Below are 120,593 nucleotides of genomic sequence, written 5' to 3'. Positions count from 1 at the left end.
CGTGCCAGGGGAAGTTCAGATTTGACATTAGGAAAAAATTCTCCATCAAAAGAATTATCAGGCCCTGGCAGAGGCGGCCCAGGAAGATGATTGAGTCACAGTCCCTAGGGGGATTTCAAAGCTGGGTAGATGAGGTGCTCAGGGACACGGTTTAGTAGTGGACAGCTTTGGTTGGGCTTGGTGATCTCAAAGGTCTTTTCCCACTTAGTGATTCTACGATTCTAAGCCTGTGGATGTTACCTCAGTCACATGCATCAACAGCACGAGGGAAATGGCAGCAGTCCGTTCAGGTCACAAACTTCCCCGTGTGCCCCTTCAGATCCTCAATATTCAGGGAGTTCCCATCACAAGATGGGAAGCGCACACGGTTCCTCTGGGCAGCTCATTGCTCTCCTTGAGCTTTCCCTGCTTTGCTCCCATTTGGTTTTATATCACCGGACAGAAGGGTTTAAGTTTTGGTTCACTTCATCTAGTCATGACTGCTGACCCTTTTGTTCAGGTAGGACTTTAGAATCATAGCAGGGTTTGGGTTGGAAGGGACCTCAAATAGCATCTAGTTGCAACCCCCCTGCCCTGGACAGGGACATCTCACTAGGTCAGGCTGCCCAAGGCTCCATCCAACCTGGCCTCGAACACCTCCAGGGATGGGGCAGCCACAGCTTCCCTGGGCAACCTGTGCCAGGGCCTCACCGGGAAGAAATTCCTCCTTCTGTCTAGTCTCAATCTGCCCCTCTCCAGTTTATACCCGTCGAACAGCCTTGGGAACAGCCCCTCCCCAGCTTTCTTCCAGCCCCTTCAGGTACTGGAACTTCAGAGGACTTTAGAGGAGCCTAGAACTGGACTTGAGACGGGTCTTCTGGAGCAGACGGGAGCAGAAGCCGTAACCGAGCGAGCACCGGGGCATTCGTGGGGTTGCTGCTCTCGCCGGAGCCTCGGGAGCCGCGGTCCCTCCCCGCGGGCGGCGCTGGAAGCGGCTCCGCCCGCGCTGCCGCTCCCCGCCAGGGAGGCTGAGGCGGCGGCGGCCTCGCCGCGCGGGGCGCCGGGCGGGGGGGCAGCGAGGCGCCGGGGCGATGCGAGCGGGCGCCGCGGGCGGCGAGGGGAGCGCCCGGGCGGCGCTGGGAGGCGCGGGCTCGCCCGCCGCCCCCGGAGGAGCGCGGGTCCGGCGCGGCCGCAAGATGGCGGCGCGGCCGTGAGCGCGGGCGGGCGGGAGGCGGCGCCGCCGCAGGTAGGGGCTCCGCGGCCCCGGCGAGGGACCCGCTGCCTGCGGCCCGGCTGTCAAACGCCGCGGAGCAGCTCGTGGCGCCGCGTTTCCCTCCTCTGCTTCCCTGTCGCCCCCCCCCCGCTTCCCTCCTTTTCTCCGTGCTCCCCTGCTGTGCTTCCCTCCTGTGCTTCCTTCTTGTCCCCGTGTTTCCTTCCTCTTCCCAGTGCTACTCTGCTGTCCCCCCGCTTCCCTCCTCTTCCCAGCGTCTTTCCTCCTTTTCCTCTGCTTCCTAGCTGTCCCCCTGCTTTCTTCCTCTTCCGACTGCTTCCCTCCTGTTTCCCCGCTTTCCCTGCTTTTCCCCCGCTTCCCTTCTCTTTCGCCACACCTTCCCTTCTCTTTCCCCGCTTCCCTGCTTTTCCCCGTGCCTTCCCTCCTCTTCCCCAGCCCGAGCGTTCTGGGGCTTCGCTCGCTGCAGGGAGGAATTTTGGTGCGGGTCGCCTGTAGAGGGGCAGGCAGAAGGCGAGCAGTTAGTTCCATCCCGGAGGAGCTGGCGAGTTGCCTCCCTGCCGCTGTCCCTGGGCCGGACACAAGGGCGGACAGACGGACCGACAGCGGCCCCCGAGCCATGGAGCTGCGGCTCGGGAGTCGCCGCGGGGCCGCCGAGCGGGGTGTGTGCGGGCAGGGCTGGGGAAGACCCCTGGTCGCTCCCTCTGGGGGTGTCGGGGGCTCGGGGCGAGCTCTGACGCTCGGCTCTCCCCTAGATCGCGATGCACAGCGCTGGAGAGCGACACCGGCTGCGATAAACCATGTGATGGGGGCAGTTCTGGACCTCTGGAAGGGCTCGAGCGTCGGCAGCGGTGAGCGCTGTCTGGTAGGCGCTTGTGCTTTATGTCTCTGCTGCTCGGGCTCTGCTGGGTCACACAGTTAACGGGAGGATGGAGAGGCGCGCTTAGCACAAAGCGTCATGGAAAACGCTGCGGGCTAAGATGTCTCTTGTTCTACAACGTCTAATAGGTGCCGCTTATTTTTAAAATGGAGATGGACGGGGAGCGCGTTGGTCCAAGTGCATATAAATACAAGGAAAAGGTTGATTTTGTTATGAAACTTGTTACGTGTAAAGAACGTATTCCTATAGTTAACGGAATGCGGGAGGAATTTTAAAAGCTGTGCTGTTGGTTTTGACCAGCAGTCTGTTTTTTGGTTGCTTTTGCATAGAAGGATTTCATGTGGAAAAAAAAGAAAGCTTGTGAGCACTTCCAGAAACAACCTGCATGATGCAAACTGTCCTGAATTACCACCTCTTTGAGCAAGCAGCATCATTTAGAAAAGACTTGTGTTACTGTCTGTAAACGTTGCCAGCAAGGCAGCCTGTTTCGCTTGTGCTGTTAAATGAATTCCCCTGAATTGTGCTGTTAAATGAAGCGGTTCAAATAGATGCTATTTTTCATAACTAGAATGATTTGCTTTTAACTTCAGGCTAGTGGTTCTTGTGCCTTTGCTGGAGCGAAAAGCCCTCTGCTTGTGTGTATACAATTGTTGTCCCCAAAGTTGTCTTTGTAAAACACAGCAGGTTGAGCTGGAGCTTTTCTTTGTGAGGCAGACTTTTCTACTCTCTTAATATTTGTTATGACCCTCTTTGGATTATTTCCTCTCTTGCTACACCCTTGATGCCCTGTGCCTGCTTTAGCTGGATACAGTGGCCTGGTGCCCAGCTTTAATGGCTGTCATTTGTCACTATTGGTTAATACTGGAATAGACAATAGTTATCACTGTGTACCTGTAGATCATTGGAGACTGTTAGAGCTGCATATTGAAGTTCTGCCTTTTGTAGATTTCTCAGTAATGAAGAATTTCTAACACATAATGGGTTTTGTACTATTTTGGGATTCCTTTTGTTCCTAATGTACCAAAAGGACTGTTTCTTGTGTTTTTTGCTTCACCGAGCAGTCTGTAGCATTTCACTTAAGCTCATTGCTATCCTTGAGCATTCATCCTACTTTTCCCTTTGTTTTTGAATGTAGTCTGACAGAAAGGATTAAATTTTGGTTCATATTTTCATTTAGTTATGATCAGTCACTCTTTGTTTGGATATGACTTTAGAAGAATATTACTTAAAGAAGTCATTTATCTTTGAAGTCAGATTCTTTTCTCTGGCCCAAGTTCTGGATTTTTTGTCCAGCTTTATGAAAGTGGAACTTCTGAAGTGGCAATTGCTTATAAACTGAATTTTATTCTGTCTGTACGTAATAAATATAACCAAGGCACAATAACTGGTAGCTAATCTATGGCTAATCTTTATTTTGGTCATCAGTTTCTCTTGACCTTCAAGCTGAGGTCTAGTTAAGAATTCCACCATGTTAAATTTGGTATTTTTATTTTTTCTAATTTTTTTCTAATTTTTGCACGTTGCAAAACTCACAGAATGCTTTCTTTAGTGTCTGTTAATTAAAAGTCCTGTGTGGTAGCACTTTTGGGGTCATGGGGGAAGGTTCTGAACATTTTTAGCTGAGTGCATGGACATGCTGTTTTTTTCTGTGTATTAATGGTCAATATTCCCTCTCCTTGTGCTTTAGATGCAGGGTCATTGATCTGTAAGTGTCCACAATGGTTTGCTTCTGAGCTGTCAGTTACTTGTTTACAAGTGATGCAGTTTTCAATATACTGCCATTTCCATTTCTCTTTTGTTTACTTGCTCTTTCCTAAATAGGCAGCAATCCTGTGTCTCCACCCTAAGTGTGAGTAGCATCACCTTTGAACATATACCTATAAGAATATGATTTTCTGTTACTGGTATTAAGTTCCTGATATTGTCAAATTAAGCATTAAAGCAGCTTCTTTCTTCAGGCTGTCAAAGTGATATGAACACTTATGTTTTCAGCTTTATTAGTATTATTATTAATTCCAATTTATTGTCCTTATTCCAATTCATTGTCTCTCATTTTTTTCTCTTTTTTTCAATTTCTTTTGGCTAGTTCAGGACCTTCCCAAGTAGTCTAATCACATTTACGTATCCTGTACCAACCAGATAGCATTTTGTAGTTCTGTAGCCTCACATCACTTTAACTGATGGTTCATTTCCAGTTCTGTTACCTTTCTGTAAAGGGACTGGAAGGAACATCAGAAGGTCCACTGAAGATTTTTTCTTATCCTTCAGAGTTCGGTGAACTGCACCATATTTCATAGAACAGTGTCTCTACAACCAATGGATCCTTTTAACCAGCTTCAGAAATCACCCCAAATTGAGGAAAAGGCAGCTGTTGCTTGTGGGAAGATGTGTACCGCTTTTTTATTGTTAAGACCTCTGGGATCATAGTAAATGTTAAAGGTTCAATAGAATTTAGTGAAAAAGAGTATGATCTGAAAAGGCAAGAACTGGAATGCAGAGTAAATTTATTATAGCATTGAAATGATAAAAAGAGCGGTGTCATGCCAAAGCACAGAAGCTAGGAAAATTGCTGATGACTAACAGAGGGACAGATGTTTTGATCCGAGAACCTTTAGGAAAAACGGTGAAGAGCTTTCAATATGCTACTTTTTGCATTCCTTAATTGATATAAAAAATAGCAAAGACCTGAATGTTGCAAACCTTCTTTATCAGCATGACCTTTGCTTGTCCCTAACAGGTCTAAAGGAGTTCAGTAGACTAAATTTCCAAACAACTGGCTTCAAATTGTGTTTGGAGCCATTTAAGAAAGTGAGTTTGGTATTTGAGGTTCACTCTGTGCACCTTGGCCTTCCCCAGTGGCATTTTGCCATGTGTTGCTCACCTTCCTTACCTATAGGTCTTACTAGGAGCTGAAGGAATTTAACACGCTGCCAGAGGGCCCACAACTTGAAGTCATTTCTCAGGCACGCTTTGAGGCTGGCAGTTTTGCTTAAACAGTGGGCAGACAGAACTGTGTAATGAGGCATGGATAACGCCAGCCCTTGCTTGCTGGCAAAGCCAGTATCGTTCTGTGAATGTTGTGAGTGGCAAAGTCACAGAATCAGACAGACAGAAATGAGGTCCTGAACTTTCTAATGGTTATGGTAAAGTTCCACATGCTCAGCACTATGAATCTTCAAAGCATCTTATGAACCACATCTGTTGGATGGGGAATAACTGTTAGCTTACGATGGATGCTGTGAATCGGGCAGTAATTTCATGCAGGTTTTAACGGCTGAATCCCTGTTCATGGGTTATGAGTGTTGATTATTTTAACATTGTCTTACCTTACAAAGGTGCTGACAACTTCATGGAAGTGCATGTTTGTGTAGTCTGAAGCAGTCTTGGTAGAGGTCTGTTAAGCTTGACTTCACCAAAAGTTGACGTGTATTAGCCTAAAGAAAACATTATACTAATGTGATTGCCTTCCTCCCTGTGTTGCAATGGAAAGATATGCTCTGTATGTCAAAGTACTGTTGATTTTAAAACTCTCCTCCTGGCTCTGTGCATGGGTGTAAGGCTCTCTTCTGGAAATTAGGTCAAAATGAGATCTAGGAATGTTTTATGTCCTAAAATGAGTAAAGGGGACACTGTGGGGAAGGAGTCAGGAAAGAATGATTATTACTTCCTGGGCTGTAGAAATCTGTGAGTTAAACCTTAGTTACATCTGTGTGCGTCTTCAAAAAGTCCACGTTCCTCGTTAATCTTTAGAATATGTCCAATGCAGAAAAATGTTGTCTCTTTATACACAGCTCATCTGCCTTCAGCAGCAGCAGCAATTGGAGCTGAGGGCACTCTGCAAATTGGAGCTGTATGAGGAGCAGTTAGGCACTTGACAGCAGTTGCCAAGTGAGCTGTATGGAGCAAGCGTGAAAACTCAGGGGTTTTTGTTCCTCAGTAGGGTTCTCGGAAAGATCTGAAACACATCTGTAGTTTGGGTGGAATTTTTTGAGCATTCAGCATTGCACAAGGTCCAGCCTTGTTTGAAGTGTCGAGTACTTACAACACACTGTCCTCTAAATTACTCAGTGGGGATCTGGACTGGCAAAAGTTTCACCATACCTGGAGTATCACATGAGTTCAAGTTTTTGTGCATCGATCAATTTGAGGGATTGGTGGCCATACAGGATCCCTGCTGCCATCATAGGTATCTGTTTCAATATGGTACAAATCCACACAATTTTACTCCCTGTATCTTATGAGTGTTTAAAACTTGACTTCTTCACATGTTTCACTTAAATTTGTTGGAGGAGTTTGTAGGTGAGCCAAGACCTGATTTTTTTATTTCATTTTTAAGAATGAAAGAGACTAATTTTTTTTTGTGAGATGATTACAGCTTTAGGTGTTCGATCTTACAGTCCATAAACATTAATTTTAAATCTGATTCTTGACAAGTAGTGCTTGGTCTGGGGGGGCTTTTTTCTTTTGGTTTGTTTTCTTTAATTCTATAGCTCTTTTGTTCCTCCAGGGGAAAAATAAGGCCTTGCTAATATCCAGTGTTTGGTTTGTTTGTGGAAAGGAGGGAAGAGGTGAGAAAAAAGGAGTAATACTTGAAGTAAACTAAGTTTACTGTTTGCACATATAGTAAATAGCCACACACACGCATCCTTAGAAAAATATATAATAATCGTTGTTTATACTGTTTAGAAAGGGGGAAGCTTCACATTACCATATACACTGAAATTTTACTTCAGAATCCTTTGCTTTGAAAGCTTCCCAGTGTGTCAGTATTTGTGTGGATGCTGTACAGTGCGGACACCATACCTTGTGGTCACATACGCCTCTACTGACAAAGAGCGCGCAGTTCTTGGATTGCACTTAAGCCTGAATGCAAATGGACACCAGCTAATTCCAAGGGCAGAATTTGCGGATATATGCTCCTTTATTTGAGTAAATATTCTGTTTCTGAGTGTAATTCTCATGAAGTTAGTATCTGTAAATTACTGGACAGGAGCCCTCTTCCTTGCCAGGCAACGTTTTAGGTCCAGATGCTGCAGAGAGCTGACTGGAGAGAGGGTCAGGCTGAGAGTGAGAGCTTGTTGGAGGGTTGGGACTTCAGGTTGCTTTGCAATGGAGCAGTTTCTCTGCACTACTCTGTGTAGAAAGACTCAGGCATATCCACCCAAAGCAATGAATGGCTCAGTCAGCCATTTCGTCTTCAGATACCCTACCCTCCAAAACAAATACTAAAAAAGATGATGTAGGTTTTGGCCCATGCATATCCCAGTGATTCCCACTGATTAAGTTGATGCTTATAACTGGAATCTAGACAGCCTGTGTTTTGTGAAATATAAGTATCCCTTTTCGTTTTGGTGGAGGAAGTTACAAGATTTATATAGTCCCTTTGATATTTTATTTAACCCAATAACTGCTTGGGAAGGAAAGAGTCTGTTCAGTTACCTTTGTCCTAGATTCAGATTTAATATCTAATGTTCAGATGAAGGGGGGTTGATCTTTATTCTTAATGATTCATGCTGCCTCAAAGCACAGTGGTTTCTAGTTGTGTGCTGCCTTTCCCACTGGGGGATGCAAACAAAAGAACAATAATTTCAGACTCCTCCTTCAGTTTCCAAGAGAACCTTAGCTGCTCAGGGATAGCTTTGAATTTTAAAGGCATTTTTTCTTCTAAATTATCTATTGATTGCACACAAAATAGCAGTGCTGTAATATGCAATTTAGAACAAATGCATGACGGTGCTCATTTGCTTTTAATGCTGCTTTTTCCAGCAGAAAAACAAAAAGTGGATTCTGTTCCCATAAACCAGTCTTGCAAAATCTGTACAAACATTTAGTAGTCTAGACAAAATATTCTCACCCGGCCTTAGCTTGATGATGGCAAAAAAAAAAAAAAACAACCAAAAAAACCTCGCAATCAAGCTAATAATTGTATTTGGCTGTCAGAAAAGAGAAAGAAAAGGCGGTGAGGGGGGAGGAAAAGCAGCTTGCCCCAGGCTAGTGAACCAGTAACATTTTGCTGGAGCTGCCTACAACAGATGTAACTTATTCGCATGGGGTTTCCAGGGCTGCCTGTTCTCTTATACTAAACTTGGATGGTCTCATAAACATTTTCTTTGAGCACCACACCCGAGTCGGATCCTCGGCTCTTGTAATTTGGTTGATAGTAATAATGACAGTAGCCATGGCTTGGCTTGCCTTGCCTCTCCTTACCAATTTTTGTATTCCCCTCTTTCTTCCCAGATATCATTTAACTAGTGCTTTAATTCAAAAGCAGTCCTGATATATGGGAACTGGCATAAGTGATTGGAGGCAAAATGGTTTAAAGTAGGTGATTTAATCATAGTTTAAATCTGTATGTAGGGAACCTGGGTTTAAATAATTTCTTCTAATCTTTGTGCTTTTGATAGATTTCATAAATGGCAAATTATTCTCATTGTTAGATATCGTGGTAGGTCACAGAGTTTTGTTTTGAAAAGAGATAAATCATATTTGTGAGTGTTTATTTTATCAGTCCATTATCTCAACATACACTCACTCAGAGTATTAATTTTTACTTTTTGTCATTTTCTTAGAAAATAGTGAATTATGCATGTCTTGTTTTTCAGATAACGATTAGTTCCTGTTACTCCAATTCTATGTCAAGCTGCATTTGTTTGGAAATCAATATTAAATTAAAAATTCCCCTAAACAGCATAACACGTTTCTATTATTCATTAGACTACTGTATACATTTAGAATATCTAAGAATACATTTATTCAAGCATTACTGTTTTTTTAAAACCTACAGATTAATGAGGCAAAATATGATACTTTTTTATACTTACTACACTAAATATGTTGTTTCTGTGATGATATCTCCATGTTTGTTAAGATTTTAGCGCTGGCAGAGCTCATGCTTAGTCCTGAATTTGAGATCTTACAAACAAGACACTTCTGTCATTCGGGAAATAATTTGTATCTTCTTTAAGTGCAGATTCTGCAAAGCAAGTGTCTGCCTATAGGGTTAGTCACTGACTGCTGCTAATTCAATGTATGCAATGAGAATTTCCAGCTTGGTTAATTGAGACAACTTGCTTCTCAAAAATAATAGTTATATGAACTAAACCTGTCCATTTTAATACTGAGGTTTTTTGCTCAGTGCTTTTATTCCATTAATAAAATCTTCTGTATTTACAGTTAGAACAGTACTTTAGGCAGTCATCGGTGCTGTTAATGAGGATGACTGGTTAATGTTAATAAGTTAGATAGGCGTTACTCATAGGAGGGAAATGTGTTCAGTGTTTTCTTGAATCATTAATGTAGATTAACAAAGTGTTTCTAACTAAAACTGATTTTCATTTTCTTACTCTAAATAACAGGAAGATATAATACTCACTCTTCCTTCTCCCCAATCAACTCTGATGCTGTCCTGTTTTGTGCTGTATCTTTTTTTAGGCTTTTCTGTTGCTTCTTCAATGTGTTTTATCAATACATACAGTATTTTTAAATAAAATTTTTCTGCCCATTCTTGTTTCAGTCAGTGAGAGTATGATTTTGACCCTAGGATATTTATGCAGCTTTAAACTACCTATTTATTTTAAAACAGAACTGTTCTGATTTTTTTATGGTATTTAAATCCAGCGCAAAAAAGGGAAGTAACCTCACAGCTATTCATTTTAAGCACAGTCTTTTGCTTATCTACATACTGTCCACTTAAATCCTCTTGTGCTAATCTTCCACCATTATGCTTATTCATGAGAGAGTGAAGCTGGGGAGTCAGTTTTCAGTACTCCGCACGTGAGAGTTTTGTCTGTCTTCTGCAAGGGTTGTTCCTGTGACAGGCAGCTCCAGCAGAGCAAGGCAAAAGGTGCAGCTTCCAGCTTGCCTCAACCAGTGGCTCCTAAAGTGAGGGGTTTCCTCTCAAGCAGGGCTCTGAGCAGTTAGGAGAGGGGTCACATCTTGTGGAAAGTCAGTCATGAGATGAGGTTCACAGCCAGAGTTTGGGGCATGAGCCTGGATAATGGTGGAGCAGGGGACCAGTTGGGTGAAAGACCTGATGGCTCTTCCTGGTTTATTTTACTGCTGCTTTGAAGGTCTGTCTTTAGGTGAGTTGGGAGCGGTGTGGGACTGCATTGTTGGGTTCCTAGTCCAGCAGCGCTTGTGAAGTAGAATGTGTTCAACACGGTAACTGCAAACCCCCAGCTCCCTGTACTGTGGGCTGGGAGACTTGTTCTGGTCTGCCAACTCGTTAAGACCCTTCATTATTCCACGGTAACTTGAGTACACAGTCATCTCTCTGACTCCTGCAGGTGACCATAGGAGATTCAGCTTTTTATTCTGCATGTTATACTTGGAAAGCTCTGTAGTCCCCTATCTGTTACCTTTTTTTGTCACTGGTCTGATTGGCAGTGAACAATGTTTATCCACTCTGAATGCATGATGGAGGGGGGAGAGTGGGGGGATCAGTCTTTGTCACACACAGAATACAACATTATCTCCCACAGAAATCAGCAGGAACATCTCAGTAGTACAGTACGGGGCTCAGCAGGGAGATGGAATCAGGTCACTGTTGCAAATAAAAACGTTTTGCTTTTCACAAAGGTTAACTTGGTACACAGTAGTATCTTACTAGAGAGTTGAGACCAGCAGAGAGTGTTTATGCAGGCAGCTTGGGCTGTCTCCTTCTTTTTAGTTATAAGTTGAAACATCCCAGAATCCAGAGGAGAAGGGCTAGAGTAGAAGGGACTTGGTGGAGATCATCTAGTCCAGCCTCCTGCTCAAAGCAAAATTAACTGTGAAGGTAGACAGGGTTGTTTGGAGTCTTAACAAGTTTTGAAAACTTACAGGGATGGAAAGTCCTGAAAGTTCCCAGCAGGTCTCCAGACAACTGGTTGAGGTACATAACCAGTATTGAGATGCTGTTACTATACATAACTGTGCCCCAAGGTGATGTTCATCTGTAGCAAACCAAGAGTGTGTTGGTGTTGTAGTGAGAGGCAGGTAAACCTAGGCTAGCTTGACAGCCTTATCCTGGTCCTGGCAGTGATTTTGTGCTGCATTGGCAATACCTGCACTTAACGGTAGTGATCAAGTACCCTGAATATGTAGAGGGGAATTTGAGTGTTGTATTTGTGTTTTGAAAGTTGGTTGGATCAGGTCAGAGGATAATACCCTGAATAACTTCTGTGAGATCAGCTGTGCTTGCAAGCATGAACACAAAATTTTTCAGCATCTCTCCAGTATGGAGAATTCTGTCAGTCGGGACTTGGTGAATTCTTGGTTGTGTATGTCCTTAATTTATGTGATTCAGCTTACAATAGTAAAGCTGTTACGTGACACTGGTAGCGTTCTGGAGGCACATTAAAAAGCTTTCTTAAAATATTGTCTCTGAAGTCACTTCTTTTACTTCCTAAGTGGAGAAACAAGTCACATGGCAAAGAGGATAAAGGACTTCTAGTGCACTCTGTGGTCCTTGACCTTTTCACGAAGTGGTATCAGTGTTAAGAGGCTGGAGGAGGCTTTAAGGAAGTCGTGAGGTGAGAAGTGAGTGGATCAAGGGCATGCAGAAGAGGCTCTGAGGAAACACATGGTGGCCCAAGTGGTAGAGCAGGCTCTGGAGAGTAGTTGCAGTCTTGATAACATGACTTGAAGTCTTCACCTTGACATGTGCTGACCTAGGTCCATGCAATAGAACTGTAATATTTTTTTTTTACTTTTCAAGTGACACTCCAAGTCCTTGTTTTTCCCAATTCATAAAACATTGGTTCATACAAACACTGTGTTTATATATTAATTTGAGCATTTTGGGATCCTTTCAAAGTTACTGAAATTATGGGTCTGTACCCTGGTGTATGCAGGTCTACATGTAGGTGTGGAGCATGTAACAGTGTTCCTTAGTGTCACCTGGTGAGTCCTTGTTTTCAGTTTCTTACGGTGATTGAAAGGAGAAATTCCCACACATTGTTTCTGTTTGGAGGCTGCTGTTGTTTACTGTTCCTTGACTTTTGGGGGAACATTCAGTAGTTTCTAAAGCAAAATTAAAAGTGAGGAGGGAAGCAAGGAGAAGAAGAGAGGCAGTCTCAATGTAAAAGCTGTATATTGTCTTCCTTTTTATGAGCAACTCTGTGCCAAGGGGAACTTTAAATTTGGCAGGAATCAAGCCCTGAGGTCTGAGAAATGCGTTCTGCTGGTTAAAAAAAAAAAAAAATTGGCAGAATTATGAGTCATAATGTATCGCCACCTTTTTGTATCTGGGGTAGTACTTGCAGTTTTGTTACCTGCCCTTGATCATGCTTTTATGCCTGTCATGCACACTTGCAGGCCACTTTAAACCACCTGTATTAAATGGATTCTCCTCTTCCAACTGTCTAGGTTCTTGTATGGGCATGCATCAGTGTAGTCCTTAAGCTGCCTTGCTCCTGCAAATGCCACTGGCCTAGCAGGAGGTATAAAAGCACTGGGAGCTGGTATGACCTGAGACCTAGTCCTGCTTGTTTAATGGTAGAGTTCTCCCAATACTGTTAATTGCTCTTGAGAAGAGATCATTTTGCTACAGTGACAGGCAAATATTAATGAAAGCAGATAGCAGCTGATTTGAAGTCTGGTTTCCCATGTGACGAGGGCGCTTACGGTTAGATGCAATCCATGGAGAAAGAGGAGAGGAGAGGGAGGCAATCTGTGCTGGGCTGTGTCACCTTTTAAAAGCGCCAGGGTTCCTGTGTAGCGTGAAGGATGATTAGAGAGTGAGTCGGGCTATCTGGCAAAACAGACCATCTGTAGGACTGCTGCTTTGGCCTTTGAAGAAGCTGAAAGGTGTCTGGGGACTCAGGCTTCAGGAAGTGAAAGGCAGGTCTTGTACTTCCAGCACTAGCCCAGGGCCTGGGAAAACCAAGGTCTCTAGAAATTTTTTGTCTAGGAAAAAGAAAGTCAGATTAAAGTGGAAAGGAACATTTTGTGAAATCATGGCTGTACCAGATTGTTTCATTTTACAGAAGGAAATCCTGAGTGAATAAAACCTTTTTGTTTTGACATTTTAAGAAGAAACTTTTTGATAAACAGTTTTTAAAATTAAATAATTTTTTACTGTTCTGGTTTTTTAAAAAGCCAATATGAAACATTTTGTGGCTTGAATTGAGTGTTTTTTCAACCCTGAACACGTTTAAATATCTTTTCAGGTCAATAATTCTTCCTCCTTTCCTTTTCCTGTTTAACAGCACAGCAAGCAAAACAAAACAGAGCTGTAACTATGCAAAAAAAGTATCCCTAGCTCTGCTGCCATTTTATTTGGTATGATAAGCTTTTACACGAGTCTGGTACTCAATTTCAGGAATAATCATGCAAAGGTGCCTGATGTTAAAAGTACTGAGTGCTCACAATTTTAATTTAACACTTTAGAGGTCAAAAAGAAAAAAAAAAGACCTGCCTATGTGAGGTTTGACTGCCAAGGTGACCAGATCACATAGCAAATAGATGCTTGTGTGACTGAGGAGCAGAGACACACTATATATGTTAAAGGTACTTCTTCATCAGTGCACCCATGATTAAGTGCTTGTCATTTCTATGTAGCTTTTGTGTTATTAATGGTTATGGCTTCATGTATCAAAAGCAATGGCATAAGTTGCCGTGCTAACTGTAGTGGCACCTGGATGATTTTCTGTAATGGAGAAAGAGAATCTGGGTCATTTAGTGGTCAGTTCTGGCTTGAAATTCTGAAGTTGACTGTGTTGGAATCTGCTCATAACCCTTCAAAACCACTGGGGCTAAAAGGTAACTGGGTAGGTCTAGTTGCATGTCCTGTGGCTCCTTTCAGCCTCTGCTGGTCTTCACGTTGGCTTCCCAGTGCTCAGGTGCCTTAGAGCTGTATGTGGGCAACTGTGCAACAGCTTCTGGTACACACCTACCTTAGTGCAAAGTGTAAGGCAGCAAGGGCCCTGAGTATGCCCCTGTTTTGTAGTACACACAAAATCACAAAATCCTGCTAAAATGAGTTTGGCAAGTTTTGCTCCTGTGTTGAATTTGAACCAGAATCAGGTGTAACTATTGCAGGATTTATGTAGAGATTTGGCTTTATTTTGGAGCTGTAAGCAGTAATGCCCTGTGAACTTCGCACATAATGAACAACTGAAGATAAAGGCACTATAAAACAAAGTTCTTCACCCTTCTCGCTGAGAGGCAGCACAGATCAAAGCAGATTAGCCTTGACTGAGATCTGTGCAGAATGGTTTTTGACATGGATGCGTCTGCTCTAACTGGTAGTAGTTAGAAAGGCTTCTGTCTGCATTTAGAAAATATTTATATAAATCTTTATCCAAATCTGCTATAGGGGCAACTTCAAATGTTGAATTCCACTCTGGATAATAAAACTGTCTTTATAATTATTAATGAATTGGGATTATTTATGGAGAGCAATGTCCTGAGCAAGTGTCTGCTCAAACAAGAAAATATAAGACCCTGGACCTTCAAAAAAGTTGCCTGCCCTTTCTTTTTTATGTTCTTGGGAAAATGTCTTGTTTCATGGGCTGGTTTTGCTAGGAATGTCAATTGTATGAGAATCTGAGGTAAAATTACAGAAGGGGATTGCAGAGAGAGTCTTGAGAGATCAAGAGTGCAATTAATTGTAAGTTTTTCTCTGGATTCTTTCATAAAGCAAACAACTGGGATATTCACTGCAAATCACATTGCACAATATAATTTCAGTATTAATAGTGAAGGATAAAATACAATCCAGATAAAAAAAGAACATCTTAAACATTGTTAAGTCATGTATTTGACTGTGAAGTATGTAGGGGACAAGCCAGAGCAATCTCACAACCGTTAGTGATCATCTCCAGGGTTTCATGGAGGCCTTGCAGGACTTTAGACAGGCAAACATAGTACCCACTTTCAAATGAGGGGCTGAGCAGAGGAGAACATGTAGGGAATTGCAGGTGGGTCAATGGATCTTCATTCCCAGGATGATACAGGAAGAATTTACTAAAAAATCTGTCTGTAAGAACCTAGAATTGTAACGAGGTTCTTAAAAAGGTGGATTTGTCAAAACCAGACCAAGTTAAACCAGTTTGATTGTGTGTTTTGCTGGGGTAATTGGCCTGCTGGAATGGGGTGTTGCAAACCTTACTGAAGTCAGGATACACGATGAGTTCCCACATGGCATTCCTGCAAGCAGCACAGGAGAAGTGTTATAGAAGAACTGTAGTACAAAGGTGATGCATAATTGGTTTGATAAATCTACTTGAGTGTGAGTTTTCATAATCCCCTGGTAAACTGAGAGAGCACGTCAAGCAGGGTGCCACAGATGGAGCAATCCCATTAGTGCCAAGGAGGAGTGAGCAGAAGTTTCTGTAAAGTCTGTAGAGAAGGGAGACTGGGAAATGTTGCAAGCATCTGGCTTTGAGATTTTAGTGAATGCTGCCGTAGCTCTTCACAGCCCTGAATTAAACAGGATTTTTGAAATCACAACATCCTTTTAAAAAAAAAAAATCTTACATAGTATAGTCAGAAGGGCGTAAGTGCAGCTTTTTTTGTCTGAGGCCTGCTCACATCAAAGAAACGTGTTGCTAGGTTGGTAAACAGTGGAGGGATTGTGTAATCTGCCTGTGCACTGTGAGCAGAACTGAACCATAGCAGACAGAGATGCGATACAGAGATTTGAGCCAAATGTGAAGTGTGCAGGTGATGCAATTGCACATGGTCCTGTGGGCTTACAGGCACTGTGAATACTGTTGGGTGGATGAGAGGATAGGAGAAAAACACATTGATTTGTTGGAGAGGTTTCCCACTTTATTTATTATCTCTACCCTTATCTCAAATATGCTTGAACACTGTATGTCAGGCCAAATGTTGCTTTCAGTTGTGCTCTTTGCCATCCCAGAATGGGACCTTCAGCAAGCCCTTACTCTGGCTTGGGCTGCCTTCTGTCTAGATCCTCTGTGCTGCGGATGAGGCACTGCAGAGTACCACAGATGCTTCTCAAACTTCAGCTTCAGTCAGCAGAACTAGCAGTTAAGTAGCTTTTGAAAATGGACATTACTGGCATTTCTGAAATTTTACTCAAGATTGCAGAAAGATTAGGTAATACCACCCAGCTCTTCCCCCAAGAGCGTTGCTCAAGATTTGAGTCTTGGCGGTTGTCTTTCTTTTGTGAAGAGCCTGCTAGCCCCACAGAACAGCAGTACGGATAAGAATGTTCTACCTCTTGTCTTTCAGGGCTCTGAGGCACATGGATCCATTTAGCTTTGCTTCATGGTTCTCTCATGGCTAAGATAAGTGAGATGGCCTGCCATACATAGCTTGTATATACATAAATAAACACATTTTAGACTTCTGTGCAGTTGTACAGACTCCTAGCATTAATGTTTAAAAGAAGGATGTCTTTCAACTCCAGGACTATTCAATATTTGTCATCCTGTAATGATGATTAACCAGGATTTATTGAGCATTGTCAGTGTCCTTAATGCCGTGTAACCATATCCTTGGCATAAAAAGCCTATCATGTCAGGCTGTGCACTTTGGATATAAGCATGGAAGTGGTGCAGAGGGTGACTCTTATAAACATTTAGGGAGGATTTTTATGATAAAGTGAGGCAAGGCACACACTTTCAGAAACAGCTTATGGAGCAGCACTGGCTGGTGGCTGTGGATGAACACTTTTGTCTTTTGCCTGAGGAAAAAATGGGAAGCTAAGAATTATTTATCTTCCTCCATATCCACAGCCTCTGCCCTCCCATAATAAAAAAAAAAAGAATCATCTTATTGTACGGTGAAAGAGAATATTTCTTTCCCCCTTCCCATTTCTTCCTTTTACACGGTCCTTTTTCCTTTAAGACTTTGTCATGAACAAAGCTAGCCTTCTGGTTTTTAACATGTTGCATGCTGTTCCCTGTCTAAACCTTCTGAAACGGCTACTCAGTATTCCCTTTGAACTTGTGCTTGTCCTCGCTTTGGGAAGTAAATGATGTTCCACTGTCTAAAAATTCATGTACCTGTGGGATTTTGATATAAGAAAACGGTGCTTGATTTTATTTCAGGAAGAAAACTATTGCAGAGTTTATAACCTTCTGCAGAAGTTTGTGCATAATTTCCAACAGACTAATGGTCTCTGTGGGGTAAAATTCACTCCATTCTATGCTATTTAACATTATATTTATTCTCCGAATTTCTGTAGGCCTCAACTTTATTTGGTGGTGCTTCAGTTTTTCTTAGAAATGGACAAGGAATTCTAAACAGAGAACACAGTTTTGTTTGGCTTCTGATTGCTGTATCAATCTTTAATGCTTTTTCTTTCTGGTACAGTTCATGCAATCAATTATGTCCCTGTTAATGCATAGAGGCATGAAAACAGATTTTAGTTAATTGCCATGTGGTAGCAATCAACTTTTATTGGTTTGGGATTGGTCTTCAATTAGAGAATGACATTTGGGGAGCTAGGAAGAAAGGATAATCATCTTTTGTCTGCCAGAGTGCCTTAAAAAGGAATTGTTCTGCCTGTTTCCAGACTTGGGAGAAAGTTTCTGTACATGGTCGTGCTTGTATAGGTAATACAATAAAAAAACACTCTAAACCTGCCTCTTCTTGGACCCTTCACATCCTCTGACATTAAAGATGTGACTGGGTCAGTAGTGGAGGTGTCGTACTGGAGTCGAGTTTGTGGTAGGAAGGGCTTGAGCTCACGGAGCAGTTGGGAGAAGTTGTCATAGTATAAGGCAAAGCAGTCCGAAGACAAGACTGCAAAAATTATGTAGGACAACTGACCTCAGGATTGTACTAAGCAAAAGCCTTCTGGAGAAAGGGAAACAGTCAGCAAGTTACCTGTTTTTTACACCATTCTGTGTTTTATGTCTTTCACTGCTTTGACAAAAACCTGTAGTAAGAGGATTTCAGCCTGTAGTAAGTGGATTGGATTTTGCCTTTCTAGCTTCAAGTATCCCTTCTTGGAATGGATCTGCTGGTTTCAGGGGATGAACGGTGGCATACTGAACCCCAAAGGGCTGAAATACCTTAAGCCATAATATATAGCAGAACAGAATTTACTCTTTAAATTGCACTAATTCCACTGTCTTTTTTACTACAGGTGGTGGATGTGGACTTTAAAACACCGTGTCTCAACATCTCGTCCTCAACTATCTATATTTAATCTGATTGCACTACAAAAGAAAAGCTGCTAATAGGATAAATGTTGAGACTTTACAAGAACTGACTTGAAGTACTGAAAGCCATTATTATTAATCAAGAAGAGCTTGAAGCAAAGTCTGTATCTGACCAGTCAGTATCATTTCCACAAACAGGCATGGCAAGTAAACGAAAATCAACAACACCGTGCATGGTATTAGCCAACGAGCAGGATCCGGATCTAGAAACGGTATCAGACTTGGAGGAAGTACCTGCACTCGCACCAACAGATAACCCTACAGCAGAGAGCGTAACAAGTGATGAGGATGTTCATGAGGGTGGGGATTCAGACAATCAGAAAAATACAAATAAGGTAGAAGGTGGTTACGAGTGTAAATACTGTACTTTTCAGACTCCAGATCTCAATATGTTTACTTTCCATGTGGATTCAGAACATCCAAACGTAGTACTAAATTCATCCTATGTTTGTGTAGAATGCAATTTCCTTACCAAAAGATACGATGCACTCTCAGAACATAATTTGAAGTACCACCCTGGAGAGGAGAATTTTAAATTGACCATGGTGAAACGTAATAATCAGACAATCTTTGAACAAACAGTAAATGATCTCACTTTTGATGGGAGTTTTGTTAGAGAAGAAAATGCTGAACAGGCTGACTCTTCTGAGGCCCCCTCTTCAGGGATCTCAATTAGCAAAACTCCTATTATGAAAATGATGAAAAATAAACCCGAGACTAAACGGATTGCTGTTTTCCACAATGTAGTTGAAGACATTCCCGGTGAAGAAAAGGGAGCTGAAAATGAGCCAAACTCTGAAGAAGTAGTAGAAAACCCACTGCCAGCAGTCTCTGAGTCAAAAGCAAGCCATTCGGTTGTTTGCAGTGCAGCAGATGTGGCAGGTGCGGTAGTGGCTCCAGCACCAGTGCTGCAGCCCGGGGTGGCACAGGTTATAACAGCTGTTACAGCTCCACAGAACTCAAATGTGATTCCAAAAGTCCTGATACCTGTTAATAGCATTCCAGCTTATAATACTGCTTTGGATAACAATCCTCTTTTGCTTAACACCTACAACAAATTTCCATATCCAACCATGTCGGAAATCACTGTTCTTTCCACTCAAGCTAAGTACACTGAGGAACAGATTAAAATATGGTTTTCTGCCCAGCGTCTTAAACACGGTGTGAGCTGGACGCCAGAGGAAGTGGAGGAAGCAAGGAGGAAACAATTTAATGGCACAGTGCATACTGTGCCACAGACAATTACTGTTATTCCTGCGCACATTTCTGCCGCTAGCAATGGTTTGCCTTCTATTTTACAGACATGCCAAATAGTTGGTCAGCCAGGACTTGTTCTCACTCAAGTTGCAGGTGCAAATACGCTACCAGTAACAGCCCCAATAGCTTTGACTGTAGCGGGAGTCCCAAACCAAACACAGCTACAGAAGAATCAGATTCACACTGCTCAGCCTGTTGCAGAAACCAAGCAAGTAGCAGCTGTTCCAACCCCTCAGCCTATCAAAAATGAGTCCACGCTAATGAACCCTGACTCCTTCGGCATCCGAGCAAAAAAAACAAAGGAACAACTGGCAGAATTGAAAGTCAGCTACCTTAAAAATCAGTTTCCTCAGGATTCAGAAATTGTTAGACTTATGAAAATAACAGGCCTGACTAAAGGAGAGATCAAAAAGTGGTTCAGTGATACACGCTACAATCAAAGAAACTCAAAGAATAATCATGGGATTCATCTCAACAGTGATTCATGTGCCACCATTGTTATTGATTCGAGTGATGAAATGAATGAGTCCCCAACGGGAGTCACTTCACAGAGCAAGTCATCATGGAGCGCTTTTCCTGATTTCACCCCACAGAAATTTAAAGAGAAGACTGCTGAACAGCTGCAAGTCCTCCAAGCGAGTTTTCTGAATAACCCTGTCCTTACTGATGAAGAGATGAATAGATTAAGAGCCCAAACCAAACTGACCAGGAGAGAGATTGATGCCTGGTTTACGGAAAGAAGGAAATCAAATGTCTTGAAGGAAGAGGGAGCAGACTTGAATGAGAGCAATGCTGGCAGCTCAAAAGAAGAGGCTGGAGAAACATCTGTGGGAGATGGAACAGCAGGAGCAAAATCAGGGAGTTCCACTTCAAGCAAAATAGGCAAAAAATCACCAGAGCAGTTGCACATGCTTAAAAGTTCCTTTGTCCGTACTCAGTGGCCATCTCCACAAGAATACAACAAGCTGGCAGAAGAAACTGGGCTCCCAAGATCAGAAATTGTGAGCTGGTTTGGAGATACTCGCTATGCCTGGAAAAATGGCGGATTGAAATGGTATTATTATTACCAGAGTGCCAATCCGAACAGTCTGAATGGCCAGGGCTTTTCAAGAAAGAGAGGGAGAGGAAGACCAAAAGGGAGGGGGAGAGGGAGGCCTCGGGGGAGGCCTCGGGGAAGCAAGAGGTTAAATTGCTGGGACAGAGGGGTGTCTGTCATAAAATTCAAAACTGGAACAGCAATCCTAAAGGATTACTATATGAAGCACAAATTTCTTAATGAGCAAGACCTTGATGAACTGGTAGCCAAATCTCACATGGGATATGAGCAGGTCAGAGAGTGGTTTGCAGAAAGGCAAAGAAGATTAGAACTTGGAATAGAGCTGTTTGATGAGAATGAGGAGGAAGATGAAATGCTGGAAGATCAGGAAGATGAGGAAGAAACAGATGATAGTGATACTTGGGAACCTCCCAGACATGTTAAGCGTAAACTTTCAAAATCAGATTGATGTGCAATATTGGGGCCAAAAGCCTGTGAATTTGGTTTGATGTTACGGTGAAGAGCCAGTTGAATTTTCCTGGCCTTCAGTTTAACAAGCACCTGCTTTGCATCTTCCTTGCACCTAAAAGAACGTGGGCAAGATGCTACCTGTGCAGGCAACAACTGTTCACTTCCTAGCTACAAGAGATGGACATCCTCAGGCCTAGCCTAGGACATGGGGTTATAAATCGGATCCAGTTCGGCTCCTCCTCTTCCACGTTACTGATGGGAAGGTTCATGTTCATCCTTCGTGTGACTGCTTCTCAATATTTAATTGCCTTATGTTAATTCCAAAAAAACACAGACACATTTTTTTCATTGATGTAGGAGAACGTTGCCTGCTCGTGAAGGAGGAAAATACAAAAACCTAAGATGTCTTTTTGTGAGCATCGCTTCACCTGTGAGGTTTCAAGGCCTGGGTTTATTTCTGAAGGAAAGAGTTCAAAACAAAAGAGAAGGGGAAAATTGTAACAAAGGAATCTGTGAAGCTAGGGGTGAGGATTGCTTGGTATAAGAAAAAGAGGTGATATTGGCACCTTTTGCGTATCTTCAGAGTGTTTTGCGTTTACAGAACTTGTGCTGAAATATTTCTTGTTGATAACTATGAGCTAATGAGTCTAATGTTAGAAGATGCTTTTTGTTACATTATTCAGTATATCCTACATCAATTTAATTTAAATGCCTGGCAGACTTGATGCAGTTGATAGTAACATTCATTTTTTAGCTTGTGCTTTCTTTCCTCTGTTGGAAATGCTAAGAAAAGCGTATATTTCTACCTTAAAAGAATAATTTCATGAAATCTTACACTGAATTTTAAGGTAAACGTGAAGTGGAAACTTCTAGAAGTCATTCAGAGTTGCTTTGGAGTTTGTAAGAATGCACAGATACAGGGAAGAAAAGCGTCTTTGAGTGGCAGTAAGAAGGGTTTTCAAGTAAATTGTGGCAGTGTTTATTTCTCAAACATGGCTTTTAGATGCTTAGGACTGATAAACATACTAGTGTTTAATTGTTCTTCAGCGACAGCTCAGTTGAATGATTTGTGTGCAGGTTTAGCTTAAATTCATCTTAACAGATTGAGCTCACCACTACGCTGATTGTTTTTAGGGCTGCTGGGTGAACACATTTCTTGTAGAGGTGGTTTGATCTGCCTGAACTGAACTCCAGAAATAGTTTAATCTGATAGAAAACATCTACATCTTGAGTGTTTTTAAAACAGAAAAAAAAGCAGCCATTTAAGACATTGAAATCATAGTAGAGTTTGAATTACCAACTTAAAACCAGTGGACCAAATTCATGGAAGTAAGTTTAGGCAGATGTCTGGCATCCTAGAGAACTGCTACTCCAAGGAAGAGTAGTTTTGTGTTCCTGCTACTGTTGGTCTGCCTTTTTTAGGGCTAAGTTACTTTATATTTAGGTGTCAAAAGATGGTGAATTGGTGCTGCTGTTGCGAGCATTGTGGCAAGGATACTAGCAGTCTCCTTTTGTAGATCTGCAGTATATTCTCTGAAGGCTTCTGTGCCTGGTGACCAATGCGAGAGAGATCAGTGCAGAGAAAATGTGTCTTAAGGTTTCCACTTCTCTAAGAACCTAATCTGGAATTACTTTTTCTTCCTCACTGTGATAGCTGTCAAAAGACCAAGAAAGTACTTTTAGTTATGATTTTTGGAAGCAGAGCAGTCCCGTGTTAGATCTGTTTTTCATACCTCATAGTAGGTGAACCCCAGGGAATGACATCTGAGAAAAAAAAAATACTGATAACTGGCATTCCTCTCTGGACACTTGTAGCTGTCCTTCTGCTCCCAGTTTGAACGAGCTGCCTGAGTTGCAGAAGGATGTTCTGTGTGGAAGTCATTTACCAGAGCTTGTCTGAGTATTTGAGTTTGCTGGAAACTAAAAGGTAATGGCTTTTGGTATGTGACATGGATTTGATGATTAAATGATTTCCTGGCTTCTTAGACTCAAATCTTTGAGGCACAAAGTAGCCAGCAGTGCTCGAAAGGACTAGCCAAGAATCCCTCTGGTTAACTTGGAGATGGGGAAGAAGCAAAACCATACTGTCAGCATATTTGACTGGAGTGCTTCTAACTGGAAGGGAGGTGGTGTATCTGTCCTTTTCAGCATTGACTGCTGCATGTAGGTGGGAGTTATTCTTGTTTGGCTGGGAGTGGTATGGAGAGGCTGTTGTAGATGTCAGCAGATACAAGAAATACGTTAGCGTCAAGCTCTGCTGGGAACACAGGGTCAAAAATCAGTTCTTGTCGAGTGGGAAAGGACAAAGCTAGCAGAGAAAGAGATGCTATTTTTAAGTTTAAAAAAATATTAAGGAAAATCCTTAAAATCCTTGGGAATATGCCTCTAGCAACCAAAATCTGGAATTACCTTAGTCCTTAAGGTTGACCCAGAATTAATTTTCTTAAAAACCCCTGAAAAACGCAAACAAACTAGCAACCCGTGCAAATAAACATCTGCATTTTTTGTTAACAGAGACTGCATTTATGCTAGCATTAAATGTGACCTTCTTTAAAAGATGAGAAAAAATGAAGACCAGAATTGTTGATATGATGTTGATATGGGAAAATTTTTCCATTTTGGCAGTGTTCTGTTTCATAACACTCAGCTTCATTGGTAGATCTTAGCACATCTGGCCTGAAAAACACAGGAAGAGGAAATACATTGTTTATCAGACTAAATATAGTTGGATTGGATGCCTTTCAATAAAATGGTCAGAGATGGCGGCTCATGTATACTGGGCCACATTTTCAGTTGCTGGAAATATTAGTTCCCTATATTCCAGTGTTTCTAATAGTATTTAAAGCCCATTGAGGAACGCAGTCTCTTTGCAGAATATACAGTTTAAATTAAACCACGTGCTCTGGGTTGGTTAATTAAGGATGCAGAGTACACTTGTTTCCTTTGGGCTGCATGAACGTTGTAAGCCTTTCAGTTGTGCCAAGGATCAGAAAAATCTGGGTGGGTTCAGCCTAAAGAGAGCAGTTGTATGCATTCATTATTGCTCGTAATCTGTCTGTTATTTCTTTTTGAACAAACTGAGTCTGTTAACAGTTTATTTCACGTTTACAGCATGAGTATATTTGCACTGTGTAAAGAGAGAGAGGGATACTCTTTCCAGAGGCCTCCCACATCAAAACTAACAGGAGCAGCATTGGAAAGAGCTGTTAGCATGCTAGTCTGTTTTATCTGTGAATTGTGGTTGTGGCTGGTGGGGACTCAAAGCTGCTGGTGACAGTGGTTTAGCCCAGATTCATCTCAGCCAACCTTAGGCTGCTGTGCTGCTTACCTCGGTGCCCAAGGCATATTCTGTATTCACCTGAGGGAAACAGAAATCGCACAGTGGTTGGAGAGGTTATGTACGACACCTTCTCATTCTACCAGTTACATAGAGGAAACTTCCTGAACTTCAACATATCAAGGAGTGTCTTAATTTAAGGTGAATCTGAGCATTACTGTGCTCACCAGCAGTGTGTCCCAGTAGCCTGGCTCCCTCTTGTAGCAGGGTGTTTTGGAAGCCACTTGGTCTGAGCTATGTTGACAGCGGGGAAGGAAGGGGCAGGAAAATACCTCTACCCTGGGGTGAGTGTCCATGTGGGAGTTTGATGATTTCCCTGCTCAGTGAAGAGCTGTGCGTAGGTGAGCCTGTGGTATGTTTTCTGTATTTCTGTCAAGCTTCACCTCTTAGGTTTGAGGTAGTCATGAGGCCTCTGTGATTGCCGTTGACAGTGAGATGAAGAAACTCTTCGATCTTGCTCAGGTCTTACCTCTAGGTAGCTGGTTTGTTCTCAGTCTTTGTTGGGAGCAGTTTCAGAACTCAGCTGTAAGCACCAGTTCCTTTAGAGCTAAGGCAGAGCTTTCTTCTTCATCTGATGTTTCTGCCAGGAGCACATGATCTGCTGTATCTGGAATTCAGCTAAGGAATAAAGATAATCCTCTGCCAGAAGGGAGAGGGAGAAGGGCTAAAAGAAAGCAAACACTGTCACAACCAGGTGAAGCATGTGGTATCGCTCTATTGCACTGCTTCATGGCATGTTTCGCTCTTGCTTCTGAGTTCACTGAAGGAGCATGGTTCCATCTTAAATAGTGCTGTCTTCCCAGTATCAGCCTTTCACTTACCCCAAGGTTAGTGTTTGTTGTAAAAAGAAAGTCAAACCTGTTCCTCCCTGGAGGGTTGAATGAACTAAGAGAGTGCTGGCTTGTAAAAAGTAGAAAGAAGGGAAAACGCAGAAGTTTAAAGGCTCTTGACTTTTGCTTGCCCTTCAGAATTCACTTACCTGCAAGTTAATAAGCAAAACAAGTTTTACTCTTGCTCTTCTGACAGAACAAGTAAAGTATTGCAATCTCTCACTTTTAGCACATGGAAATCACTGCTTTGTTTTGAAAGCAAAGGAGAGGAAAGATATCCTGTACCTCATTATTAGAATTTAGTGGATGATCTCTAATGCACGCTATAGTAAATGAGGCCGTTCCCTTTTTAGCCCTGTCTGATTCCATTGAAAAACTACTTTTCCATGACATTGTATGCAGTATTGTGATTGGAAGGAAGCTCTTGCAAAGCCCTCACATGACATGAAATGATTTTTCTTATGCATGATTTGCTGACTTTGGGCAAAAGCTTATTTTCTTGCTTGCCAAGGAACCTTGAGGCAGACAAATGCACTCCCTTCTCTGCAGAACAGAGAAAATATTAGATTCTAGAGCCCATGCAAAGTGATTCATGACCTTATGCAGTTCCTGTAGGCCAGAAGGCCCAAAGGTGCAGACTGTCTTTTCCATTCTCCTCTGACATGAGAGTACAACAGTAACTGACAACTAAGCTGAGTTTAAGGTGGGGAGCATTTTCTTTTGCACTTAATGGAGTACTGTGTATTCAAGCTGGATGTCAGTATTTGCTTCTGTAAATAGGGCAGTATCCATTTGCGTCCTCCACCTGAGTTTCCTATCTGTCTATATTCATATCTCCCAAGGAGAGAAGATAATCTTTGAGTTCCTGTAATATTAAATACCCCATCCCTAACCTGAATACACACAAATAGAGTGCAATGAAATATAGCTACTTTGTTTGATTTAATTTATTTTTTTCTTGGAAAATTACTTTGCCTACATTCAGTAGTAATGAAAAGATAGTATTGACCATCAGAGAGCAGTAAAGCTGCTGAGAGTGTTTCATAATACCTGGGATTATCATGTAAATTAGCGGTGAGAAGGGCTGGCAGAGGGCTCTGTTTCCCAGCACTAAATAGTTACACCTGTATTCTCCATCAAGCTTGTTATATCCTAGGATAAGTAGATTTACCAAGTAGTCTGACACAAACTTAACTGGGTGAAGTTACTTGAGGTTTAGTGATGTATTGAAATTCTGTAGGAAGAGATTTTAAAATGAAAGTTGTAACAAAGTGAAAAATCCCCTTAATAGCTACCTATACACACCCAATAGCTCAAATTTCTGTCATTTTCAGACCTTTAAAAAGGGGGATTTTGAAGTACAGGTGGGTTACAGCCAATATTCTCAAGTTTAATGGTCCGAGCTTTGGGGAGGGTTTTGTCTTTCTGTGGTGAAGAGCATCTGCACTTTTTCAGTGGATAGTCATTGCAAAACAGACTGACACAACGTTGTAAAATGTGGAGTGGTAACTGAGGATCCCATCACACTTTTTATAGGTTAAGCTGGGATTCATCTGATTGCGTGTTGATGTCCGCATTTGAGTGGCACACTGAAGCTAGTCGGTAAACCTAATGAATGCAAGCCAGCTCACCCCAAATGCCTGGAGCTGGTCAGAGGAACTGGACCCTAAACTCTGTTACACGTGGCTTGCAGGCAGGTGCTGACACTACAGACATCTGAAATTGGGCGAGATGGATCTATGCCGGAGAGTGTGCTGGCTGGATTGCAGCATGGATCTTTGTGTTGTGGTTAGCAGTGGTACTTAACTCTGCTTCCAGAGTTGGGAAGTGTGAGGCCCCTTTATTTTCACGTTTGTTTCTTTTAGCTTTTTGCTTTTATTTCTTTTATTCTAGAGCAGGTTGCACTACAGCAGTGTATAAAGTAACTGATCCTTGGTTATAATACTGTGGCATAAAAGTGATTTGGGGTTTCTCAAGTATTTTAAGATATAAGATTGCTATATAAACGTTAGACTGTGTATAACTTAGAATGTGCTAAAACACATATTATTTGTGTCCCAGTTGATGAAAATATTTCCTAATGTTTATTCAATACTTGATACCTGTCATTAAACTTTCCCTAAAGAATCTGCTATACTGACAGAAGATTCAAGTCTTCATCTGTGATACGAAATGATCAACCACAAGAGCTCTGTTATGATTTCAAAATATTCCCCCTGCCTCCAGTTCCAGCTTACAAAAGTGTTTCCAGTTTTGCATAGTTGGCTATCTGCATGTTTGCTTACAGACTGTACAGAAATGCACTAAAACAAGTTGCCCAACCTGAGAAGGCTTTATATTGTATGGAAAATGTGGCACTAGGTACTTGCTCTTCATGTGCATGGGAGAGTTAGCAGGTGTCAATCTCGTTTACAGAAATGATGGCGCTTTGCAATTTTCCATAATATATTGCAATATATTTAAATGTCCTGTTTGACATGTGAAACTAAATTAAGTTAACACATTGTTATGTATTTGAAGTATGAGGAAGACGATTCACTAACGACCAGCAAGGTTTTTGGAAGGTGTCCAGTACATAGCCGTCTGTGTGATCCGTCTGGTATATGTGATGTTAAAGGAAGGAAGCAAGAATACTGTCTCTGTCTAGAATGAAGAGTTTCTTTTGAATGATGCAATAGCTTACAGTGTCTTTCCTTTGTAGCTGCCCAACGTGGTGAAGGGGAAGCAATTCTTGAAAAAGTTCAAGATAACTGGTTAACTGTGAATGGGCCTAATCTTTCGTGAAACCAAGAAAATTTTTGGACACACACAGGACTTGAATACTCAAAAGGATTGGAACTTAGTGTTGTGCCAAAGTTAAACTACTGCAGTTGGCAGAAGTTCTGCACTGTAAATAGAAGACTGATTAAAAGACAGCTCGTAAAAGAAGAAAAAAAAAAGTCCAGTTTTAATACAGTACATTTTTATTACATGATGGAAACATTCTGTTTTAGACCTTTTTTGAAGAGGCTTCAGTGACCACTAGATTTTGTCCTCTTATATTTTGTTTGGCCTAATTCTATATGTTCTAGTAAGATGGGCTTTATTGCCTGTGTTCTTTGATATGTGATTAAGCTTATAGCTTTGAGTGACCAAACATTTTACAGAGTAAAAGTTCTTAGAAACAGTATAACGTAACTGATATTTCTGTGTCTTATTTATCAGGCTCTGCACAAACTTGGAAAGTTGTGCTGGACTTGTACAACTCATTTATGGGAACGCAGCATACTTCTGGATATTACAAACCTAAGCCTTTGTGGCAGTACGGATCTTGTCTTTGGATTTATTTTTGTTATTTTTTTGAGGCAAAGAGACAAATGGATGCTGCTGTAAAATATTTGTAATATTGCCATTAATGCTTTCTGTAGCAATTACTGCTTTTGCTTCAACAGATAAAGAAAATAAATCAGAGATAGAAAAGTCCTAAAAGATGCTGGTAGAAGAAAGGATCAGTTGGGAACTTCTGGAAATAAACTTTGTACCAAAAATTTGAAAACAGAAATAATGGAATAAATGTCTCCTTACTGACTGTGTGTGGTTTTAAGGGGTGTTGTAGAAACCAGGAACTGTGTCTGCATAAAAGTGCACAAACCACATCATCTCAAATATATATGTTTTTTCTGTTAACACAAAACTGAATTTCTTCAATTCCTCAGCTGCATTGGATTTGGAGAACTGGCTTGTCAGGACAGCCAGCGTGAGGTCAGCTTCATGTGTGAGTCGGTACAGCTGAACTGTTCTGCTGTGTCAGCAGGCCAGGGACTTCCACGTGATTCTTCTCATTAAGGCAGATGCTCTTTATTATCACATTTAAAATATTTGGGAGGAGCAGAGGAGAGTAGGAACCACCTCCCTGCTGAAGCTTCTGTCATTTGGATGTCACGCTACATGGCTGCTTTTACCATGTGCCTTTTCCTCAAAGAAGGCTGTGAGGTGAGTGTTTTCTGTTGAGCCTTGACTTGCTGTCACTCAGAAGCTCTGGGCTGGAGGCAGTGTTATCTTCTTGCATCGGAGTGGTTCATCACACCTGTCTACTTCCAGCTGTTGCACTGCAAGTGGAGGGGCTCAACACCCAGTCTTCCCTGCAGGACATGGCATCGTGCCTACAGACCTGTCCCTGCCTAAGAAAAAGATAATTAAGGCGATAGAATCATTCCTGTGCTGTACCTTGTGTTAGTCATGAAAAATTACATCCCCGACTGAAGCAGTGACCTGTGCACAGGCCTGGAGATGAGCGTTAGTAGCTGGTACAGCTTGGTGTCTGGCCAAATATTTTTAGTTGGTTTGAGAGGGGGAAAAAAGGAAAGAATGCTTATTCAGGCATCTGCCAGCTAATGAGGGAGTTATGAAAAGCCCTGGATTATGCACGAATTCACCTTTTTTTTTAACAGTTACCTTTTTTGTTTACAGCATTATCAGCGATTCCAAAATGCTGCAATTCAAGTCGATATTTTCACAAGAGATCAGCTGGGCCTTGTGGGTTTTTTCCCCCTCTCTCCAGCCCCTTCTATCTTCCATTTGTTTTCATAACAATGCTGTCAACTACAATTTTTAATAATTTTAAATACCAAGCAGCTATGTTGCACTGCCTTATTTTTCTTTTTTTATGCCATAAAGTCCCCTGAAGAATGATGCTAAATTGCTCCCTGCAGGCTTGGCATTGCTCTGAAAGTGCTCATGCTGATCTTGGTCTATCCAGTCTGTCGGATTGTGGTTTCTAACTTTTTTTGGTTGTTAAATGACTTGTCACACTTCAGATACTGTAAAATGAAACCTTTTAATATCTTTCCATGTTTCTACTGCAATACTGTTAACAATTTGCATTGTGACTAATTACTCTCCCATGTGTGTTTCTTTACAGGCTCAGTGCTGAGCTGATGTCCCTTACCTTAAAATATTTGTTTGGTAGAAGAAAGAAAAGACAGAAAAAGGGAATGAAATTGTGTGTCGCACCTAGTTGATTTGTGTCTTTGGGTGAAAATAAAGGTCAGTGTTGGCAGTAATTCTCCTCTTAGTGATTTTCAGTTTTCCTAAATGAAAGCCAAATAGGAAAAAACATAATTGCAGTGAAGCCTGTCTTAAAGAACTAAGATATCCTCTAATAATGGCGTGTTCTGACCCAAAGGAGATGGTACAAACAGTATTGCAGTTGTAACTGCTCTCAGTCTTGCAGTTTTATTCCAGCAGCTTGCCAGAGCCTCCAGGTGAAGTCAGCTGTGAGGATTTCTGTGCAAGAGCATTACACCCAGAACCAACAAAGCACAGAAATGGGCCCACAGAAGCCCTGTGATAGAAGTGGGTCATTGTTTTTCTTAGTCACACCACAGGGTTAAAAACTGCATTGCTGATGTATGTTTTTTTGGTGTTCTTTGCTCCAAAATCATTTCACTTGCTGTGATTTGAGGAAGAGAGCAGTTGTGGGCAAAGTCCATTCTTGATTTGTGCATTTTGATCACGGAACAGTGCTTTCCTTCTGCTTTGCCAAACACTTTCTGCTGGTGTTGATACTTGCACAAGGCAAATACGAAGCCATAGAAGCTAAATATAGTAGCATTTTCCACTGGTCCTTTCCAGCAGTGCAAAAGCTGCATGGGAAACGAGGCACTGGAGAATCAACAAACAGTTTGGTTGTTTCCCTTGTGGAGGCAGCCTACCCTGCCAGCCTCTGAGTGGAAAATAAGAGCAGGACTGGAAAAGTCCACAAGTTGTGAGGGTCACTCAAGGGCAATCCTGAATCCCTGGATTCATTCCTTCAATGTAACGTATTTTTTTCTAATTCTTTAGATTTGTTTCTCTTTGTTCCTGCGAGACAGCAATGTTGGAGAAAGTGAGATCGATTTAATGGATGCCATTACAGTAGTGGTCTGCAGCAGCCAAGGCTGCTTAAATGGTGTTCTGGAGGAGCTGTCAGCAGTGTTACTTAGTCCTGCCCAGTCGTAAAAACCACAGTAGTAATGTTTTAACCTAGAGAGGTAAGAAATCCACTGTGGTCTCCACAGCCTGGTTTCATCACAAATAGCAATTAAGCAACAAGTGTAACTATGGCCAGGGAAAGTTAATGAGTTTTCAGACAAACTGATAAAACTGAAAGAAAGGACATAGAAAGAGGCATGCAAACTGTACTGTGCTGGACAACGAGTCTTTTGTTTTTTTCCAATCAGAGCAGTAGATCTGAGATGCTGCTCTTCACCGTGATTTCTCTGTCAAGCTTGGACCCACAGACCAGTGAGCTACAGCCTTCCTTGGTTCTTGCTCTACGCAGCTGAGTGAAGCAGTTCAGACACATGATTCTCATCAGTACTGGAAATGCACAGGCCTGCACAGGAAGATCGCTGCTTTAAGATTCTCCCCAACACCTCACCACCTTCTTTGCTGAATGCTTTTTCCCCTCTTATCTTTTCAACAGCGTTCTGGTCAAACCCAAGGGCATGCTCATTCTGTTCATCATTTATCTTGCTAGACAGAAAATAGTTGCAAAACCCATTAATAGCTGAACACATCTGTGCGTAGTGCACCTTTTTGGCAATAACAACTTTATTGTTGTGGAGCCTAAGGGGGGAAGGATTATGACCTAGTTAATATGGCTTGCCAGGGGTTTGAAAGGTTGTGTTGTCTTAAGGTAGAGCAGGCAAGTGAGCTGTATTTTGGGGGATGTGTTCTGTCTGTCCTAAGGACCTCTAAAAAGCTTTTGGCTTCTGTTAACAACAAGCAGTTCTGATTCTTTGATTTCCATGATGCACGACCCCTCACCTCTCCACTTATTTTTGTTGTATATTACTAGAACTGTTGAGTGTATTGATAATTTACAAAGAAAACCGATTCCGGGGTTTAAATTTTCTAGAGAGATGAAAAAGCAAAAGGAGATTCCCTGTCCAGAGGACACGGTGTCTGGTTGGAGCAGTGTTGCTGCTCTGACCATCTCCACCTCCCTAGTCACTTCTTCCTGCCTGGTTTCTTGGCTGATGCCATTCTGCTCAGCTGTTGGCCTCTGCGCTTTCACATTAATACTGTTCCTGCTTTCAATTTACTCTCCTCCTTCAACAGGGCATGATGATGCTGGATCACTCATTCTTCAGGAGTAAGGAGCCATTTTAGTTCCTGTGTTTGCCTTTGCTCAGTCCTCATTTTACCTGCCTCAAGGACAGAGCTGGATTTAACCAATGCAACTTCCTCTTGATTGTGTTTGGCTGAACTGGTTTCTCAGCTAGCTTAAGATGGATGGAGGTTCATCCCGATTGTACCAGCACTTCTTTAAAGAAGTCCTGAGTTGGAAACAAGTGTTCTTTTTCTGAAATTTGTGTCAGTAGCTTCTGGGAGCTTTGGCTCAGAGAGGGGTCAGTCTTTTGCTGCCCTCAGTGTGATCACTTACAATCCTTCAGGGAGGATTGCTCCGGAGCTCTGCAATTGCATTTCAAACCATCATAGTAAGATTTGCTAGGGCTCATCTGAGCTCATCAAGAGCTTTAACTGCAGTTTTGTTTGTGGGTTTTAGTAGTGATAATCTCTGTATGCCTGTGAAAATATTGTTATTTGTACTACACTGGCATGTTAATCATGGACAATATCCCCTTATGTGTGACACCATGCAAAGAGGATGAAAGATGGTCTCTGCTGTTAGAGAACTTACAATCTAAATAAAAGGCAAGAATCAAGGACACAGAGACAAATAAAGAGCTGCTCCTTTTCTTTTTTCATGAACCTGTTTAGGGAAGTGCCTATGTTATGACTATCATAAAAGAAAACTAATCTTCCCTCAAGGTATGACTATTTCACAGTGTCTGGAAGAATCCACTTAGTGATTCAGGAGCCACCCATCCTCTGAGGAATGTTGCCTGTGGGCCTTGCTGCCCTCTTCACTGCAGGCAGCAGCTCTTTTGCTTTGGGTAGGGAACTAGTCTCTCTTTTGCTTTCCTCCAAGGGCAACTCCTTTTCAGCACACTTTGGTAAAGCTATAAACCCTGTGAGAGGAGACACATTATTCCTTAGCTGATGGGTGCAGACAGTGCCTACCAAGATAGGGCCCTACTTGTCTATCGAGGTTTCTTGTTTCTATTGTGTGTGCTCGATAGTCTTGGAAACCTTTGTGGTGTGTGTTCTCTTGGCACAAGAGTGGCCGGGCAAGGACCCATGGAAGCTATCACAATACAAATAAAAACTTCAGTAATTAAAGAAACACTGAGGGATAATACTTTTGAATTAATTTTGCTTTGGAGTAGACTGGGAAGCAGGGAGAGGAAGGGCTGTCGGGATCTAAACAAGCCCCGTCTGCCACATTGTATTTTCTTTTCCTTGCCAAAAGGCTCAGGAAATAGGGCAGCGTGACAAATTCCTGCCTGTCACTTGAGTTGTCTTCACCGTCCAGGCTCTCTCTGAACTCACCCTGACTGCAAGATGAAGCATGTTCGCCTGCCCCCCTCACTGAGGTTGAAGCTGGGTCACAGCACCTCACCGCCAGCGTAACGAGGTGTGCTCGTGTGAACAACTACAATAGCTTTGCTGATGCGCAGGAACTTGCTCAGCGACTGTAACTTACTGGAGCCTATTTGTTTTATTGGCTTGATGCTCATGTGCCAAGCCAATGGTTTAGGCTGGCTGTAGAGGAAGACTTCAGCTGCCATTAGGAAGAGATTAATCTACGGCTTCTTTTTATCCCCGAAGCTGCCTACACAGAGCAGCTTCAGAAGCGCAGGTTATTGTAAGGCTTGTGTATCTCTCAGCCCTCTCAAAGCTGCCTCTTCTGGAGAAGATGTTTTCTCCTGCGTGAAGCCAAGCAAATCATGCCATGCAAACTCAGGCAAACAGCTTTGCTTAAGTACAGTGGGAATTTGTATTCTGGCAGCTACACTGATGACTCGGGTTGTAGGGGAGGAATTGAGCAAATCTCCGGTGCTGACAAGGCACGGGAATTTCCTAAAGTTGCATTTTTTTAATTTCTGCAACTAATATGTAAGGAGCTTTTTAAATGTCAGAGGGGAGGCGGAGCAATTGTGTTAGGCCCCTGACTTAGGACTGAAACCACGCAGTCAGCTGCTAGGCCCCCCATGTGGTGCTCAGGAATTGCTGCTCTCCTATCACTGGTTTACCAGACAAAAGCATTTTCTGCATTGCAACACAGCCTTTGCAGACTATGTCAGTATCCTTAGAGGCAACAATGGCTGACACCCCCAGCTCTGGAAGACTCTGCAATCCAAGCTGCCAGCCAACTGGCTGCTATGGGATTTGCCCCTGGGAGTGTCTTGCTCTTTGTGTGTTTTACTTTGAGCTGGGGCTGCATTTCACTTTGATTACTCATGTTGCTTTTTTGGTTTTTCTTCATTTTGATTTTTCTTCATTTTGATTTGCTCTTAATTGTCTTGCTGGATTTTTGTGCTTTGCTTGTTAGACTGGTGTGTTGCAGTGTGACCAGCAGTTCTGGAGGAGGGAAAGAAGTGCATGTCTGGTGTATATGAAGAGAAGTACAGACCCTGTTAACTGTTTAGACACTTGTGCAAATGTCAGCCGGCTGACTCCTGTGTGCTCTGCCTCTGTCCTGCAGGAGATCATCACATGGGTCTGTGTGCAGGAAGAAACCAGATGGTTTTGGTGTGCACATACAAGAAGATCTGACTGTGCTTGCCTACTGTGATGCTTGTAACAAGAAGACTGAAGCATGTCAAGTAAACTCCTGATACTCTCCAGACTTAACTGCTAAGCAGTTTCTTACATTCAAGAGGTGTTGCTTGCCAAACAGCAAGTTTAGAACCAAAAGAAACCTCAATCCCCTTTCATTTTTTCTGATCAAATCTACCTGCCAAAGTTGAGTTTCTGCACAGAAATTAATGCTATCTGATGCTGAATGTAATCATAGCTATGCTGGTAGGATATTTTGAACGTGTATCCACTTAGAATAAATAAAAAAACCAAACCCAGAACCCATATTTTAAAGTCTACTAGAAGGAAGCCTTTAAAATTATCCATATGATCAGTGCTTTGACCTCAAAAGCTGTTCTGGTATGGACAGGCTCATTAGTTCATTTTGCAGATTAAGGAAAACCAAAGATGACTTTTCAGCTCACCTTGTCCAAACCTGCATGGTGATTAGATGGGGCAAAATGGACCTTTCTGGATGGATGGACTGGCAAAGCAGGGAGAGAAAACAGAATTACAGAATACTTGAAGCACAGCGCTCTGTGCATGGCAGCATCGTGAGGCAGGGCAGGTGACTGGAGCAGCCACAACTTCACTGAGGTGCTGTTAATGAGCAATGGTGCCTGAGAATCTTTACATCTATAAGAAGCTCTAGGGTCAGCCTTCACTTTGTCCTATCCCCTTTTTCCCCATAGCACAGTGGACTTTGGGAAAGCCTGAGATTTCACAAGTTTCCCCTTCTGCTTTGGGGCAGAACTGAAATCAAATGGAAAAGTTAGCAAAACACATTCCCTCCCACCACCCCCACGTAGGCAGTTTGCCAAGATGCTAACAGAGCAACTCTACAATCATGCAATGAATTTATCAAAGCACGGGACACTCTGGTTCAACTATTTTTATCCAGCTTTTTTATCCTTTATCTAGTACTTACAGGGGGCCACAGGAAGGCTGGGGAGGGGCTCTTTATTAGGGAGTGCCGAGATAGAATCGTAGAATAGTTTGGGTTGGAGGGGAACTTAAAGATCATCTAATTCCAACCCCCCTGCCACGGGCAGGGACATCCCAGTAAATCAGGCTGCCCAAGGCCCCTTACAACCTGGCCTTGAAGACCTCCAGGGATGAGGCAGCCACAGCTTCCCTGGGCAACCCGTGCTAGTGTGTCACCACTCTCATGGTGGTGAAATTCTTCCTAATGTCTAGCCTGAATCTGCCCCTCTCCAGTTTAATTCCATTGCCCCTAGTCCTATCACTACAAGCCCTGTGAACAGGAAGGGGTGGTGGTTGGTTTTAAGCTTAAAGAGGGGAAATTTACGTGAGATATTAGAATTTTTTTACCGTGAGGGCGGTGAGGCACAGGCAGAGGGTGCCCAGAGAAGCCATGACTGCCCTATCCCTGGAGGCGTCCAAGGCTCGGTTGGATGGTTCTCTGAGCACCCCGATGCAGCGGGATGTGTCCCATGGCAGGGGGTTCGGGACTGGGTGGGCTTTAAGGTCCCTTCCAACCTAAGCCATTCTGTGATTCTATTCTGCGATTCCATTTGTTACAGGACCTTAAAACGCTCACACCCCAGCGACTGGGCACCACACCAGGCGCCCCCAACGCTCCCCGCCAAATCCCGCGGGCGGGACTACAGCTCCCAGGGGTCGGGACTACAACCCCCGGCAGGCACCGCGGTCCCAAGATGGCGGCTCCCGCGGCGGCCGCTCTGGCCCGCGCCGCCTCCGTCTCGGTGCCCCGGGCGGAGCGATGGAGCCGCTGCTGGGCTGGCAGTTCGAGGAGTCCCTCTTCGCCCCGAGCCGGGAGCGGGGCGGGGGCGGCGGGGCCGGGGCGGCCTGCGGCGCGAGGCACTGCGAGCCCCGCGTGAGGAGGCGGCGGGCGGGGCGCGGCCTGGGGCGGGCTCGGCCGGGGCCTGGGCTGGGCCTGGGGCTGGACTCGGCCGGGGCTCGGGCTCGGCCGGGGCTTGGTCTGGGCCTGGGGCTGGGGCTCGGCCTGGGGCTGGGGCTCGGCCTGAGCCTGGGCCTGGCCTGGGGCTTCGGCTCGGCCTGGATTCACCCTAGGCTCGGACTGGGCTTGGGCTCAGCCTCGATTCACCTTGGGCTCGGCCTGGGTTCAGGCACAGCCTGGGCTTGGCCACCTGCCTGGGTTTGGCCTGGGCTTAGGCTCAGCCTCGACCCAGGTTCAGCCTGGGTTCAATTCTGGGCTTGGCCCAGGTTCAATCTGGGCTCAGCCTGGGTTCAGGCATGGCCTGGGCTCAGCCTGGGTTCAGGCTGGGCTTGGGCATTGTCTGAACTCGGCCACCTGGGCACGGTGTCCTGGGCAGGCCGCAGCCCCTCTGACGGGTCTGTGCTGTGCCCACAGTGGTTCAGCGAGGCAGATGGCGGGGATGATGCCAGAGGGCTGACGGCCAGCAAATTCCGGGCAGACTGGGCATACCGGCAGCGGGAGTTCAAGGTAATTCGTAGAATCTTATGATGCATATAAAAGCATGTGCATCTATAAGATGTAGAGACATAAAACACACCACGCACACATAGAATCACAGAATAGTTTGGGTCAGAAGGGACCTTAAAGATCACCCAGTTCCATCCTCCTGCCATGGGCAGGGCACCTCCCACTGGATCAGGTTATTCAAAGCCTCATCCAACCTGATCTTGAACACCTCCAGGGATGGGGCATCCATGAGTTCTTTGGGCAACCTGTGCCAGTGCCTCACCACATTCCAGGGGTGTGGCACAGGCTGGGGCTGGGGCCTAGTAGGTGGGCATTTCAGGGATATCAGCTGATGTGATTCTGTAGCCCCTGGTGTGCTGAGAAGAAATGACCTCAAGTTGTGCTAGGGGAGGCTTAGACAAGATATTAGGAAATATGGCTTCACTGAAAGGGTTGTCAAGCATTGAAATAGGCTGCCCAGGGAAGTGCTGGAGTCACAGAGTTTAGCAGGTATGTGTGGTGCTTAGGGATACGGTTTAGTGGTAGGGTTGGCAGTGTTAGGTTTACAGTTCACAGAATCAGTGTCTTGCATTGGAAGGGACCCACAAGGATCATCGAGTCCAACTCCTGTCCCTGCACAGGACAACCCTGATATTCACACCATGTGTCTGAGTGCATTGTCCAAATGCTTCTTGAATTTTATTAGGCTTGGGGCTGTGACTACTTGGCTGTCAGGCTGCTCAGTGCTCCACCACCCTTTGGGTGAAAAACTTTTCCTAAAATCCAACCTAAACCTTCCCTGGCACATCTTCCTGCCATGTCTTATCATTGGTTGCCAGAGAGAAGAAATCAACGCCTTCTCCTCCTTTCCTTGTGAAGAAGCAGTAAACTGTGATGAGGTCTCTCCTCAGTATCTTTTTCTCTAGGCTGAACAGACCAAGTGACTTCAGCCGCTCCTCATATGTCTTCCCCTCTAGATCCTTCACCAACTTTATGGCCCTCATCTGGACACTCTCCAGTAGCTTTATATCCATCCTTTACAACCTAAACAATTCCATGATTCTGTGATTTATATAAAGGCTTCCTGGCTGAGCCACAGCCTGGGAGTGCAAGAGTCTGGTACGGTTATGTCCAGTTGGGTGGCTCCTTGTTTGTGCTGGAAACATGAGAGCTCCGTGGGCAGTTGTGGTGTTCTGGTGGAGAGCTGTCCTGCTGGCCGAGCCGCTGTCAGCCGTGGTGGGTAACTGGCAGCATGTTTCCAGAAGTCGGTGTGAAGCCAGTGTAAACTGGCCAGAAATGCTGCTCTGCCCCTGGAGCTGGTCCAGATGAGACTGGCTTGGCCAAGCAGTTCAGGAGTGAGCGGAGCTGGTTTTTGTGGCCATGGAAGTCATGCTGAGCCAGAGTTAAATGTGTATTTCACTGCTCCTGGGAGCAGCCTTGTTTCACAAAGACTGTCAGTTGGCTGGCAGCCACTTGGCTTCTGCTCACCTTTCTCAGAGCTCCCCCCACTGTCAGGTGAAAGCTGACTGTAGTTTTCTGGCTCCTGACAGCTGGCTTACAAGCCTCGTCCTTAATTGTCCCACCTCTCTGTAGCCTCCCCTCCCTCTGGATGGATGGCTGTGCCTTTGAGGTGTATTTATGTTCCCCATTTGTGTTCCTGCCTGCAGCAGACCTAGACATTGTCCTCACTGCCTGCATCGTGAGCCGCATTCCCAGTCATTGATGCTCTCTTGCCTCTGTAGTCCTAGTTCCAGGATCTGGTCTATTGTTGCCTTGTTTCCTGCTTGAAATTAGCCACTTAAGCCCTTGCTTCAGATCTGATATCTTCTTGTTCTGTGGTTTGTGCTATAGGCTCCGTGATTTCAAAGCCCTCGGGCCAACTTCTGACTCCACTCCTATCACCTTGCCCATTGGATTTGGGAATCTTTTTGTACCTCAGTTGGCAGTGACTTCTGCTTTTAATGTTATGCTAGCACTACAGTTGCCTTGTCTATACCCAACAGATGCTTTCCAGTCTCTACTGAGATGCCCTGAAGGAATTCATAACAGTGTGTTGAGAAGAGAGGTGCCTCAGGCTGCAGTCAGACGCGGCTGCTGACCCACAGGAAGAGCAGATTGTGCTTTGCTGTGTGCTGTGGTGCCCTCTCCAGAGAGGATGACGCCTCCTCGCATCTGATAGTGGAGCAGATCTTTGCCTCCTAACCCCTGCTGTCACAGTGATGCATGTTAAAAATGTCGGGTCTTTAGTCTTCTTGTTAACTTGGATCACTGTGGCAGAATCAGAACCAGCACTAGACTGCACATAAAATTGCAGATTTGAGAGCACCGACCTTAGAAAGGAGGCTGGAAATGGGTATATGCGGGTAGTCATCTCTTCACTCATTGCAAATACTTTTCTACATCAGCCTAGGCCGCTTGATAGGAGATGCCAAGGCCAGCAGTCATCTAAGCTGTTCCCATTTTTAGGATATAGATGCCTGCAGAATCTCCCTGAGAGTTGTAATGACTGTTCCTTGCTGGGTTATACCCCTTTGTCACATAACAAGGCGAATAAGCTTGTCCTACAGCCCTGCTCTGATCCATTTTCACCACTGGCTGCTGCACTCACTGGGCAGAGGGGAGCTCGCTGTTTTGTTTGAGAAGGAATGCGAGCTTAGCAGCAAGGAAGAAAAATATTTCAGCCGTTTTGCTAGGGTGTGTCACTTGGAAGCTCTTTCTGTTAAAACCATTCAAGTTTGCAAGGAATAATTAAATATTCATTTTGTGAGGTGGGAGAATAAGCACTACTCTTCAGTCTTCTGATCCGAGCACTTGTATGGAGGGGGAGGAGCAAAAATTCCAGTCTAGCTTCACTGAATACTTAATTTAATGTATTTAAATGTTAATTGGAGTCCTGGTGAGTGCTCTGAGCATTAAGCTACAGAAATACTGCTCATCCTTTTCTTCTTCCTTAGCCCGATTAATACTTAATTATTTAATGAAAATTGGAACCACCCTGCAGGACTGATGGAGATTGACCTGCCTTGTGGTATTCTCCAGCTTGGTGGTTACTCATTTGAGGCGAGGTACTTGCGGGTTCAAACCTTCCCCGGGAGAATGTAATGGATTTGAAACAAGATCCCCCAAATTTAGGATGAGTGCTCTGCTCATTGAGTGGATACCTGGGAGAAAGATGCCATATATGTCACAGTTGCCCAGGTTGGTAGGTGATCCCTTCCAGATCAAGCCTGGTGGGGGAGAGGTACACGGATGTGTTGTGAATTCTGTCAGGGCTTAAACATGAGTTAGTATTGAGGTTGCTCATCACCATCTAGGCTTCTCTGTGTAGTACTGGGGCACTCCTGTGTTGCTGGTGTAGGCGGTAACTGAGTCTGGAGAAATGAAAATACGGACTTCAGCTCCTGAATTCCCTTTGTGACTGTAGTCATAAATAGAACATGCTGTCAGGTTTACCTTTAAATGAAAATCTCTCACTGTTGTATTTGGCTTCTCTTTTTGTCCACACTACTAGAAAGCTCTGTGTGAATACTCAGAGTGCTTACTACTCTTACCTCCCAGTAACGTTGCAATGAGACGAGATGTCCAAGAGGGCCAGGCTCGATGTTTGTCTCGCCTAGGAAGGCACAAGGAGGCTTTGGATATTGCAGAAAAAATGGTAAATAACACAGTCTTTCTTTCAGGCTTTGAATATGAAAATATTGCTGCTAGTTCTTTTGTATGGACCATTTTCTGGAAAAATAATCTTCATGTGTATAATCCTTCAGGATGTTCAGTGCTTAGAGTATTTGGTAAACAGAGGGTAACTGTCACTGCAGATATAATCACTCTTTAGAAATCAGAACACCATGTACCACAATGAGCTCCCTGTGCAGGGAAGCTGGTAGTCCTGGAAGGGACTAAATATCATGCTCTGCCAGGCAGAATTAATGTAATGTAATAGGAATTATAAGAAAGGGGATAAATGAGTGCTTAAATCTTTCCCCTATAAAGGTGACAGTTCAAAACTCTCTTTTATTTCCATATATGCACTGTCAAACTGCCGACAAGAAGAGTATCAAACCACAAATTGTGTTTTTCCTATAAAAGAATAAATCCAGAGGCTCTGAAGTCCACTAGAATTTTACTGCTGCTGTTTATTTCATATAAAAGATGTTTAGATTACAAAGAAGGGCAGCTGCATAAAACTCTGAAGGCAAATAAACAAATGACAGCATTTGAAGCCTCCTTTCAGAGCGGGACAAGACAGCTGGAGGGAATGCTGTCAGCTTGATTGTGCGTGATATGTGTCACGTTGTATCATTTAAAATTAAGAGCACAGTTTTGTACAATTTAAGAATTACCTTTAGTGGTATTTGCATGTCATTATTCAGGGAGGCATTTTCTTAGGCTCTGAAGGATGACTCTGTTCTACTCTTGTTTTTAATCTATTATCCTTTGTTTCTAGAGCAACGGTGCTACTAACACAGATCACTTAACGACGGTTCTCAACCTGCAGTTTGCCATTTACCAGGGTCTGGAAAATGTAGAAAAAAAGATAACGTGTCTGCAGCAACTCATCTGCTTACATCCTTTCCACCCTTGGTACTGGAAGTCACTTGCTGAAGCTTATATGAGCCTTTTACGGAGTCTGCCTCCATTAGTCATCCCAGAAGCAAATCTAAATCAATCTGAAGAGGTTAGTGTGGGTGATAGTGGTTTCAAAACATCAGCTGGAAGAGACATTAATTTGCAGCCTTGCAGAACAGTCGGCCAGAAAGAAGGCTTTTGGTCCAGCCTTGCTACAGAAACAGTGAGGCAGAATGCAGTGACTTGCAGCAGCAGCCAGGTTGTAAAAGAATTACTCCTCACTTCAGAAGAACCAGAAAGGACAAACAAAGGGAAATGCACAATCTCTGAGTCCTGGGAGCAGAACATGTGGAAGAAAGTTAGGATAAGGGCATGTGCCTCGTTTATCAGAGCAAGGTAACTGAACAGATGTTAATTTCTCCCAGTTGAGAAGTATTTAAAGTATATTTTTGCAGCCGTAATATTTTCAGTTTACTTTTTTGTTTAAATGTTTGTTTCAGTGTTGGCAGTGCTAATTTAGAAGCACCAGCTTCCTATCTAAAAAAGGAAAATCCGCTAGCATGGTTGATGTGAACAACCCAAATCTGAGTGGAAAGAGTAAACCAGTGTCGTGCACTGTTGAGAATTAAAGCAGTTTTTAATGACTTTATTATATGAATCTTTTCAAGTGATTATATACAAAAGGGCTCGTTCTTCAACAAATGCTTCTGTTAGTGCATGGCGCTTTCCTGGTTTGGTATTAAAGATACAGCAGCAGAAGTGCCCCAAAGGGAAGACCAGCCAGTCTTCCTTCTGTGAGTGCCACCTGCTTTATTTACTTGAAGCCTCAAGCTTGAGCAAAAACGTATTTTATAATAATACCCCAATGTGTATAATGGATGAGGTTGAAAAATTAACTCTCTAAGAGCTGTCAGGGCTGAGTTAAAATGTTCTTTCTTTTTCTCCTCTCTCTTCGTAAAACTCTTGCACAAAACAAAAGTCCCCAAAACATAATCTTTTGAAGAGATAATTGAAACTGGTTTTGTTCAAATACTCTTGGATTCTTTTTTCCTCCTCTTCCCTCTCAGTACTGTATGAGTCATCGAAAGTATTTAAAGACGTTTTATGAACTTCCTCAAGTGTTTACAGAGAACACTTCATAACTGCCCTGTTAGGGCAAGATTTAAGAAATGTAAAAAAAAGGTACAGTAGCTTTTAACTGTTCTCAGACTGAGAGACGGTGACGGTAACTGCTAGTTGGAAGACGTTAATAGATTTAGCCCAGATATTAAATATTAAAGCTACTGTCATATTAAAATAATTTGTGTTGCATGTTTCTGTGTGTATGGTTCAACATTGAGACAATTACAAATTGTGGGCTTTACTTGTTTGGCTGCACAGTTTCACGAAGTATTATTGTGGTTTGTGTTTGCAGATGCATTTGTCCGGTGTAAGCTTTTCGCCTGCCCAGGGCTTATGCATTAAATAGGTTGTCTGATATTTTCAGGTCTGTTGCATTTTAAGCGGAGTGTGGATGTTGCATGAACATACGCGCACAGTAAATTGCACCTGCAAAAGGGTTGTTAGCATTGCCCTTAGAAATAAGGCTTAGTGTTAAAGCATCATGAATAATTGACCCTTCTGGTTTTGTCAACAAGAAAAAAATGGAGAAATGGTTTTATTTAATCTTCATTCTTAAGTTATGTTGATGCAAATTTTGAAATTAAAACGCTTTACAACGTAAAAGCGTAAAAAAGTATTAAAAATACTTTTCCAGTTTTACTTTGAATTTCTCAGTCAAAGCTTTACTGACTTTACAAATGGCTCGTTCGTCCTGACTTGTAAATTTTAATGTTTATGATGCTCAAATGAAAACTTTGAACTAAGATCTAAAGACTTTCTGTTCACAAAAACGTACAACTTTGTTTTAGGATGTGCTTCATTTAACTTTGGTAAATGTGAAAAAAAAATTGTTGTTCTTTATGCATAAAGCTTGACTTAAAGATAGTTTCAGTAACAATACTAAATCCCAGTGGTTCCTTGGTTGCATATGCTTAGATATTCCCTCTGCTGACATGTTTTACAATCTTTGTACAGAGAGGACTATGGAAACTGCCCCTGCTCTCTGGCTGAGCAGCTGGTGGTGTGTTCCCTTGTGACATGAAGCCACCTTATGGGCACAACATCTGACCTTCACTGAGTCATGGTGGTACCTTGTGGGACACTGCCTTAAATATAACATTGTTGTGAAAGATTTTGGAAAATATTCCAGGGTTTGCCTTTGTTAGAAGGATGTTTTAATATTTGTTTAAACCTCCAAATTTCTAGGTTTTCAGGTTACAGAGATAATCGCTGCCATAGGCAGCAATGCAGTTTGTGCAGAGCAACCAGAGATACTTGCATATTGTTTTTCAAATTACTTCTCAGTACTTCTGTCACCCCACGGCTATATGATACCCCTAGGAGATTGATACAGATGTATTTTTTTTTCAGTTTTTGCAGTCAGAACAAGTCAGGAAGAAGAGCTTTTAAAGTATTGTATTTGGTTGGTTTCAGGTTAGCTACCATACTCTTTTGCCATTTGTGCCTTTTATTATCTGCCTTTTTCATTTCAGGCTTTTACTTCAGCTTACCCAGTTGCAACAGTCGTCCTTTGCACTAGAGAATAACATAGAAGGTCAAAAAGACATTGATGACAAAGTGGCACGGCTTGGTTTCAATGAAAACTCTTTGCTGTTGATGACCAAGGTAAGGGGATATTTTGTTGTGTGGAAGTTTTCAGCTCTATGTAGGCTGGTTGAGGTACCCAAGCCAGTTCAGGCACAAAGTCCTCTCAGCGTGACGCTCCCCTGAGCTCATTAACTGTTCCAGGAAGCAAGGAAAATTACCTGGAGCAGATTGCCCTGGTAGTGTGTTATCTGGAATGGGCAGTGACACTTCTATAATGCTGGCTTGTGTCATGCAGGTGTTATCTCTGTTATGCTGAGATTCTCCTTTTGGGAATGTGCAGGGTTGTTAAGTTTCTCATTGGACTTGTATTGGCAGATGCATCATCACTGTGCATTTCCTGGGACGCAGATTTTGTCTCAGGAATTTTAGATAAAACAAAGTGAATCACAAGTATGAAGTGTAAGTAGAGAGTACTCTGATGGCCACAGTAGTATTAAACAATTTCAGAAAAAGCCAGAGACATCATTTTATGTGATTTCTTTTTTCTGTTTGATGGACTGGGCTCTAGTTTTAAAGAAATACATAGGAGGGGAATAACAATGCATTGCTTTATTCATAGATATTTTACATTTTTAGTGCTATTTATAGAGTTTCTGACTTCTATCTTAAGGAACAGAAGAAAGCCAGCAAAATCCTAACTTTGCTGTCAGTATTACAGCTTTAGGTTGGTGGAAGCCAAGCCATGGCCTTGGCTAGCAGTCTTGTGGGATTTAATCCATAGGAGGGCAGTAGCATGCAGGTTTTGGAAAGGCTGGGGAAAGAAACTGCTCTCCTTGCTTGCTTTGGTCCAGCATCCCCCAGGAGGAGATCAGAGTGGTGGTGCTGTTGCAAGGTGAGCACTGAATGCAGAGTTGCTACATTAGGTTGCTACTCGGAGAGCAAAAATCCCCCCATACAAGCCTAACCAGAAGCTGGGTGGGGTTGTGCAGCTGTGGAGCTTGGGCTCTCGGTTCTCGGTATTTATTGCGGAATGCAACTGGCACACAACTTGGTCGTGACTTGGAAACTTCTGGATGGGTGTGGTTGATGTGTCAGGGGCTTTTCTTGTGAAGATTTGTTATTAATGTCATCTTTGCTGGTTTTTCTGCTTTTCTCTTTTCTTTCTTTTCTTATTTTCTTGTTTCCCGTCTTCCCTCTTACTCTGTTTGCAGGTTATGGGGCAGGACCTTATACCAGAAAAACTAAAAGAGGAATTTCAAGGCGAGGTAAAATGCATAGGCCCTGCAGCACTGTCAGCATTGGTAACTGCATCAGCCACAGAATTTGAAATTAAATGGTTTGGTAATCTCCACGATGATTTATATGACTTTGACAGACAATTCTCTTCAGATATATATCTCCCACCTTCAGCAACTTAAAGGTTTTGTTCTACTTATTCTCATATCTCCAAAAAATTGTGGAATGATACTTGCAGTAAAGTTCATATTACATTTTGTAAGAATTCTTATTGTATATCTTTTAAGAATATATATAAATCTCTGTATTTAAACTCTTAACGTCTCATCATTTTCTTTGTTCAGTGATTTGTTTGTATTTGAAATAGTAAGGAATCAAATATAAAGCTGAGCTTTCATTTCAGTTTTCAGGGGTACCTCTCCATCATAAACCTCACCATGTTGTGCCTGAAGCACCTGTGGTTTTCTGGGACCTGCGATGCTGGTGGGGCCAAAGGCTTCCTTTGTGAGGTCCAGTTTGAAAATTTCTTGGTATCGAATTTTTGTATATAAAGCTTTGTAATTAGCCTGCAATTAGCCATTTTCTTACTTCAGTTTTTGAATATTTATTGATTAATTGACATTATAGTAATTTCCTGTTAAGAGCTGGATAGCAAGAGATCTTAAATACATTCATGCTGAGAAACTAGCAATAAGAATAGTTCTATATGTTCTAGGAAAACAAATTGAAGTAGTAAATGTTTAACTTAGAACTGGAAGGAGATTTTCTTTCTCCAAAGCTAAGTGGTTTTGCAGGCGTAGAACAAGCTACAGTCTTGTCTTCAGTGTGCGTAAATGAGGAAGGAGAAAAACTGTCGGGGTTCTTTATATGTACTGAAGAGTGTTTAGTCAGATCATATCTGATGTAAAACCCTGCAAGGAAGAAAGCCTTTGCTGTGAAAACTGCAGGGTTGATGCAGACATCGTACAACTCTTTATGTTACACTTTTAGTTGAAAATGACAACGGTTTGTTTTACTGTCTGAAGCATCTGTGCTGCATGCTTTGGGCTTCTGCAGAAAAAGGCAGAGATTATCCTGTGGTTTCTTTTGCTTGAAATAATTTACATTTGAGGCAAACAAGATGTGCTCTTCCCCCATCTTCTCTTAAACTGTGAGACTTAAATTTTTTTGTATCTTTTTGTAAAAAAAAAAAAGTGTTCTTCAATGGATGTAGTTTAAAACCAGGAATCTCTTTGCTGTGACTTTTCTTCATGTTTTCCTGTGTTTTCTTTCTGAAGTGCTACAGAACACTGAATATCTAAATAACTCCCAGCTGAGTGATAATTCACCGTATGTGAAAGCACTTTGTATCTGCTACTTTTAGGTGAATTTTAAAGCTTTAAGATGCTGGTGGGGGAACCTGTTTCTAACCCTTGGTGTGGTATAGCCCTCTGCTAAGTTGACTGTGAAACCTCTCCGGAAAAATGGAAAATTGCCTCTGGCCATGTCAAATTGTCTTTGGTAGTTTGGTGACTTAATGCAATTAAATCACATCCTGGTCAGCTTGTTACGAAAGATGATGACTTGGCAAGTATGCTTGGGTAAGCATTAATGCACTCATAATGTGTTACAGAATATTTGGTTTAGTCATGCATGTGCTTTGCTAGGTGGAAATTTTTGTGTGCGTGTGTAGAGCGCTGTATTCGAATGGCAGTGAAGCTCGCCTGAAGGGGCAGGGATGCTTTTAAGCCTAACTGGTGTCATAAATTTTCAAAAGAGACTGTCCAGAATGTGCCTTAAATGGATTACAATGTTGATATCAACAGAGGGTGTCTGACTGCAAAGACATAGCAAAAATGGAGAGCTTAATGCCACATATGTCAGCAAAAAGCTGGAACAGGGACTTGTCCTTGTTTCTTCTTAAACTTAAGGTCATGAGTAGCCGCGTTAAGAAAGCTATAATTTGTTTTGCCACAGCTCTTGAGTTGGTTTGGTAGTTAGGATGCTGGAACACAGCTTTTGTGGAACCAGATCTGTGTAGATACTTGGTGGGAACTCTGCGGAATGATTTGGCCTCACAGTTTAGGAAGTGGAAATAGGTTTGTAGCTGTTCTAGCAACAAATTGTTGCCAAATGTTGTCATTTTGTGACTGAGATGTTCAAGATACAAAGCTACCAAAGGTGATTTGGAAACTTTTCAGTGTGAGTGCGGCCTGTTTGACTTGAGATTGTCTATGAGACTGACAACACAACAGTTAACTCCCCACTGGCTCAGGGACTGGAAGGCAAGTGGCAGCTCTTAAAAACAGGAAGCATTTTCTCAAACATAATGATAAAGCAAAAATCTTGGGTTTAGCTACTGCAAAGAAAGCAGCATGAGTGTTGTTCTGAGTATGTTGCATAGTTACTGTTCCAAATAACCAGTGTTTGTTGCACTGGGGCTATGAAATACTCCTTTGTCCGACTTGTGCCTGGCTATCTCTCATCTTGGCTACTTTGATTCCTCCTCTCTTACTCCTCACTTTTTTGGCATGCCACTTCTAATTCTAGTTTTCTGTTTCTGATCGTGTCTCATGAGGGGTTTTGTATTTCTGTCTTGCATTTAGATCCCTCACCATTGCTTCTACGTTCTCCATAATTCTGCATCAGCCTGTAATACATTTCTTTGCATTTCACCTCTTATGGTATTAGTTTTGTGATTAGCACACACACCAGTACTTCTCACTGAGTTAACTAGCAAATTTTAGCATTGCAAACTGCAAGTGAGAATCCATGAATAGTTACTAAGGTTTGGCTTTGTTATTTTAACACTTGCTCACGTCACAGGCACTTTGGGAAAGGTCCTGGGACCTGGGTTCTGAAACAATTGCTGTGTACGAACACAATCTAATTGTGTGTCTTGCTACTGAGTACTTGATTACACTGGCTTTGAGCTGTGGGAACATGTTAAGGCTCTAATTAGTGACATTAACAGAGTTTTCTCCATCACAGAATCATAGAATGGTTTGAGCTGGAAGGGACCTTTAAGGTCATCCAGTTCCAACCCTCCTGCGATGGGCAGGGGCATCTTCCACTAGATTGGGTTGTTTAAAGCCCCATCCAGCCTGACTGTGAACATTGCCAATGATGGGGCATCCACAGCTGCTCTGGGCAACCTGTTCCAGTGTCTCACCACTCTCATTGTTAGAGTTCCCTTCCTTATATCCAGTCTTAATCTTCCTCTTTCAGTTTAAAACCGTTGCCACTTGTTCTGTCACTGTGTGTTGGGTTCACCTCGGCTGGCTGCCAGGTACCCACCCAGCCGCTCTGTCACTCACTGTCACATTCCCTGGGAAGGTACCAAAACTGGGGGCAGCTTCAGTCAGGGAGGGGTTCAATAGGTAAGGTAGAACAAGGTTTGCCACTGGTGGAAATCTGGGAAACCAGAAGAAAATTGGCAGTACTTCAGGACTTAGTAAAGCTTGAGTTGTAAAGCATCTCTGTTGGATGAGTGCCTAGATGGAGCTCGGGAGGGGATACCGTGTGAGCACTGGCCTCTGGGGGGCTCATTTGATATGAGTAAGCTGACCTTCATGTCTGTGGCTGAGTCTGCTCACATCATATGAGCCCTTGTCTGCAGCTGCTTGGGCCTGGAGCTCCTCAGCCACCTTCCGCAAGACTTCTTTCTGCTGGTCCTATGCCAGCAAAGCCCAGTGTGCTCTCTCCTTTCCCAAGCCCTCTGCTGAAGAAATGCTGTCATGTATGATTCCTCAGCAGAGCTTTTGGTGGTTCGTGGCACTGGCATATTCTTCAGGTTCAAAATGCTGTCCTGCAGGTGCCTGCATCTTTCTTCAGCAGCTTGGTGTGGGCAGCCTGGCTGAGCATTTATTGCTGGAGCCTATCTGCCTTCTTGCACACTTCTGGAGAGCTGCTCTTTCTCAGGAGGTGGTTCTTCACCTCAAGGGCATCGCGTTGCCTCTCCAGGTCTTGCAGGGGTGCAGGTGGGTGTTCTGCTTCAGCAGCTGGCTGCAAGCACTGCCTGGAAACACCACATCTTCCCTTCTATGATTCTTGCAGGCTCTGGTACCTGGAGCATCTACTACAGCCAGGAATTTTGTCTGCTGCCTAGTGCTGTGTCTTTAGGGAGCGTCAACTGGAAAGACCCAGTCTAGGTCTGGTGCCTGACCAGCTCCTGTTGGCACTACACGTTCTGCTGAGAGCGTCCAGGGTCCTGTGCCGGGCTCTGGCTGGAAGAGGGACATCACAGACCCCCAGCTTGCACCATCCTGCCTCAGAGCCAAAGGCTCATGGAAGGGGACCTTGGCCACCAAGTGCTGCTGCCTGCAGCCACCACTGGTTCTGTGGGTCTGCGAGGAGTGGCAACCCCCTGACCCTGTGTCAACCACTGCCTCCCTTCACTGCGCAGAAGAGAGAGCGTCTGCCCTGGCCCAGGGTTGGGTGGGTGTGTTCCTGCGGGATGTTCTGCCTCCTGCTCACACCCAGAGAGCTGCAGCAGCACGGCCTCCTATAGGATGTCCAGGCCCCCGGCACAACGCAGAGGGTGGGCACCGGGCAGCCAGCTAAGGTGAAGCCACCACAAATACCATACACATTTTATTGCATTTTGCAGCTTTCAGAGTGGTTTTTTTGTGGTTTCTTCAAGCAGCAAACTCATTTCTACAGGTGAGGTCACTGTCAGGCAAGTCCTGTTGCACATGTCTTGGAAGACATCTTCATGTGTCAGCTTTTTCTTTCTTAGCATGTTGGACCTTCCCTTGTTGAGCAGGGGGGGCCGGCACAGACCGTGTATGGGATCTGCCTAAGATGGACTTAACCACATAGCGCCGAGGAGTGCCTTGCCCACCACACTGAAAACCAGTAGCTCCCAGCACCGTCCTGGGGCTTCACCTGTGGCTTCAGAGGTGCAGTTCCATCTGGTCGGAGGACTGTGGTGAATGCAGGGACCCAAACCATCTCTGAGAATGACTTGACTGAGACTGGGATGCAAACTGCACCTGAGGACAGGACAGAGGAGGCAGGAACCCAGACTGCACCTCAGGACACAGTGGTTGAAAGGGGTAACAAAAGCTACAGCAATTGCCGCAGGAGAAAAAAGAAGAAGTTGACAAGGACGTCAAGGGGTCTGTATCATCAATGACCAAGGGAGGAGGAGGAAGAATAGGAAGGATTTGATCAGGAAGTCGATCATTCAGCAAAGAAATGGGAGGGAGGAGTGAGAGAAATCGTCAGGAAGAGGAAACTACCTGGTGCCTGACCCTGTCACACAACCAGTGCTGCATGGAGTAAGGGGGTAGATCATGCAGTGAACTCAGCTGGGGGAAGCCGAGTCCTGAGGAATCCTGGAAGAGACCATGGACTGTACAGAAGGCAGAGATTTTGGAGCGTTGCCTGTGGAGGTGGCTCGTGCCCAAGAGGCACCACCATGTAATGAGTGAAAGAGAAGGTGAAAGGCATTGTCCTCTGTTTACCAATGGAATCTGTTGTGTTGTAGGAAACCATCAGAAGTGGAATGGTGCCGTGTGGAGTCCCGCACGACAAGTCCTGGAAGCCACCAAGAGAGAAGGTGAGTCAAGTCTGCTTGCAGAAGCAGAAGCCTCCAACTGGCCCTGGAGACTGATGAATGAGAAAAGTGACCAGCACTCGATCTCTGTACTGACTCCTGGATGGTGACTAATGCCCCACAGCAGTGGAAGAAGAACAATTGGCAGCACAGGGGTGAATCCATCTAGGCTCCTGCATTGTGGCTAGACACCGCTGCCTGGGTAGAAAACACCACACTAAAGGTACCTCATCTAGATGCTCACATGCCCAAAAGCCACATCACAGAAGAACATCAGAACAATGAACAAAATTGAAGGAGCTTGGGTGGGCCTGGAGTGGGAATTTGTACTTTAAAGTGATTTTTTTCAGACTTCTAGATTTTTTTTAGAATGAGGTTCCCAGCGAAGGCTGGATGAGCTCCCAGGGTGATGTGGAGGGAAATTAGGGCCCTGCATGGTCCCCTGCAGAGCCCAGCTATGGTCCTGGGGCACTCCAGAGGGTAACTAGGGGCCTTTTCATGCTGTGGCGTCAGAGCTGGATGCGGTACTCCAGGTGGGGTCTTGTAAGAGCAGAGTAGACGGGCAGACTTGCCTTCTTTGACCTGTCATGCTTCTTTTGCTACAGCCTGGACTCTGACTGTATGGAAGTCATTTAGGTCTTGGAAGAGAAGGGAGTAAGGAGCACAAGTCAAGAGAATATGAAGAAACAAAATGATTCTCAAAGGGATTTTAAGGAAAGTCATCTTTTATTTGTTTGGTTTCCATTTTTAGATAATTCAGTAGAATTGTCATAGGAATGAAAATAAACTTTCCCTTCTTCCCAAGGAATCTGAAACATGTTGCTATGTACAGAATTTACAATTATGTGCAGTAGTTTATTGTTATTCTAGACTCCAAAATTTGCTATCATGGTTAAAAATGTCCACACTGAAATCAGAGCAGGATATGCCCATCCTGTTCCTTTCATAATGTTCAGTAAACTTTACCAGTATACTCTCAAGAAACATTCCTCACCTGAGATCTCAGTGCTGCACACAATTTGCATCATCCACAGCCTAAATAATTAAATTGTATTCCTTTCTGAGCAAGTCAGAAGTCAGGCAAAATGGGCCGGATGTGTTTAGGTTTCTGTTTTCTGTTGGAGTCAGATGAAAGATGATCTCAAGTAGGTGTAAAAAAATAATCTACTGAGAAACCAATAGATGTTAGGCATCTAGTAACTTTGGGACTTGGATGGAAGTCCTTTGTTTCATTAATTTTCTTACCCTTTTTTGCCTGTCACTACAGAAGCTTCCATCATTTTCATGGATTATTTGGCAGAAAGTTTTTCTCCTTTTAGTTCAAGCTGCTGCACCTCCTTAACTCCCTCTGTACTCAGTGGATGCGACAGACACACAGTTTCTCTTTAAAAGTTAGAAACCTTGAAGAACTCTGAAATAAAGCATCATTATCTCTAATATAATGTTCAATCAAGTGACCACTGAGAAGATATCTGAGATCCACATGCTATTAAATGAACTGGAACTCAGTCCTGGTGTATTCCTAGTGGGACTTTGCTGCTTTACTCAGCTTAATTTCCCAGTCTGAATCTGCACAGCTGCTCTGCAATGAGGAAAATTGCTCTGAGCCGGTGGGAGTGGAAGTGCTGGAATTCACCCATATTGCTAATAATTGGAAGTGAGCATATGGTGGCTGCAAGATATCCCCCATTACCTGAATCATCAGTCTTAGGTCATGTTGTGGTTAGTGGGCACCTTCCTAGAAACCCGGTGAACAGATGTCCTTGCCGTGAGCTCCGAGACAGCGCAACGGTGGAGACTGTGCTTCCCTGTCAGCCCTAAAGGAGTCCTCCTAAATCAAGATTAAGATGCAATGACAGCATAATATATAGCAGCTTTTAGTCTCCTCCTGCAAGCTCATAAAATGCGTGGTAATAGACTTGACTTACTCACTTTCGGGTGTCTGGCTGTATGAAAAACAGTTAACCACCTAAATCCACTGCCACACAAACGTGCTTCCAAGGATTGGCAGCACCAATGCTGCACTATGAGCAGCACTATTTAGACATGTTCTTCCTGGGATCATGATGCAACCAAGGTTTACATCTTAGCAGGCTTGGCTTTTTAATTAGGGAAACGAAGCATCCGTAAGCAGCAAAACAAAACAAGAGGCTTGAAATCATCCTCATTTTGTATTATACAGGATTTCTATATTCATCAGCACACCAGCCATTGCTAAACAGGTCCTCACTACATTTGCTTGCAATTCAAAACAAGGTGGTTATTATGCAAACAGGTTAGCTTTGTGGAGGCATCTCCAGGGTGAGCTTAACCCCGTCCTGTTTGGTTCCTCTTGTCTAAGTCTTACAGGTCTGTAAATGTTCATGTTGTTATACAGAGCTGCGGAGTTATCAGCCACGTAATGCGGTGGGAAGTAGTTAGGCTGGATGGCCTTCTGTGGCGGTGGGGGTGTGAATGAGAGAAAGCCGTGGAAGGAATTAACTCTATGGAGAGGTGATGGGGGGGTGAAGTTACTGCTGAACATGTGAGTTCTTGGAGGTTGCTTGGTCTGACGGGGGCTGCCAGCAGAGAGGCTGCTGAAGGGATCAGAAAGAGTGTTGGCGCTTTCCTCGTTGCTGTCGGGGAGGCTACGCTGGGGGGCCCAGCTCTTGCTGAACAGGAAGGGCATGGTGCGTGGTGGAGACTTCGGTCCCCTCACTGGCTTGGACAGCGCGTAAAGGTGTCGGAACTCCTCATCAAACAGCTCCACAACTTGACCTGTGAACTTGGAGAGAAGGTTGCGGTGAACCTGTCCACATAACCACGTGAAGCTGGAAGGATAGACAAGGTAAGGGTTAGTGTTAACATCAGCAATTAGGAACTAGATAACCCTACAGGGGTGGTGTGAAAGGCAAATGTGTTTTATTGCTGAAGCTCCTTGTTTAAACATAGGATGAAGATGGTGTCACAGTTGAATTTCAGGTCAGTTCACATCAGTGCTCTTTGACTTGGATCAAGCTTTGTTATTGCAGCTGCCTCTAAAACCTTCAAGACACCTTGTAAAGTTATACAACCTGCTAAAGTGAGTAGTGATCCAGGTCATTCGTCAGACTAAATGTCAGATATGATGCCCAAGGGCTGAGGGTCTGTTCCATGGAAGGGATGTATCCTTCTTTTGGGTACATCTTGTCTGTGCAAAATGCTAAAGGTAAGGTCTTACCATGTCTTGTCTGCACACACGTAGATTGTACCATCCCTGAAGAATGTTGTGCCAGGTGTTAACTCTCACCCACTTAAAAGTGACATTAGAAAGACTAGTGAAAAATAACCATCCTTTGTTTTCATTTTGCTATACTTTTTCTGCATTGGTCAAGAGAAACATGTAAAACCCCAGCCTCCCTGTCACATCCTCCTCTCACAGAACAAACTGGCACACCTGACAAATGCTTATTTTCTTCCCTACAGAGAAAATGAAATTATAAATATTTCCTACAGCCTTTCCAAAACCAAAAACACTACTTTGCTATAAAGTAAGGGAGAAATGCCACACTACTTTTCCTTCTGGTAGGCTGGAGCCACACCTTGAGATACTCCATAGCTTTTAAATGATTTTTCTTTAATGTGCTTCCCTAAGCCACTTGGCAAACATAAATTTGTGCTCTTTTAGAAAACCACAAGCCAGCTTGATTGTTTTGTGCAGGCTGCCTGGTCTGAGCAGCAGTGGCATAATAAAATGAGCATAGTTGAGAGCATGAAATGTAATTACTTCCTGAGCTGACCGGGGCTCGAGCTGTGCAACTAAGGATTTGGAGCCGTGTTGGATTTGAACCTGAGGTTATTTTGTATTGGCAAAATTCTGCACTGGTTATTCCTGTGTGACTTTATTAGCTACGCTGGATTTACACAAGGACTGCTAAGGGCTGGATTTGGCTGTAGGTGTGTGCACTTTAAATCTTGTTCTTGTCATGTTTTGACAAAACCCGTGTGAAACTCAGTGGGTCTGACAGCCTGAGCTGAAGGTAAGTGAATAAAGGCAGATGATTTGCATCTGCCCGTTCAGGACATTCTTAAAGAGGGCTGGGTTTGAGGCTTACTTTGGTTTTATACTGTTGCTTCAGGAGCAAGGGGAGGAGTGAAGGAATAACTGATTTGATGCCACTGGACAACCCTGCAATGTATACTCTACATTTTGTGTTTGGACATGAAAATATACGGTAAGTTACTAGAATACAGATACTTCTCATCCAATTTGTTTATATCATTCTAAGCACTGACAAAACCTTGCGAGCTGAGGTAAACAGCATAGCAGCCTCCCTGCCATGTGGGTAACAGCTCCTGTGCTAGCTCAACATTGCCTTTATTCACAGAGAAGCATTCTCTAAAAGCCTTTGCACATCCTTCATCTAGCTGTTAAGGAGATAACGAGCCAGGAAGAAATATGAAAACACATGCGATTATTGTGGGATATCTACTCTGATGGTTACAAACTCATGAGAGGGCTGAGGCGTGGAGTGGCAGTCTCTTTCTGTGCTAGAGACAGAACTAGTTTATAAAAGAAAACTCAGGGAGAAATAAATTACACTTATAAATGGCTTTCTAAACCCTCCAAAATCAAAGGAAAAAACTTTTGGGCCCGATTTGGATTATTTACTCCCATATGTAACTTCTCAGAGTGCCTGATGGACAGATACACATTTGTGACGTATTAATCAATACTATCTGAAACCTTGGTAAGCAAGGAAAATTGTATCCAACTAATGGCTCAAAGATACTCCGTAGATTGATGGAAAATGGGTCAGCTGTACAGTAGCAAAGTGAGAGCTGCGTGATTTTACACCAATGTTTGTGCACTTCATGTAGTGAGTTACGGCAATTTACATTCTGTACACCTCACTGAGAAACAAAGCAGAACTTGACATAAAGACTTAACAGGTTTTCATTAGCCTCATTCTAAAAGGAAGTTAATTGTTTGGGGTTTAGGCCCTATTTTGCTCCACAGTTTACAATTCTAAGTACTCTTTTGTGAAAGGTTCAGAGAAGTCTGTTAGCCTGACTGTTTTCCCAGAAGGATCATTTTTCTACCAAGCCTCCTTGAGTTAAGCATATCAGAAAGACGAGAAAGCACAAAGAAGTACTGCTAGGCAGCTTAGGGGCAAAGCTATGTCACCAGCTCAGTCATTAATAGATACTTTTCAGCTATCCTTCCAGGTCTTTTTCCTAAAGTCTATGTCCTGTCCCGGGTCCTTTCATTTATGATTGTCTGAATTAAACTCCACCTCTACTGTCCAAACTTCATTTGCGCTGGACTTGTTTTTTTCCGTGTGTACCCTCTGCACTCTTGCAGCTGCCGTTCATCAGGGATGCTGTCATCCCTTGTGTTATAACACTACAGTAACATGCAGCATTACACACGTTTAATATAAAACAGAAGGACTGGGTTTTTCAGATGAGCCCAGGTTTGAATTAAGCTGTGAGTGAGCATTGCCTGCCAGTGGAATAACCTCTGTATGAGAAACCTGCCCCAACTGAACCAATGCTCTTCATGTTAGATGTTAGATTCTGGCTCTGAAGGGGCCAGTGGCTCTCAGAGTGGCAGCCAGGAAGGGACTCAGCTGCCCCTGAGGATCAAGGTCTGTGCTTTCTGCTGTTTTCATTTTGCCTTATTTAGGAGCACTGAGTTCATGCACTATCTATCTAACTTCAAATGAATCCTAAAATAAAAAGGAATAACATAGTTATTACAGGATGGAGTAGAGTAACAGGGAAACAGCACAACTAAATACTGCATCCGAGCCTCACACCACAGACGCTGGCAACAAAAATTGAGAGAAAAGCTGTACTAAAACCACTCATGCCTGCACTTGTGCAGACACATGGCTGGGACAGACTTCAGAAGCTTCTCAGCTCTAGCCTGCTCTGTGTAGGAGGACCACGCTTATCCACACTGACCTACGCAAGGGCTTTTTAATGTGGTTTTAAAAATCACTTCAGAGCAGGAGATGCCACAGATTCAGTGGTGCTTCCTTTGCCTCTAACTACTTGCCAGCTTCAGTTCTCTTCATTGTCTATTAGGCAAAACGTTTTGTCCCCAAATGCATTGGCTAAAAGCAGTGAGCCAGTGTCCATTCTAGAGTAGAATGTCCTGAGGTGCTGTTTTATTTCCTCAGCCTGTTCCCCCACTGCTATTACAAAGTCACGCAGAGCATAGCACGTAGGTGTAATTTGCTGTTGTATTAATTTTAAGATGTTTTATACTAGTTTTAAGATCTATTCCAATCTGATTTCCAACAAATGTGTTGGAGAAGAGTTTGGGTCTGTTTTACTCGATATCATTCCTGTTTATACCTGCAGAAGCTGATGGATAAGTTTTAGAGATAATAGGGGTCTTGCAGATTAATAAAGTGAAAGCTAGCAAGCCTACAGAAATACCAGGTACTCAGAGCCAGCTATAACCCATGTGAATTCACAGACTGGTGCCGTGATCACTGATGTTAAATCGTGTAGAGGTTTGTTCCTCCCCAACCTCTCTGCTTGCTTGCTTGATAGGGTTTTACGTAGTTTGCCAGGGCCCTCAAGGTCAGAAGATATTGCAACAGCAGTAGAGTGACAGAAGTGACTCTGTATAGGACATTGAGAGTATTCCTTTTCTTTAGGTTTGAAAAGAGAAGACAAAAGGAAGCTTCTTGGCTAAAGAGAATAGATCTTGTTCTGTTCCCCATCTCCCACGTTTCCTTCACTTCTACTGTCTGTATAAACATGCTGTTGCATTTCAAACATCTTTGGTGAGGGATTAAAAAACCTGAAAGAACAAGAAAACCACAGAGTGGCCAATAAAAAAAAAACACTCTGAGAGTTCATTCTTTTTTGTCTGATGATTCATTTGGAAACTGAATGAAAACTGGATGCCTGCCTCTGTGGACAGCTGAGCTCCTGCAGCCTACACCAACCCCACGCGCTCAGCTTTACCTTCGTTCTTATAGTTATGTAATCTTCCTGGTGGCACAGCTTTATCAGACTAGAGGCATTTAATCTTCTAAATCATAAACTGGGATTAAGGAAAACAATCTCATCTTTTTAATTAAATAATCACCTCTTCTCTTTTTATATTTGGATTTCTTGGATACACTCGGCAATTTGTGAAGCTTATCTAGGTAGCCATGAGGCTTAGGATCTTTATTTATTTGATGCAAGCTCAGAGTCTCCTGATATTCCCTGACTGGAGCACCTTGGATCTTAATTAAACACCCAGTTGTTGAGATGCTACATCCTCTATCTGCAATAATTACAGCAGCACAGAGGTAGAGAGATACATACTTAGATCACAAATAAAAAGGAGTACAAAAGGGATGGTACAACAGTTGTGTGGACACATACTGCCTGCCTGTTAATGAAACACAGGGAAAAACAGTAAGTCTCTGAGGTGTTTCTGTTTTCCTTTTACTCACAAACTTGTCACATGGAGAACAAATCCTCATATAGGCTGAGTGACATACGCTACATTAAGTGATCCCAAGGGAGAAGGAAATGTATCATGTCTCATGATCTGAGCATTTGAGGACTCAAAAAAATGAGGAAAGCTCAACACTAAGTTATGCATGTTTCTAGTTCTTCAGGGCTGCACAGGCAAAGTTGTTTATGTTACTTTCTGAACATTTAAACTAAATATCACACTCCACAAAGAACTAACATCAGCTTTAAAGCACGTTCAATGGATTATTGAAAAATGTCACATATTTGAAAAGATGAGGTTTTTTTTAACAAAAAATTTTCTCACCCATGTGAAAAATCCCATGGCATTTTTTGTGAAGTAGTATGAAGAGCACCTTGATATGAGCAGCAATGGCTTATCTCACCTGTAGGATCCAGAGAGCACGTATCTCCAGTCAGAGATAAGAAATTTTTCTTGTATTTGTCCTGAAAATTTCCTGCCTGATTTGGCACAGTAAACCTCTCCCGTAACACTGCGGACTGAAATATTCTGTAAAGGAAAAAAAATGAACATAGTGAATTAAATTTCTTTTAGATAAAAAATCAGAAGGAAAGGGGCCTTTTCCTGCATGTCTTTAGCTCTTCACTTCCCCCATGTCTGTTAGGATTTCTTTGTGGACTCTCCAATGTTATATTTGAAGGCCTGGGGCTAGAGGAAACCTGGCCAAGCTCTCCCACCAGCCATAGGGTCACTTGTTTCAATGGGGATACAATCCTGCAAGGGAATTCGTGCAGATGGAACTGTGCTGTGTAACAATAACTGATGCTACCCCTACTGAATGGGTCTCAGATGTATTTACAGCTGAGAGCAGTCTGCTACCTCCACAGTGACAATTTGGTATAGCTATAAGCTATAAGCTCCCATTGGCTATGGCACAAAACAGCTGGGGACATCCTCTGCTCTCCCAGTCCATCTGGGTCTGCAAAGACATATGCTCTGCTGTTCTGGTGCAGCCTAGGTCAATGCCATCCTGCAGGGTCAGCTGCAAGTACACATGTGAGTGGAGAAGGAGGCCAGTTTGGTCCATGTGATGTCCTTGTGCCTGGACAAGCACATTTAAGGCAGGCCAGGCACCCAGACCTGACTCTGCTGTCTGTATATACACTTTACAGAATCAAGACCTTAGTAAATGAGTTGCACCAAGGCTCACGTTGTCGAAGCCTGTAGCAGCATACTTACAATATGCAGCACAGGATGGTTCTTCCTAAAGAGGCTGGATTTACAGATATGCAACCACTGTTACGAGTATGTTTTATTAATTTCAGTTTCTTTATACTTTCGGGATTAGATTTAGCTGTTGAAACACAGGTGTCTGGTGCACATAAGATGCCCTCAGGTCTCCTGTCTGCCCTCCAGCTGCCATTGCAGAAGGCTGTTGCCTCTGTGGTATCAGCTGTCTCCACAACGATGCCACAGGTGCCCTACAGCATCTCAAACAACAACTGAAAAGGTCCCTAGGAGGTCATTTTTAAGGTCAGTTCCCTCTGGCAGAGATGAAGGCAGACTAAGCTAACAGCCAGCTAAATTTGAGGCATTATCTTTAAAACAGAGCTTTGACAACAAGTTTTATCAGAAACCACCTACTGCAGCCAATGTATTGCCGTGCAAAAGAGTTTTGAGCTCCCACTACTCCTGGCTGCCAGACCGCAGCTGCTGTGGTGTTTTCAAGCAGAAGCAGTGGCTTAAGCTCTGTTTTAAGACTTCTGGGCCCAGATTAAGGTCATCTAAGGACCTAATTGAAATGCCTAACTTACTATAACATGTATGGAAAAAAGTTGGCATCTTCAGAGGGGAATTACATGTGCCAACACTACCCCTGGAAAACTCTGGCTCTCTTTTAATTAGAAGGTAGACTGACTGTAGCGTAACCATGCTTCTAGCTCAGAGTGCCTAAATTTAGGCAGACAGATCTGAGCCTAAGAGCTTCAGAATACCACAGTACCTTGAAGAGCTCCTCTGCAACTTGCAACTTGTCACACATCTCTGAGAAGAGATTTATGTTCCCATGATCGAGCAACAGGTAGACAAACACCATGCGCTTGTTAGCTGCCTCCAGGATGTCACAAAGAATCTCAGTGTCTGTGAATACATCCATCACGATAGCTAGCACCTAGGGGAAAAAAGTAAAGGCATTAGCAGAGTCAATTTACATACCTTAAGGTTGTCAGTGAGGCCACTAAATGTGTTTTATTTGCTTTAAAAGTATTCCAACACAATTCTCCAGAAATACATGTGGATATTTCTTCTGGTTTTCTCCCTAGGTGCCTGAATCAGTAAATTGATGAGACACATTGCCTCATTGTTTTATTGCTCATATAAATCAAATACAACATGCAACAAATGCACTTCAGTTAAGCTCTTTCAATTATAAAACACAAGATGACCCGCAAATTTGTATGTGAGATTTCAGCACTAGGAAATATATTGAAGTGCCAAGCAGAGAATAATAAGGATGTAGCTAAAATAAGAGATTGTATCCCTTGCCAGATGGTTGACTGGCTTTTGTAAGGCACATGTGTTTAGCAAGAATCACTGGATGATGTTTTCTCTGTTATGACTTATACCTGCAACAGTCCTGGCTTTAAATCCATATTCTGTTGATGGTGGCTGGAAGGGACAGACAGGAACAGCTCCATTTTCTTTTTTTTCAATAATGATTCATAAATTATCCATTTCAATTAATCCATGCATCCATGCTTCCCAAATCAGAACTGGCAGGACAGTGTGTAAATATCTCAAGACTGGGCATAAAAGCCCTGGCAGCTGCTTAAATGCACAGCCTCCAGCCCGTGAGGGAACTGTAAATGTGATATAAACCCAATTCCATGCTCTAGCACCTTTGCTCTGTGTTGGGTGTGGCCTCATTTACGTCTGCTATTGTCCATAGGAAGGGTCACCTCCCCAGGGCAATTCTGTCCAGCTAATACCTGACTTATCTTCAGAAGGTGCCTATTTCTCCATTGACTAGGAAGGGAACCCTTGATAATTGCACTCACAGGTTATAATTTTCAATCAAAACAAACTTTACAGCACCTCTGCAGATCTGTCGTACTAATTGCTTGCAACTTGCACCAAATCTTACTCCAAAGCCTATGTCCACACCTGTCAGCAGGATTATTCCCTTCACCCGCCCTAGGAGATCCTTCAAGACCAAGCACATCCTGCCTGGCTGGCATCCTGTTCAGGCAAGCCAAATTATTTGCGGAGCAGTGAGGATCCCACACCTTCCTTTCTGCTGCTTAAAGCAGAGTGCTTCAGGAAGGGCCTTGCCAGTGCTAGGTAAGTGGCATAATTATGTCCAATATCCCACGTCTACACTTACTGTTAACTCATCTTGTCTTTTTAAAGGGCACTTTACCACATCCAGCCTCACCGTAGCCCCAGATCACTCTCTGGAGTGCTGCTTTTTCACCAGCTGTTCCCAATTTGTATTTCTGCACCTGACTCTCCTCTCCTACTTGCAGCACTTCTCACTCCTGTTGCTTGAATTTCATTTAATTATTCACATCTACTCCACAAATGTGTTAAGATTATAGCACTGCTCGCCAGTGCTTTGCAGTATGATGTAACCCACAAACACAGTCTTTATTCTGTTGCTTGAGTCATTAATGGATATATCAAACAATAGGCTATCCAGGATAGACTCTTATTAGACACTAATTAATTGAAACATTGTACTCAAAAAGCAGTTGCCAAATTTATACTGTGAGTAGGTGCTGGTCCAGCACCTCTTGTAATGCAAAACAGATGGTTAAGAAGGTCACCTGAACCATGGTTTTACATTACATTTCCTACTTTTCTCCCTACAAGTTTTCTCCTCTTGGGACAGAAGATTGGTCTTAGTTCATACTTTACCTGATGATTATTTTATTATTCCAGAGACATTTCTTCTGTTTCTATACCTTCCTGATGCCATCATCTTAAAATGACTGATCTGTAATTCCACTGATGTGCTGGGCGCTTGTAGCCTTTGACAGGGCAGTTGTCAGCAGGGATTTTTCTCTCCTGCCACTACACTCAGTTTTATCAGACCCAGCACCTGCCCTTGCAGGAGAGTAATAAAGTGAGTCTGTAGCTCCAGCAGGCTCTACAGCCAGTGCCAGACAGCAGGTATTACAGCCGGGTTTTTGTTCCTAACCATTCCCCTGTGAAACTGCTAGTGGCATCTCAAGTTTATACAAGGGGAAAACTACTAGATGATGGTAAACATAGCCCTGAAGTGTCAATTTTTTTCCCCAGGAAAAGGGGAGATCTGCCAGAACACACATGATGGAGGTTTTTATCTCCCTCCAGCTGCTCAGCTGCTAGTTTCCCAGTGTGTGAGCAGCCTGGCTTGCACTAGCACCTCTCTGCGACTCCCCCATCACTTCTCTGTTGTCACAGGCATCATCCGCATCTTTCCCACCTGCCAAGGCACTGCAGTGTCTCCATAGGGAGCCCATGGGGCATTTTTAATGACACCAACAATGTATTAGGGATGAAAGGTCATTTTTCTGAATAACTAACTTCCTCTGGGGCAGTTGCTGGCACACCAGACATACATGCACATCTCCTGGCTCTTCTTCACCCACATCTCGCATAAACCCCCTAAAACAATTGCTAATGGCTCAGAGCTCACTTTAACTTAATTCTCATTACCACTGTAATGGCCTGAATGGAGCAAACCATCCTGCTGGTGATGTGCAAGAAGGGACAAAGCCCAGCTGCCCTTTCTACAGCACATTTGCTCTGCTGGGATAATATGAGTTTAAAAGAAGAAGGAATTTTTTTTTTTTTTAAGTCACCATTGGTGTGAGTGCAAGAAAAAAAACAAATAAATAAACACTGCCTGTGTTCAGCAACTGGCTTTTTACAGCCACTTTCTAAAGCAAAGCTGCTCTGTGGTGTACAAGGCTGGCTCAGATCCAACACCACATTTACTTGATCTTTTTAAGAGTGGGAAGACAACCGAGTGCAGAGGGAACAGAAATTCTCTCCCCGTACCTGAGTGGTCTTGTTGATGTACCGGCGTATGATGTCTCTGATGTTGTTGTTCTTCTCTGTTTGGAAATACACAGTGGCAGTGGATTTTTCCTTTAAATAAGGTTTCTCCGCTGTAATCCATGTGTGCAGCAGAGCTGGTTCGCTGCTGTCAGAAATGGTGGGGAAGTAGGTCCCTGAAGGGAGTGACCCAGCATCGTTCTGCTTGGGTGCAGCTGCCCCGTCGGTGGCCAGGGACTCCTGCGCATAATAGGACTCCCTGGCATTATCCTTGATGTACTGAGCTTCCACAGAGGAGAGGAAATCCACCTCACCCTCTTTGCTCAAAGTTTCAAGGTAAGATTCTGTCCCACCGTCCAGGAATGCATCAGTGGCCAACCTTATGCTTTCGTTGTGGCTGAAATCTGCTTTTGTCAACTTCAGGGACTGGTTCTTGATCTCCTCCAGCCTTTTCCTTATCTTGCCGGTGTGTCTGGGGTGGCTCATGGTTCTTTGTCGCAGCAGTCGATCTGCCGAGCCGGCACCATGCATATGGACGGCACAGGCAGCGCAATCGCCCTTCTTGTTCAGAGACTGCATTCTGGCATGAAATCGCCTCGGCTGAATGAATTAACTATGAATAAAAATGAAGAGATATTATTACCTCAGGCAAGTTAACACTCCTTGATTCTGTCGGTACAATTACCTTAAAAAAAACCCCGAAGCTTGCTTCTCGGGTGGTTGTGAGCTTTGGCAACAATCGGATTCCAGATGGGACACAAGTGCAAAGTTGATTAGATTGCTTATCTGAGGAGAACCCACCTCACCCCCAGGGCATACGAAGGGTTCAAGTCCAATCACCAGGGCCGTCGGACTCGGTTGTATTTCCCTTCCTGTCGCATTCTGTGAAATGTGAGTGAGGAAAGCACTCAAGCAAAAGCAGGTAGGCTCCCAAGCATCGTTGCACAATCTTCAAAACAGCTCGAGGCTTCTCTGTCTTTCCATAGCACTTGTAAGGGAGCGAAACCAACTCTTTTGTTGAACTGGGATAGAGACATCAGCCATGTCCATAGCTTCAGAACAGCAGAAAGGGTTACAGACTCTTGTCTGCACCTACATGCTGTCACGCAGGCTTAAAAATAGACTTGAACTTCGTCACTGTGCCCCGTTCACAGTATGTTGCTATTATCATAGACGATTCACTCATTTATTTCCTTAAAGCTTTGTGACTACGCCATCCTATTAAAAGAAAAATACCCCTTCCCAAACATCCTGAGTATTATGTGGAGGGAGGGTTGTGAGCTGGCCTAAAAGCATCACAAATACAAACACTCATCACTTGATTGTGCACATTTAGGGCTGCTTGGTTAGTTTTTTTTTTGTTTTTTTTTTTCCAGGTGCAGCTTTTGGAGTCACGTTGTCCCCGTGGCAGCTCGACTGCTGTGTCATTAGCAGGATGGAGGCGCAGGTTCCCAGTGGGGTGAGAGGCAGGGCGCCTGCGGGGATCCGGGCTGACTGGAATGACTGCGCGGGGGCGAGGAGAGGCAGGGTGGGAAGACAACCCGCCCCAGGTACACCATAAATACCTCTGTGCGTGCCTGTGTGCCGAGGCACGTGTGACACAGTTTTCTCACACAGGTTGGGCTTGTCCTCGCCCTCTGTCGCTCTGTGTCCGTCCAACAGCATTTCCATGGCTCTGGAAGGGAGCGCAGGACCCAGGGCATGCGTCGAACTGGGGTTACAGGCTGCTGAGGGCACTCTGAGTGGGCAAAGGGTCCTGCTGCTCTGACCATCGCGCTCAGGAGCACAGATATTTTCAGAGCCGCTCAGAGTGACACAAGCCCAGTTTTTCCAGGGTAGCTTCACAGATTGTGGGTCTGTGTCTATGTCAGATGCCTGATGGGGGGGAAAAACGAGTAATTACGTGCGAGGATGACACTAACATATGTATAAAAAGAGAAAAGGGTATGAAATGGTTTGGATTTTAATCTTGGAGCCATGGAGGACAGGTAGCACCCAGCTGGAGGTGAGGAGAGGTGGTGGTGGGGATGTTCCCATGCTCCTGGTGTGATTGCAAAAATGATCCTATCCCTCTCCCCACCCCCAACACCACCCGCGGCTCTCAGACGCTGCCAGAAGTCATTAATTATCTACTGACCTGTGCTGCACAATTACACCAAAAATGATGCCGCCTCATTAACCTGATGTGCCAGATCGCACCCTGTCAGCGCCAATTGTGGCCTCCCTGTGCCCAGCAGGGCTGTCACCCCCTTCCCAGCCAGCGCTGCCACCTCTGGTCCCACATGGCCTCTCAGTGTCCCACATGGTGACCCCAGTGTCCCACACTGTCACCTTGGTCCTCTCGTGGTCACCCAATGTCCTGCACGGTAGCCCCAATGTCCCACAGAGTCCCCTGGTCCCCACCGAGGCTGCTCAAGTTTGTCATCATGAGGTTTTGCACTGTCACCCCAGGGAACACTTATGATCACCTTGGGGTCCCACACGATCACTCCCATGGTCACCTTGGTCCACACATGACCACCCAATGTCCTGCGTGGTCACCCCAGTGTCCCAGACGGTCCCCAGTCAGGCCACCCAAGGTTGTCACCATGAGGTCTTGCACTGTCACCCCAGAGAACCCTGTGCTTGCCCTGGGGTCCCACACGGTTCCTTGCGTGTCCCCCCCAGCCGCAGTCTCACACCGTCGCCTCAGGCTGGGGCGGGCAGTAGCGTCGACAGGCCTGGCGGCGCCACTGTCATCAGCCGCCTCGTTAGCGCAGTAGGTAGCGCGTCAGTCTCATAATCTGAAGGTCGTGAGTTCGATCCTCACACGGGGCAAAGGCGGGTGACTGTTTTCCTTCCTCCACCGGCCGCGTCCCCGGGCTTTTATCTGAGACGGAACCGTACGGCAGTGGTATCCAGCCCCTCGGCTCTGTCGTTTGTTTTGGTTTATGAAGTGTAAGGGCAAGTGCTTCTGTTTTTTTATGAGCTCACGGAAACAACTTCAACATGAATTGCTCAAAAATGCACTTTGGCACAAGGTTTTTCTGCCTACAAGCCTGGTTCTGCCTACAGGGGGTCCCGCGGGATCCAGGACCTGCTGCAGGAGCACAATGAGCACCAGCTCCTGCCTGCTCGAAACACTCTGGCTTACGGACATCTACACCTGTAACGTTTCCACAACCTATCAGCACACACACCTACAGCCCAAGGTGTGAGACAGAAACTTCATGAGTTTAATTTTCCCCTTAAATACAGAAATAATCACATGTAAGCTGCAAGACAGTAATCAGTAAAAGGCCATTTCCTTATCTTCCAGAGATGATCTTAGCCTGTTGGGGTTTTCTCCCTTTGAACAGGAACAGTGCCTCTTCCTCGCATTCAGCTGAGGTCTGATGAGTTTTCTGTGGGTCCTGGTCCCTAGAATGTGACCTCTGTGTTTCTGGTTCCAGATGCAGACGATGCTAATGTGAGGATAACCACTTTCAGGGCTTCATGTAAAGAGAAGCAGAGAGGCTGCTCCCAGCCCAGGGTAACAAAGAAGTGCTGCTCAGGAGCATCATCCATGGCTGTGCGGTGCTTTGTCATCCACGGGGCACCATGAGCAGTCCTGCTCTGATACTGCTACCCCAAAGAGCGTCAGCAAAGCCCCATGGGATGCAGAACAAATTCAGTTCCAGCTCCTCATATTTTTACATAGCCAGGTCTGCTCCTATACTAGCACTGTGTGCCCCAATTATGAATGATTCACTTTATTTTACTCCGCCTTGTTCTTTCTTACTATAAAACTCTATCAGGGTCTACTCCTGGGCCAAAAACATTGGGCAGCAAAAACTGGGCTAGCAGCATGAAAACCAGTGTATTTATTTAGAACCTCACTCCCCTTCTTTTTCATGAAATGAACCCGCTACTGTGCTGTAACAACTCTATGGACCTCCAGCAACAGAGGCTCCGCAGCCTCTCTGGGCCTTGTCTGCAGGGTTTGGCTCTCAGTGGAAGGGATTTTTTCTCTCTAACGCAAATATCCCTGCTGAAGCTTGTAGCCTCCACTTTTACATCACTGACATACTCAACATTTTAACAGTGGTTTGTTTCTTCAACCCACAGCATCCACCAGAATAAACAAAGTACAAAAATACTGCAAGTGTAATAACTTAATGGCATAAAGTGAGTTTATTTCAGAAGTAAAAATAGCATTAGTTACTAAGAAAATAATAAGGTTACAAACAACACACATTTTTCTAGCTAGCATTTTATTTTTACATAAAAATATCTCTAGAGGCCTTTACAATAAACAATCTATGATCAGTCCTTAATCCCACAATACATGTTTAATGCCTCATTGATTAATAATTTGAAAGTACAGTTGAGGTCCACAGCAAACCACCTCAAGATGTCCACTCTGTAGTTGGAAAACGAGTTGGAGGATGTCTAATTCGAGCCTGTGAGATGAGCTTTTGTCTGAGTTGTCGAACTTCTGCCATCAGTTCCCGCTCTTCACATGCCAGTTCTTCTCGTCTTCGGCCTAAAGACACTTCAGTACAAGAAACTTGGACTTAAAATTGCAACTACTGGTTTTCCAGAAATACTATGAGTGCTTACTGGAAAACAGACACCTCTGGCACAGAAATGCTGTTTTATTGGTCCTGCTGTATGTGAGACAGCTCTAAGTCCTGTAAAAGCAAGTTGCTTGCAAGTGGTGCCAATGTTTTGTTACAAAAAATTCAGATGCTGATAGATCACTACAGCAGCTCCATAAATGCATGTTTCCTGCTGTATGCAGAGTTTTGTACATCAGATGTGTATGATTTTAAATTGTGCTTTCACTAGCCAGAGTGGCTAGGACAGCCCGGATGGAACGATTACAGACCACTTCCCAACTACAACTCTCAGTCAGATTTTGATGGAAGACAGGTCTACATCTTCTCAACACCCTCATATCATACATAATATGAAGAGAGAAAAAGCAGAGGTAAAAATTTCAGGTCAAAATGGGCTTAAACTAGGCTGAGGTTTAATATGACTTTTCTTGCCACGTGACACACTTCAGGCACTTCCTACCTGCTGGTAGTGAAGACATTTTTTCAGGTGTGAAACAGACTACAACAATAAACTGGTTTACTATCCACTAAACACCTACACAACTAATGACTCAATCGCACAGTGAGGTGTTCCAGTAATGCTTCTGAAATTAAATGTGTAAGAAAGGAGGGTCCTAACTTAGAAACTTACTGTGTAATGATGACTCTGATGTAGACAAATCATTCAGACAGATGTTTCCAGACCTTGGCACCTGCTGGAGTTCAGCCCCTCTCTCTGTATGTCTGGCCTTTAAATCACGCAGTCTCTCTGTGGGAAATGGAGAGAAAGATTCTTTGTAAACGAAAAGTGTTTAGATTTCTAGTGAATTTTTCTAGCTGGAGGTGAAACAGTTTTTCTCCAGGAAGCAAAACTGGAACAGTCACTCACACCAGCTAATGGAAAGGACAATTTACTCAGTATTAGAAGTCAATGTTTCTACTCTCTGGGTCAAAGCTATGCATCACTGCACTTCATTTTAAGAAATTACAGCTCCATATGTGCTATTTCTTCCTATATAATTAATCTTCTGACAAATGGGCCACTAAGATCACGTGGAATATGGCTACTTGCACTTGCAGTTTTAGAAGAAGACACCCATTTTAATAATGTGCAGTTGCAAATTACTGCATATTAAAAGCATTAGGTAAATAAGGGCAAAGGCTGAAAAAGTTCGCCCAAAGCAATACTAATCACATAATCTTAATATTAATCACTAATCTTGTGTGAGCATTGCAGAGACAGGGGAACAGGAGAAATATCAGCAAATAACACACAAATGCAGCAATTGAGAAGGATGTACTGGCCAATGCTGAAGTGCATAAATGCTTTTTTTCTGTGAACGCTCAGCAAAGTCTCTTGTTGATAGTGACCTTATTGTTCTTTACGTTATTTGACAGAGGATTTTTAGGGGATGTGATTTTACAATCAGCTTCAGCTGACCTAAGCCCCATCTTACCAAAAATACTATTTATATTGCTGCAACTGAGATTCCAAGCCTTGCCTAATATTGTGGTTTCATGAAACAATACTGCCAAAAAGTACTTACATAAAGGAGTTAAGCTTAAGTTTATCCCTAATACTGGGCACTTTGTATTCAGTTGTTTAGTCCTTCATGCCAATATTCATGTCCACATCCACACAGAACTGCATTATCTGTATGCTCACCAAAATAGCCATCTTCTCTTTGCAGATTTTCAGCCAATTCTAATGTGTCATTCATTCTGTCTTCTAAAAACCGCTTCCTGTGCTCATTGGCAGCTGCAGCAGCCCTCTGCTCTTCCTCCAGTTGAGCCCTTTTCTGTGTAACTTCTTCCTGCTGTGCAACAGAGATATCAAAGGTACCTTCAACAGATGCATTGCAAGGAAAAAGCAACAAGCAAAACCATATGAATTACAGACTACACCTCACCCTTACACTGAAATATATGTTATTAAACTGAATTAGTGTTTCTTTTTTGAAAAAATTCTCCCTCAAACACCTGGTAAAGGTAAAAACTTGGGTTTGAGAAAAAAAAAATGAGAGGAACTTAACAGAATTAGGAATATGCTTTCCTAAGCCTAAAATATCCTCACTAATTTCCTTCCAGAAGCTTCCAGCCAAAACAAGAAAGGAGATTCCTAACGAAATATTTCTTTGTCATCTTTCAGTTTTCTGCCTTATGATGTTATGAGCAAAATACAGTTACATTTGTGCCTGTCCCACTTAAGACAAAGAAATAATGCAAATACCGTTTTTTCTTCTGCTTCCCTCATGGCTTTCAGCAGTTCAGCTTCTTTCACCCTGCTGTCACGCAGGAGCTTGGCTATCTCTTCGTAACACTTCTCACGGTCCTGATCATCACGCCTTAGTTTATGCAACATTTGCAACCTCCAGTCGGCATCAATGCGTTTCTGCTCTGCTTTGGCTAAATTTTCTTCAGCCACCTAATAAAACATCTTTCTCACCAGGAATTCAATTACTCTATTTCAAGTACGCAGCCTTACATACAGATAAGTTAAATGAACTGTCAGATGGCCTTGCTAGGAGATTGCACCTGCAGTGCCACTCCTCAATGCATGACAGAAGGCTGTCTTGTCTACCAGGGCTTTCTTCTGCTTTTTCTTCATCCTTCTTATTCTTTCCCTTACCAAGGGTCTTTGCTTTGTTGGTGTGTTTTATTTTTTTTTTTAAATCTTGTGGAGAGAGGCATCAACCCTCTCCATGGTTTTGGAGATTTTGCTTTCCTAGCATGGATTTAATACGATTTACAGGTGCAATTAACAGTAGATGGATACACGGCTGCCAATACTTCCACCCACATCCATCTGCTTCCAAAAATTAAAGGCTGTTTACAAAAATGCAGACCCATATGTTTATTTCTAGACATAAATGCAGATGCCAAGCATATGAGCAGTGGGTTAGCTGCAACTATTTTTCCAACTGTGCAGTTATAAGTTCTGAGCTTGAAAATCTGAACAACTAGTAACATCAAGCTACACACATTCTTTACTGTGATCTAGAAGACAGCTTCTACAACTGAATTTCCTGCCAAGTACTACCAACTGAAAGTTCTTTTGACTGACATTTGTTTTATTATGGTTACAAATAAAACATGTTCCTTAACAGGAGGATGATTTATTCTGAAGAGCATGTTTGATTCTTACATGCCTTCTAAGTTCTGAGAAGTAAAGGAAAGCTGATATTCATGGCAAGCCCAGACGATTCCAGTGTTATATAACTGTTTGGACACTTCAGTGAGATTTTTTAAAACCTCAAAACTGTAAACAAACCATAACATTCAATTAAAAGACACATCTAGAAAATAGATTTCTTTAAAAAATATTTTCACATTAACTTGAACTAGTTGACTGCAATTAAGATACTATCAACTAGTACTACTTGTATGAGTTAGCACTCTAACTCCCCAAAATACGTGTTAGGATCAAATAATCTTACTATCTGAGCTTTCTTTTGTTCTTCTCTATCTACTTCCATCAGTCTCTGAATGACACGATCTTCCAGATCCACCCTTCTTTGATAGGCATCGACCTCTTCTTTCATTTCTTTTGTAACTGCCTCTTGAGCTTTCATTAGATGCTGCCAAACACACAAACATAAATTATTGTTGCTAAGCTACTTACTCACATGTATAATTCTGTCTCTTAAACAGTTATTAAAATTCCATTAAACTAATATTTGAATATATCAACACACCTCATCCCACTATATATCATAACTGTCCAAGAAAGTGATTGTCCCTGCTATTTCATCCACTTGGAATTACACTAAGACTGGATCATCACAGTGGTCTTGCTGGTTGTTACTGATGTAATTCCATTCTCTGAATTACAGTAGAGCATAAAAACAGAATTCCAATTTAAATGAACTAGATGCATCATGAAAATATTCTGTACTTTTACGGAAAATTTTAGCCAAAACCTCAGAAAGTTTCATAAAAATAAATCATGTTTCATGGTACAGGGACTTCTAATAAATACATCTGCAGCTTGAATGCAGAGATGATTTGCCAAAGTAGTACAAATCAACAGATGGTCTACAAATAGAACTTTAACTCTCATCACCTTAAAAGGCTGACTTTACACGTACTAGAACACAAATAAGCTTAGCCTGCTTTGCATTATGTAGTCACAATACAGCCAGCTGTGCATTTAAGAAATAAATGCAACAAGAAATTTAGCCCAGTTATGCTCAGCATGGGTTATGAAAAGGTTACGGCCAAAAGCTTTAAAAAGCCAAGTATGAGCAGATACATGCCTCAAAATAAGGGTTAGCAATGTGGCTGTCCACTTCTGCTTGCATTCCATTGGATCTGCAGGCATGCAAGATGGACATGTGTAGCTGTGAATTTTAAACACTTCATTTACTATTTCTAATCAAACGGATATTAGCAAAGCCTTCCACTGGCAGTCTTGCTTTTCAGTCAATAATTAACTCATTTAACTTTAAATAGTATTATTGATTAAAATCCTTTATTACTGAATAGTGATCTTTCTGAATTACAAGAAAGAAACTGCACATTCCCCATGAACCATCCATTCCTTTTTGATTTATAATGTTGTTGGTAATTACACCTTTTTTCATCAATTACACAAATCTGCTGTACTGTTCTCTCCAGAAAAAGTAAATATATCTGGATACCACATATGAAAAAGCGGGAGTTTCTGGTATGAAGAACATATTGTTACAGACTCAGTTCTTATTTACATGTTCCTCACTTCTCTCAGCCAGCTGAGCATGCAGATAAACCCTGCAGCAACCAAATGATAGTTCTGCACAGAAGAAAAATATAGTGGGGAGGATATGGATATTTTCTCCTAGAAAAACAGATAGCAGTAAGTTGTACTAATGCTTTTATCAAAGGTATCAGAGAGAAAAAGGGCTCCTTTTTTCCTTACAAAGCCTGCTTGAACAAACAGAACTGCAAAGGAAGAACTATTAAGTATAAACGTCTGTACAGGTCCCTAATAATTACCTGTTCAAAAAGCTGTCTTTGTGATTCAAGTTCCATCCGTCGTACTTCCACATCTTGAACAACAGCAGCTGTTTCCTTCTCTCTCATGGATACCTTGAGCAGAAGAGAAACACATGAACATACAGTAAAAGAGAAATTCTTCACCCTTTAAGAAAACAATATCAAGCACAATGTCCAAACCCCCAAGCCTATAAATTCTAGTTAAGACAGGGAAAAGTGGAGAAGATGCATAAGAACAGTTTTGCATCCAGCCAAGGATAGTAATGTCAGACTTGATCTAGCCCTAATAAGCTGTCAGATGCAGCTTCAAATTGAATAAGGAGTCTCTGAACCCAGAACACTGCAGAAAACAGTATGCACAGGGAAATGCCCACTTTGAACCTGGCAGAACCTGTGCTGAGCTGAAGGTAACAAATCTTACAGCACTCCAGCTGCGGAAATAAACACACAGCTCCACTGTGCTCTGCAAAGCGCGGTGCTGAGACATGAGGAATGGCCCTGCAAAGACTCAATTTGTGCCCAGGAGGTTCAAAAGCTTCCTGTTCTCAGCATCTGCACGGTACTCGAGCTAGTAACACGGGAGCAGAGCCAGGCCTGGCCAGAGGCCGCTGCAAAGCCTCTCAATGAATGGCAGAGTTAATTTGCAATTTGGACATACTGCCCACAGACAGCTGAGAATTCACTAGCCCTTTAAGGAGCTCATTACATTTTTCAGCACTGCCAATAATACAGATGAATCTGGCTTTTCTTAGGAATTCTGCCAGTTAAAGCAGGCCAGTGGAACACAGTAAGTGCCAAATAAAACTGTTAAATTATGCATTTACCAATTAAAGCAGTCCATCTCATGCTAAATACACCTCTGGGCTCACAAATCACACAATCAATTGTAATTTTAGTCATGCATGTTTCTTCTTGTTTATTACTAATAAGCCTTCAAGAAAAGAATTGCTTGTGCAATACTCAGCCTTTCTTGAAATTTCATCATCAAGACGTTTCAGTTCCATTTGACGCTGATCTTGCTGGTATTTCAGAAAACGCCTTCTTGAAGCATCTAGAAATTGTTGTTCCTTTACTTTCAGTTCTCTTTTCACAGCAGCTAGTCTTCAAGGCCAAAACATACAGAAACAAGGGAACTTGTATATACAAACAGGCCAATACCAAAGAGCACAAACTTGCACTGCAGTTATCTGTTACTTACTATGAGCTAATTTATAACTCATAAAGCTTAGGACAGTTGCTTTCTGTCTTGTAAATTGTCCAGTTTTCATTTACAAGACAAAATTATATTTACAGACACACAGACATCCTCTGATGCCAATGTCCCAAATTAAGCTTTGGAGTCCTGTGCTCTGTTTCTGTTCTTCTTTAATAAGCGCTGGTTTACAATTGCAATGATCCAGAACTGGAAAATATTCCTTAGAATAATTGCCAGTGTTTTGGTATCTCTTCCTGCAAAAAACATAGTCCTAAATTCATTTGGAAAATATCAAACTCTTTCAAAGAACAAAACCACAAACTCAAGAACTAGCTTGAAAAGAAAGGCTCACTGCCCTCTTTTATTAGAAAAAAATCTATTTACTCTGTAGGTAACAGAGGTTTAAGAGAAGCGCCTGTAGATGCGGCACTTAGGGACATAGTTTGGTGACGCATTTGGTAGCTTTAGATTAATGGTTGTACTTGATCTTAAGGGTCTTTTCCGTTTATTTGTAGGTAACCTAAAAAATTATGGAGATGTTGAAATTCTCCTAAACCTTCACAATTGCAAAATGCACAAACTAGCAGTTCAGCTTCAGTAGCATCACAAGTCTGCTCAGCAACTAGTATACAAAGTCTTCTTTCTAAATCCATTAGGAATACAAGAATGTGTAGAGTCATTGATACTACAAGTGGCTCTCATATTTGCAGGGTGAGTCTGCCCTCAGTGCAAGTCTGAAGTCTCAGTGCGCAAACAAACAGCAACTGACTGCTTAAAAGCATTCACAGTCCAAAGAGACCAAACAAAAGTCTGGGAGCTAAGACAAAAATATGAAGTGATCTGGCCTCTAAACTGCAGTATTTCCTCAGGCAAGGCAGTCGTACAAGGCAGATCACTTCATTCCCATACCAAGATCTGACCCACTAGACCACAGAGTTTTCCCACATTACAATTTATAAGAAATGGTGGCTATTTTGTTTTTACTCATGTTTAAAAATGTAATAGTAGGATACAGTAGCCAGGCCCCTAATGATTCTTTATTATAATACCTCTGCCTCTGTTCCACCAGCTTCTCTTCTTCTTCCAGTAGGATTTTTCTCCTCTGTTCTTCAGCTTCTTGAAGTAAGTCCTGCTTTTGATACCAGGCTTCATCTTCTGCTTTCTGTTCCTGTGCTTTAGCTTCTAATTCATGCGCTAATTGTCTACATGGAAGGACAGCACATGTTAATTGAAGCCAAGTATCAAGAAATTACTTAATCACTTAGAAACTGATGACTGTACTAGCAAAGACCTGAGGAAATGCAACGTCACTCTTTATGTACCAATAAAGTACATGGGAAAAGCTACAATACTGACTTTTACAGACAACAGGGCATTTCAGGTGAAGCTTTCAAAGTCTGAGGACTTGCAGCCCAGTATTTTTTTGTGTGAAATGATAAACATCTTCTGCTTAAGACAAGACTGCTGATTTAACTTAAAAATGTGTTAAACCAAATAACTCTCAATTTTTATCAGCCATTTGAAGTCATCTTCTTGAATATTTTTGTTTCTCAAGCATACACATTACAACAGAAAAAAGCAATTGTGTCCACCTGTCCCTCCCAGTCTGACACTGTCTTCAGCTTTCCCATAAATACCTTTCTCGTAAGTATTCAATTTCATCCTGTCTGATCCTCTCCCGTTCCTGAGTTTGATAATCCACAATGAACTTGGGATATTTATTAAATACAGGGTACCGTCCTTTTGTAAGTGGTATGAAGTCATCAAACATACGTTTTGGATGGATATCTAGTGGTGTAGCCTCCATAAGCTGATAAGCTTTCTTAATCACAATGTTGATGTCCAGGTTGTTACGATGATGAAAGAAATACTGTAAGAGACATGCTTCTATTTACATTCTACAAAAGATTAGGCAAGTTTTTAGTAGACCTATTGAGGAATAAATAGGTAAATCAGCAAAAGTTGATTTTAAAAGGGATTATTAAGTTAGTCCCATCGATTAGTAAAATATCAATGGCTCAAACGACTTGACCCAAACCTCTTCAACCTGTAAAAGTATGCTCTAGCTTACTTAGTTCTCTTCAAACGGCAGTTGCGTAAGGGATCTGGAAAGCTAGGTGTGAATTCAGTGTCCAACTACCTAGACAGACACTCCTACTGCTGGATAAACCTCCCTTGATTTCTGGTGTTCAAACATGAAGCTTGGAATCTCATCTTCTTGAAGGACTATTCTTCCTGTCAAAGATCTTATTCACAAAGAACTTCTTTAAATTGGTTATTATTAAGGGTAGCAATAATGTTGGTTGCTTGATGCCTGTCAAAATGACTGCTCACAAGCATGTTTTCAAGGCAGAACCCTTTGTTTGCCTAAAGAGACGTTCTGATATGAAAGAAACATTCCTCCTCCCATGTACGGCTAAACACAACAAAATATTTCCATCTAGCTTCAGAGAAGGTCAAATACTACTGCCTAATTTTGGAAATCTGAAAGCAAACTAATGAAACAACATGACTGTCTTGTCTCCAAAGGCCCAAGTCGTTATTAGATCCCCAGAAAGAGGCAGAATTATTTTGTGGTTGATGAACTATTCACATTTACAAAATGGCTTTTAGTGGCACTAGAAAGCTTATGAAAGCTTTTAAAGATCTCACTGCATGAAACTGCAGGAAATTGCTCAATATTTTACTAACTTATTGTACATTTGTCAGGTTGTTCTGAAAGACCTAATAATACATTAATGTGGAAATGGAACACCTCCTTCTAACATCTCCTCATAACAGCAGATACAATGTTTTATAAGCCTCTGTAGGTACACTTATATGACTGAATTAAATAAGAAGATGCTTACTTCAAAATCTGCTTTTTGATGACAGTGGAGCAAGGGAGCTCTGCAACATATGATATAAGCAACAACCATCATTAGAAAGTATGAAGGATGATTGGAGAAGATATTGTCAAAGACTTTCAGCCATTCTTCTCGTGTTAGAACCTCAGAGAACAGTGTTTCTAGAAGAGGCCAAGCATAAACCTATATTATTTGGGAAAATTGACAAAATAATCTGTTAGTACCATTTTACCATTTCTTTGAAAGAAATAATACTATCTTTTCATCCTTTATACCAAGAATCTGTAGATTTATAAAAGAAACAAACTAAACAGAATATTTGAAGATAAGTTTTATCACCCACTATAAAAATTCAAAATATGGGGTGATTATACATAAATTTCTTAGTTCACTAGGTGTCTAAATCTTCTATTTAGATTTGTGAAGCTAAAGTCATCCCTAATGATAAATAGCGATTACAAAATTAATTCATCACATTTATGCCCGCTTAACAAAAAAAAAAAAGTACATTTATGATTTGCTAAGTAGATTTTCAAGCAATGTAGACTTGAAAGCAAAGAACCGCTAGGAACTCCAGTAGCACATATGTAAGTTTTATGATCATGGAAAAGGAAAAGCTGCAGGAAAGCAATGATATATTCTTTATACTCCCATACCATTCATCATTATTTAATGAAAACTCCCTCAAAAAAGAACTATCTCAAAATAAAAGACTAGTGCGCTATCATTCACTGCAGTGACATTTTATACGCAAAAGCTGGCTAGAATATTACCTGTGAAGTCACATTGTATTTTATTAAATGCTGAAGTAGTTCTTTGTCATGATGTGCCAAAACATTTTCCATCATACTAAGGACATTAACTGGAGGATTGGGAAAATACTCAAACCAGTGCTGACAAAAATTAACTGGAAGAGAAAAAAAGCCCAACACAATGCACTGTAATCCAGAGTGACAGACTCTCGACAACCTTAAGTTCTGCTTATAAAAGCTATGAATTTAACAGGTAGTTTTAGGCAGCAGAGCCTACTTAAGATACTCCCATCTCTCCTGTTCCCTAGCACTTACTCCCAAACCATTCCCACAGTACAGTGCTCTTCCAGCTGCACCGGCACGAGTTTTTGTGTCAGTACACTGTGAACCAGACTGCGGAAATAACCTGGCTAAAAAATAAAATGCAAAAAAAGCCTGTGTGCTGGTGGGACTAAGTGGCTGGAGGCAGATGGGTATACTTAAACCGGTATTTCTGTCTCGTGAAACTACAGCCTGGATCAAGTAATTTTTAACACACTAAGAACAATTTCCGTAAACTTGGATACTTACTCACTAACAGCATGTGTTTGCAGAGTGGGTATGTATGCTTGGCAGCACGTCTTCTGTAGATTTAGCAGCAGCTGCAACAACTAATTTAAGTATAAAGTACTTTAATTTAGAATGTTTCTTCAGAAGACAGCCATAGCCAGCTTTCAGCCAAATGTCTAATTTTCAGTTACCACAAGCTTAGGACAAGTAAACACAGTAAAACTTCAAAAGAGATCATTCCATTTTGACTGTGAGTGGGTGAGGAGGTAAGGTAGGTGAGTGAGACTACTTTTCCCATATCTCAGAGATTTCAGTTATCATGATATAATTAGAATCATAGAATGGTTTGTGTTGGAAGGGACCTTAAAGATCACCCAGTTCCAACACACCTGCCACGGGCAGGGGCACCTTCTACTGGGTCAGGTTGCTCAAAGATCCAACCAACCTGGCCTTGAATCCCTGCAGGGGTAGGGCATCCACAACTTCTCCAGGCAACTTGTTCCAGTGCCTCACCAAACTCAGAGTAAAAAATTTCTTTGTAATACCTAATCTAAATCTCCCCTCTTTCAGTTCAAAGCCATTCCCTTGTCCTATCACTATATGTACTTGTAAAAAGTCCTTCTCCACCTTGGTTTGTCTCCTTTAGGTACTGAAAGGCCACTATAAGGTCTGTCTGGAACCTTTTCTTCTCCAGGTTGAACAGCTCCAACTATGTCAACCTATCTTCATAGGAGAGGTGATCCATTCCTCTGATCATCTTTGTGGCCCTCCTCTGGACTTGCTGCAACAGGTCCATGTCCTTCTTATGTTGGGGGCCCCAGAGCTGAACACAGTACTCCTGGCAGGGTGTCATGAGAGTGGAGTACAGAGGGAGAATTGCTTTCCTCAACCCCCTTGTAAAAGGCCACCAAATTTGTCAGACATGATTTGCCCTTAGTGAAGCCATGTTGGCTGTCACTTAGCACCTTCTTTTCCATGCGCCTCAGCAGAATTTCCAGGAGGATCTCTTCCATGATCTTGCCAGGCACAGAGGTGAGATTGACCAGCGTGCAGTTCCCCAGGTCTTTCTTTTTTGTTATAAACAGGAGTTATGTTTCCCCTTTTCCAGACAGTGGGAACTTCACTGGCCTGCCATGACTTCTCAAACATGACAAATAGTGGCTTAGCAACTTCATCTGCCTGCTCACTCAGGACTCACAGATGCATATCATCATGTCCAATGGACTTGTGCACCTTCCTTAGATGGTCTCATATTTGATACTCTCCAGTAGGCAGTTCTTCATTCTCCTAGTCCCTGCCTTTACCTTCTGCAAGTTGGGTGGTGTGACTTGTGCACTTGTTGGCAAAGACTAGGGCAAAAACGTCTCCCGTTTCCTTTGGAGAGGGCCCACATCCTCCCTAGTCTCCCTCTTACCATTGACACACCTATAGAAGCTTTTCTTGTTGCCCTTGACATCCCTGGCCAGATTTAATTATATAAGGATATTAGCTTTCTTAACCTGATCCCTGACTGTGCGGAGGCATCGGTCACTGCTGGAGTAGATGGTGCAGACTGCCCAGCTGAGCTGCAGCCTCTGCTCTCAGGTGAGTACCCACCACTCTGCCTTGAGGGCCAGGTAGGATGAGTGTCCTTGATCTGCGCAGATGATCACAGAATGGTGCCAGTTGCTGGGTTATGTGTACTTCCAGTCTCCCACTTGGCCAGTGGAATGCTCTCCTTTGCCGAGGAGTTCTGTGGCACCAAGTGCCACATCCTGCCCTGTTTCCCCATCCTGGTTGCAGAATGTGCCTTGGTAAGTGACTATTAGATATTTCCATATACTACATACACTTGCTTTCAAAAATCCTGCTGAACTGCTAACTTTTTGCTAGAAATACTAAAAAAGGAAATCTAATATATTCATTTTACTCAGAAGCAGGTTTTTGCTTTAAGCCTAGTGCTGCTACAGATTAATTCCTAGCAACAACTTTAGAAAAGAGATTGGTAACCTCTTAGGAAACACCACATTAATTTCATCAGGAAAAGCTCTTTTGCGTGGGAAAGCTTAAACATGTTGCAGCGTATTTAAGGTTTTTAAAATCACTGCTTACCTACCACTGTAGCAACAACTTCAAAGCAGATCAGCTGGTTGTTCTGGAATAACTTTACAAATGGGAATGCTAGCAAAGGAATATAGGGCATCTCAGCAAAAATAGCAGACCAGTGAGCTAGAGCTGATAAGGTCCTGTACACAAAGGCAAACAAAAGGTGTAGAAAACATTGATCCAAAACCAAACAAAAACCTAATATGCTCTTAAGAAGCACAACATAGAAAGACTGTAAACTTCAAGACAGATGCAGGATTATACAAGTTATAAAAACTAAATTGCATGAGGGCTCTACTGTTTCATTTTAGAATTTTCCTTACAGCTGATTCCAGTTATTAGATACATTTCAGATCACTATATGAAAATAAAAATGTATGATAAGTATAAACAATATATTTTACCTCTGTAAAACTCTCAGCAGTTTCCTACTTTTGATGGGATACTCATTCTGAATATTCACAAATGCACTGTGGGTGCCCTTATCTATTAGGCTATTGAATGCTAAGTGGTTTTCAGGAAGTTGTAATAAGGAACGCCAAACAAACATCCTGCAATTAAAATGCAGACTTAGTCAGGCAACTTCTCTTTCATGAGCCAGTAAACACAAGCAATTTTATTTTGTGCAAGCATGAACTTGCACACAAAAATACCTGTACTTTGCTGGATACTCTCCAAATCCTTTCAATAAGGCTCGCAGACGTTTCTTGTTTAATCCACCTGGCAATTCATTCTACAAAACAGGGTATGAACAATAAATGTAAGGATTTCTCTTTCATAATCTCTTTCTTTGCACTCTAATCAAATAATGAAGTTCCTAACGCAATGTTAAAAAAAGGTGTACTGCTATTTGTTACATAATCCCAGGTACTTCAACAATGAAAAGATATTCAAAAGATCATTCATCTTCCACTGAACTCAAAGAGCAGCCACCACTGATTTCAGTTGGAAGCAGATCAGACCCTTACTGACTAAACTATAGATTATTAAATGATGCATATAGCCAAACAATAAAGAATATTGACATAAGGAATAGGTCAAATTGTGATGAATATTACAGGATGATGCATATATACACACACATACGTGTGTGTAGAATATACACACATATGAGATGCAAGATAGACAGAGAGAGAAGACGGCACAGTGATGACAGAAAAGAAATAAATGTAACGGTAATTCATTTTATAAAAAAAACCAAAAAAATGAAATGGCTTCTAGGCCAACATTTCAGAAGTGCCTGTTTGTTAGCAGGGAAGCAGATCAGATCTGGCAATGTCCAAATGTGTCACAAGTTGCTCAATCAACTTCAGTATTATGTACCCCATAATACTGGAGTATGGACTAGAGGAAATGGTACTGGAACTCCCTCAATCCCCTCTCTGCTCAAGCATCCAAGTGAATCGGTGCCTGAACTTACTCTTTTAAGTAAGCAGCCAAATATTTTTTTGCAATGAAATTTAAATGCTGCACACTGGAGAACAAAATATTTGCAACTTCTTCCTACCTCTTTATTTTCAGGTGATGTGTTCACTTTCAGTTTTAGCAATCTGCTTTGAATTTTGTTTTCTTTGGGTTTCCAAGGCTGCTCTGACCTTCCTGAAGTCACTCGCATTGCCAGTTTATCTTCTTGTGATGTGCACTTGGACCAATCTTCTACTTTGAATGTGGGTGGTGGAGGCTAATATTAAGTAAAAATATCTTAGTTAACATCTTGTAGAACAGATTAAATAACACTATAATTTCATGTTTACCCAATTTTATATGCCATATTTTCGAGCCTGATGGCCACAGCAAGAATAGAGACACATTTATACCAAAAATAAATATACGTGAATTATATATTCTTGAATAATTATGCCAGTAAATAAAACTGCTATAACAAAATAGAAAGACTGTAAGAAGGTTTATGTAGCTTCCAAACCAACTCAAACATCATGTTATTTCCTTGTTTAGCAAACAATAAAAATAACCGGGGTAGTATAAACACGTATCATGTACTGTTCAGGTAATTTACCTTATTGTGTTTCTCAATGCCACTAAAATACTACGCATTTCTATAGCACCTGTTTAAAAGAACTCAAAAGATTTTTATGAACTTTAATTAGTCTTCAGTGTCAGGGAGGTATTAATTCAATGTTGGAGATTGGGAAATCAAGTAACAAAGTGGATATCCCGGTTCATGTCAAACCGGCAGCAAAAATGCAAATGGAATGCATGTGTGACATCTTTACACATCCTTCCTCAGCTCCAAGTCCCGCATTATCCAAAGCTGGTTACTGTTTACTTCAAAGACATGATGATTAAAGACACATGGAATTCTGGATTTAGAAACCTGACTCCCATTAATAAATTACTTTAATAAAATAAGACCTGGTATTTAGAATGTTTGTTATTTAGGAAGGATTACAAGTGTGATTGTGCCATAATGATGGATGTTAGTATCCAGTAACACAGTAAGAATAACAAAATCACAACAACAAAAACACTATTCATGCCTGCAGTTTAAGAGAGCATCAGTTGCAAAACATTCCCTACTGGAAATGGAACAGAAGTCACACAATTATTCTGTTTCCATCTCCACCAAAATGTCATTAAAAAGAGAAACTGGTCCACACAAATTGGTGTAGAAAGAAATACCATCTCCTCTCCTCCCAACATCAGAAACACAGTGATATATATATACTTTAGAAACATCATATTACCTGAAAGGCTGGAGTAACTATGAAGAGAACTGTACAAACCACTTTTTCTTTATTTGCAGTGTTAAATACTGCACTCCAACATATGTTTGCAAACTACTGCTGATACAAAAGTTATGTAGACAAGTATGAACTTTAATGGGATTTACGGCTGTTTTAAGAAATGTAAACCACTCTACCTTATTTACATCCTGAGTCAAAGCTTGGACACTGTATAAATTAAGGTTACCATTTTCCATTACTGATGCAATATACCGTCCATTGGGGCTAATCGCTGCTGTAATAATTCCCTCTTCGTGACTCCCAATGTCAAAAAGGAGTTTGCATGTTTCTATATTGATAAATCTCATAATATTATCTTGACTTAACACTCCAAGGACCTATAAGTTAAAAGGATTCATCAGTTAATACTGTCAATATAAAAACAATTCAGCAACGACATTCCATTAAGCTAAAAAAGCAACTGAGCAAACATGTAGCACAGTAACTTTCCTTTTGTATGGTACAGGCTCATCTCCCCAGTGTCACTCCAAGAGCCCTCCAAGCTTATGTGCTGAATCAACCAACCAAATACTCCAGTCCTAAGCTTTGTCAAAAAACTGACCTGATTGGAGCCCCCATCAAAATTGTCAGGGAGGAATTCCAGATGACGGACAGCACGTACTTTTGCAGGCATCTGGATTATTCTTATCAGTTGCTTTGATTCCAAACACCATAAGTGAAGGTGATTTGATTTTCCACCAGCTACAAAAATCCGGCCATCTCTGGATCAAAGAGAAGGCAAAGTTTCCATCAGAATACTACAAACAAAGTTAGTATTAGTGAAAGAGATAGACCACAGACTTCCTTCTACGCCCACAAACCACTTTTGAATCTGTCATTGTTCCTGTCCTACTCTCCTGAAAGAACAAAATAACTCCTAAATAATACAATTTGCTTTAGTAAAGGAAAGTTTAAACCTTATTTTAGTGGTCATTAAAAATCAACTTACTTTATTTCAACTGCTATGGGACTGTAATAAAAACTGTTATTGATCCTTGCTGAATGTATCAGTCACAGCAGAGTTCAAGAGCTTATAATAGTAATAGCTGAATACTTCCACAAAACATTACAAATACAGAAAGAAAACCTGTTTTAGAACTACAATTTTTGTAGACCATCTTTATGTTTAAAATAGCAATTTACCTGGTAACAGCAAAGATCTTATAAAGGAATACAGAACCTTCTACAGGAGTTGGCAGCTGGTATTTACAGTGAAGAGTATCGAATTCCCATGCAAAAACAGAATTATCTTTGAAACAGCTAAGGATGGTGTTACTCAATGGAAGAAAAAAAACCTGGAATATAGAAAAGATGAAAACCAGAATATGTTGTCAGGAAGTACCCTTGAAACTGGACAAAAGTGCACAGCAGAGTAAAATGCAGCAAGAAACCAAGATATTGCTATAACTGTGTAATGCAGCTGCCAAGTGAGGCCTCCCACAGGCAGCGAGGCCCCCTTCCCCTGTTACAGCCTCGGCAGGCCCGCTTGCCCTAGGATTGGTTTGGAACTTGTTGTACCCTTTGCAAAGCCAGTTTAACTCACAAAAATGACACAAACCTTTACCTGTGTTATTTTTATGACTGTTAAGCTGCCTTGTGGAGGTTTCTGAGTGCCAGAGAGGATGTAATATACACAGTGGGAACATGAACTCAGGAGTAGAAGGGATGAAAGACACGAGCCAGAATTGTCACTCAACAACTGCTTATTGCATTTTCTACAAACAAGCTTCAGCATTCAAATAATAGCAAAAGCCTGCAAATGCACTCTATGAAGCATTCATCTTTAAACTTAAAACTCCTTAGTTTCATTTACAACTATTAAAAGTAAAAAATATTATATAAAGTTCAGCCATGTATTCTCCAACAATGAAATGCAGATTTTGCAGTGAGGATGGATGAAGATAAGATCAAAAAGCTTTTAAATATGTTTTTTCAATTATTCTTAACATATTTATTGTTTATGTAATCTTTTGATAAGAAAAAAAATTGGATCATTTACATGTTTGGATGTCGTCAGATAAATTCTTGCTTAATGACAATTATTGGTTTAGATCAGAGATTTTATTTTGGCAGCAGCACATGCAGTGTCAGTAAATTCCTTAAACCTATAATTTTGAAGGTTAAATTGAAAAAGGTTTCTGGTATCTGAACATTAAGGGACTGATTACATGAAGGACTTGCTGGCTCAGATTTACAGTCAGTGCTACGAAGTTCAGAGTTTTGGTCTGAATGGTCTCTTGAGGCCTTGAAAATCTGTGGATCTGGGTGTGTGGGATGGGATTCATCTTGCTGAATGTTAATGACTGACAGTTGGATGTTCAGGCCAAATTAGTCACTTGATATTGAGCAAAAGTTACCCATGGGGAAAGAGTCCCCTCGCCTACCAGGTTCACGTATCTTCAGACAGACTGAGCTGCCTGTCCTCCTTCAGGGATCCTGAGAAAGTCTAGACAACAAATTAAGAGCAGATGTCTTCCCTGCAGATGGATGAAGTTTACATTTTGGGAAATTGGATTACTGAACACTTCCTCATTTTCTGCTTTGCCCTAGAAAAATACCACAAGCTGGTCATAAGCAGCTGTGGAATAAGCAGTGATGCTTTGAAAAGAGTCATTATAGATGTCTTCTCTTAGCTCTTCTTTCTCTTTTCCTCCACATGCTGTTCTTACAGTGTGCGGCTCAGTCTCTGCCTTCTTAAATTAGCTTTGTCCCATACTGGAAGGTGTGTGTTGGAGATAAAACTGGGCTTAAGTAGAGAGGCATCAAAAAGTACACTGCAGAGATCAGCATGACACTACTATGATGGCTCAGACAGCAAACAAGGATCCAACTTTGGACAGCGAGTGTTAGGGCTGTAGTCTAACAATAAATCTAAACTTTAAGAAAGCCCTTATTTGCATATCTTAAGTCATGGCATGGGAATAAGCACCATCATCGCTATCCTAAAACAGGACCATGAAATCCAGATAAATTGGATTATTTGCATAATGCCCTATCAGAAATGGTACACCCAAACCAAAAGTGCAGGCTCTTGATTCCCCAAAGTGATTTATTCATTCAACCACAGTCACTATTGCTTGGATTTAAATGTTGTTTCCATACTGTAACATCCTGATCCTACTGAATTCCAAGAGCCATCTATCAATAATAAGCTTCTACATGTAGCCTACCCAAAGAAAGATATTGAGCAGCAGAAAAATTTTGTCCACTAAAGAAATGCAGCCATCTTTGGAAGGACTACATAATGATTATTTTAGCAACACACACTACACAAGAATTTTAATAAAACAAAAAAAAAAAAACCAAAAATTTAGGCAGGTATGACCTTCCACTGTAATTGTTAGATGACGTTTTCCGGTTGACAAAAAATTCTGCCTGACCTAGAACACAATGAAGACACTCAAATGAATAGCCTCGTTCTCTGGAAAATCAGCATGGCTTTTTAGTGACCAGCCTGACGAGAATTTCACTGCAGGGCAGCATGTGTGTACGCAATGCTCAGGCATCACATCACTACTTTCTGTAGTACTTATGCCAAAGTGACATTTGGTGGCGCAGGCAGACCTGTTTAGAGCAGCATAATGCTAAGGAAGATCTATTTAAACCACTCCCTGACACAACCATGTTATCCTTCTCACCTCCCTATGTTCTTCCAGTGTGCCTGTGCAACAAACCAAAGCAAATAAACCACTAGGCCGAAATACAGCAATTTCTTTTCAACGAGTTACTTTTTAGTGTTGTTTGTTCCCACTTTCAGTGCTTAGCATGCATAAAAAGAAGAGCAGCTTTTGCATAAGCAGCTGAGTGGGGGAGGTAGTGGTGACTGTTTCAAGTTATCATTATGACACCAAGACATGTTTTTAACAACACTAGTATATCCTGCTATTATTCATAGAATCATAGAATCACCGGGCTGGAAAAGACCCACCGGATCATCGAGTCCAACCATTCCTACCAAACACTAAACCATGTCCCTCAGCACCTCGTCCACCCGTGCCTTAAACACCTCCAGGGAAGGTGAATCAACCACCTCCCTGGGCAGCCTGTTCCAGTGCCCAATGACCCTTTCTGTGAAAAATTTTTTCCTAATGTCCAGCCTAAACCTCCCCAGTGGAGCTTGAGGCCATTCCCTCTTGTCCTGTCCCCTGTCACTTGGGAGAAGAGGCCAGCACCCTCCTCTCTACAACCTCCTTTTAGGTAGTTGTAGAGAGCAATGAGGTCTCCCCTCAGCCTCCTCTTCTCCAGGCTAAACAACCCCAGCGCTGTCAGCCGTTCCTCATAAGGCCTGTTCTCCAGCCCCCTCACCAGCTTTGTTGCTCTACTCTGGACTCGCTCCAGAGCCCCAACATCCTTCTTGTGGTGAGGGGCCCAGAACTGAACACATATCCAATCAAGTTTTGAATATCTCTAAAGATGGAGGTTTCTTAAAAGTAGACAGGATGAGAGTTAAGGAGATATACCCAAAGAATGTCAAAAAGATTGGGCCCTATATATGCTTGTTTACGGTTCAGCAACCACTCTTTACAGCGACTGCTCTTTACTCACCTTCTGTATACCTACAGATTGACGAACATTCAGTTTCCTTATCCTCTGAAAGCTGTCCAAGTCCCACAGCTGTGCTGTGTCACTGGATGTAGTGATGGCATACCTGCCCGAGGCATGGACAGAGATAGAAGACACTGAAGAATCATGTCCCCTCATCCAACTAACAAGCTCCTTCGTTTCTGCAGGAGGTGATGACAAAAATGAAAAGGGTATGAAAGCCATTCAAAGTGAAGTAACTACTACTTTACTTTTCATTGCCAACACAATAGCATGAAAGAGACTTTTAAGCATACCTAGTATATGGCCATTTACCATCACAGTCCAACGTACAAGAAACAAAGGTATCATTCATCATGTAGTTATTAAACCTTACAGACACAAAACCATCTCCTCATCTCCAGGTAACAGATTTCATAAGTTATCCTCATTTCTACACAGAATGCCAACTTGCACAGTCTTGTTTAATTTAGCTTAAGAATCAATCTTAAAGCCATGAATGCTGTGATCAGTTAAGTTCAGCATGCCTCACAGGCAGATTATCCGATGGGAACACCCGCAGTAATCTCTAGAAGTTGAGACTGAATGTTCTAGTTAGAATCCTCCACTTGTTTTGACTTGTGGACAATATGTATGAATGATTACACAACTATTTACAGGTGCAAGGAAGAGAGGTTTAATGACAACAGGCTGTGGCTATAGAAAGGCACAGTCAGAAAGCAACACCTCATTAATTCTTCTAGTCCAAAACATTTTTTACGCTGTGTACTGCATATTAAGGAAATGATTTCTCTGACTACTTGCTACTGCATGATCACTAACCTTCCCTCAGCAACCAGAGTGCACTTGTGGCAATTACTCTATTTAGGTTGGGCAGTTTGCCTGACAGCCCACAAGGTGGTTCCAGCTGACCTGCTGCTGTGGCATCAAAGATGGGAAATGACTATAAAGAAGCTCATAAAGCCTAATAGTCGAACTTTCTGCTGTGTTTACAGACAATTGAGTGCTTAAAGCTATTGTTACATGGGAGGATGACATGAGATTACAGAGTACGGCTTCTAGAGTAGAGGACGGACCTGACCAAACGAGCACTATCTAGTTGACCTCTATGGAGAGTTCATCTAATACTGACTTATGTACAGTAAAAGAATTGACAGTACTTTTTTATATGCAAGTAGATCTGTACTCTTGTTCAAAGGCAATATCTAAAATTAACTTCACAGGCTAGCTGAATGTTTCTGTCTTGATTAAAGGTTTAAATAGTGAAAGGCGTTGACAATTAATAACTCATAAATTAATCTTAACCTACCAAAAAGTGCAGTTGTGGTGTCTCATACTATCTAGATTTAAATATTTTTTAAAAGCCACAGGGATCACTCATCTGCAATTTGAGGGTTTGAGTCCAGTATTATCAGTGAAGATTTTAATGTAACACACTGTTTCCCAAAACAGAGGAAGAGTCAGCATTAAGGTTTGAAATCCTCTGCCTTTTTTCCTCCTTTCAGCCACAGTAAGATCATACATGGATTTTGGATGCATTTAGAGAAATCCTGAATACTCCACAGAGTCCCACATGTTTATATGGTGTCGTTTCCAGATACAAGACAAACCGAAGAATGTTTAAAAAAATGATATTTATATAGGTTTTCATAAAAATCCAGATAGTAGGCCTTCAAATTTCTGTTACCTGTATCAAAGCACTTAATGGAATAATCTGCCAAAGCCACCAGGAATTCTGTCTTTCTGCGAAGATTAAATGCCAAAGCAGTGCAAGCCTGCATTGTCCGCTGAACAAGGTGGAATCTATTTAAATAAACAAATGTTCTCATTGTGTTAGGAAACTTTAGTTCCTAATGTCAAGTGAAATAATAACTTAATCAGTTTTGGTATATTTCAATCGAGAGAGAAAATGAATTGGCTTAAAAGAAAGTAGTGAATAAATCATATATAATTACAATAAATGTAAAAATAAGTGCTGTTTTAAAACTCAGTAGTTTAAAATTAAAAAGACTGATTAATGTATTTCTGCAAATGACAATACTAGGTCTAGTTTATTGCAGCTCATGGTTCATATTATTAATTGAACAGTACTGTTCAAAGAATAACTTCTTGTGGTAGTATTTAAGTTCTATACAATTTCTGTCTGTTCTGTTTAGTTATAAACTTCTGATATTTTGAAGCAGCTAAACTAACAACAAAATATGTAGGGAGTGCACAGGAGACACTGGTTTGTATTTTCAACTCTGAGCAAACTATTATCCATTTCCACATTTGTGAAAAACTGAGGCTGGACCTGTGGCAAGCTGTCCAGGCAAGTTCCACACCTCTGAGCATTGCAGATGTCAAGACAATTAAAATGCTTTGACAGAAATAGTCTTACCTGTTTCCATTCAAGTCAAAAACATATATATTTCCTTGGTGGTCTCCAGCAAGTAGAGAATCTCCGGAACTGTCAAAGGCCACATTCAGAAAACGTATTGTTTTTGAATGGTATCCTTTGACACTATGAAAAATGTTTACTGTAACTCTGCGAAGCAAACAAGCAAGACAACCATGCTTAGAATCGTTTTATTATCATGTATTTCTCCAAGACCTAGGATTATATCTTAAAAAATGGTTTGGTTTGGAAGGGACACTAAAGATCATCCAGTTCCAATCCCCCTGCCACAGGCAGGGACACCTTCCACTAGACCAGGCTACCCAAGGGCCTACCCAACATCCAGAAAAATCAGAAGCCTGGAGCACCTCCTCTACAAAGAGAGGCTGAGAGAACTGGGATTGTTCAGCTTGGAGAAAAGAAGACTGAGGAGACCTTTACTGCGGCCTTGCGGTACCTGAAGCAGCCTACAAGAAAGCTGGGGAGGGGCTTTTTACAAAGGCTGGATAGGACTAGGGGCAATGGGTATAAACTGGAGAGGAGCAGATTTAGGCTAGACGTAAGAGGGAATTTCTTCACAATGAGGGTGGTGAGGCCCTGGCATAAGTCCCCCAGGGAAGCTATAGATGCCCCACCCCTGGAGGTGTTCAAGGCCAGGTTGGATGGGGACTTGGGCAGCCTGATCTAGTGGGAAGTCCCTGCCCATGGCAGGGGGGCTGGAACTATATGACCTTTAAGGTCCCTTCCAGCCCAAACTATTCTATGGTTCTACTTAAAGGGGGCTCAGGACGAAGATGAGAAAAAAAAAACCTTTTTAGGAGGACCCACAGCCATAGGACAAGGGTTAACGGTTTTAAGCTAAAAGAAAAGTTTAGATTGGATATTGGGAAGACATTTTTCACGCTGAGGGTGGTGAAATACTGGCATAGGTTGCCCAGAGAGGTGGTGGATGCCCCATTCCTGGAGGCATTCAAGGCCTAGTTGGAGATGCCCCTACAGGAGCTCTATGCTCCCTTCCAACTGACACCATTCAATGACCCCATGACTTATCGAAGCCCCGCCCCGCGGAGGCTCCGGCCAGCTCGGTCCCCGCCTCCCTCGGCCTGTCCCCGCTGTTACCCGGGCCTGCGGTGCCAGATGGGCCCGTGCTGGCGGCCGCCCAGGTCGCACCGCTCCATCCTCGCCCGCCGCTCCCGCGCTCGCAGCCTGCTCCCGGGGCTCCTCCGCGGGCCGCCGGGGCGGGGGGCGCCGCACGCATGGTACGGCCCGCTCCCGCTTCGCCAGCGGAGGGCGGCAGACTGGAGACTGCCGTTCCCCCCTCGGGAATGGAACCGGCGGCCCCGGGGCATGCCGGGAGTTGTAGTTTTTCTCGCGGGCATTACGCGGGGCCTCGGGACAGGAACAGGGAAGCGGAGCGCTGTCGGCGTAGGATAACGGGATGATAAATCGCGTTAAAAAGTCCAGCTTTGGGGAGTGCTGCGACTGGAGGGCCCAGCACTCAGGGACAGCGTCTTCGTCACCCGGGCAACGGCGGGTCACTTCCCTCCCGGGAGGCGGGACTTCCGGCGCCGCCGCTGCTCCGGCCGCCGAGGGGGCGTGACCGGAAGTGGCGGCGGCTCGGCCGAACGCGGCGGCGCCACGTCGGGTTCGAGGCTCCCGTCCTTGTCCGGGGCGGCGGCGTCCGGACTTTCGCCTGTCTCCTTCATTCCCTCGGCGGCCGGTTCGTAGCGAGGCCTCGGCGCCGGCGAGATGTCGGACCTGGGGGACTGGTTCCGGAGCATCCCGCTGATCACCCGCTACTGGTTCGCCGGCTCTATCGCGGTGCCGCTCATCGGCAAGCTGGGCCTCGTGAGCCCCGTCTACTTCTTCCTCTGGCCCGAAGCCTTCATCAGCCGCTTCCAGGTACGCCTGCACTACGGCTCCCGGCGTGCCCCACGGCGCTCACGCCGTAGGGGAGCGCGGCCCGCGCGCGCTGGGCATGCTGGGAGTTGTAGTGTGCGGGCCGCGGATGGCCGCGTCACTTGGGAGTGACCGGGGGAGCCGGGCCTCCGTCCCTGCCGGACCCTGCGAGGCCGGCTCCGGTTTCGCTGGAGCTCTGCCCCCGCAGGCCCGGGCTCCCCTTTAAGATGACACCGGCTGCGGCCCTGGGTGAGCCCTTAGCCGGAGCCTTGGTTCACCTTGTGTCTCTTTCTGGTGCCTCTTTCCTGAAGTTCTCTGGAGGAGGAGTTCTGCCTGGTGGCGATTGCTGTGCCAAGGCACCTTATAACGTGCGCTCGCAGCCCAGAGTCGTAACCTAGTTTGGGTTGGAAGAGACCTTAAGGATCATCTAGTTCCAACCCCCTGCAGTGGGCAGGGGCACGTCACACTAGATCAGGCTGCTCCAGGCTCCATCCAACCTGGCCTTGAACACCTCCACGGATGGGGGGTCCACACCTTCCCTGGGCGGCCACTGCCTCACCACCCTCGGGCTGAAGAAATTTTTCCAGAAAAAAGCCAACCGGATCCTGGGCTGCCGGGCTGCATCAAAATAGGTGTGACCAGGAGGTCGAGGGTGGGGATTCTGTCCCTCTGACCTGCTCTGGTGACACCGCACCTGGAGTACTGGAGCCCTCAGTAGAGGGAGGACATGGACCTGATAGAGCAGGTGCAGAGGAGGGCTAGTGAAATGATCAAAGGCCTGGAAGACCTCCCCTATGAAGAGAGACTGAGAGAGTTAGGGTTGTTCAGCTTGGAGAAGACTCTGAGGTGAACTTATTGCAGCCTTTCAATATTTAAATGGGGCTTCTAAGAAAGATGGGGAAAAACTTTTTAGCAGGGCATTAACAATAGGATGAGGGCTAATGTTTTTAAACTAAAAGAGGAGAAGTTTAGGCTAGATATTAGGAAGGAATTTTCACACTGAGGGTAGTGAAACAGTGCAACGAGTACTTTAGAGAAGTGATAGATGCTCCATCCCTGTTAACATTCAGGGTAAGGTTGGATGGGGCCCTGAGCAGCCTGATAGAGCTGAAGATGTACCTGCTTACTGCAGAGGGTTAGACTAGATGACCTTTGTGATCCCTTCCAGCACATACCATTCTATCATTGTATAATCCTAAAACCTGTGGCTGTGACTTCAGGCGACTTGCCCAGCCTCTACTGTGATTGTGTGGACTTTGGGAAAGGCTTAGCAGGCACATATGCAGCTGTCCTAAACCACAGTATTTTTTTTCCACCTTCTTAGTGTTTCTTGCTTGGATTTTGAAAAAGTTTGTGTTTGGGATTGTCAGCTTCTGTGCATGGGCTTGCCTGGCATAAACTACCAGCTAAAGTCCTGAGGTTTCAGATGAACAGTGTTTCTGGAGATCAAAAGTGTCCACAAGCTGAACATAGTCTTTTTCCTTGCATCAGGAGTTCAGATGTTCAGTGTTTTGGGATGCAGATTTGTAGGAGAAGAGCACCAGCTGGGTGGATTGAAAATAAAAGTGAAGAAAAGATCGCAACCTTAAAATTTCTTGCTTATTATATCTTCAGCAATAAAGACTAAGTGTGAAAAAGAGTATTAAAAAATTGATATATCTATGGTTTGTTTCATATATAGTCCCCAAGACTTAGTAGCTTAAGTGACTTCTTTTTTTTCTAGTTGTTATTCCTTCTGGAACTGTGATGTTCTGGATACTAACTGTCTAGTTGGGAATGTTGCTGATTAAAGAGCTCATTCGTAAATGGCCAGACAATTTTTTTTGTCCTTGTTTCATGCTGCCATGTAGTTGGCTGTGCCCAATATTGGTAGTTGGGACACTCTCTAAAGCAGGTGCAAAATTCTTAAAGAGTACCACACGCTGTCTGGAACAGCATGCTAATGGCTGTTGTGTGAATTCCTTGGCCTCTGTATGATAAATAAGAGTGGATTCTCTATGGATGCCTCTAAAACAGGGCAGTATCCTTGCAAGCATATCCCTTTTGCACCACGATAAATGCTCAATACTGCAAAGATGTGATTTCTGTTGTAATCTTGATATCTTTGCTTATCAGCTTTAAAAAAAGCAAGTGTAAAAGCTGCTGAAGAAACAGCAGAAATTGATACTTAGGCTATTTTTAATCTCCTGGATTTTCCAAGTAATTGATAATGAATGAAAGCAAAATCTTATGCATATGAGTTCATTCTATGGTATATAAATATATCCTTCTTTTTTTTATCTGGACAGATCTGGCGGCCGATAACTGCAACTTTCTACTTTCCAGTGGGACCTGGAACAGGATTTCTCTACTTGGTGAATTTGTATTTCTTGTATCAATATTCATCACGATTAGAAACAGGTACGTTACCCATTAAGTTGTGTGCACGTGGTGGAATCTGCCTGGAGTTGATAGAGACTAAGCATTGTCAGGTAGAGCTTCTGTTGGGAATGTCTGTGGTGATGGGGTTGTGGCTGATCTAGGCAGAATTGTGGAATAGGTGGCTCATCTGTGTGTCCACTTGTGTTGCTCACTGGGAAACTGCTCTGAAAATTTGAGTTTCTGCGATTGGCTCCATTTGTTAGGGAACCTGTTGCTGTAGGAACTGAACTTGGTGCTTCTTTCAGTATAAGAGCCTGGTGCTTTTAGCTGTTGGATATCATGAAATGAGGGAGAGAGAATAAAAGATGACGTTACCTCTGTTTTCTTGAGTCTCATGTCCTTTAACTCCAAAGGGTGATAGAGCATATGTAATGACGGGTATATCCATCTTGAGAAAGTAACAATGTCAGGTTTTTTTCTTTTCTTTAAAAAAGGCAGTGATGTTTACCTGAGTTATACTATTGGTTATGTTCAATTGAGAGATACCACGTACAAATGAAATTGTACCCCTCTGTCAAACAGAAATGTGAAAAGGTTAAGAAGCTATTTGGATTTTCAGTTGGTAAGAAAGGAAAACTTAAGAGTGGAAGAAAGGCGATCAGATAATGGATCATTTCTCTCAAAAAAGCAATTGTTGTTACAAGATAGCTTTGAAACTGTTTTCCTTTTGCAGTGCACAGTTCATTACAGATAAACAAAAGTTGTTTCAATAGAACTAAAAATTAAACTAAAGTATTTGCGAAGACAAGCTCCTCCTGAAAGTCTTTATTGGACAAGAATTTTGATGTAGTTCTAATGGAGTCTTAGAACTGATGTTGTAAATGGAAATGCATTGCAAAGTAGTGTTTGGGAAGTTGCATGATAGAGGTCCTTGGTAAACCTGTTACCCAGGTAGTGTTGAGGAATTCCTTTTAAGTTGTATGAAGACTAACAGGGAAAGGGAGGAGTGGTGCCATAATGTATCTTTCTTAGTGAGAGTAAGTAGTAGTTTAATAACTAGGATGGTTTCTCTTTCTCTTTGAGTCTTTCTGCAGTAGGTCATGATCACATGAGAGTACTGGCAGTTATGATGTTCTACTGTGCAAAGCAATGTGTAGTAAGTTCCTGATTACAAGCAGTGATATATTATCTGAATGAATTATATACACTTAAAAATGCTGTAGTTGTCTGTGCTGTGGCAGAAGCATCATGGAAGAAATTCAATTCTTTCAGCAGTAAATTTGCATTTCTGCTGTACAGTGCATCTGGATTTTGAAACAAGGAAGTCAGCTGTGTTGTTTGGATCAGTGCATTTTTATTATATTGTAGTCATTTTTCTGGATATAAATAAAGTTCTTGGTTACGCTGGTCTTTCCTCTCTACAAAAAACACTTGAATACTTTGGAAAGTGGGAAGAGGGAGGTGTGTAAGCTGCTGGTAATGTGTTTACAGATGGAAGCTGGTATAGGTCTATGCCTCCTTTTGTCTGTGAAACTTGAAGAAGTGAAAATTCTGTTTACAGGGTTGTAAATGTAGCTGTCAAAAATACCCATATGTTTTTGTACTGTGCTTGTACTGTCCTAACAAGCTGACCTTTAGCTTCCTGAGGAAAAGGAGGTTGATGTGGTTTTGTTTTGTTTCTCTGGGAGAAGAACAACAAATATCAACTAAGAAAGCAGAATATGCAGACCTTACTCCCCAGCAGTACGAATGATGAGATTATGAGCCTGCAGCAATTCTGTGATGACTAGATTGTACCCTAGACCCTACTGAAAAACACAGTGGGCTAGAACTCACCTTGCCCCTGTGTTGACCATTTTGACAGTCTGTAGCTCGACTTTGTTTAGATATTCATTGGAAAGTCAACTTAGGTAGTTTGTCTCATGTTGTTGTTAGTAGTGTCTTAGATAATGAGAAATGAAAAACTCTTGAGGGAATAATAGTCTGTCTGATTTCTTCCTATTCTGGAGGAACTCCTGTGTTGGAGTTTCTACAGGGTTAGTCGGTTTCCTCTCTGTAAATGTTTGTTTGTTGTATGGTAACCCTAAAGAAGAAAATTCCTGTTTATGTTGTTCTTCAACTTCAAACCTTTTCAAAAACTTTTATCAGGGAGTGCAGGGATAGAACGAGGGGTCAGGGATTTAAGCTGGAAGAGGAAAGATTTAGATCAGATATTAGAAAGTACTTTTTTACTGTGAGGGTGGTGAGGCACTGGCACAGGTTGCCCAGAGTTGTGGATATCCCACCCCTGGAGATGCTCAAGATGAGGCTGCATGAGGCTTTGAGCACCTTGATCCAGTGGGAGGTGTCCGTGCCCACAGCAGGTGGGTTGGAACTGGATGAACTTTAATGTCCCTTCCAACCCAAACCATTCAATGACTCTATGAAAACTTTTTAACTGTGTTTGGTTTTTTTTTTCTGTTGCATAACTTGCATGGCTTAAATTATAAACTTAAAATATCAGTTTTATTGTCTTAGGCAGAGTTAGTCATTCCTAAACAGTAATACTTTAACATATTTTTTTCTTTCATTAAAATGTTGGGGACACGTAAATTAGTTGCAGGAAGCCACATGATGCTAACACTAAGCAGTGCCCTTCTTTCTAGGCATTCTGATATTTAATTATTAGCATGTATTTCAGCTTGCTCATGGTGCGCTGTGTTTGTCACTGTGTGGTTTGGGTCTGGTGCAGCAGTGTGCTCAGGCGTTCCTTGCCTGCATGGAGCTATCTGAAAGTTGATCGGAGTCTTGCTCAGTGCTGAGGTCTGTGCCAACCTTTTACCACAGTTTGCAAGAGTGAGATCTTACGATATTCACATTTGCAAGGAGTTGCTGGGGATTTTGTTTTTTAACTCTTCTCAACAGGAAATTTAAAGATAATTTCATTTAGTATGGCCTGCAGGGAATTTTACTGTGATTTGTTGCACATCTTTGAAATGGGGAATTAGACAAACAGTTCAGCTTAGAAGAAGGAACAAAATGCACTGTGTGTGCATGCCTGCCTTGTCATGTATGTTAATTTTTCTGGAGTGCAAGAACTATCATATCTCTTGAATCTGACTGGATGATGCAAAGAGGATGCAATTTGCCGAAGTAAGGATGGGCTTTCACATGACTCAGTCATTAAACTTCATGTCTCTGCTTTTGCTGTGCAAGTACCTTTCTTTACTCTGTGCTTCTGACTGGCAGCTGCTTATGAAGGATGGGGTCCAACTCTGTTTCTTGTGAAGTTGCAGTCACTTATCTCCAGAGCTCCTTTTTTAATTAGAGCTGCTGTGTGTGCATGTAATAACCCGAATGTCTTATTTTCGGTCCTGTAGGTTGTGGTAGTATTACAAGGCCTTATAAAATTTTAAAAAATAAAAATAATAGACCACGGACTGCACATAGGGCAGTTGTTATTAACTGAGCTTTTCTTAGACTTCTAAAATTAAAAAAAGTGTTAATTTCTGCTCAAGATTTCAGTACTTTTCCTAACAATTGTTTTTATTTACAGGGGCTTTTGATGGAAGGCCAGCAGATTACATGTTCATGCTCCTGTTTAACTGGATCTGCATTGTTGTATCCTTCTACTCATCATCAAACTCTTAGAATATTTTAGTGGTCCTATTTCTGCCTAAAATATGTTCAAAGACTAAGTTTTAGCAGCTAATGGTTTTAAAATATAGCACATGTTCACAGATGAGCTCCCAGTCTTCTGGAAAGGTAGCGAGTGGCTTGCAAGATGAATACCAATAAACATGCTAATACAAGTATGTAATCTGGGAACTTGAGTTCTGCTTATATAAAGCTCAGCTCATGCTGTGTGAGCTTCTGTGGTGTTTACTGTATTGCTTCATGTATCCACTTCTTTGTATTGCTGTGTGGGCTAAGAGTGAATTCAGTGTGTTTAAGCTGCCATGTGCAAACAGATCTGATCTCTGGGAACAGCAGTGTTGGAAATTCAGGTACCTTGTGGAGGGATCCTTTACCTGCTGGTTACAAGTCAGCTGAGCCTGTGAAAGTTGTGTTGCGAGATCTGCTCTGAGGCAGCTTCCTGAAGAAGTTGAGCGTGTTGGTCTGGGAATGTTGGGAAACAGTTTTTCCATGAGCTGTGCTGTTCTACCTGAATTTTATTTAGGTCTTGGATACAAAGCTGGGAGGAGTTGTTGGTACACCAGAAAGTTGTGCTGCCATTCAGGGAGATCTACAGAGGCTGGAGAAGTGTGCCGATCAGCTCACCAAAGAAGTGCCAAGTCCTGTGCTCTGGGCTACCAAGTGTAAGAGTGGCATGGGCATGCTGAAATGAGCCCAGTGAGGGGCCATGGAGATGATTAAATGGTTGCTGTATCTGTCATGTGAGGAGAGGCTGGGAGAGCTTGTGAGGATTGTGAAGCCTGGAGAGCAGGAAGTTCAGGAATGTCTTATCTGTGATAAATACTTCATGGGGGGAGGGAGTAAAGGAGATGGAGCCAGACTTCTGTCAGTGATGGGACAAGAGGCAACAGATGCAAAATGAAACACAGAAAGTTCCATTTAAATGTAAGAAAGGGCAGTCAGGTATTGGTACAGGTTGCCCAGAGACTTTGTGGAACCTCCGTACTTGGAGTGACTCCTGTTCAGTTTCTGCTGTTGCTGTCTCCTTGTAGCAATTTGCAGTGGCATAACATGTGGGGAAAAAAGGGATTAGGACATTAGTGTGAAACGGATACAGCCAGGAAAGCTAGTGTGTAGAAATGCTGTCACCTTTATCAATAGATGAACTACTTCTGGTTGCATTCCTCTGTATGGAGGGGATTGCTCTTCCTGTTGGTCCTATTGAGCCACAGCAGTAACCAAGAAAACCACATGGGTTTAGTTGTGTTGTTAAGAAAGCAATCAGCTTTGTTGTGGTTGTGGACTGTTGGCTGTGAGCTATTAGATGAACCTGATCTGTGAGCTATTAGATGAACCTGATCGTGACTTAACTTTAAGACTGGTCATTTAAAAGCTTCCAGTTGCTTGTTCTGTATGTGATGTAAGGAGCAATCTGGATACATGGTCTGGGAAAATGTTTGGTGCCATTTTATATACCATTTGTGAGCTGTTAAAAGCAATCTGATCACAGAAGAATTCTTCAGCAGTTGTTCCTACTCAGCAGTTACTGCATCAAGAAAATCTTTTAGGTTCTGAGGTAGGAGAGTGATATTAAAAGCATACATGGATGCCCTTCAAGGAATTATTTATTTTCTGTGGCTCAGTGGCAATGTATTGATAATTTTTTATGAGCTGGTACTTCTTTAGTTAGAAAACCAACATTTTATTCTTTAAAAAACTAATCTGGCTGTTAAACCTGTAACATGCTTTTATGCAAAGGCTGAGTGTGTAGTTAGCTTGTTTCATCATGGAGGGAAGGCCAGCGCCATTTCCTCGGGGAAATGACTTGAGATGGTGGCTTGAAAGGCTGCTGAAAAGCAATTACTGAAACTAAGTGTGTAGGTCATTGGAGATTTTTAATTTTTTCTAGTGGTTAACTTAATACTACCCAGGAATGCTGTTTTAATTTTGAACATTAAAGGCTTTTGCGGGTGTGTTGAGTGTGTTTACAGCTTCTTTTTGTCATTTTAGTCTATTGGGTTTTGCTGTGTTTTCCTTAATGGTGCAATGACAGATAACCGGCCTGGCAATGGACATGCAGGTGAGTGCACTGCAGTTTAAGTAATAATCTTATGAAACTTTCTGACTACTTAATGACTCTACAGAGAGCATTATCAATGTAACTGCATATCAACATAGTAAAGCTAGGCTGGTTTAGTTTATCCCAAAATAGACTGTTGTGTGTGTATTGTTATTTGGTTTGGGTTAGCCTCAGCTAGTGTTATGACATCTGTAACTGTGCCACTTCTAACCTAGACAGGGAGTGAAGGACTGAAAATTAGCTCTTTTTACAGTCAGGAGGTGCTCAGTGTTTTACTAAAATGGGCACAAGGTGTCACCTATGCACCGTTTCCTCTAACAAATGGGGATCTGTGTTCTTTTTAATCTAAAAATGATTTGGGGTTCATTAGTCTTCTCAAATTCAGTTGTGCCTTTTGCCTGCCAACAGAAGTGGTTTTTTTTCTGGTGAAAAATGCAGCTTCAGAGTCAAATGAGAACTGTGAAATGCAAAATCCTCACAAGAATGGTATTAAGATAGTGGTCTAAAGAACCACTGTCAGTGAGGTAGCTCTTATCCTCATAAATATTAAAGGAGAGGGATGAGGGGGTGTTTCTTTGAGGCAACAGGATATCGGATAACTGTATGTCTTCAGCCTGCCTGTGCTCTTCTCTCCTCATCTTATTCTGTCCCCATCACCCAAAGCCTGCACCAGTGTCTCTAATATTCTCTAGTACCTTAGCATTTACTAGATTGTTTATTAGGCTCCCCTGGTAGACAAAAATCATGCATCTGTAGTCAAGACTGAGTTGTGTTAGTGCTGTCCATAACTTCACACTACTTTTTTTTTTTTTTTTTTTCTGTGTAGAGGACACCACAAAATTCTTCAACAGCATGCTGAAGTCACTCATAGATGATGTGAATTTTAGACTGATTGTGTTGATTTGTATCTTTTTAAAAAGTACTTTGAATGGTGTTATATCTGCATAAAGTATTGCTTAAAAGAGAATCAGTAGTTTGATGTACATATGTGTTTTTCTTAGAAATAAGCTTTTTTTGCTTGTGTTGAGTAGCTTCCTTGAAAGTGAGAAGGCAGAGTAAGATAGCTGGGCCTTTATTCACGTGTCAAATACTTTCAGAAATTAGATGTTGCTTTGTTTTTCCAGTAAAATAAAAGTGAGGTGCTTGTGTGACAAATCAGGCTGCTGGTGCACTGTAGGGCCTGGAGAAGACTGGACTGGTGCCAGTGTGCCAGCTTTAACGTGGAACCTGTTAAATAGTGGCACTCCCAAAGGGGAGAGTTTTAACCTCTCTTCCAAACACATGAGTTGGTTTGTAGTGTTAAATTGATTTATGGAAATGTTGCTGGCACAGCCTGTCTTCAGTTTAGAACTTGGCAGATAGCTGAAATAGTACTTTATATTTGTTTTACTAGAAATAGTCCATTTGGCTGATATACAGTCAGAGCAAGGAGGTATTTGAAGCATCTCCTGACATGAAACATAGGTTAACTCCCAAGCTCCACCAAGAAGGCTTTGCCAGGTACTTTTTGCTTGGTACTCCGAAATGGTGTTTTACTGGTGCACCTTCCCTCTGTGGTGCTCTGAGGGGGGATGTAGCTGGTAGTTTGATGGAGTAACAGTTCATCTGGCATATTAACTTAGCCCTGGAAGAATGTGTTTGGGTTAGTGCCCTGGGTTGTGAATGGAAATGATTGTGGCATAAATATGTTGCTGGCTCTGCTATAGGTGGGCTACCAAGAGCTGGGAGCAGGGAAGCTCATCACAAGTTGAAGCCCCTTTTTTGGCATAGCTTTGCAGAAGAGAATGACCAAGTAGGTTCTCCTGCTTAGCCTTCTAAATAGCTTTTGAACAGATCTGTGACACCTGGTGGCAAAGATTCTGGGACAGTCTTTAAAGGTTTTGTTGATGGTGTCGTGCTTACAAGCCATTTTTGAAGCTTGTAGCTCCTGATTCCTATTAAACTTTCTTGGGCTTTTGCGAAAGTGCTGATAACAGTTTGCCTTTTCTTTCTGTTTAAACATTGCAGTTACTGATGATCCCACTCATCATGTCAGTGCTTTATGTGTGGGCCCAGCTGAACAGAGACATGATTGTATCATTTTGGTTTGGAACAAGATTTAAGGTATGTCAGACAGGATATTGGAAAGGTTTCTGCCCAAAAGATGCACGTGAAGGGGGCGGGGACCAAAATATCAGTATTTTCTCTTATTAAGGATGTCTCATGCTTTCACATAGCTATATACTTCTTGAGATGTAGCAAAGTAAAATTTCTTCATGGTCCCCCATACAGTGTCACTCAGTGACTTTACTGACAACTGAAATTCATCACTCAGAAAAGAGGACAAAAATCCTGATAAACATTTACCTTGATAAAAGCTGTATGTAGTGACCCCACAGTGACAAAATATTGATATTTTAAATTGTTCTTTCCTGTGCAACCTCATCTGTTTCTGCCAGATCTTATAGTGAACTCTTTTGATCTTTGTTTCCAGACCTTTTCAAAATCACAAATGCTAGGTCTTTGTTTCAGATGTAACCTTGCTGTGGAATATAGAGTACAAAGACACATCTACTTACAACGTTTAAATGAGTGTGATTTGTCTAAAAATGTTAGTGTTTGCTCAGTTTGGATTATTTTATCTTCTTAGGTAGAATCTGCTTGAGGTGATATACTAGAATTCGTGCAATGCCCAAAACATTGAGATTATAATCATGTTTATTAGTGCAGTGGGAAGTTGTGCAGGTTCATCCTTAACTTTTACGTACTGCTTCTTGGTCTATATTGTGTTCTTTTACAGGCTTGTTATCTTCCATGGGTTATTCTGGGATTCAACTACATCATTGGTGGATCGTACGTATTTACTTATATGGCAAATCTGAAGTTATGAATGCTTTTACAGCTATTGAGCTTACTGCTGAATTTAGAAGCAACATTAAAATAAGAGGTTTGAAGCTGTGTAATCTGACTGATTAATCTGTGTCATGTGGTGGTCGTTTAAAACAAAAGCAAAGAGGAGATGTGCATATGAGAACTGGAAATTGTAGGTAAGGGGAAAGTAAGAAGAACTTGGTTTATTTTCTAGTAAATCTGTGTTAGGCCTTTTTCTTACCAGAAGAATAATGACCACCTGTTGACTGGTTTTAGATTAAAATCTAGCTTGACTCTTACATACCCTCACAATCTTGCCCAATGTGATGGGTTTTTTTCAGCTTGTGAAACAAGGGAAAATAGCAGTAACAGGCCCAAGTATTAGCACTTGCTGAACTCATTGTTCTGTCTTGTGTTTCTTTTACTAAACGCTGTGATGCAGAAATCCCTTCTGCACGGTCTTGCCCATTGGTGCCCTGTGTTTGTTTGGGCCTCTTGGTGCTGCTGTAACACAATTAGTGACAATAACAGGTTACATGCTTGATTTATAAAAAAGGAGGAGGTAGTACAGCAAAACCAAATGGTGTTTTCTGGCTGTGCCTCCTACTGACTCATCCATCACTTGAGAAAATGGCTTGCTGTTAGATACCTGCTGTTTCTATGCATGATGGAAGATACTCAAGGTCCTCCATTCAGCAGTGTTTTTGCAAATTTGGGCACAAACCAGCTCAGTACAGCAGGAGACAGGTTGTCCAGTGAAAACAGCAGTAGCTTCTCAAGCTCTGTAGACTATTATTTTAGACACTAATAGTTGTACGGTCTAATTCCCTGATGTAAACAAGTATTTAATTGCTTTTTCAGTACAGACCGTTGAGAAGGCTTGGAGGGGAGGGTGGAACAGCCTGTTAATATATTGGCAGTGAAGGCTGGCCCTTCTTTCAAAGTGGCTGCAAAATGCTGAGGGAAGGGAAATTTTCTGTGGCTCATGGCAGCAGCCATGTCTGTGGCAGATGAACAGCAGTAGCTGGCAGAGGGTGGTCACTTGTTTATTTTCAGAGAAGGCAGCTTGTGAAACAATTCTTTTTCTTTTGCCTTGCAGAGTCATCAATGAACTGATAGGAAATCTGGTTGGACACCTGTATTTCTTCTTAATGTTTAAATATCCAATGGATTTGGGAGGAAGGAATTTTCTGTCCACACCTCAGTTCTTGTAAGCTGGCTTTATTATTTGCCTCACTGTTTGTTTGGTCCATTTTTCTGTATTGTTCATCAGACATGTTTGCTGGACTTGTAAGGTGTAAAATACCCTATTAAATCAACCTGCTTCAGGCTGTCATATGGGCTGTGCTGCTGAGTCACCAGAAATGTTGTTTCTTGTAAATGGTCCATGTAAGAGTTCTTTGTTACTGCTATGTTTGTCCTGTACCCACTCTTAAGAGTGAGACTAAACATTGTAGTTCTGCTAGTGAATTGACCTGTAAAGAGAACCCCCTAACAATTGTCAAATGCTATAAAAAAAAGTTTGCTCCTGTAAATGATCTTTTATCTGTATTACTATGTCATTACAGTAGCTACCAATTCAGCAACCTGTAATAACAGTAGGACTCAGTTGCAGACTTGTTCAGGACAATAATGTGTTCTGCTTTGTGGTCAGTACCAGTCACCTTGACTGAGACTGCAGGTCTTGTTTTCTCAAGTGCTTTTTCTTGTGATCTGTTTGTTGTTTTAGCTTTGAAATGCTAAATCAGAAGCCGAAGTTTGTAGCTTCAGTTGCCTTTGTCCTTATCCTTTTGGGCTGTAAATATTCTTTCTCTACCAAGCTTCAGTTAGCAGCTCAGTTAACCCTTCTTATAGCATGAACTGTTAATTATAAGGCACAAAGTTGAATTACAGTCATACTTTCTGTACAAGTTTTAGTGACTTGGGAAGCTTTATGTTCTACTTCTTTGTTTACAAGCCTATGTGGTAAGCCTAGTTTTCCTTAAAGTTTAGAAGACAAAATGTTGGCTTAAAATGTTTACAGGGTAATAAGAGCTCTGAAACTGCCATCATTCTTACTGGTTATGTGCAATTCTATTGATTCCTCTTATGAGTATTTAATCCTTCTCTCTATTTGAGGAGCAGAAACAGAAGTACTGCAAATGTCTCTGAAGAGGGATAAATTCTGCCTTTGCACTGTACTGTTAAAAAAGATGCTGTAATGAATTACAAATATCTTTATTATAGAGAGAACTTTTTCTATGCAGGATAAGTATTCCTTTCCAAAGGAATCTGATTTTATGTCTGGGTCTCAGATTTTCATGGTCAAATTTAGCAGGGGCTTTGCAGGAGTTGGTGTAACTTCTGCAGAAATGACTCTGCATTGATGGCATCAACTTGCAACATGCAGAAGCTATTTTACATCTCTCGCTCTATTTAGATGGTAGCCTGAGTTGGATGATAAAGTCTTATAGTTCTGAATTGCTTGAACTTTGATTTGAGACAAGCTAGTTGCTGGAGCCTGTATCCCTAAGTCTCTTTGGTCCTCATTTCCTCAGGAATGTTTACATGGGTATGGTTGGATGTTGTGATAACAGGAGCTTTGTAACTATTGGAGAGAGTGATTTGTATTTTTTTTAAATTATTTTTCCAGAAAAAAAGGGGGAGAGGTTAGGGGAATTAAGTTTGTATTGCAGCATTTATTCAACAATGACTCGGTTATGTGGTTTTTTTTCCTTTGTTTGGAGTATTGTATATAGCCGTATCCCAGAGATGGAAGTTCGGCAGAATTCCGATTTCTCATTGTGCTGAGGGCTTAGATTTGGAAAGAATTCTGTAAAGTACTGCTGTGAAAAGCCAATTTGATTGAAAAGTCTAGCAGCTAAAAGGAAGTGCATGGGCAGGTAGTCTGGCATTTACCCCCAAGGTACAGCTGTTTATCAGACTCTCTCCTTCTCTCTGGGATTGTATTAGGTACCGCTGGCTGCCAAATAGGAGAGGAGGAGTGTCGGGGTTTGGCGTCCCACCCGCTAGCATGAGAAGAGCTGCAGAAGATCAGCAGGGTGGTGGAAGACACAACTGGGGCCAAGGTTTCCGGCTAGGTGACCAGTGAAGAGCTCCTGCCCTTGGAAAACAGCAACTCTTCGGTTTTAATTGGACGTAGGACCGACACTTCCTGGTGCAGAGCATGCTCAAGAGCTGAGCTCTCTGTGGTATTGTTGGATTTAATGGATAAGAAAGAATTTGTCTGAACCAAGAGAAAACTAAAAACTCCAGAAGGGAAAAATATAGATCTTGCTCCAGGTTAGCCAGTAGTGTCCAATTTGATTCTGCCATTGAAAAAAGCCTTCTTTATATGCAGTATTGTCTGTCACAGCAGGCAACCATTATGCCATCTTGTTCCATGATGTGATGGAACAAGCTAATGGTGTTCTGTTTCGCCTGGTGCGTTAAAAGTTTTGTTAACTGTGGTAAGGTAAGTATCCAGTGTAAAGCAGATGGATCAAACTAACCCCAGAGTTTAGGAGACTTACTTTCCGTAGCTGTCCTTAAGTCCCATGGTCTTTGGAAATGTTATTTAAGTGGTATTTCTGCTGCCTCCATAAAGCAAAGTGCAAATGTTTCATTTCCATTATTAAGCTGTATTTTGAGGGGAGTTTTTTTCTTGCCCTGCAGCATTTTTCCTACCTGTTACAGCATGGGAAGGGCAAGACTAAGGATAAGAGGGCTTTTATTTGAAATTGCAATAACAGATACCCACAGAACACAGAATTGAAATCTCTGAACTCTTTGTGGCATGTTACAAGGCTTGCTTTGATTAAACTGAAGTTGTCTGGCTTTTTTTTTTTTCCTGAGATCTGTGAATTCTTGGCTTCAAGGTTTCTATTCTGATTGCAAAATTGGGTAGCACAAATACTACATAAACTAGAAAATGTAACATATCGTTGTGGTTAGTGTAAAGGGTACTGATTGCAGCATTATGTGTGTTAACTGAATCTTTCCCTTAAAAGCTTTAAGATATCAAAGAATCAAAGCTGGAAATAAACTTTTCCAGGATCAAGATATAATAGAAGAGATTGCTTTACTACAGGACTCTTTCATTGTCAAATAAGAAATTACATGCACTGTTTATTAGTGTCTGTACTTCTTTGGTAAAACTTTTTGACATGGAGAAGGGAATAATTCTATACAGTAGTTTTCCTTGTACTGGGTTCCCATGGGCAGAGCATAGGGCTAAGATCCGAGAAGCTGTAATGCTAGCTTCTGACTCACTCGCCACATGGATTTGAGCAAATTTCTTGCTTATCTCAGTTTTCCCAGCTGTAAGGAGGACTCATGCATGTCTTCTAGCATTCTTAAAAGGAGGCTGCCCCCAACTCCCCTAGATGGGAGCTGTTGATGAGCAAGGTGAGGCTTAAATTATGACACTTAAGCTAGGAATGCAATTACTCTAAACTTAACAAGACTTCAAAGTTGGAATATAGTTGCTTTTTTTTTTTTTTTTTATATATATAGTTGGAAGAAGAGGAGCACCATCACTAGAATGAAATTCAAGTCTTTGACTGAATTTCCCTTTAGCATTTGTCTGTTTACTGGGTATGTAGGGCACAGAAAGCTGTCCCAACTTAGGTATCTCAGGTATCTATCAGTAGATGAAGTGAATCTGGGCCCAAACATTTTTATTACTACGTTGTTTCTTCACTAAACCTGGGTTCTGAAGGTTTAAAAACTTGTAAATACTACTTAATATGAAACTGGGTGGAAAATAAGCAGTCAGACTGGAAGTTTTCAGTTGGCTTGCTTGGAAAAAAAAAATGCATGCTCCATTTCTTCACTGCAACTCAGTTTCGTTGATCCGACTTGTGGAAAAATATAGAAAACTGGTAATGATCACATTGTGTGCTTAGGTTTTACAGGAACTTGGAGTTCAGAAATCACCTGCCATTTTTGTCCATTCAGTGGTAAGTTTTAAAGGTGTCCTTGTCTCTTTATGTAGAATGCTAGGTAGAAGAGGACTGCAGTGTTGTCAGTACTGATCTGTTGGTGACCAACAGCTGTTATTTGATGCTAACTTGAAAAGTCTGGGAACCATCATTTTTATAGAAATCATGATGCAGCTGGTGTTTTTAGTCATAGTAATGCCACTGTCTCCAAAAATTTTGAGGCAGGACCTAACTGTGAAGTGAAGATACAACAGTTTGACTCAGCTAAAAAACCTGACACGCTCAGATTGCAGAACATCTTTGTACAAGAGGTCAGAAGGAAGGCCTGAGTGGGAGGAAGGATGGCAAAAGTCATTGTCCTGGCTCACTGCACTGTGCTGGGTCTTACTTTGTAGTGCATCCTTCTATGAATTAAGAGGAAAAGATTTGCAAGGGAAATAGACTTCTGATAAGTCTTGATTTTTTTTTTTTGAGTTTTCCAAGTCAATTTACTTTGGTTTATGGAAAATTTACTTCAAAATTCCATTTTGGGAGCTCAATTTGTTTTTTCTCTCACTTGTCACTTGATCTAAAGCACTGTTTGTCCTCCAGCATACACTGACAATGGCCATCTCTTGTAAAATGAGTACCTCCTTTCTTATTTTGTACAGATAATTCCCCTTTTTGTAATCAATTTTTGTTGGCAAAGTTTTAAATTAAAGTTTTAATCTCTGTTACTGTCTCTGTTTCACTAAATGGTGTTTCAGCTTAAGAAAAGCCTTGTTATCTGTGCGTCTCTGGGAAACGTCTGACAGATGCAGTGTCACACCACCTCCTGCTGTTGATGAAAGTACTCAAGAAAATGACCTGCTTTTGGGTGGGAGTCGTCTTCTCAGATGGGTTCCAAAATTGTAAAGGCATTTTCTTTGTCTCTTTATCATCATGAGTTTTGATAGTCTATACCTTTCCTGGGCTATTATAATTGTACTGCTTTTTTTTTGCATACCTAATGATTCATTCCTTGTTGTCCTGTGGGAGGAAATCTCTTATTTGACCCCAAACTTCATGGGAGTGGTAGAGATGACTTACTTTTTCAGGGGTAAGCTTGGTATTCTGCAACACTTTATCTCTGTGCAGCCAGATGTGCACAGCTGTCAATTACTTTTGCGGCTTTTATTTCAACTGGTTTGAAGACACACTGAGCATCATCCTCTGAATGACTCTTCTGGTTCCCATCATTCATCTGACTGCACTTTTCCTGCTTGTTACCATAGAGGCACCAAAGAAGATCATGGACTCGGTACAAAAGGCACTGTGTGAATTTGTTGTGCTCCTTGAACTGGAAAGTCTTGGTCCACACTAAATACACCAGATAGAACAGTGTGGCAAGTGTGCGTCTTTGGTTTTTGCTCCAGCTGCATAAACAGCAGAACAGCCAGGAATATGAAATCAAGTGTTTCTAGAATGCTTCGTCTTTCATTCCTGATGCTTTGTCTTGGCAGCAGCTGCTTTCAATGCAACTCAGCAATACGGCATTGCCTCTGACTTAATGAGAAACTAGACCTGTTGCTCTGTTTTGTCATTTAATTGCTGCATTAGGAAAACAGAGAGGCTTTAATTTTCAGAATAGCGTATTGTTAGCATTACAACATAAGATTATTTTTGCATTTGTGTATCACTGTACCTTATCAGGGAGGAAGACTGCTTTGCCTTGATGGTTAAGGTAGTGAGCTGGAGAGATACAGACTAATTTACAGTCTGAGGCTTCTGATATCACAAGTCACCTAATGGCTTTGTAATACTGTTCTGTATCCATTAAATGAAGATGATTCATTCTCCCTTGTTCCGCGCTACGCTTAGGATGATGGATCAATTTGTACTTGATGTTGTATGTCAGCGCAGTAATTTTGGTGAAGATGTTCGTAGCATTGCCATCACCTGCAGTAGTAAATGGCTTTTCTTGTTTTGTGTGTCCCTAGATTCTTATTTTGTCATGCATGATAGTAACAGCGTGACTTGAAATTCAGGATTGAGTCTGTTGTCATGGTTTTATTAATTAAGTTAAACGTGTAATATGTACATATTAAGCAGAAATGCATCTAAAAGGTGATGATGTGCTCTTTTCTAGGATTGAAAAGATGAAAATGCTTCAGCCGCTTATATTTTTCAGGCACACTTTTTTGTGATGAAAGGAGTTCTGTTTGCAGCAGTGGCTTGAACACACCTAGGATCTACAACACATCTGAGTAAAAGTTGCATAAAAGGAGCGTAACTGTGGGATGCTGGCAAGGCCTCTGCAAAATGTTTTTGATGTTGGGGTAAAAAAGTGATGATGAAACCTTAGTTCTGGTGCTTGAAGGTGGTTTGTTTTTTTGTTTTGTTGCCCTCCAGAGGACAAAGCCCTTGCAAAATGCTATTGGAGCTCAAATTGGCTCTTAAGGCCAAGTTTCTCTGGACTGCTAACCATCAGCCACAAGGTCTTCTTTTGATGAAGATTGTGGAAGCTGGAAGCAGCATTTGAAAACAAAACTGCAGTCTTCCTGCATCTGAATGTTTACGTTTATTTCTTATAATGTGTGTGTCTAATACCTAGATTGGGTATGGGTTAAAGGACAGCAGGCAGCTGACCCAAGCTCAGTCTTCACTTGTTCACAGGAACAGATGTGCTCATCTCTTGCTGTGTTGATATCTAGTTTGCCTTTAGGAGTCCAGGGTGCAGGTAGCCAGAGGCAGCAGATCCACAGGGAGACCAGCTCACCTAAACGCAGAACATCTGTGGGAACTGAGTTAAGAGGAAGGACAGAAGTCTCAGGTGTGACTTGACAGTCAACTTTCTTTATTTGACTTTCCTTAGCTGGCTGTGACAGCTGGTGGAGTTGCACAATCCAGAAGGGAACAGGACAGACAAGGATGAAAATGTGGCTGAAAAGTTTTGAGGAGATTTGGCACTGCTAAGGTACAGCCCCACCCAGGGAGTTTCAGGGAAGTCTCTTGGCTTGTAAACTGCTGTCCTGAAGGTTGTAGAGGGGAAGGTAGCTCCTAGTATGAAAACAAAGGGGCAAAACTTTGGTGTGTGTGGAGGTAAGATTCCTAGCTGGAGAGCAGGCTCATGTGCTTCACTGGAATAGTATCAGAGAGAAATTGTATGCGTAGGGGGAATTTCTGCAATGTGAGAATATTTCATTTGGATTATAGTGATGAGAATTAAATGCTTTAGGTTTTTATTTCCAAAATAACTTTTCAGTTAGGTTAGAAGATACAATGGGTTTCCTGTTGGCTTTTACAGCTTAAATGAGTCCTTAAAAGCTGAAATCAGAACCTACTGTTCTGATTGTGACGAAACACCGGTAGCCTTTGTTTCCAGAAGTGTTGTCATGATGCCTTTTCACTGCAATAAGTAAAAAAATAGAGGTATTTGTGATTCTTGCCTAAGACAGGACTTGCACATAGAAAGAGGCCTGAATTGGATCATAGAAACCTGTTGACAATCTCTTTTCCAGGTATTTTCTGCTCACAAAGTAGAGGTTTAAGAACCTATAGTTTTTGGGTAAAGAATTACTGCAATCCTGCTGAAAGTGTCCTAACCTGTTTGCTGTTCTCACTGGGGTAGTTACAATCCAATTTCCAGTTTTCCTGTATACTTCAGTTAGAGCACCATTACTTCATGAAAATATCCCTTCCCTTTTTTTCATCTGGAACTGCACACAAAGAATTAAGCCCAAATTTACTATTTCGTAGTAGCACAGGAGGAAGAACAGGGTTATTTTCAGCTTGACTGCATAGTACCTGCACTCACTGCCTGTGTTCTGCAGGAGCAAGGAAGAATTACAGGGCTTATCAGATGCACCTGCAAGTTGTAAATCCTTGTCAGTTTAGAAAGCCTGAGCAGGCCATAACAGGGACTCAGCTGTCATATATAAACAGCAGCTCCAAACCATTTTCCAAAGTTGAGTCTTGATACTTAATATCATGTGCCCAACAGCAATACTGGGTTTATAGCAATTTATAATCTTTTCTTGCCTACTCTCTTGGCTGTCATGCAGGCAGTAAATTACCAATCTCTTTTTTTCTTTTCTTTTCTTTTTTTCTTTTTTTTTTTTTCCCTCCCTGTAGGTGATAACCAGCTTAATACCTCTTCCCTTGCTTACACAAAAACATAGAATGGTTTGGATTGGAAGGGACCTTAAAGATCATCTAGTTTCACCACTCCCATCCATCTCTGTTTGCCAGATATGAGCTACTTGTTCTTTCAGATGGTCTGATGAATGTAACTAGTTATACTCAGAGTAACTGCCCCCAAATACTAGTCTGCTGCTGCTATTATAGAAGAACTTTTGTGCTTTCTGCCTTACACATTATTTTTCTAGGTGTGTTAACTGAGTGTCTAAGGAATTCTTCACCCCTTCTCCTCTTTTCTGTTCCTCACAGCCACCCCATGAAGATATGCATAGGCTGTTTTGGAAGTGAGGGGAGCATGAAGGGTCGTGGCAATAGCTTGTCGCTGCAGACATACCATTCTTCCCAAGCAGAGGGGAAACTATTATTCGCCAAACAGTGAGCTCTGCCCACTTCTCACCTGGACTGTCTGGCACTGGAAGATCTCACCAGACTGTGGAGTCCTTGGATGGACCATTGTCTTCACGAGAGAGATTTTTGGAGCTCAAAGAGCCAGACGTTAAGAAACAGCTTTTCTAATCTCTTTGGGACTTACAGGAAAGCTAGAGAGGGGCTCTTCATCAGGGATGGCAGTGATAGGATGTGGGGGAATGATTTTAAGCTGAAAGAGGAGGGATTTAGATTAGATATTAGAAAGAAGTTATTTACTGTGAGGGTGGTGAGGAACTGGCACAGGTTGCCCAGAGAAGTCACGGGTGCCCCATCCCTGAAGGTGTTCAAGATCGGGTTGGATGAGGCTTTGAGCAACCTGATCTAGCAGGTGGGTTGGAACCGGATGATCTTTAAGGTCCCTCCCAAAACAAACCATTCTATGGTTCTATGATTTCTGACAATGCGGTTTCCCCTCCTCCCTTGCACCACCTACTCTGTCCTTTTCAAGTAGTGAATTCTTCTGTTTACTACAGTTTTTAAGAAAATACGAAAAAAGACCAATTGATACAAGTTGATGCCATTTAGCCTTCCTGGGCAAGGTTATAGTAGCATTGAAAGAGAAAAGTCCTCTATGGGACAGAGGTGTATGTGATGCGGTGATATCGCACTTGAAGGTCTGAGAACTGTATCAAACTAGGTTTTTGAAAGCAGGCAGGTAATGATAGGCCGGACAGCTGTATTATTTGGTTGAGTAGCTAAGTGGATAGAGGGACGTTTCAGCTGGATGCAGTCCCTGGGCTGAAGGATCTTAGACAGCTCTATAGCTGCTCTTGGAGCATGGCTCATTGGGACCAAATAATTGCTGTATAATTTAATGCCAATACAAACAATGTAAGCTAATGCGTTTGCTAATGCTTTGTCCTCTAAATATGCTCCTGCCAGTTCCTCAAAGTCATCCTGCTTTCTGTGTCCCCTTGGGCATCTTAAATTAGATCAATAACTTCCTAGTCTGAGTCTAGTGGAGTGGCTTAGTCTACAGAGCTGCTCTCTGAAGTCGAAAGCAATGCAATCCTGAGGAAATCCTGCTGAGTAAGGAGAGTTTCTGTTAATGTGCAATCAGGTCATGATAAGACCAGCTAATAAAGATAAGGTTCTCAACAAGTGCCACAGGACAATGAGCAGGGAAACGGAGTATGGAAAACTATGTGATTAAACATGACCCCTGGCTGCATTGTTCAAAGGAAAAACCACCCCAAAGAGGATGCATGGGCTTGTTACTGAAGGGGGGAGGGAGAGCAGAAGGGATCTAGGGAAAAGAGCAGCCCAAAAGTGATCTCACCTCTGTGACCACAAAGGCAGCATCTTGACCCTGGCGAAAGCTGCCTACCACTACTTTAATCTTGATGCCTCCATAGCTGAATGGCCAGAGGGAATTCAATTCCACTTGTATAGGTTTATATATATATATATTTATTTTAATGTGCAGAGATGGGCTTCTTCCTGCTCAGTCTCCGGGGGGGCTTCGGTGGAACGTGTGGGGCCAGGCAGTGGAGGAGCACCTTGCCCTTGAAGTGCCCGTCTGCAGGGGCTGGAGCAGCAGGGCAGGTCTGGGTGTCTGGTTTCAGCCAGAGCGAGGGGTAAGACAGCACCTTGCATCACCTTTGTATTTGCTGAACTCGGTGCTGCTGCCACTGCCAAGATCACTCATTCTGGATACATACCTCTCTGTATCACTGCTTTTCTTTTTGTCCTAAGGTGTAAATTATTCTGTGGGCCAAATCACTCACTATTTGGCCTATAAAGCTTTAGTCTTTTCCCCTTTTAGAGGGGTATCTTAAAATGGGAAGCTGTGTTAAGTTAAATGATAAAATGTGAGTTTACTTACTATTAAGTTCCTTGCTGGACACAGAGCAATTGTACTCTGTATGTTGCCCGATTCTGTGGACTTGCATTTATTTCTGAACATGCCACTGTGTGTCAGGCTTCAGCTTTGCTACGTGCTTGCCAGAAAACAGCCACTGGCTGGTACTGCAAACCCAGGGAACCTGGTGAACACAGGTGGGGAGGGATGAAGGTTGGAAGAAAGAAAAATATTGCTGCCCTAGGTCTGTGAAGCTCTCTTTTTTCAATAGCAGCAGCAACAGATATGATGTGAGCATAATTTTATTTTCTCCATCCCTGCACATCTGTCTTGCAACCTTGCAGCCATGGTGATGGTTTTATTAGCTGGTAGCCTTTGAAGCATTGATCTAGTGTTGAAAGGATGTGTCAATTAAGAAATCGCTATCTGTACATGATAATTCAGGGTGAACATAATTCCAAAGAAGTGCTCATCTATCTTGACTATGAGTTTGTTTCTTGGCTTGCTTAGGGGTACAGGTGGCTGTGGCTCAGGAGTAGCAAATCAAGTAATGGGAAGTAGAGTGGTTCTAGCTCATATCAAGAAGTGAATGATAAAAGCCTGATAAGCTCTGAATATCTCTTATATTTAATCTTATGCTTGTTATATTAAGAAATAATGCTGTGACGGTGAATTAAGAATTTCAGTGTCCAGGATGCTGAGGAGGCATTGATTCTGGCTCAACCATCAGAGAACTGGGATGAGGCTCTTGAGTGTTGCTGAAAGAGTCTGTCAACAACAGGCCAGCAAGAGCTGTTCTTGTGAAAACTACCCCACACCTGTGTCCTTCAGTTCTTTTGAAACTGTTTAGGTAAATCAGCAGCTTTTGCCAAAAAGTTTAGTTTAGGAGGAGAGCTAGGAGTTACGACTCTGTCAGGCTGAGGCTGCCAATGGCCACGAACAGTGGCTCTGGGGAGGTGGGAATTGCTTTCTTATCAGAAGGGACGTCAACACTATGGTGAAAATTTAAGCATTGTGTGACTTTTTTGATTGTTGAAGGTCAGTGCGGGAGTATCTACAGTTATCCTGAATTGGTGGGTGGTGCTTTTACTGAGCAAAACCATTTCTCTCCTGCCAAGGGCCACCTGGCAGTCATTTGTGAGCAGAGAAGGAAATCTTCAGCAATCTGTATGACTTCAGTTCCAAAGTTACTTACATTTAAAAAGAAAAAAATCTCCTTCTAAATGAATAAGGAGGGGGTAAGGAACTCAGGAATACAATTCAGCCCCCTGAAAGACCAAACATATCATCAGTAAGCTTGTTCTGTGGCATGACTTGCTGCTGTGCAGTTGAGGACAAAGCGCTGCAGACATCCTTCAGTGCTGCCACCCCACTGCCTGCTTGATCTTAGAGGTGTACTTCATCTTTGGTTAGATGCTGAAATGCCCTTGAAAGCAAGATCCTCTGAGAGGAGGTGCTGTGGAGATAAATATGCACTTGGTGAAATGCTGTCTGTGTGACAGGGCTGTAATATCCTATGGACACAGTAGTCAGCACTCCGGGAAGGTAGTAAATGCAATGTTAAAACCGCAGCATTTTGTGGCCAACACCGATGCTCATTGTAGTGTCCCTCCTTCACTTGGCGTAACATTGGCATTTGTGAGTTTGAAAAGAGAGCGGTGCTGCCCAGGTTCATGTGTAGGCCAAGTATGAAGAAAACAAAACAAACTCAGCACCCTCCTGTGATTTAGACGGGCTTTTTGGGTGAGCACTTATCGTTCTTGAAGCTGGCAGAGCAGAGCAGCCCATGCTTCAAAAAGCAAAGTAATTAATTCTCCTTGCTCCCAGCCACAGCGGTCTCTGTTGTGCAATGCTGCACTGCAACAAGGCATGGAGAAACTTTCTTTCCAATCAAAAGAAGTATTCATATTTTTTTGCTCAGACACAGCAGGGTTGGTTTTCCTTTCAATATTACTGAAGACAATGTCTGCCTTGCCTTTCCATGACCTTCAGCATGTGGCTTCATGTTAAAATTTCCACACTCCTCCTCCCCCATCCAAGCACTGGCATTAAAGACGAAAAAACAAAAAAGAAAGATTAAAATTCCTTTTGTTTAAATCCCTAATAGGGAGCCTTAGCCCATGCTGCCCTTCAGACATGGGGATAGAGCTTGGCTTGTGCTCCGGGCTCTGGGCTATGTTGGCTTCATGGAGAGTGGGTCACACTCACAGATTCTCCCACCTTGACCCAGATGTTTTCTGCCTGTTGTTTGCCCAGCTGTGGTTGAAGCATGGTGGTAGGTGAATTTGGGCTGGAGAACAGGTTTGGAGCTGTGCTTCCTCAATCTGGGGTACTTCTGCTTCTACTCTGTATGTTGGGGCTAATGGTGCCAAACCCACTGGCATCCTATGCCTGCTGCAGCTGCTCCAGATGTATCCCTTGCTATCTCTATCTCCAAACACACCACAAGTAATTGTTAAAAACTATATCAATTGATAAGATTTATCACCAATTTAAATTTCTTGTTGCAGGGAGCCTTCCTGCCTTTTCAGGGCCAGCTTCCCTGCTCTGCATCCTCCTCTCACCTGGAGGCTGTTTTGGGGGAGAGCGTGGCTCTTCAGGTGAGGCAGTAGCCCTCAGGTCTCAACAATTGAAGCTACAACCAACCCAAATGAAGGTGAATGTTCAGAAGTGCCTTGGGAGAACCTGGAGCAGAGTTGTAGGCAACACACCCTCAGAGAGCAGCCACTAAGCCTGAATTTGTATGAAACCCTGGCTACAATGAATAGGCACCAGGAAAGTTTAGCATGAAGAAGTTTAGCAGTCAGGAGGTAAGGCACGATGCTGCTGTTCAATGCACATTGATGTAGGAGGCAAAGACAAGTCCTTCCACCTCAGTGTTAGCCAACAGCACAAGTGCTGAGATGAGACAGGCCCCTGTGGCGAAAGGGTGATGAAAAAGCAAAAACCCTGAGATTCAAACATTTAGTTATGGTTGTATGTTAAACACTGTGTGGCAAAATGCGGTTTGGTATTAGTGACGTTGCATGAGCGGCTTGAGTGGCCAAAGAGGCTGAACGGCTCTATTGCTTTCAAGCTGAGGAGATAATGGTGATCTTAATACTGAGAGGGATTTGATCACACGTGCCTAATGATGTGTTATAAAGCACCTCAGGGCACGCTGTGAGCTCCTGCTTTAACCCGAGGAGAAATTCCCCCTCTGTGAGAATAAAAGAGCAGCTTCAGCATTGTCCAGAAATGCCAGCCAGGTAAAATGAGGGTTGCTGGCAAGGAGAGACAGGGAATCTGTTTAGTGGGGCACTGAAAGGTGGAGGGAACTAAGGCAGTAATGTGAAAACTTTGCCCTGAGAGCTGTTCTGGGGAAGAGAGATTTCCCAGTCCCAGCCCAGTCATTTCTGCCTTTGTGTCTTTGCCTGTTGGAAAGGGAAAGGGTATCAATGCATTGGCGTTTCTTATAAATATATACCAAACGCTGGGAAGTCAAGACAAGGCCAAGCAGAACTCCAGCTTTCTCCTTTAGCATGTTTATTGTCCAGTCTTGTGAATAACTACATATGTTTAAATTTTTCTGTCCATAAACTTGGATTAATAGTATTACCCCTTTACCTGTCTCATGTAGTGTTTCTTTTAGATTAAGCTTTCTGCATGCTAAGTTTTACATGATATATTGCACTGGGATGATCTAGACTTTTAAGAAAGAAAAAGAAGAGTAAGGAGAGGGTGAGTCTGTACTGGAGAAGCTTCCTAAGTGTCCTGTTTACTGTGCCCAAGATAATTAGCTGGCAGTGTGGTTTTCACAGTACACTTAATTTAGGAGAACTGTAATTATAACTACCATTTTGAAGCATCAGGTCCAATGGAAATAAGAAAACAATGGGAAAAAAACCCTGATTTTTCTTACTGTGATCAAGAGGTATGCTGTGTGATTAGGTTTGACAATTACCCGGTCACTCAGCTCTTACCTCCATCCTTTCTAGAGCTTTCAGTAATCTGATTGGGATATGGTTCAACAGCATCTCACGTTCTCTTGCGCTCTGCTGTCCTATGAATATTTTCAGAATTACGCTCAAGAGCCACAGGCCCCATTCACAGCTGCTTTCCATTAGTTACCAATCACGTAAGTACAGAAGTCCCCCTTTTGGTGACATAAATTGTCTCAGATATCTCTTTTTCTTCAGATGATTTAAAGAAATTCCTTTCCATCACTGATGTGCTCTTTCTGTGCTAGTAGGATGCCAAAGGGACTTCCTACAATGTTGCCTTACGTGCCTTTGTAATAAAATTTCCTCCCCCCCCTCCTGTTTGGTAGTAATATTTCAGGATATGTAGTTTTGCTACCTAACAATATCTGAGGGCTACAGGAAGATGATAGGCAAGGTTTCAGTGATTAAACTTCTGGTAACAATGAGTATGATGCATAAATATTACTTATCTTGGTTGCCATTTTACCTGTGATTTTCTCTAGTTTTTAAGTTACCACCACATAATTATCATTATGCTCATAATCACTCAGATTTATTGCATAACCCAGCCTGTGATGGCCCACGTCATACTGGGACACCCCTTCTTCTGTGCGTGATCTCTGTAACTGCTGGGTTTCACCTTGCAGACTGAGACTCCCTGTACCACTCGCTGGCTGACTTTTAAAGTGATGCATTAAATGAAATTCCTAAAGGTCATCATCATCAGAGATTTGAAGTTAGAAATTGTGCTCCTGGAGTGATGTGGTTGAAAAGTGATTAACTTTGGGTTTGTTTTTGTTTTAAAAAAAAGGATTTGTGAAAAATGAATAATTTGGGCTGCAGAAATGTTGGTATATGCTGAAGCTTCTACCCCCAAACTTCCCACGGTCAGGTTGGATGGGCGTTTGAGCAACCTGATCTAGCGAAATATAAATATGTCCCTGCCTGTGGTAGGGGGGTTGGATGAGATGATCTTTGAATGTTCCTTCCATCCCAAACCATTATGTGACATGGTTATTCTATGGTGTCTGTGTGGTCTCTCACCATGATCACATTTAATAAGGTCTCTCTGACCTGTCCTGAATTGTACCTGTGTTATTACATACTTGGGAGTTTTCAGAGCTCTGCCAGCAGTAAGGAGCTAAAGGCTGCAGATTTACTGAGCAGCAGCCTTCCCAGCATCTTATGGACCAAACAGGAGAAATAATGTGCATATAGCATGAAACACCACCCTCTTGTCAGCATACAAACAGATGAAATTAAGAACATAGAAGACACCTAATTAAACTTGTTCCTGGCTGCATTATGGCTGCATTTAAAAAAAAAAAAAAAAGTGCTGCACAAGTGCAGAAAAGGACTTTTTGTTTTGGTTTGTATGTTTTTGTGTTAACTAGATCCCTTCTGATTACCACATTTCAAGAGACTTAGGTTAAAACACATTGTGAGAGGTTAACATGCATTGTGAAAGATGTCAATCAAAATTTGAGCACCAGAGAATGCTGATCATGGGGGACTTAGCCCAGGAAAGGCTGTTCAGAGCCATCCCCTCACTGTGGGGCTTCACCCTGGTGCAAATGCCAGGCTCCTGCACCAGGGAGGCTGCATGGGAGGAAACTCAGTATCGGCACCTTCTTTCATCCATGTGCAACAAAAGCGCGTGGCCAAGGCTGTTCTTAGTGGCTGTCACATGCAAACAATGTTCTGATTGTGCTTCACTGCTTGGACTCCTCCTAGAGATGCCGTCACTGCGCCCATATTAATTAAAAACAAAGCCTGCTTGCAATGCTCAGCTTGTGAACCCATTCCAGCAGTCACACTGAAGAAATCTTTGTGGGAACCCGGGTTGCTTTAAGCTAAAAAAGCAAAGGCCCACCAGATCAGCTTTTCCCCAATGAAACCTGGTGTCTGAGGGTTTGGTACCACACCACAACCTACCTACACAAACCTACTTGGCATCACCAGTCTGCCGGTGCCGGGAAGGGCTGTGCCAGTCATTTGCAAGCCTGTTTGTTTGCTGTGGGAGAGTTTCAGCTTTATCATCTGTGTGATGACAGGCTCCAGGGCCACTGCATTGTTTTATTTGAATTACAGCGATCTTAAGAGCCCCAAGCCTGGGCCCCAATCCCACCATGTCTGGGGCTGTACAAATACAGAAAAACCCAGGTGGGTCTTGTTCTTCCTAAACCTCCTGCTAAGCTCTCTGGGAGCACTGCTAGTTA

At 42.5% G+C, this 120,593-nt stretch overlaps 5 protein-coding genes and 1 non-coding gene across 8 annotated transcripts; 4 read left to right on the top strand and 2 right to left on the bottom strand.

The window, feature by feature from the left end:
• Positions 1-1,934: 1,934 nt before the first annotated feature.
• On the top strand, positions 1,935-29,467 carry ZHX1 (zinc fingers and homeoboxes 1). Of its 3 annotated transcripts, none has more exons than XM_069854614.1 (3): positions 1,935-2,072; positions 18,133-20,519; positions 27,841-29,467. In XM_069854614.1, exons 2-3 carry the CDS (start codon positions 18,349-18,351, stop codon positions 27,854-27,856), a joined length of 2,187 nt encoding a protein of 728 aa, XP_069710715.1. In that variant the 5' UTR covers positions 1,935-2,072; positions 18,133-18,348; the 3' UTR covers positions 27,857-29,467. The 3 variants fall into 3 exon arrangements, with proteins under 3 accessions (XP_069710715.1, XP_069710714.1, XP_069710713.1); XM_069854613.1 differs by having other exon boundaries at positions 18,133-21,496; XM_069854612.1 differs by having other exon boundaries at positions 18,133-21,525.
• A 7,021-nt stretch (positions 29,468-36,488) lies between these two features.
• On the top strand, positions 36,489-46,009 carry C3H8orf76 (chromosome 3 C8orf76 homolog). Its single transcript, XM_069854615.1, has 6 exons — positions 36,489-36,666; positions 37,165-37,257; positions 40,748-40,891; positions 41,681-42,198; positions 44,397-44,529; positions 45,663-46,009. Exons 1-6 carry the CDS (start codon positions 36,553-36,555, stop codon positions 45,867-45,869), a joined length of 1,209 nt encoding a protein of 402 aa, XP_069710716.1. The 5' UTR covers positions 36,489-36,552; the 3' UTR covers positions 45,870-46,009.
• Positions 46,010-51,950: 5,941 nt separating this feature from the next.
• FAM83A (family with sequence similarity 83 member A) lies at positions 51,951-64,907 on the bottom strand. The gene is made up of 5 exons (XM_069854599.1): positions 64,476-64,907; positions 63,678-64,287; positions 60,637-60,804; positions 59,059-59,183; positions 51,951-54,036 (listed from the first exon to the last, which is right to left on the bottom strand). The coding sequence occupies exons 2-5, from the start codon at positions 64,251-64,253 to the stop codon at positions 53,490-53,492; spliced, it is 1,416 nt and encodes a 471-aa protein (XP_069710700.1). The 5' UTR covers positions 64,254-64,287; positions 64,476-64,907; the 3' UTR covers positions 51,951-53,489.
• Positions 64,908-66,418: 1,511 nt separating this feature from the next.
• On the top strand, positions 66,419-66,491 carry TRNAM-CAU (transfer RNA methionine (anticodon CAU)). The gene has a single exon. It is a non-coding gene; the product is annotated as a tRNA-Met (tRNA).
• Positions 66,492-67,818: 1,327 nt separating this feature from the next.
• Positions 67,819-91,532, bottom strand: TBC1D31 (TBC1 domain family member 31). Its single transcript, XM_069854611.1, has 22 exons — positions 91,417-91,532; positions 90,301-90,447; positions 89,608-89,723; positions 87,924-88,102; positions 84,522-84,673; positions 83,941-84,100; positions 83,516-83,716; positions 82,142-82,315; positions 81,288-81,367; positions 81,039-81,185; positions 80,641-80,774; positions 78,022-78,155; positions 77,252-77,431; positions 76,040-76,272; positions 75,452-75,604; positions 74,173-74,308; positions 73,208-73,300; positions 71,671-71,811; positions 70,464-70,658; positions 69,900-70,050; positions 68,886-69,002; positions 67,819-68,187 (listed from the first exon to the last, which is right to left on the bottom strand). The coding sequence occupies exons 1-22, from the start codon at positions 91,473-91,475 to the stop codon at positions 68,042-68,044; spliced, it is 3,228 nt and encodes a 1,075-aa protein (XP_069710712.1). The 5' UTR covers positions 91,476-91,532; the 3' UTR covers positions 67,819-68,041.
• Positions 91,533-91,889: 357 nt separating this feature from the next.
• DERL1 (derlin 1) lies at positions 91,890-108,737 on the top strand. Its single transcript, XM_069854598.1, has 8 exons — positions 91,890-92,199; positions 94,485-94,596; positions 98,093-98,157; positions 100,226-100,252; positions 102,260-102,355; positions 103,032-103,084; positions 104,202-104,312; positions 106,055-108,737. Exons 1-8 carry the CDS (start codon positions 92,047-92,049, stop codon positions 106,191-106,193), a joined length of 756 nt encoding a protein of 251 aa, XP_069710699.1. The 5' UTR covers positions 91,890-92,046; the 3' UTR covers positions 106,194-108,737.
• Positions 108,738-120,593: the final 11,856 nt, after the last annotated feature.

The sequence above is a fragment of the Phaenicophaeus curvirostris genome, chromosome 3 (genome assembly GCF_032191515.1).
Source record: "Phaenicophaeus curvirostris isolate KB17595 chromosome 3, BPBGC_Pcur_1.0, whole genome shotgun sequence".
NCBI lineage: Eukaryota > Metazoa > Chordata > Aves > Cuculiformes > Cuculidae > Phaenicophaeus > Phaenicophaeus curvirostris.
This window is presented reverse-complemented; position numbering and strand designations above follow the sequence as displayed.

Coding starts and splice junctions, on each gene's coding strand:
- ZHX1 (XM_069854613.1), top strand. CDS start 18,349: ATGGCAAGTAAACGAAAATCAACAACACCGTGCATGGTATTAGCCAAC.
- C3H8orf76 (XM_069854615.1), top strand. CDS start 36,553: ATGGAGCCGCTGCTGGGCTGGCAGTTCGAGGAGTCCCTCTTCGCCCCG. Junction 36,667..37,164: donor CGAGGCACTGCGAGCCCCGC/GTGAGGAGGCGG, acceptor CTGTGCCCACAG/TGGTTCAGCGAGGCAGATGG. Junction 37,258..40,747: donor ACCGGCAGCGGGAGTTCAAG/GTAATTCGTAGA, acceptor CCACACTACTAG/AAAGCTCTGTGTGAATACTC.
- FAM83A (XM_069854599.1), bottom strand. CDS start 64,253: ATGCAGTCTCTGAACAAGAAGGGCGATTGCGCTGCCTGTGCCGTCCAT. Junction 60,805..63,677: donor ACATCAACAAGACCACTCAG/GTACGGGGAGAG, acceptor TTTTTCCCCTAG/GTGCTAGCTATCGTGATGGA. Junction 54,037..59,058: donor GTGCTCTCTGGATCCTACAG/GTGAGATAAGCC, acceptor CTATCCTTCCAG/CTTCACGTGGTTATGTGGAC.
- TBC1D31 (XM_069854611.1), bottom strand. CDS start 91,475: ATGGAGCGGTGCGACCTGGGCGGCCGCCAGCACGGGCCCATCTGGCAC. Junction 84,674..87,923: donor AATCTGTAGGTATACAGAAG/GTGAGTAAAGAG, acceptor TCTATATTCCAG/GTTTTTTTTCTTCCATTGAG. Junction 75,605..76,039: donor ATTGAATACTTACGAGAAAG/GTATTTATGGGA, acceptor CCTTCCATGTAG/ACAATTAGCGCATGAATTAG.
- DERL1 (XM_069854598.1), top strand. CDS start 92,047: ATGTCGGACCTGGGGGACTGGTTCCGGAGCATCCCGCTGATCACCCGC. Junction 102,356..103,031: donor GGTTTGGAACAAGATTTAAG/GTATGTCAGACA, acceptor GTTCTTTTACAG/GCTTGTTATCTTCCATGGGT. Junction 104,313..106,054: donor CTGTCCACACCTCAGTTCTT/GTAAGCTGGCTT, acceptor GGATTGTATTAG/GTACCGCTGGCTGCCAAATA.